This window comes from Cibotium barometz, chromosome 41 (assembly GCF_041138505.1).
Source record: "Cibotium barometz isolate CiBa-2024 chromosome 41, ASM4113850v1, whole genome shotgun sequence".
Taxonomy (NCBI): domain Eukaryota; kingdom Viridiplantae; phylum Streptophyta; class Polypodiopsida; order Cyatheales; family Cibotiaceae; genus Cibotium; species Cibotium barometz.
The window spans coordinates 7878625-8022803 of NC_141086.1; the positions used below are offsets into that span (position 1 = coordinate 7878625).

At 42.7% G+C, this 144179-nt stretch overlaps 3 protein-coding genes across 8 annotated transcripts; 2 read left to right on the top strand and 1 right to left on the bottom strand.

Moving 5' to 3' along the window:
- Positions 1-2680: 2680 nt before the first annotated feature.
- FIP2 (potassium channel tetramerization domain-containing protein / pentapeptide repeat-containing protein) lies at positions 2681-56232 on the bottom strand. 6 transcript variants are annotated; one of them, XR_015262944.1, is made up of 12 exons: positions 56151-56232; positions 55713-55790; positions 29852-29958; positions 28996-29130; positions 28609-28761; positions 26190-26273; positions 26041-26083; positions 6081-6154; positions 4842-4900; positions 4612-4671; positions 4358-4438; positions 3362-4022 (listed from the first exon to the last, which is right to left on the bottom strand). XR_015262944.1 is itself a non-coding variant. In XM_086779934.1 (12 exons), the coding sequence occupies exons 2-12, from the start codon at positions 55759-55761 to the stop codon at positions 3969-3971; spliced, it is 903 nt and encodes a 300-aa protein (XP_086636060.1). In that variant the 5' UTR covers positions 55762-55790; positions 56151-56228; the 3' UTR covers positions 3362-3968. The 6 variants fall into 6 exon arrangements, 3 of the variants coding, with proteins under 3 accessions (XP_086636059.1, XP_086636060.1, XP_086636058.1); XR_015262942.1 differs by lacking the exon at positions 56151-56232 and adding an exon at positions 6349-6417 and having other exon boundaries at positions 55713-56149; XM_086779934.1 differs by having other exon boundaries at positions 26037-26083; positions 56151-56228.
- Positions 56233-93627: 37395 nt separating this feature from the next.
- Positions 93628-96843, top strand: LOC147614661 (pentatricopeptide repeat-containing protein At2g39620-like). The gene has a single exon (XM_086779770.1). The coding sequence runs from the start codon at positions 93628-93630 to the stop codon at positions 96841-96843; it is 3216 nt and encodes a 1071-aa protein (XP_086635896.1).
- Positions 96844-110808: 13965 nt separating this feature from the next.
- LOC147614662 (uncharacterized) lies at positions 110809-114993 on the top strand. The gene is made up of 4 exons (XM_086779771.1): positions 110809-110895; positions 114458-114738; positions 114824-114879; positions 114965-114993. The coding sequence occupies exons 1-4, from the start codon at positions 110809-110811 to the stop codon at positions 114991-114993; spliced, it is 453 nt and encodes a 150-aa protein (XP_086635897.1).
- Positions 114994-144179: the final 29186 nt, after the last annotated feature.

Genomic DNA, 144179 nt, shown 5'->3' on the forward strand with positions numbered 1-144179 from the left:
AATTGTTGTGCTTGTTATCGGGCGATGTAGTTGTGTGTGATGAAGAGCTTGAGCTTGGTCTTCAAGAGTTGAAGAAACTCGCAGCATTGCATGTCTTTATTCAAAAGATTTTTTAAAAAAATTTCCTTGCTTATCCATTGCTTCGACATATTCAAATACTTTTACAATAATGGTCTTACCTTTCTTTTCTGTCTCTAAGATGGCTGTTTCCAACTTCCTCACACCACAATTCTTGCATGCTCTCATTAGACACTTTCGGTGTGTGGAAAGATGCATATGTTTCCTTTGGGCAGAGTATTGACTCTCATAGATGTGTGACACCTTTGAAAATGTGAAGTGAAGCGGAGCAATCAATGCTTGTGCCAGCACCTATGACACAAATGCCACATGTACAATTGCATCCCGCTTATTAATGGAGCCTGAAGGTATGAGACCTCATGTAGTTTAATAGGTTCATTAGAAAGGACATTCGCACATGGTATTTGCAGCAGTAGCAACATGCTAATTATCAGACCGTGCTTGTTTTTAGTAAACCATGCTAGTTAGCACATGTTAGTTATCAGACCATGCTTATTATTCGATCATTACATCATCTAGCTATTAGGCCATGTTGGTTTTCAGATGTGATGCTAGATACTTTGTAGTGCTATTTATCATAGGAAGCTTTAATTATGAGATGAAGGACTAACTAGCAAAAGAAGTTACTATTGCTAATTAGCATAGAGTTCAAAGTAGAGTAAAACATAAATCACTAGTGCTATTAGTTGAGACTTGATTTTTTTCACTTGAGTTAGATTGATTACCTGAGGCTCATCGAGCAGGTGCACGGGATGCCTTATATAACTTTTTCTCCACATTCTCTTCTGACAAACATCCTTTTTGTTAGGAGATACACGCGTCGCATCTCTCCAAAATGTGTAAAGAAATTCATTTCATTTCATCTGGAATTGGGCTACAGCGATATTGCTTATGACATGCAGCTAATGAAAACAGTCCATCAACATCAAGTTTCACTCATAATTTTACCTTGTACAAGCTACGCGGAGAGACTTCAAGGACCCTTGAGAATTTTACAATAGACATATTTTCAAGGACCCTAGAGAATTTTACAATAGATATATTTTCAACATCATGGACAATGTTGTATTCTTTCAAAACAACTCTTTACAACATGGCTTGAACAACAGCCTCCCCTCGTGTAGATGCTAAATGCCTAGATTCCACATTTCTCGTCTCACTTCTGTATAACAAAGCCTTCGGTCCTTTGCTTGAGAACTTTCACTATCTCAAAAGATATTTTGTGCTTTTCTTCTTCATCAAGAGCATGTACTCCATTCTCACCCTTCTTGCGTTTCTACTCCTCCCCTTGTTTCCTCTTTGTTTCTCTCTAATACTCTGATGGTAAAAGCTAGGTCCTGTAAGTTTGGATCCATCATACGTAATGGATCCCTTCTGCAAGTTTCTCTTGCTAACTGCAAGCATACATACGTAATGATACTTAGTCAAGAAAATTACCAATTTATCAGACATGCCTTCATACAATGTGGTTAAAGTTCTTTACCTCATTGAAGACATTCTCTGCATCACAAAACACCTACCTAATTAGATGCCACTGTACAATTCTCCATATTTTTGCAAAGGGAAGAGAGTGAGAGAACAACGAGAGGATGTGGTAGGAAGGGGAGGGAGTCTTGGAGCCTGCCGGGATGCTGAGTGAGGACGACGGAGGGTGGGGGAGAAAGGGTATGTGGGTGTGGGGGGGTGTGTGTGTGTGTGTATGTGAGAGAGAGAGAGAGAGAGAGAGAGAGGAGCGAGAACGAAAGGGATGGAGCTCAATTCACGTGTCCACGTTATAGTGTGTAGCTGAACAACAATATTATAAAGACATTGTTTTTTAAACTTTGGAAAGGAAAGGAATGATATTTGCAAATATATTTGAAATTGAAAAAGGAGAATGTCGGACGTTTTAAAATACAGTTAACAAGCATTGCTAGTTAGCAATGTCCCGGACAACGTTTTTAGAGCACCTTAACATGCTTACAACCAAATAGGTGAGAAGATGAATCCAATGATATAAGCAATGATGAAGGCTTCACATGGGACTTGGAGAGTAGATATCTGAAGATTGGTTATGGAAGGTCATTAGTTTCTTTGTACCTTCACTTTTTAAAGTCCCAAGAGTATGGAAAAAAAAATCTGACATCGCAATTAATTTTGTCATGATTTTGTTTGTTATAAAGCCCAATTAGCCTTGCTTAATTGCGTAATTACTATCTTGCTCAATTTGTCGGGACTGCATTCGCGATTTTTGGGCCTCCTTAGATCTAAATTATTAAGTAATCTTGAAGGCCAGTCTACGCTCGCCCTAGAGGTTTGAAGCTCATATTTGTCATTGTGCATGTAGATAGATAGTTGACAGCAAATGATCTTGTGAAAAAATGTCGTCATTCGGTGATTATCTACATGAGAGATGCACCCCCCACTTAAGAGGGTTACCTCACACATCATAAATGCATAGCTTGAAGAACAGAGAGCTTAACTAAAGAATTGATATCATGTTGACCTTGTAGTTTTGAAGTGTTGATGGCATGCCATGGTAGTGTCAACAAAGCACATTTCCAAAATTGAATTTAGTGGGGTGCAACTTCGCCAGGTGGAAAGTTAGACATCACACAAAAAATGTTTGTAAGCACCCAATTGTTATATTTTTTTTAACTTGAGCACATGCTCTGCACACTGACAGCAGAAGCCAAGGTTTCATCTCCTGACTATATGTGCTCCACGGCGATGCTTTGCATTACCGGTACCTGCGAGGCACTTCACAGAACAGGAGACCCGAACTGATGTCTCTTGCCTCCATTGCTGAAGCACATTAATCGCCTGGACATTGAAGGCAGCATTGTTGCCTCAACACTTCCTTACAGACTTCTAAAAGTTTGCACATTTCTTACATGGACATTGGCAGTCGAATATAGAAACATTGAACATCCAACTTGTAAGCACAACCGTAGGTTCAGTATCTTGAACAACCTCTGTGAACATCCATCATTTTGTCAAGCAGGAGATGCAGTAGGCACCATTACCTGAAGCTCAGTTTTTTATGAACTCATCAGATTATGCACTTGCCTGTCCCAGCTCTACCCACTTGCCTATCACCATCACCGCAGAGTTGTGACACTTCCTGAGGTGTCTTATCATTTCTTTAGCAGCAACATTAGCATCCAATTTGAAAGATCCACCTGATTGGCTGTCTCCTGCTCATCCCAACCCTTGACTGGAAAGTCTTCTAATTCATGAGAATCGTTGTAAAGTAAAATTTACATTAAGCAGTTTCTAACATAATATATTAAGTGCTCATAAATTGGAGAACGAATGTACATATGCTTAACATTAGTGACTTGCAAAAGGAGAGATTACAATTTGAATGGATAACCAGAGTTATAAAAATATCCAACTTCCACTCTTGAAATGTACTGGGACAAAAGATAAACTGCAAGGATATCCTTGTGGGGGAGTTTATGTAGTCTCAGATCACTTTACTCGAGAACGTAATAATGACGACAACCTTTCGACCAATGTGAAATGTACAATAGCACCCACCTCTTATAATAGAATCACAGCAGAATGGTTACCACCTCTTATAACAGCATCACGACAGACAGGTTTAAATTTTCATTCTGGTAAGAATGCCTATAATTGCTTTGTCAAATTTTTTGTTCTTTTGAACACCCTTGAATCACCAGTCATTACCTCAAGAATGTCTATAAATTCGTAAGTGAAATTTTAAACCTCTTTTGCGTGGATATTCTTTTCCCACAGGAATGGTCAACCCATCCAAATCAAGAAGCAAGGACACAATGTAGGGCCATGAATATTGGTTATTTCTCTGCTTCACACCCAAGGAATCAAGTGGGTTTTCTAGAAGAACATTTTGCATTTCACTCACTGGTGCATATCCTTGCCTTGCATCACCTGCTTGCATTCCCTAGATTGGCACCTTCTAGATTTGCACCTTCGAGAATCTACAAAAAGTTGTTGACATGTGACGAACTTAACCATTTGTGTATGTGTGTGTGTGTGTGTGTGTGTGTGTGTGTGAGAGAGAGAGAGAGAGAGAGAGAGGAGGGGATTAACAAGTTCGTGGGACCAAATCGGTTCATGAGACCAATTATGATGGAATGTGTGAGTACAGTGGTGGGAAATACACAGGACATTCCCTGTAACCTAAACAAAGTATAATGTAAGTAAAAATAGATGGCAACTGCAAAGTATGCCGAGATGACACCGCTGGACAATGAAGAGGACAATGGAGAGAGAGAGAGAGAGAGAGAGAGAGAGAGAGAGAGAGAGAGAATACTGAGTCTCGCAGGTTAGCATCTCGCAGATAGACACGTTGAAGATTTGCTCGACGAAGGTTTGCACCAATTAATGTTGCACCCTGACACATTTGAGGTGAAAGATGAGAACACAACCATCCCAATACAACCTGCATCTCAAACTACAAAACATAATCTTACCTTGCAAAATTTTGGAAAAGTACCTCAGGCATTAACAAGTGTAGAAAGAAGTCCCTTTATGTGCGGTACAAAAACATCAAAAAGCAGTTATTACCTTCAGATTGGCTCCTTCTAAGTTTGCACCAGAAAGGTTGGCATTTGTAAGGTCAGCACCCTGCCAAAAAATCAACCACCCCCCCCCCCCCCCCCCCAAAAAAAAAAGAGTGCAACCCAAGATGACTTTGATAATTAATAACGAGCATTTGAGATAATTATGTCATCACCTCGGAAGTGAGATAATTATGCAATGTTGTAAAAAATGATAATGAATTTCACAAATATTACCTGCAGATGTGCCGACCGGAGATTGGCTTCACAGAAGCTGCACGACACCAAGCATGCATCTGAAACATCCAATAGAGCATCAAGAAGCTCAGTGGTATAAGAAAGTGTTTTCAGTTGATAGACCCAAAGACTACTAGAAGGCTTAACAACAAAGGTCTTAGCCACATGGGAGATGCTTGGGATGGGTCTTTACTGGGATGGAGAAGTGTTTAGCAGATTAAGGTCATGCTTGGTGTGGCTTAAAGGGATAGGCCTGTCCTTGCCTCTGCATTGAGGAGTTTGAGAGGTCTTCAGGTCAACACTGCATATGTATGGGATTCTTGGACTGCTGATTGGTGCTGGATTGGGGGTGTGCCCCTTGTGCAAGCCTAATACTGCCAGTGTATGCTCACTTGATGGAAATAGTTCTGAATTTTGATGATATCAACAAGCTGTACAGAGTCAGGATATCTGTGAGGAGCTGGTGCTGGAGGTTTAATGCTTTGTGGAAATCAGGTCTCCCTATTCACGTGCATGCAAAAGCAGCCACCAGAGTTATGACATGACAATAAAAACCCCATATTTATGCTCCCACAAAGCACATGGAGGTTTAGTCCCACTTTGAGTGCAGCCCTAGTTTGTCACAAAACGCCCATATTATCTACTTCCACAAAACAGAAATTGTGTCAGTCTCTTGGGAAGGTTCCCAGCAGAGATCTATAAGAGCGATGTCCACATGGGCTCATGTCTCCCCATTCATCCATAAAGGTGGTACACCTATAGGTGGAAATTGAGGAGCAGTGCAAGAAATCAGTGCTCAACCTGCAGTCAGCCCTATGGGCATGCCACCTGAAAGTCTGCCCCAGGGGGCTGAAAGACTACCAACATCCCTCCACTTTCATCATGATCCACTCCCAACACTCTTGGAGCGTTGCAGCCTCTACTAACCCTTGTATCCACTTCCATGTCATCAGTTCTAAACTTCCCTTCAAACATAAGGCCCTACAGCTATTACCTTGCCCATGGGATGAACAGGGAGTTGGACGGTAGGTAAGAATTTCCCATCAATGGCTAATGGGCGGCTATGATTGAGCCATGCTCACAAACACTTCTTTATGTGTAACCGGCGTTAAGTCCAATCCCCTCACTAGACATTTCTGTAAGACATGTCTACTTCCTCCCAAACTTTGTACATTGTTCACCTTTACACACTTTTTGAGTAGCTCAATTGAGGTAGAGGTATGAGTCCAGACAACAGACCTTGCAGGTTTGCACTCTGCAGATTGGCGCCCGCAAGCAATGACCCTCGAAGACTAGCTCTCGTAAAGATGCATCTGCAAAATACAATTTTCATCCATGACAAGAAAGGCATAACAATACACTTAAAGACAAAGCAGACCTATCAAGCTGCACACGCCCTTTACAAGAGAGACATCTCCAGACCAAAGTTCAAACCACTTAGATGCTTGAACTGTTGATCCCAAAACAATCATCAGGAAGTCATAGCAGGTGAAATATTCACAATAACCTGCGTGGGGGAGCCTTCTACTCGCGCTGAAGAGATGCATAATTATCCATTGAGCTTCGTCGATCTTCTCTGCCATCATTGATCACCAGTGGTTTTCAAGGTGGAAAAGGAGATAACTTACATGAAGCACTAGACTTTTATAGGGTCCTACTCAAACACAAAATGGTCCAAGGGCAAGATCTTTATGTTACATGCACACCTTATCCGGTGCCACGTAGACATGATTATTCCTTGCAGCCACCTTAGTGGCAAAGTTAGAAGATTACTATGGGAAGTTTGGAGCCATTTTGGCAGCCCAATAAGTGCCCGAAGGTTGTCAAGACATACACCAATGGTCGGGACAAGTATTGGGCACAATATGAACATATTTTATGACATTTTTTATTACTTTTTATGGCCTGAGAGGGCTGGCTGACCTGAATAAGACTTGCTATCAAAATCCCTATATCAAGGCAGGTCAAGAGTTATTCATATGCATTCAGAGACAAGGCATGCAGAGCCAAGACCAAGGCATGCACTCACAACATTTGGATCAAATGAGTACACCTCCAAACCAGAGACAAGGCATGCACTCACAACATTTGGATCAAATGAGTACACCTCCAAACCAGCATTTTCCATTAACGCACAGAGGAGGAAAGTAAGCATTAGTTTATGCACATTATTCAGTACTCACATCTAATTTAGGTCTTTACCAATCATTGAAATTACTCTTTCATTCAATAATATATGCTAGGAGTAGGCTGGGTAAAGAGTCTCTTTCTCCTACTCTCTACTTCTGTGTCATCTTTGTCCATGTGATTAGTGTCAACCTCTCTTTCTCCTAGCGTTAATCATCAAAAGCACGCTTCCACATAGTCGACAAGTTACATTGGTACCAGACCCTAGGGAAGTTCTAGGTATAATTGTATATGCTGAATTAGGGTTTCTAAAATTAGGGATTTTGTTTCAGGGGTTTGCAGGCTAAAATTAGGGTTTCGTTGCTTTGCATGAGTTCAATCCTTGCATTAGTGTTTTCAGCCTTGTTTCAGCTTGACAAATTAGGATTTGCGTTTTAGCATAGGCAACCAAATTAGGGTTTTTGTTTTTGCATCCGTAATCGGCTTTGTGCATGTGCATTAGGGTTCTATGCAAAGCTTGCATATAGCAATAGTTTTGCATGCAGATTGCGTCAAGTCTAGGTGAGATTTCATCCAGCATGCAATGCATTGGTAGAGCTTGGATGAAATCTCATCCTTGCTATGCATGCTTCCAATCCAGGGCGCTATCTAGTAAATACCACTTGCATGTGCATTAAGTACTTTTATTGGAAAAATGCATTTGTCATGTTCAGCGCCAAATGGTTGGTTCATTTGTGAGTGGACCAAAAATAGGTGGTGTACATGCTAACTCATGGGTGTCTTTGTAGGAAAATACTTATGTGGAGGTTTTTTCCCCCTAGCCATTAGGTGTGAAAGGAGACCACTTTTTATTATCCTTTGTACCTTTAGTTTTGAACACCTTATCATAATATCAGAAACGTATGCATCTTCGAACTGTGTGCGCCTGTCTCTCTCTTCGCCCTGTTCTAGCTGCGCACACCTCACCCCGCCCAATTTTGTTTGCGCCACGCCGCCCTGTTCTGGCTGCGCGCACCTAGCCCCGTCCGTTTCTGTATGCGCCCCAAGGCAACAACATAATCTTCTCTCCTCCTTGCAACACGCCATTGCCCTTCTTGCATACCTCCCGTACTCTGCTTCATGGGCCCTACCCGCTAGCACTCTACTACTAGGAATTGGCACAGAGGGGAACCCTTCAGTCCAAGAATGGAGGGCTCTCCAGACACGCACCAGAGGTGCAAAGAAAGGAAATACAGTACAGTATGCAGTAATACACACAAGATCATGGATTCCCATGTTAAGGCAAGAACGACAGCCACTGTACAGAGATGGGAGGGTGATTATCACCAAGTGGCGCTCTCTATGACGGTGCACGACCTATGAGACCAAGCTAGAGATTGCGGTCTCGAACTGCAATGGCGCTATGCGGACAGATGCAGGCCTGTTTGAGGAAACGTTTAGAGGGTGTGACATGGTCCTATATACAGAGACACACCAATGCCAGGGGAGCCGACTACCCGAGGTGAGGGGGTATAGATGGGAGTCCGCTTCCGCCCACAGCCACGCACAGCAGGAGGTACTAGAGGCTCAGGAGGAGTGGCCATATTATACACAGAGGAGCTACAGCATGTGATACAGGTGGTAAGATGAGATGAGGATGCACAATTCATGTGGTTGAGGATCATGACAAAGAGGGCCCGAGACATCTACCTTGCAGTGTGCTACTTTGCACCAGTCACATCCAGATATGCCACCCGTGGGAAGCCTCCATACTTGCCACTTTATGATGATATTATGAAGTTCTCCAGCCTTGCTGGAGACCGCAATGCCCACACCACTAGTGCATAGGTACATTTCTTCAAGACAAATAACCCCATGTACCAGGAGATCGACATGGTGGCCACGGATCTCGAGCAGACATCACAGGACATGGCAACCAGCACGGACTACGAGGAGTACTTCCTGGCTCTTGGTGGGGCTCATAGACTAGCCCTAGCTCGGTGGCCTGGTTCTAACTCTTTCACTTGCTACCCCTTCGGACATGGAGCCACTACAGTGGATGGGCTCACTCTCCTTGATACCACTCATCCTGGACTGTACCGTTTTGCCTTGCACCACTCAGCCACCTGCTCTACCACATCATCGCCACCCGAGATACCACTTCACCAAGGAGATCTCTTCCGTCTACTCCACCCACATTTTCCACACCCTCTCCGACCTTGACCCACACGGCTCACAACCACCCTTCATACATCTGCCGCAGCTGCCTTCCCACACACTAGAGCCACTCCCAGACCACCAGGTGGGACTGTTCCACAGAACAGCTGGTATGATGAGGAGTGTTGCAAGACCCGTGCCCGCCTGCAGCGAGAGGCTTCTCTAGGCTCCACCACTCACCAGTAGGCGCGAGCGATCTTCTGACGTCTCACACAGAGGAAGAAGTGAGCCTATCTAGCCAATCTCAAGCAGGAGCTGTGAGAGATGCTATTTATAGGATGCAGTATGGGAGAGCACAGGATCACGATGGGCTGCTTGCCAAGCACTTCTCCCATGCGAGGGATGTGTTGGCTCCAGGACCTTATGTGAAGGTTTCCACACCAGTTGGTCTTCTAATACCATTGTGCTCATTCTGAAGGCAGGTGACCCCATGAACCCGGGTAACTATAGGACTATTATGATTGATCACATGTTGGCCAAGATTTATGGATCAATCTTGGAGCATGAGCTCACCAGATGGGCCAAGGAGTAGAGACTCAGAGCACCAGGGCAAGCAAGTTTCTGGAGGGGACACTCCACACTGGATCACATCTTCACGCTACGGGGGATCATTGAGGAGGGGAGAGCTCACGGGCATCAAATATACTGTTGCTTTGTGGATTTCCGCAAGGCTTTTGACACTGTCCTAAGGCCCAGATTGATGAGGAGACTTCAAGATATGGGAGTACCAACATATATGCTTTGGGGGATCCTCACACTTTATGAGTCTGCCACACTGGCCGAGTACGGGCCCCAGGGGCTGACTCATAGGTCATACGCAACACTATCAGGGTGAAAGAGGGCTGCCCTCTGTCTCCTACCCTATTCGGGCTGTACATTGATGAGATATCGGACTATATAGACAGATAAGGAAGACCAAGAGCACGATTGGCACGAGTCTTGATACCTATCCTATTGTATGCAAAAGACATTGTCCTTATCTCTGACTCACCAGAGGGGCTACATAGGCATTTGGATGCATTACGGGCCTTTTGCAAGGACCGGGACCTCACTGTGAACCTTGGGAAGACCAAGGTTACGATCTCTAATACCTCCCCGCAGTGGATAGGTAGATCCGCACTGCAATTTACTTATAGTGGGAAGCCCGTGGAGCATGTGACCTCTTATGTATATCTTGAGATCGCTTTTGCTGGACCGCGGTTCTCTACACGGAAGGCGGCCAAAACCAGATTGATGCATGGCTATGCAACCTTGGGCTCACTTGAGAGGGAGTTCTCATAGATACAGTTTCATGAGCCGAGGACGAAGCTCTGGCTATTTGACAAACTAGTCACACCTGCACTATTGTATGGAGCTCCCATCTGGGGTCCCAGTTTGTACCACAGGAGGAGACGGAGGGGGGAGCCAGCTGAGACAGATATGGAAGAAGTAGGGTGGAAGTCAATGGAAGGTCCCCCTAGTGATGATGATCTCGCACATGATTAGGAGTAAGCCATCAATGCCACATGAGATTGTGCGAGCAGCGGATACAAGGGCTGCACCGATCGTGATAGAGGCTCTATTCCAAACAGTGACGTATTGGCACAGATTATGGGAGCTCCCACTAGGTAGATACCCACCGGCTCGCCCTAGTGTCCTCGAGACAGATGGCACTAGTAGTGTTGGTATGAATAGATGAGCACTTGGTTCGATATACATGACATGTAGGGCACTCCCCCCGTTTCAGTACAGCATGTAGGCCCCCTCCTTCGCTCTCAGCAGCATAGAGCTGAACACGGTCATCAAGAAGGACATTGTGAGACTGGATACTCAGAGGACTTGGAGTTCACCCGTTCAGCTCCCAGGGATGAAGATGGCCTTCTACAAAGATCATCTTCTTCGCTTGACAGAGGACAATTTCATCATACACCTGCACTACATGAACACACATCTGTCATTTGGGGTGCGATTGGACAGATCCGCACCTCATCCCATTAGTTGAGAGTGGAGACAGCTAGATATGGGCCAGGGGCAGCTGCACTAGAGGACAGGATATGCCAGCTTTGTCATACAAAGGCTGAGACAGAGGCCTACTATATATATGCCGATGTTCGGCGTACTATTAGATCAAGGGGGGCTTCCACTTCCTCTTCCGAGACGAACTTTGTCAAATCCCCATAGGATCTCCTCGTAGAACGCTCCTGGTACGAGACTCGAAACCTGCAAACAAACCAAACAAACAAGAAGGGGGTGCAGGCCTGACTCACCTCCCAACCACGACAGCCGTGGGCAAGCCCATAGACTTGGCTGCCCCCACCGAGCCACAAGCTGAGCTAACTAGATGGACGTACCGACCAATCTCTACCTCGTGACGTCCCATACCGCCACGAAGCTACCCTTGCGGGCCTCGAGACTGTTGCCGGCCTTGGCTGCATAAAGCAGGTGCACGTCTACACTAGATCCAGGCTCCTGACCATAGAGCTCTCACAAAGACACGCGAGACTCTATATGACTAATGACTAACCTTGGCCACCCTTTTATAGGCTCTTGGCCGGTCATCGGGCGTCCACACTTGGGCGCCCGCCCGTCCATACTTGGGTGCCCGCCCGTTAGTCTTTCCCTAACTCAGCTCGCCAATCAGCCTGCCTAGCTCCAAGCTTCCCCAAACCTGGAAGCTAGTCTTGTGTGCGTGTAGTACACAGTAGATACACACTGTGCACATGACATACTCCCCTTCCTCTAAGAGCTCACTCTTGAGCTCACTAAAAAGCCAGGGTAATCTCTCTGAAGAGTAGTCAATGTCTCCCCTGTAGGGTCCTCCTCAACACAATCCTTCCACTTGATCTTGGAGGGGTTCCAATGCAATATGGTGGACATAGTGGAGTTGGACCTAGACCCCATTCACGAGGCGTTCCCAGAAGAAGCAGCAGTACGGGATTGGATAGAATCTTTGCTTACTCTGGCCTCCTCCTCTGCACCAGTGTCTCAACCGGAAGAGATAGAGGTCATAGGTCTAGGGGAACATGAGTTTTCTCGACAACCTCGCAAGAAGGTCTCTCAAGAGGACTCAGCAGAGGCACCTATAACCCCTCCTAGACGCACTCGCAAGGAGCGTTGGGCAGAGCACACCTCAAGACTACGGAGGATGCCTTGCCAGTAGAAGAGATACCCGCTGGCTGGACGAAGGAACGTATTGGTGATTTCCCTCTGGACATCACCCCAGCCCATGACCCCTTATCTCTCCATCAAGCCGCACTCGGCATCGCTCCTCTTCCACCCACCACTTACCACGAGGAAGTGACAGAGCTGAACCTAGCACAACTGAGGAGCCATGCCCCATCTTGGTGGCAGCTTGGGTCTCGGAGGACCCTTCCACTCTTCAGAGAATCATGAACTTTTTCAAAGAGCACCAAGATGTGTTTTCATGGACTTACAAAGTCCCAAGGACATCACTTCTCTCGTCTGCCACTTGAATGGCGAAGGGAGCTGGCTCGGTAATTCGGAGACCTGAGACTTGCCTAGTAGCTTCAAGCATGATGTTAACACCAGAACCACCATCCACAATGGCCCCTGCAATTTGAGTTCCTCCCACGGAGACGATCACCCTCGGGCTTCGGTGATCGGCCACTCCTGAAGCAGTGAGGCATACCCTTGCTTGCTGCCTGGGCCGTCGCCCACTACTACTAGATGTGGCTTCACCCCTAGTTGCCTTGGAATCCATCCAATGCTGGACCAAGCCTGACAGTTGCTCTCCTACTTCCTAGCTCAAACCACATAATTGAGCTATGCTCCTGCCAACACTTCCTCCCAACTTAAATTACTAACCTTGGGTTGGAACTTGGGTAGACTTGTCACCCACCTTTGAAGGTATAGTGGTTGGGGAAATGACCAAGGTAGGCGCCGCTTCCTTCTTCATGGGTGGTGTTTGAGTGAATTCCTCCAAAGTCTCCTTATAAGCTTGTTCCACAATGGATGGGTAAACTGCACCATCCAGAGGAGGAGTTGGTGTCTTTGGGGCTCCTTGGGACCGGGTGACGGCCGCCACTATTGAAGTGCCAAGAGTGGGAGGTGGCACCACTACCACTATTGAAGTGTCAACCTTGGGAGATGGCACCACTGCTTCCACCATGTTAACCAGCGGGGTTCTAGGACAATCCCGGGTGTGGTGGTCTCAGCTCTCCGGGCAATGGAGGCATGGGGGCGAGCCCTCTGGTACAGTGCATTGAGCTTGCATGTGGCCGCTCCCCGCATAACGGTAGCATATAAGAGGTCGGGTGGGGTTGTTGGAAGGACGGCAATTGGCGAACCTTTGGTTGGGCCTGGCCCCATACGTGTTGTTAGTGGCCGAAGGTATTGGAGGAGCTACCGCATAGACCACCGGGGGTGGGTTTTGACAGACTTGGGATGTTTGTGGGACCGGCACGGGTGGGACGTACGACTGATAGGTTGGGAGAGTGCCTGCTTAATATGGGATTTGCATAGGCAGGGGGTTGTACGTTAGGGTTGCTCCGAGATGAAGGGTATTGGTGAATGCAATCGTGGCTACTTGTGCTCCCTGCTGAGATGTAGTCTGGGGCGGTGGAGGGGTTTGTACAAAAGTAGCCATGGGGGAGGGAAGGGTATGTGGGGCATCTAAGCAGGAGGGGCCAATGGTGACAGGGTTAATATAAGCTTGGGATTGGGGGATAGCTACTCCAGCTGATCGAGGGTTCAAGAAGGGTGTTGGGCTTGGTTGGTGGTTAGGGGCCTGGGCAAAAGTTGAAGCACTGCTGGTTGGGGTCACCATGTAGTCTTTGGCGAAGGGATTGAGCGGGGTGGCACCTTGCTTAAGTTGTTGTTGCATAAGGCGAAGTCCCTTGAGGTAGTAACACTCCTTGTCCTCATGGCCCCCCTTTGAGCAAAATGAGCAATATTTCTTGGTGGGACAATCATTTGGAAGATGGCCTTGCAAGCTACATACCGGGCACCATGGACTCGTCTTGGGATCTTTGACCTTGAGCTGCTCAATCTTCTTCCTGAGCGCTGCCAGGGCCGCGTCCTCTTGTTGTGACCTTTTGAAATCTTCAAGCTCCTTGAGATTGGCTAGCTCGTCCATGCAAGCAGATGAAGAAGCTACCGTCGGGGGTAGAGGAATAGTTGGAGGAGCCGAAGACATGCCGGGGATAAGTGGGGACCAAGAGGTACTGTGCTCCGCCATGAGGCGAGCATTCTCCAGTTGTGTAGCTCTGTCTTGGAAGTCTTGCAGGGTGCGTTGGGGTGCAAAGATCTCTCTCATCTTCATCGTTGTTTGAGTAGGAAGTGCACAAAGCACCCACTGTTGTAGCGTGTAGTTTCCAAGATCTTGGGGTAGTCGAGCGACCAAAACTTTAGCTCTTGTGACAAAATGGGCCACTGACTCCCCTGCCTTCATGGAGAGTTGGTTGAGCTCTTGAGTAATGAGGTCAAAGTAGTTCCCAGGCCGAAAGGTAGCCAAGAACTGTAGCTTGAGGGTGGCCCAATCCAAGAAGTGGTTGACGGGAAATTGACTGTACCACCGATCAACACTTTCTTCCAGCGTTGTCGAGAACAAGACCAAGAGTGCATCATCTCGGTTGAGACCTCTTGAGTCACACATAGTGAGGAACTACCGCACATGGTCTTCCGCATCTTCAGTGATGGTACCTTTGAAGGTTGGTAGTTTAACTTGCACGCGGTTAAGGACAGTAGTCAATGGCTCTCAACCTAGAGCTGCCATAGGGTTAGAAGAGGAAGATGCAAAGGGAAGAGTAAGGGAACGAGGAAGAACCCTACGTCGACTAGTTCGAAGAGGAGAATGAAGGGGTGAATCACCTCCAGAAGCTCTAGTCTTCGGGAGCATACACAACACTCCTCTCACCACCAACAAAAATCACCAAAAAGAAAAAGAAATTGTTTTTTAAAGACTATCCTTGACCTCTAGGAGCGTCCCATCGTGATCACCAAATTTTGTCTTAGCTGTGGATATCTCCGTCGGTCCTCGCTCTAGGAAACTCGAGGACTACCGACACAAACACTAGGATTGGGGAGAAGGGAGCGTGGATCCTCTCAAGGAAGTATACCCGCCAAGGATGAGTCGACCTCACTGGCTAGACATACAAGACCTATGCTCTACACTGTCTACCGTGCTCTCCGACCACCACCTAGCACCGCAGTATCCCTACAGGCCTCTCACTCACACCACACCCACCACTGACCACTCACTCACCTTGCTCGCACAGAGAGACAGACAGAATACCACAAGAAAACAACACTGTATAACAAACAGTAGACAAGAATAATACAAGAGAGAGATTCCTCTCTGAGAATGTGCTACAATGAAAGTCCTACACCAGAGAGTCTATCCTGCTGCCGAGAGAGTGCTCCCCTTATCTCCTCCTTGGGTGTCCTCCTCCTCGGGTGTTCTCTTCCTCGAAGTCCCAACCCTCATCATGTATTGTAGAGAGAAGATCTTCTGTCGAGAAAAGGAAGATAGTGCCAAGAGGATCTCGAAGAGGAACTTGTCATCCCTCGGGAAAGGGAGAGGGGTGTTGCCTTCATGAGTGCCATCGGAGTTGGCCATGCATGTCGGAGATGTCGGAGGGCACCGGCGGTGACGGCGGTTAGACACGGTCGGAGGGCATCGGCGGTGACGGTAGTCGGAGCAGTTGGAGGGCATCGGCGGTGACAGCGGTCGGAGGGCACCAGCGGTCGGGGATGTCGGAGGTGATGGTGGGAAGCTCTTGGTGGAGTGTGGAGGACCTGGCTTCCCGTCCACAGACACCTTGTTGTATTGATCCACAACCCTAAGCTTGATTAAGAAAAGATGCTAAGTAAACATGACTAAGACAAAGGAGAGAGAAGAAGAAAGTGATAGTTGGTGTCAGGTTTTCTTGTGTTTCAAAGGTGGCTGAATGCTTGTACATGGTTTAGGCCCTTGGTCATCTCTAAATGGGTGACCTCTACCCCTACATACGCTTCTACTGATGACTTAACTGATGGATGAATGAATGAACTGAATGTACTAGCTGAATTACGAGTGATGCTTATATATATGATGAGAGGGCCTGGTCGGCCAGCTTAGGCTGCTGTCGGCCTGCTGCTGGACAAAGAATTCATGGAATGTTTGCTAAAATGCTGCGCTTATCATTAATGCTGCCCATGCTGCTATCCTACTGTGATGCCTGGCCGACTGACTGTTTGGATGCTTCAGAAGGCTGCCGACTGCATTGCTGGCTGCTGACTGGGCATCCATGCCCTCCATGATGCTGGTGTTGATGATGAATATGGTGCTGATGGTGCTGAAGCTGATGAAGATGCTAATGTTGCTACTGATGATGATGGTACTAATATTTATGCTGATGATACATAATAAACTAAATGCTATCCTAACTGGTTATCCTTATCACGGATTATGTTGTTCATGCAGAGATTAGCCATGGCACAGGCGTGCACGTGACATTGAGAACATTGCTCAACAGTAATGAGGTGATTCCGGACAGTAAGCTTGTTTCTACCACATTGAACTCATTCCTTGATACATACCTAGCACTCCACACATCTCTCAACCTCTCTATGAGGGGAAACCCTACCCCACTCACATTTTAGGAGTTAGTGGGTTTACTTTTGCAGGAAGAGAAAACCAGGAAGAACAAGTACGTAGGCGTGCATGGTAATGATCAAGCTTTTGTGACAAAGGACAAAGGCAACGGGAAGTTAGCTGGTTATCTGCCAAGGGCCTGATTTTGGATAGCCAGCAACAAGGATAAAAATGACGCGTGTATGCCTAAGAAGAAGGGCAAAGGCCACTATTGTAAAAAGCTAGGTCACTACATCGATGAGTGCAAAAAGAGGATTGCCAAGGAAAAGAAGAAGAAATTCGGCATGATAGTTGTGCATGTTATCACCATAGATGATAGTTTTGAGCAAACCAAGTACTCTGGTATTTTTGGCACTTATACCTCGGCTTCTAGTGCTAAGAAAGAAGCAGCCTCACCAATTTTGCGCAAGGTGATTGGGCTTTTCTTATATGCAACTATGATGCCTCCAAGGAAGACATGTCTCTTAGTGCTACAAAGTCTTCGGATTTGTTTGGTATTTTGACTTTGGTGCCTCTAGGCATATCATATCTCGAAGGGATATCTTCAATAACTTAGGTGTAAACCCAGCAGGGCGTGAAATGACAGATTCCACCACGTATCCAAGAGAGAAAAATAGAGAAAGTAGATAGAGAGAAGGAGAGAGAGAAATGAAATGAAATGAAATGAAATGAAATGAAATGTTATATTAACGTCTTCAAAAGGCCAAAGTGACCTATGAGACCAAAGTTACAACCATATGACATCTGATACACTATCTGGAAAAGAAAAGAAAGGACTGAAGGTAAGTATCTAGCCCTACAATACATCAGTAGTAGGGAGCATCCGGAAGCAACAACTAGGGAGAGTGGGAAGCTAATGCTACTAGTCAAAATGGGATACATGAGTACATGGATACATGAATACATGAATATGGGGGAGTACAAAAGTGACAGTGAGTACAACAGTATATGGCTGGAGTGGTAATCATCCTAGGAGCTCTAGCATGGGTCTCTGCCGGATGGCTTGGATATCTGCCATAGTGAGATGCCTGGTCGGACAAGCCCGATGCCTCGCAATGATGCTCTGAATCCTCCGGTGTAGGCACCGTCTCTGATGTAAGGATCCGCGAACCCTCGGGCGCCTGGATCTGCCCAACTGGATAGCTCTCTCAACTAGAGTCCCACAGGGGGCCCACTGTTGGGCTGTCGGCTGTGTGTCCTCCCGGGTAGTCCCTCTAAAGAAGTCAGTAATCTGTCTCTGTGTGGACTCCCTCGGGCGCCTGGATCTGCCCAACTGGATAGCTCTCTCAACTAGAGTCCCACAGGGGGCCCACTGTTGGGCTGTCGGCTGTGTGTCCTCCCGGGTAGTCCCTCTAAAGAAGTCAGTAATCTGTCTCTGTGTGGACTCCCTGCCAATCGGGCGTCTGCTCCTCATAATGGACTCTCTGAGCCTACGGATCTCCAGGAGATAAAAACCCAAGCGTCGCTGATCACAATAGTCCATGACTCTAGACAGTGGTCCAAATCCCTCTCTGAAAAGGCAATGGTAGCGCCCCCGAATCTCATAATATGCTGTGCAACGACGACAGATGTAGTGCTCCTCCGTCTCTGGCTCTATCCAACAAATCTGACATATCCTGTCCCCTGGAGGTATGCCTCTAAATCTGCCTGTCTCTATCTCTAACTGATGTGAAGAGGTGCGGATCTGCCCAATGGCGCACCTCAATCCATGAGACAGATGGGTATCCATGTAGCTCGGTCTAAGTATAAAGCTATCCTCAGTGGTGCGGAGAAGATGGTCTCTATAGAAAGCCATCTTCGTCCCTAACTCCTGTGAGGGCTCTAGCCATGTCCTCCTAGTGTCCAACTGAATGAGGTCCTGTCTGATGACTCTACTAATCTCAGAATGTGTCAAGGTGAGAGAGGGTGCCTCTAGAGAGTATTGGAAGGGTGGAAGTCTGTCTAAGCTGAACCCGTAGAGCTCAAACCAAGATGCTATCTGCGCATACCAACATGAAGTCTCTCCCTCCATGGCTAGCTGATGAGAGGCCTCTAAAGCAAGTCGTGCATACCGGTGCCAGGGAAGCTCCCAGGTGCTATGAATGAAGGACACTGATCTGGCAAGAGCCTCTACTACCATCGGTGGTGCTCCCATCTCGGCTCTGATAATCTCATGGGGTACCGAGGCCTTAGCCCGAATCATCCTGGACATCATGGACACAAGTGGTCTCTCCATCGATCTCCATCCATCGTATGTGCGTCCTGATCGACTGTGACAATCTAGGCTAGGCCCCCAGATAGCATAGCATAGCATAGCCGATGTGACCAGCGTGTCAAAAAGCCACAGCTTAGTGCGTGGCTCTTGAAACTGTACCTGTGAGCACATCCTCTCTAGACCTCCTAGTGCTGCATATCCTCTAGTAAATCTGGCCTCTGCTGCCCCCCTCATGGAAAATGTGGGCCCAGTGAACACTACTCCAAGATATGTGTATGAGTCAACATACTCCACTATCTCCTGCCCATATGTGAAAATATAGAGAGAGAGAGAGAGAGGGTTTAGAGAACTTTGCATAGGACACACTCAGCGGGGAACAGGCCCCGCCTCCTTTCAGGAATTTATTTAGGAACAATCCACGGGCTCGGAAGCCACGATCAATACATCAATGAATACAAAAGCAAACAAATATGCCGATGTAGAAACCAATGTCGTAGTCGATGTCGAGGCACAAGATCCTGGTGCTGTGCACACCATGGGAATGGCCCACAAGATCTCTCATCGGGCTAGTACCAAATCCAGCATACCCCAAGCTTGTAAACAAGATACACAAGTGATAAGTGTAGATGATGAAGTTTATGATGTTCATAGCATAGAGCTCTCATGCATAGATCACATGGATAGAGCTCTCTCTTACATTGTAAGAACTCTCATGCATAGAGCTCTCACATACCTGGGGGGGGGGGGGGGGGGGGGGGGTCTTGCTTTTTGCCCAAACGCTAGCCATGCTTTCGTTTTACTCTTCTTCTTCTTTTTTTCATCTGGCCTTTGGCCCAAGATCCTCCCATAGTTACCAAATTTCACCGTCCGTAGACAGCTGCTCATAGGCGCTTATTTATCCACCCGTACGCGATGTCGCCAAGGAAGCACCAAGGGGGGTTTTGAACCCAGGACCTCTTGGTCCTAGGCAAACACCTTCACCACTTGAGCTATCACCTCATTGGCTTTTTGTTTTACTTGTTACTTTGCTTTTGTTTTTCTTTTTGCTTTGTTTTCCTCTTTTTCACTTTTTACAATAAAATACTATTCAAATAAGGCTAGCTTTTCCCAAATACTTTTGTACTTTGCTTTTCCAGCTTTAGGGCCTTGCTTTTTGGCCCTAGAGTTGCTTTTTGAAAAAACAACTTTTGCTTTTTGGTCCTGCTCAATCCCCTCTTACCAGTGATGCTCTTGGCTCACGGTCAACTCAATTAGACTTTTTGCTTTTCTCTGCTTTTTGCCCAAAACTGATGCTTTTCCACATGTGCAAACCTTATCCCCATGCCTTCTTCCACTAGTCGAGTGTCCTAGCAAGGGTTCCATCATGTGAATAGAGCTAGGAAGGCCAAATAGTTATATTCCCTCCCTCTTATATCGTAGTTGTCCTCAACTGCGAAGTACAAGTGTATGAAGCATATCCATATGTTCCAAGTACTAGCCCCATCTGGTGAGCTTGTGCATTTGGACATCCCCCATATCTGTGATGCATCTGCTCATCTCGCAACATCTCAATGCATTATCTTTGATCAATGGCTTGTCTTTGATGGTTTTTCGTCATGACCTGTCACAAGTGTTAGATAAAAGAAATCCATACTTACCTCCTATAAAAATTAGACACAATGTAGTCAACAAACAGGTATGCATCATTCGCGTCTACCAGGTACTAGCCAAGTAGTCTAGAGCCCAGTGGACTATCACATGCCATAAATCCAAGCATTGTCCACGCATCAAAAACAGCACACAAAAGTCAAAGAAATTCAAACATACATCAGTATGCAATGCATATGTAAAGATCTGCATGTTCATAGAGCATCTGGTCTCATCGAAAACCACTCCTGAGCTATCTAGCTCTCCAAGGAAACCGCTTAGTCAATCATAACCACTCATCTCGGCCATCTGGTCACTACGACCGCCAAGTGTTCATTAATACAATCATCTGGGCCATCTGGTCTCTCGGACCGCCCGACTGTCAAATAGTCATCTGGGCCATCTCGTCACTCTAACCACCTGACTATCAAATCCAACACAATCATTTGGACTGTCTGCTCACTATGACCACCTGACTGTGAAATCCAAGGCATGTGGCACAAAGGCCACCCAATGGGTCATCTAGCATCATTGCCACCCAAATACAAATCTCGCTCCTTGGGTCATCTGGTATGCAACCGACCCAAACTAGAGCATGTCGAATCAACCATTACATAAGAAAAATTAATTATCAATTACATTCCAATATATATATACAATGAAGAGGGCTAGAGGTACAATCCCTCCCTCTTAAATATGTCTTGTTCTCAAGACGTCTATGTCTGTACTTCAAATATATCTGGACCAACCGCTTCCTCATAAGCTCGAAGTATCTCTGGATAGTCCTTGAAGTACTCCTCTGGGATCCATTTCGCATCCAATGGCGAATAATTCTTGAATTTCAAGAGGAACTTTCTGACCACTATCTTTCCTCTTTTTCTCATAGAATGAGACACAATCTATTTTGGTTGCAAGATTTCTTCTTGTTCTTCTACCTCTGGTGGATCCTCCAATACGGGCTCCTCTGGGGGTGGTCCTGTATATGGTTTCAATAAACTCACACGGAAGGCTTACGTATCCTCCAATGATCTAGAAGGTCCAACCGATAACATAGATCGTTGATCTTCTTTGTAATCTTAAAAGGTCCATAATACCTAGGAGCAAGCTTTCGGTCCTTGGCTTTAGACTTCCCAATTCTTGCTTTCTCGAATCTCAACAAGACCCAATTCCCTTCTTCAAATGAGACCTTGCTTCCATGCTTTGTTGGAAAATATATCATCTCCAGATGGTCTACATGTATCCTAGCATGCTTGTACTGGTCATTTCTATGAGGCCCTGCATTAGCATATCCTTTAGGATTTTTTCTAGCATTTTTATGAGTCTTTTAGGCTATTTATGGCACTTTTATGACTCAAGACTGTTGTCGGCTTGCTGCAGCTGGCCGAATTGCTCTTATGAGAGATATATAAGGGTTCACACACTTCTCCTCATATCTCATCTCATTTTTGCATATAAATACTTCTCCCATTGATCCTTTGCTTCGAGAGCATAACACTTTATAGTGAGGTTTGCAATCTAAATTTGTCCATCAGTTTGAGGATGATAAGTTGAAGAGAAATTCAGCTTTGTCCCCATATTGTCGAAAAGAGCTCTCCAAAAGAAACTGGTAGTTCGAGGATCTCTATCCCCTACAATGGACTTAGGCAATCCATGGTGCTTGAAAATCTGTTGAATAAACAATCTCGCCATATGCTCTGTGCGAATGGTCTTCTTCACTGGAATGAAGTGGGCTTGCTTACTGAATCTATCAATAATAGTCCATATACCATCTCCCATTCCCTGACTTTGGTAATCCAAAGATAAAATCCATAGCAATACTCTCCCATGGAACATTCGGAATCAGCATAAACAATCATCAAATAAGTCATAAAATGTGTTCCTATTGTGCCAAATACTTGTCCCAACCATTGGTGCATGTCCTAGGCACCTCTAAGCACTTATAGAGCTTCAAAACTGTTCCAAGCCTCCCATAAGCGGCCTCTAACTTTGCCTCTAAGGTGGCTGCTAGGAATAATTATGTTTACATGGCACCAAACGAAGGTGTGCACGTTATAGGCTATGCCCTCTATTCTGTCACGTCCTACCTATGATGTAAGGATGTCCCAATGTGCTGAAGGTCCAAGACCTGAGGCATTAGCATGGCCTATTCAAATCATGAGCTTGGAATGTAGGCCCTAGCACACACTTACATAAGCAAAAACCATCACCAAATTGTGGTGAGTGCTATGTCATTGAAGGGGAGCATGAATTGATTTAGTTGTGCGCAATTGTATGGTTCATTACACAAAGATTATTTTATGGTGGGGAGGATTTGCTTGATGCTGAGTTTGCAGACGACACGGGCTTATTTTTGCATGGCCAAGAGGCCAATCTTATTCAAGCTGAGCAGTCGCTCCAGGTTTTTAGTGCAGCTTTGGGAGCATTGATCAATTGGCGCAAGACAGTGGCCTTTTGGATCAGTAGTGCTCCCACTCCGACATGGAGCCCGGACCCCGGTTTTAGATGGATTCCTCCAGGCAAAGCAGTGCGGTATTTGGGATGCCAGATTGGCCTCGATTTGTCACCTGAGCAGCAGATTGCCCCGCTTCTTCTGAGCATTCGGAAGAAGCTATTGTATTGGAGTACAGCTCGACTATCCTTGGCTGGGAGGGTGGTGGTGGCAAATCAGGTGCTGTTAGCGACCATGTGGTACATTACGTCTTGCTGGATTTTCTCGAGCTCTTGCATCAGCCAGGTACAGAGGCTGATCAGGAACTTTCTGTGGTCTGGGCGGGACGGTCAGCCAGCTCGGGCAAAGGTTGCATGGGCAGTTATTACACTTCCGCTGGCTCAGGGCGGTTTGGGCATTATAGATCCAGTCGATCAGAGTAGAGCCTTATTGGGGAAGCTCATTGTTCGGGGGTTGCTTCCAGGCGCTGAGCCTTGGAAAGAGCTCCTCTTGCAGCGACTGCAGGCTCGGGCGCCCCCTGCAGGGGGTACTTGGGCACCAGAGATTCGCTGGATCTTCATAGAGATGAGGAGGACAGGCCTCAGTAGAGGATGGGAGGACAGATTTGCTTTGAGTATCCTGAGAGCTTGGGAGCTGCTGAGACCGGGGCTCTCTCAGCGGCCTCCTTCTTGTGTTGAGGAGCGGGCCAGGCAGCCGCTCATCTGGAGCCCAGTGATTCGTACGGAGCAGGGTCATATGCTGGGTTCTCGGCCTCGTCTAGCCTGGGGACCTTTAGCGGCAGGCCCAGCTCGTAGTTTTGGAGACTGGCAGGCTTTCTGCAGTCTACCAGAGGAGATCCAGGTGGAGAGGCTGAGTCACTTCAGAGGGGGGTTGATTATGAGGGATGATATTCAGGAGGCACTTACAGAGGAGTGGTTCACACCTCTCGAGCCAGTGGCCCCACGGTGGATGGGAGCCTTTACACAGTTGGAGATCCTGATTGCTGTCAGAGCTAGCACTGAGGATGGCAGATGCCTCTACTATGAGATTCAGGATGAGGGCAGACTCCAGAGAGTGGAGGTGGAGTCGTCTTTGGTTGCAGAGTGCACCTTTCAAAGGATTCGGGTAGTGGCTGCCGCTTCTCGGAAGTGGCATATTGACCCCGACCCTGCTGATGTGCTCCCGGATTGGCGCATATGGGCATATGCAGCGCACCCCTTGGCCCGGCTACAGTGGGACCCCGGGGAGTACGAGTGGCATGATCCTTATGCATCCCTTGAGGCCACAGAGATCACCTTTTTCCAATATACTGTTCGGCTGGGACGGCATATTTTGACGGCGAGGAGGACGGTTTCTCCAGCGGCAGCGGGGCATTGGCGATTGCAGGGACTCTCACAGGAGTTCCTGGAGGCTTGGCTCTGGGCTAGTTGGCAGGCCCGCAGGATCTCGGCTTTTCAGTGGCTGGTCGCCCACAGGGGCTCAGCAGTTGGCACTTGGCTTGTTTACAGCGGTCTTCCGGCGGCCTGCGTCCGATGCGGCCACCCTATGGAGACACAGAGACATTGCCTTTGGGACTGCCCTCAGGCACACCAGATTTGGCTGCGGATACTGCGTATTCTGGCCCCCCTCTCTCCAGAGGGTATGTTTACGTGGGGTGCCGCTGCTTGGTCGACTTCGTCAGGGCCTGCTATGGGCTATGAGATGGAGCAGGGCAGTCAGGCCATCAGATTTATTAGGGGCCAGCCTCGCCTGGTTCCGGCACCGAATTTCTCGTCCGCCAGCTGGACACAGGAGAGGGATTTACGATGGGAGCTCCTCAGCAGCCTCACCATCTAGTTCACCTGGAGGGCCCGGTGCTTTACGGCCTTTGAGGGGAGATTAGAGCCACCAGCAGAGACTGTTCGGGGGATTTGGCAGGAGTTGATCCACACCCTGCGAGGACAGTACGACCGCATCCGGGGAGACTCGGATGAGGCGATCTTACGGCGCCAGGCCTTTCACACCACTTGGCGCTGTGGCCCGTTCTACACCTTACACACGGGATCCCCCCGTTGGCACTACAGGCCACCTGTTTGGCTCTTCCCCCCCCCCTATTGTATGATTTAGCCGCTCAGTTCTTTATACTGATGCTTGTATTTTGCAGCACCTATAGGGAGAGTCTCCCGGGCTGCCATGATGTATTCACTGCTCTTCTCTCTCTTAGGAGCAGGAGTTTTTTGTAGCCCTACGGGCATTTTTATATAACTAATGAAAGGATCTTTTCTCGGAAAAAAAAAAAGATTATTTTATGGTGATTGGTAAAAGGGAAAAGGATGAAGAAGTGAGTTGAGGTCCTTAGGCTCTTTACAAGTGGTCAAGGTAATTGCTCAGTCTAGAGACCTATACAAGAAGATGATTGAAAGCTCATTTGTATGAGAGATCTTTTATGCAATGGAATGATTTGATTTTTTGAGCTTCTTACTATTCATTAAGCTTGCTATTGTTTTACTCCTTGATTTTTTGAGCTTCTTACTATTCATTAAGCTTGCTATTGTTTTACTCCTTGATTTTTTGAGCTTCTTACTATTCATTAAGCTTGCTATTGTTTTACTCCTTGATTATGGAATTGTTAATTAGCCTTAATCCACCACCTCTTCTCTAGAAATATATTTTTGATGTGACTTGGTGAGAGAAACATTCCCTACAGTCCTCTTGGCACCGTACCTCAACAAAATGTTTGCAGATCATGTAAGGTGACGAGAAGCTGGAGGCCCTCCAGCCTTCTCAACAAACCTCAAAGCCCAAAACTAGAGCTGGTTGGGCTGCTGCATGCAGTAGAACCAGCCACATTGTGGCCCACCATATAGGTCAACCAGATGACAAAGACCTCTAAAACCTCTTGAGTTAAATACCGATACAACAAACTTGAAAACCATTTACTCATGAACAAAAGAAGTCTTAGCTCAGCTCCTCTAATACCTACGTGTTTCATAGTAATACAGAAATTGGTCAACCAAGCAGCTTGAAAACCACTGAACTAAATGAGCTTTGTATGAACTAAAGCAATCTTACTCACGAAGGATTGCATTATGGAAGTTGGAACCATCCGCCTCTGCATCCTGTATCATTAACAAGAACTCCAATATAAGCCTGTCTATCTCTTCTGGCCCTTTGCATTCACAACCTTGCCATTCACACAAAATTTCAAAACACGTCAAGTTTTACACTGAAATTTGCAGATTGGAGCTTGGCCCGAGAAAAAAACGTGTTGATCAACTGAGCACAACTGAAATCCGCATGAGACAGATCCTGCAAAGCATAGATGCAATCAATAATCCTACTGGCCCTCAAATCATCAACTGTTGCTTATCTCAAAAAGTGATACACCACATCGGACAAAAAGACACTTTCTGAAGTGCATTTAAGAAAACATGCAACTAAGAAATCAGATAGTCTCTAACGAGGTGAAAATCACAAAAGAGGAGAATACATGGCTGGCCACTCTCTAAGGGAGGTTACATATGTGGGGCCAATGGGAAATCAGATAGTCTCTAATGAGGTGAAAATCACAAAAGAGGAGAATACATGGCTGGCCACTCTCTAAGGGAGGTTACATATGCAGGGCCGATGGGAAAGAGCCACATTAGGGGCTTGTAGTGCCAAGTGATCCCATTCTCACCTCCAGGACTGGATGAGCCAGAAATGCTGCTCTCTGATCCTGCACAACCCTAAACATGCCCAGGAGTTGCTCCCACTGGCCACAGAGGGTGAAAATGATATTGGTCCATATGGAACAGATCTCTCTACAGGAAACCCCTGGAGTCACTCCCACTGACCAGAGGGTGCAAATGACATTGGTCAAATGACTGAAGATAAACCAGTCCAATCATTGCCACGCTTTACGGAAGCCTCTGGCAACTGCTCAATGAAATGCAAACCCCCCCTTGATTATCGAAGGGACCAAAAGCTGGGAAAAGCAAGCCAAAAGGTGTGGCTTCGACCAAGTAGCAACTTGCAGCATCTCTTTATGCAGCGAGCTGTGAGATGGTGCCCTAGACCAAGATGGCATCAATCTCTCTGCATATCAAAGCTTGCAGCAGCTCTTACCAGAGCGCAACCTTCTGAGTATGGCTCCAGGCTCCTCTTACACCTCATGCGTTCCATGTAGAAATTTACTGTCATGTGCATGTTTGCCCATGGACATATCCTAGAGCTAATACTGAAGGGGCAACCAGAAAAACAGATTAGAACCAGGAAGTTTTGAGCATGAGGTGCAGTTGGCCAAGGTTGGACTTGGAGCAGGACTTGGAAGACCTTGAAGGACCTGTCGGGTGCGTTTGATGCTGTCGGATGCAAGGAACTGCTGTCGGCTGCATGAAGACTAGTCGGCGCTGCATTTATGGAGAAAATATGCCAGTCAGCTGGCCGACCAATGTAACACGCGGAAGCTCTGAGAGTCTTCTTGCAGCCCTAAACACCACTTAGAACATGCTGATGCAAAAACGCAGACAGAAGGGAGAGGAGAGAGAGAGAGAGAGAGAGAGAGAGAGAGCTGGAAATTCAGTATATTCATATGGTACAAAAAGGTACCCTAGATCTACAGCCATAGGCTGCCTTTTCATAAAAGGTGAAACACCCAAAATACTCCTAGTACTTGACCCACTCCCTAGTGGAGTGAATGATCAAATCAATGAGCACATGCGCCCTTTTATAGCCCCTTTGGACTCTTGGAGAGCTGGCCGACTGCTGGTCGGCCAGCCGACTAGCATATTTCTCCATAAATGCAGCGCCGACTAGCCTTCATGCAGCTGACAGCAGTTCCTTGCATCCAACAGCATCGAACGCAGCCGACAGGTCCTTCAAGGTCTTCCAAGTCCTGCTCCAAGTCCAACCTTGGCCAAAACTGCACCTCATGCTCAAAACTTCCTGGTTCTAATCTGTTTTTCTGGTTGCCCCTTCAGTGTTAGCTCTAGGATATGTCCATGGGCAAACATGCACATGACATTTACATGACTAACAAAAGAGGTTGTGGACTCTCCTCAAATCATCCTTTGCTCTGGGAGCCTTCAGACATAGCCTCCCACCATTGACAAGGTATGCCAAGGAGAAGCATAGTAGAAACTCCTCAGATGAAAAATGCCCCTTGGGAGGGCTCCAAGACTTTCCTCCTTTTCCAAGGTAGGGGGCACTATAAGCATGTCAGAGATCTGAGCATCCCCAGAACACTCAGAGTGGGAAACAACGTGATCTTGTAGTGTGGACACTGATGAGCTCTTGTCCCAGGCATATTCCCATCTCAAAAGGAGAAGGCTGAAATGACCATATCTAAGGGCAAGGGCCGGGAGTACTGCAGAGCCATGCAAATGTGCAGAGCTGCACCAGATTCTAGCTAGGACGTGACCTTGATCGAAAACTACCACTGGAGTGACTGAGCAGCCCACTTCTACAGGGAGGACCTCTGTAGACAGTCGGGAGAACCTACTGGATCATGATGAAAGTCTTATGGTCATGAGTCCTCACTTCAGCAATCAAGCAAAAGAGACCTTCATCGACTTGAACAATGACACAATACAGTGGTCAAGTGCATGTAAATACCCAGATCAATGCAACGTTGTCTCAGTGCATCTGGAAAAAAAGGGCCTACCAGCTTTGAAAGGTCTTGGCCGGACAAATTGACTCCACGAAGGCGGACACGCTCTGACTGTATACATTTTAGTATCTCTTTTCTTGTCAATTCGGGCTTATACTCATCATCTTCCTTCTTGTTCATAGCAGCATTGATACTTTCCATCAAACCCTGCCCAAAACAGCAAGCCCATGCCCATGTCAATTATCATGACCAACGCACATAGCAATGCAGATACAGCCACAGCTAGGCCACGTCCAGCATACATCCAGTTACAGGAACAAGATTTAGGAAAAAAGCTTTAAAAAACTCTTTGTTCATGTGGGGAAATTTTTATCGACCGGATTATGAGTGGATTGTTAACAAAATAATCAATCAATTAGCATTTAAGTGCTCGAGAAGTACAACTAATTGGTAGTATTCAGCTTCTCGTAGTAATTCCTGATATGAAGGGAAATCTAGAGTAGGTAGAACACCATCCCGCAACCAGTTGAGTATGTGGCGAAAATGCATTCCATCTCTGTCAATAAAAGCGATTCCCTGCTAGCAAACGCAGCAACCCATCAGTTAAGATCGACCCTAGCTTTACAATTTTTCCATGAAGTGTGAAATATCACAAACTTGACATTTGAAAAAAAGCACCAAAAAAAGGGTCCCTTATGCACGTGGAACATGCTTCATCAGCATCAGCTTATGTGTCATCATGTTCGAAAAGCAATGATGTAAGCAATGGGTGTTTATAGTCTAACATCAAAAGACAAAAATCTGAAAGCTTTCTATGCTTGTTTGGTTTAGTGCTCCGAATGCAAGATGACAAAATCAATCACTACTAATAACCTGAACAAACTCATTCACCAAACAAAAAGAAATGCAGACACGAAAAACTCTTGGGCCTAGGTTAGCACACTGCAGAGCTAGACGGCTATGGAGGGTGAAACTCCATTGTGGTGAGAGAGAGAGAGAGAGAGAAGCAAACGAGCTGTAGAGAGAGATGATGTAACACAACTCAATGATGGATTTTGATTGATTATATCAAAATGAAGTACAAGCCTTCGATATATAGGCCTTTCTCACACCAAATCATTTGACCTTTATTTAATGCATGCTTATACACCCTCCTAAGAGGTGGTTCACACGCAGACACACATACACACTACCAGCCTTTTCAGGGGCTGTTCACACCTGTTACACACATATAAGCTCCGCCTTATCCCAACAAAAACTATGGGAGAGAAGTTAAAAAGCTGCAAGCAAGAAAAACCTTGGAATCTTTGTGAAGACGATGTCGACCACTAAACATTGCAGCAAGCATTGAATCCGCATCTCGTTGTGTTAATGTGTCAATGGTTGTTGCAAAGAGCATACCTCCTGCAAAAAGGACATCAAAGCATCACCAGAAAACTCAACTCCTGTGGTCAGAAACCTTTGGATTTGACAGCATTACTTGGCACACATGCACACCCCCCCCCCCCCCCCCCGCACATTGAGATCACTCTTATATAATTGCAATATTGCATGGGTACAACCATCAATGTAATGCCATCCTTAATTTCTTTGTTATAAGCTTTCCAACCAGTGTCATGAGAACAACCCACACCTCCTTATATAGCTAACAAGATGTATTCACTTCCGATTGTTTTGGGGGACAAATTAGTTGGAGAAAACTTGTCTTTTTTTAGAAGAATAAAAGAATACTAAAGAAAATGCATATCAAAACCTGGCATAAAAATCAAATTTTCTGCATTTAGGTAGTTTGAGAATCATCAAATATGCTGCCCCCTCTCAAAAGAATAAAAACCTTGTATGTTTTTTTTCCGTTGAAGGTGTTCATATGACTTTTTATTCGAGGTTCGTTCTTTGCTTCCCACTCAGCCTGAGAGGCTATGCGCAAGGTGGTACCTATTCTGTCAAACTCCCCGTGACTTGCATCCATCGTTTGGTTTCAGCCACAAGAAATTAGCAGCCATCTTTCTCATAGGCAAGAAGTCTTTTCTTCCTTGCTAAACTACCACACTTGACAAGCCATGGTGTGACTCGCTAGCTACACCCCCTTGGGTCGGAATTTGAGTCTTTCTCACTAGACAATGTCCTTTGCCAGAGGGGGGATTTGAACTTGTGCCCTTTGACTGCAAGCATGGGGAGCTCACAACTAGACTCGTCAGAACAAATGTATGCATTTAAGAGACTTCAGTCCCATCCAAAGCACTTTAGCTTCAGCTCACAACTAGACTCGTCAGAACAAATGTATGCATTTAAGAGACTTCAGTTCCATCCAAAGCACTTTAGCGGTCAAAAGATGGTGTTGTAAGCGTCCCAACACTGTTCTCAACAAGGTAAGACCCACACTGCGTGCATTGACGGATCATTTCCAAAAATCTAGAAAATGTCATAAGTTTCAAGTACACGAGCAAGTACAAAGGCACCACAAACAGGTATCAAGGGTACAACTGAGACTGTACGGGCAGCACAACAAAGTCTGATACATTGACAAGGTAAAGCAGCTGCAATACAGGCAGGTACTGGCGCTGTACAGCATGTGGATATAGGTGCTGCTAACAGCAATGAACAGCCAATACTATCACGTGCACCCTGCAATGGGGTACATAGTGACACACTGGCATGATCATCAGTGCAACAGTAGCACCTTTTTTAGGAATATTTGTCGTACGCCGTGACCCCATTGTGAGCCCTCAGTCCAAGGACAGTCAGGCACAAGCTACGTAGGTTAGTCTCTAAGCCTTAGAGGTCAGTCAAGTGTCAATCCTCTTAACCCACTTGGAGAATTCATCATACAGGAGCATGTAGGTGTCTGTCATAGCCTTAGGTGCATGAGTAAGCATTGTAAGATCATTGCACATAGAAAGGGGCCAGCCCTAAGGCCAGCCCCAAGGCAGCCCAACATGGGCTAGCCTTGCAAAGGGCATCAAAGCCCTTGCCATGCAGTTGGCCAGCCCTTGTGGCTTAGGGGACCAGTCGGCCAGCACCCGACCAGCCCTACAAGCAGCCAACTGGGCATATTTGCCAGGCATGAGCATTTACAGCAACCAATTGGAATTATCAACAGACCGACAGTGATTCAGCAGGCCGACTAAGCATTTAATGCAGTCATGGGATTTTACATCAACCGACTGATCGTTTGCAGCAGCCGACCAGCAGCAGTAGATCATATAAAAGCATGGCCTCAGTCCCACATCAAAACATTCAGGTATTCAGCAGAAAGTGCAGAAGTTGGACAGCATCCAGGGATCAAGGGAGCTCCTCTTCATATTCAGCCAGCTGTGTGCAGTCCTACAGCTATCTGGACTTGCATCAGTGGCTAGAAGAGTCTTCAGCAGAGCCTCAAATTAGGTGGATACTCAGCCGACATACGGTCTTCCTCGTCCTTGCGTTGGGCGTTCACATCACTTGTTTCTCAAGCATTGTTCGGCATTCTCCAAAGAATAATATAAACAAATACTCTTGCTTGCAGAGGGGAGCCCTTCAGTGGGTATTGGGACCCAATACTATATCATCTTCTACATTCTCATTCTCTTCTCTCCCTCTCTATTCTCTAAATTGGATGCTAAAGATTCTCACCACATAAAGGTATAAAGAAGGCCCTGTAGTGCGTTATCATGGTCAAACTCAATGCATGTAACAAATACAGGGTTGTGCGGACAAGTACAGAGGATGACATAAGCAGCATTGTCTAGTTCAAGAAGCACAGCTATACCGATGGTATGGCAGCAGGATTAATAAATATGGGCAAAAGAGAGGCAAGTACAGCAGCTTATAACACCAGATTAGAGGTACGGAAAACTGGTGGCTGAATGGAGACTGGCCAGTGCACATCAAAGAGGTGACAGGCTGATGCCCATTCTTATGAAAGAGAAGCGAATGGACCGTGGCAATGAGGTAAAACGGGTCCACCGCACCTTTGAAATTCATGCCCCTTTTAATCTTGGGGGCATAAGCCCCGGCACGATTTAGTCGCCCAAAGTTTGCCCATGGTCATCCCGGAACACTAAATGCAAATCTACAACAGATTTGAGCACTTCTGCAAATCAGCCTATGTGTAATACCAGTTTGTACTTCGAATATCAACAATATAAGCAAATACATCACTTGTGGCGGGGGCCCCTAAGTGGGTGATTGGAACCCCGTCAGGTGTTGCTCTGTCAACACAGCAGAAAGACTTAACGCTAAGCACATGAGAGGTTAACGCTAGTCAAAACTTACCAAGACACACTAGAGAAGGAAAGATAGGCCTATTACAAAAGATAATGTTTACAGTAATGAACTTGGATCTTGGTTATGCTGTCATGTGCAAGACATGCATTGGATAATCCCAGGGCTAATCCTGAAGAGGCAACAGATAAAGAACCAGACTTGAACCTGATTTTGGAGTAGATGTAACTGTTTTGACGAGGGGTTGACTGGTGTTGGACAAGGGATGCTGTCGGCCAGTGCACAAGAGGAAAGGGACTGTCGGCTGCATTTTAGGAATACTTTGTCCAGGACCTAGCCGAGCAGCAGTCGGCCAGTCCACTAGGACTTCCCAAGGATTGTAAAAGGCGACTTTGCTCATTGTTGAGACTCATTTAGTACAGCTAGGACTGAGTCATAGATTTAGGCATAGATTAGGTTACACACCTTTTCATGAAGGCAGCCTATGGCTGCAAGATCTGTACTACCTTTTTGTACTATAAAAATATACTGACTACTCAACTCTCTCTTCCGTCTCTCTGTTCGCTACACTGCCGCCCACCAGCCCCTCCGCCTCACTGCCCTGCTGGCGCTATGCTGGCCCGTCTGCCTGTCCGGTAGTCCATGTGCCCACCTTTTCCCATCCACCCTTCCTCAGGCCTCCAAGGCAGCAACATAACTCTCTCTCTCTCTCTCCTCCCTGCTTGTGGGAAGGGCTGCAGAGTAATCTCGAGGAATGGCCCCGAGTCTCCAAGAGAAACTCGAGGCCCTCGAGACGGCAATGAAGGCACTAATCAAGGAGAACAAGAAGACATCCAATTCCAACCTCAATGAGGTGGAGAACAAACTACACCGGCACATCATGGCCCTCGAGGCACGGGTCACGGACCTTGAACAAGAGAACACAGCACTCAAAGAGGAGGTGAGTGCATTGAAAGTGGAACTGGTAGCCGTCAAGAACACCGAGAAGGAAGAAGGGGAGATCAATGACAACACTCTCACGGCCATCAAAGAAGAGATCTCCAAGAAGATCACAAAGGACATAGAGGGAAAACTCGAAGCCAAGCAGTCAGGATGGGTTGAGGTGGTGAAGAACAACATCCGTAAAGAAGTGAGGGAGGAGACTCAAAGGGAAGAACATCAAATCATTCACACCACCATTGAGGAGGAGAAGATGAGGCATGCCCGCCGCCTCAACATTCGAGTCACAGGTATAGCCGAGACACCCAACTCCACTCCCGAGAAAGATGGAAAGCTTCTATGCATGAAGCTAGGCTACAAGGAAGAGGACCCTCTCCCCTTCACCAAAGCATGGAGAGCCAGGAAAGACTCAACACGCAAGCGAGCCCTCATCCTACAGTTTGCAAGAGAGACGGAGAGGGTAACCTTCATGAGGATAAGGGTCATACTACGAGGCTTAGAGGGAGCTCCTATTTTCTTGGATGATCATCTCACGAGGATGCAACTAGAGCATAGGAGAGCTTGCATGCCACGAGTTGTAACGTGCGGAAGCTCTGGGTAGTCTTCTTTCAGCCCTAAACACTCTTGAAAACCTTCTGATGCAAAAACGCACCATCTGATGCAAAAACGCAGGTAGAGAGAGAGTAGAAAGAGAGAGAGAGAAGTGCTGGAAATTCAGTATATACTATGGTACAAAAAGGGTACATATCTGTACAGCCATGGGCTGCCTTCATAAAAAGGTAATAAACCCTAAAATCTGTCCCCTATGGGACCCCTAGTGACTCACACCCCTAGTGGGAGTGAATACCTAAGACATTGAGCAAGGGGGCTATTTATAGCCCCTTGGAATAAATGATGAACTGGCCGACTGCTGGTCGGCCAGTTACAGCTTCATAAAAGTCCCTAAAATGCAGCCGACTGGATCTGGTTGTTGTCTTTGATGCGCCTGCTGCTGCCACACCTTCTGGTACAGCCAACCACTCAGCCGACAGCCATCTGGTACTGCTGACGTCAGCCTCCATGCAGCCAACAGCCTTCTGATCCACGCTTGGCTCCAAGTTCTGCTCCATGTCCATCTTCTACTGGTTCATAGTCTTTATCTGCTTGCCCCTTCTGGATTTAGTCTTGAGAAGGTCCATGGCATTGCTGATGCACATGACATCCCCCTCTGCTAAACTTGATGACGGGAATCCAACCTGCTCTTGGATGACTGTCATCATCCCAATCCTGTTCCGAAGTCCCTCTGTCATCCATCCATCCCTGGCAAACCTTTTTCTCTGAAAATCCGGTCTGTTCTCCAAACCACTCTGTCTCTGATGAAGATCTATGCATCTGGTCTTCCTCTAGTCCACAATCCATTCCTGCCCTGGCTCTGAACACTGTCTTGGTCTTTGTTCCTGGAACTGAGTCTGGCACTCTCACATCACCCTTGGAGGATCAACCTCCCTTGGGACCGTTCCCTTAGAACCCATCTGGCTCACGGAACTGCCATCCCCATCTGGCACTGTGGAACACCACCAACAAACCTCCTGGGAGTTCTTCCCGATCTGTGTTCCCGTGTACTTTCCTGTACCTTGGACCTGTACACCACCATCTGGGCTTCGAATCCGTGTACTTTCCTGTACCTTGGACCTGTACACCATCATCTGGGACTGAATCAGTGTTTAGCTTTGCTGAGCCTGATGCTCTGATACCAATGTAACGTGCGGAAGCTCTGGGTAGTCTTCTTTCAGCCCTAAACACTCTTGAAAACCTTCTGATGCAAAAACGCACCATCTGATGCAAAAACGCAGGTAGAGAGAGAGTAGAAAGAGAGAGAGAGAAGTGCTGGAAATTCAGTATATACTATGGTACAAAAAGGGTACATATCTGTACAGCCATGGGCTGCCTTCATAAAAAGGTAATAAACCCTAAAATCTGTCCCCTATGGGACCCCTAGTGACTCACACCCCTAGTGGGAGTGAATACCTAAGACATTGAGCAAGGGGGCTATTTATAGCCCCTTGGAATAAATGATGAACTGGCCGACTGCTGGTCGGCCAGTTACAGCTTCATAAAAGTCCCTAAAATGCAGCCGACTGGATCTGGTTGTTGTCTTTGATGCGCCTGCTGCTGCCACACCTTCTGGTACAGCCAACCACTCAGCCGACAGCCATCTGGTACTGCTGACGTCAGCCTCCATGCAGCCAACAGCCTTCTGATCCACGCTTGGCTCCAAGTTCTGCTCCATGTCCATCTTCTACTAGTTCATAGTCTTTATCTGCTTGCCCCTTCTGGATTTAGTCTTGAGAAGGTCCATGGCATTGCTGATGCACATGACATCCCCCTCTGCTAAACTTGATGACGGGAATCCAACCTGCTCTTGGATGACTGTCATCATCCCAATCCTGTTCCGAAGTTCCTCTGTCATCCATCCATCCCTGGCAAACCTTTTTCTCTGAAAATCTGGTCTGTTCTCCAAACCACTCTGTCTCTGATGAAGATCTATGCATCTGGTCTTCCTCTAGTCCACAATCCATTCCTGCCCTGGCTCTGAACACTGTCTTGGTCTTTGTTCCTGGAACTGAGTCTGGCACTCTCACATCACCCTTGGAGGATCAACCTCCCTTGGGACCGTTCCCTTAGAACCCATCTGGCTCACGGAACTGCCATCCCCATCTGGCACTGTGGAACACCACCAACAAACCTCCTGGGAGTTCTTCCCGATCTGTGTTCCCGTGTACTTTCCTGTACCTTGGACCTGTACACCACCATCTGGGCTTCGAATCCGTGTACTTTCCTGTACCTTGGACCTGTACACCATCATCTGGGACTGAATCAGTGTTTAGCTTTGCTGAGCCTGATGCTCTGATACCAATGTAACGTGCGGAAGCTCTGGGTAGTCTTCTTTCAGCCCTAAACACTCTTGAAAACCTTCTGATGCAAAAACGCACCATCTGATGCAAAAACGCAGGTAGAGAGAGAGTAGAAAGAGAGAGAGAGAAGTGCTGGAAATTCAGTATATACTATGGTACAAAAAGGGTACATATCTGTACAGCCATGGGCTGCCTTCATAAAAAGGTAATAAACCCTAAAATCTGTCCCCTATGGGACCCCTAGTGACTCACACCCCTAGTGGGAGTGAATACCTAAGACATTGAGCAAGGGGGCTATTTATAGCCCCTTGGAATAAATGATGAACTGGCCGACTGCTGGTCGGCCAGTTACAGCTTCATAAAAGTCCCTAAAATGCAGCCGACTGGATCTGGTTGTTGTCTTTGATGCGCCTGCTGCTGCCACACCTTCTGGTACAGCCAACCACTCAGCCGACAGCCATCTGGTACTGCTGACGTCAGCCTCCATGCAGCCAACAGCCTTCTGATCCACGCTTGGCTCCAAGTTTTGCTCCATGTCCATCTTCTCTTGGTTCATAGTCTTTATCTGCTTGCCCCTTCTAGATTTAGTCTTGAGAAGGTCCATGGCATTGCTGATGCACATGACACGAGTCTTACACGCGAGGAGAGAAGGCAAGAAGGCCTTCTATCGAGATGGTCGGGTCATCATTGATGGCCGGCCCATGGATTAGCGGTTTGGGGCCTATGGGACACAGACCAAGCCACTGACAGAGATACACATGGCAGTATGGAACTGTAATGGTTCACTATGGGTGGAGCCTGGACGACTGGAGCATGTTATGGGGAGGAGAGACATCATACTTCTGATAGAGACACATCAGAGCCCAGATAGAGGGCTACCTCGAGTAGAGGGATTCCAGTGGGAGTCAGCATACAGGAGGACCACATGCCAGGGTACCTCGAGAGGGTCGGGGGGGGTAGCAGTTATATTCAGACGAGAGCTACAAGGGAGACTGAGAGTGGTAGCACAGGATCCAGAGGCCAGATACATGTGGATCAGCTTACAGCTCTCACAGGACAGGGTTATATACATAGCCCTATGTTACTTTCCTCCATCAAGATCCTCCTAGGTCATTACTACAGAGGACATGCCACAAGAGGAGGAGACAGGAGCCTCGCCATACACTTGTCTGTAAGAGGAGATTATGCATTATTCTACTCAAAGTAAGCTCTCAGAGAAGCATATGAGATGGGCAAATTTCCTCTCAATGTTTCATTTTCAGATTTTACATACTCCAGGGAAAAAGAATGTGGTGGCAGATGCCTTATCTAGACGACCACAGGTTCATGCTATTACAGTTGCATACCATGAGGACTTATCGGACATGCGTAATACTTATCATCTGGATGAGGATTTTGCACATGTATGGGCTGATTTGCAAGAGGGTATTGCTGTCCCATCTTATGTCATAAGAGATGGATATCTCATGATGCAAAATCGTATGTGTGTGGTAAAGAACCTTCGCCATAAGGTTATGGATGAGTGCCATGCTCCTCCATATGCAAGTCATAGAGGCATTTTGGCCACAGCACAAGCTTTGGAGAGGTATTTCTTTTGGCCAGATATTCGCAAGGATATTGAAGCATATGTACATGAATGTATGGTATGTCAAAAGGTCAAGTTTGATCGACATAAAACACCTGGATTGCTTCAGCCTTTGCCTATACCAAATGAACCATGGGAAAGCATTGCTATGGATTTCATTATGGATTTGCCAAGGACGCCACAGGGAAATGATGCTATTTGGACCATCATTCACAGGTTTAGCAAGCAGGCACATTTCATTCCTGTGCGCAAGACAATAAAGCCAGATCATATGGCTAGGATGTTTTTGGCACAGATATTCAAACACCATGGCATGCCTAAATCTATTGTGGGGGATAGAGATCCTAGAACCACAAGCTTATTTTGGTGCGCATTGTTTGACAATATGGGTACAAAGCTGAACTTCTCATCAGCTTACCATCCACAGACAGATGGGCAAAGTGAAATAGCAAATTCAGCCGTCCTCGACTTGCTGAAATCTTATGTATCCGACCACAAATCGGATTGGGAGAAGTATTTACCACTTGTTGAGTTTGCCTACAATAATACGGTACATACTTCTACGGGCAAGGCGCCCTTTGAGATTATCTATGGCAAGGTGGTACTACCACCCATCCTTCGTACAAAGGATGAGATTTTTGCAGCAGATGAGTATGTCAGAGACTTGGATACTACATTTGCACAGGTACGGACAGCCATAGAGAGGTCTCAAACCAAGATTAAAAAGGCAGCTGATAAGCATAGAAGGGATGTACAATTCAAACAAGGTGATTGGGTCTTGCTGAAATTTGAAAAGGCACGCCTTCGGAAGAGGCCAGGGAAAGAGGGAAAGTACCCTAAGCTTTCCAACAGGTACTATGGACCTTTTCAGATCTTGGAGAAGATCAATGATGTTGCATTTCGGCTTGTACTCCCAGATCATTGGAACATGCATAATGCTTTTCATGTGAGCCTATTGAGGCCTTATGTGGGACTGACACCGTTTGAGCCGGTTTTGGAAGACCCACCCGAGGTGGATGAGCTGGAAGAGATTCTTCAACCTAAACAGATTGTTTTTCACAAGGAACGAAAGCTTGCGGGAAGCAAACTTGTTCGTAGGTACCTTGTGAAGTTCAAGAATTATTCAGCTTTGGATGCGAAATGGATGGATGAGGCCTATTTCGAGGATTACCCAAATCTTTTAAAGGCCTATCTGGAGGCTTTTCAGTTGCGGTCAACTGATTAGAAGCCGGGGGGATGTCACAAACCCCTATATTCTAGGGACATGCGGATGCGTGTCAGGCCTAGAAACATGCGGATGCATGTATGTATTATACCTAGGCATGTGTATGGATCATATGAGTGGATGCATATGAGTCCAAGGACATGGCAGGATATTTGTGGACTTTCGGGCGGTGTCCGTGTGGATTCCGGCCATGCACACATGGTGTGTTATGATGGCAGGCGGAATATTTTCAAGTACAAGAATGATGATAGGTGGTTCTCCAAGTTTACATGTGCACAATGCATAAATGATGCATGCCATAACTTTATTTTACTTTGTGTGACATTGTCTTGCTGCCTGGACAATGCTTGTTATTTTGGCTTGTGAAGTCCGAGGGACCGGGGACGCCCGGGCACCTTGTGGACATGTGTGTGCACTCCTGGTTGGGCCTAAAACTGTGGGCTTATGGGTTTTGCAGGTGGTAAGTGCGTCCACACTCAATTTACAGCTTATTTCATTTACTACTCAAGTTTATTGGTTTGCAGGTCCACACTCATTAATAAGTGGCCGGACAACTTATAATGCGTTCGCATTTGGTTGGACCAAAATTAATGAAGTCCGGACAGCTTATGGCCATTTCCCATTTGGTTGGACCTAAACTTATACAAATAGGACAAATGGAGCACTATGGGCTGGACACCTACCTGGACACCTTATGGGGACACATGTCAGCCAGTATGTGTACCCACCAAGCCCCTTAGGTGGCACTGGAAAAAGGCGCCTCCCTCAAGAGGCCTTTTGGGCTGTTTTATTCATTATTCAACACATTGGAGAGCTGGTTGGAGCTTTGGGAGTTACTATACAGGGCTGGTTGCTTTCTTCCCGGACTCACACAAGCTTGGATATCGATCCCCACACTCTTCTAAAGGGCTGGTTGGTAAATTTCAGACCTGCAATTTCTGGTTATTGCGAGTTTTGGGCTGGTTACACGTGTCCAAAGTCAACTTGGACAGTACAGGACAGCTCTAGGGACCTCCACAGGGCTGTAAGACCCCTTACAGGTGGATTTCTCGCGATAGAAAGTTGCTGTTTTGGACTGGTTATTGCACAAAACAGGCCGGACAGCAATGGAATATGTGAGCATGGATGTGTCTCAAGGATTCCTGGTATAACAGATGCTTAGGGCAAGCATTGGGGACACTTGCTCGCGGAGAACACAGGTTTCTGGATCAGTTTCTCGCGTGGAAACAGGGCCTAAAGATCCATTTACATCCTGTGCAGGGCGGAGTACCTGTGAGGATTGTGATACTCTTGTGCAGGGCGGATGTACCTGTGAAGAGGCTTGTGCAGGGCGGATGTACCTGTGTGTAGGGCGGATGTACCTACAGATTCTCTTGTTTGAAATGTATTCATTCATGATGTATTTGGAAGAATCAGGTGCAGTCTGGTGGTGAATCCCTAGGCACCCGTAATCTTGTACTTTGCAGACTCTTTTGGTAATATAACCTAAAGGGGGGGGGTCAGCCTATCATCGGCCCCTTTATGTGGTGTACTGTCATTTTCAGCTTTGTGGTTGTAATGCTCAAGTGTTAAGTGCTCAGAATCTTGTTCACATTTATACGATTCCAATACACGCGTCCGCCTCCCGTTTCAGTAGAGGATGGGCTCCTACTCATGGATCCCCTGGCACCTATGGATACCATTACAGCCCAGCTGGCATCACTCCTACACACGGCTGCATTACAGAGCTTCCCACATCGTATCCACTCAGGAGAGCCTGCAAGATCTGGGACTATGCCCCAGAATAGATGGTATGATGACGAGTGCAGAGCCCTATACTCACGGCTCCGCATACAGAGAGCCTTGGGAGCCATCACAGAGCAAGAGTCGAGGAGAGAGATGAGGAAACTTACTCACCGCAAAAGGCGGGCCTTTGCAGAGATACAGGAGCTAGAGATCTTCCATTTCTTCATGAGTAGAGATAGCCCTATCTCATGGCGGCACTTCAGAGAGCCCCGGACACCGACACCCATTGCAGACCCACAGACATGGCACACATATGCAGAGGGCCTATACCACGCCCCACAGCAGCCACCTATACCTCAGCCACAGGAGCCTCGACCTACCACAACTAGCTTCTTTACCCACTCGATGGTAAAGGAAGCTATCCGCCGCCTACATCATGGACATCATGGACGGGCCGCCGACCATATGGGCCTACAAGGTGAGCATCTCATATATGCAGGAGATTCTTTGGCTCCTTTTCTTGCAAACCTATTTAACAGGGCACTAGAAGAGGGTTTGCCTGCGGAGTGGACGATGCACACCATTGTGCCGATCCACAATGCTCGATCCGAGCAACTACTGTTGGGGTAAGGCATTATGCCCACCCTTGTAGTGTGTACAAGCCCATAAGTTATAGTACATAGTACACTTAGTACTTTTAATGTACTAAGTGCACTATGTGTACTAGAGCAAATATACATGTGTGATAGGGGAGTCACACACTCACACTTGATGAGTTGACTTATCCCCATATGTCTCTCTCTCTCTCTCCCTTCTTCTCTGTGTATGTCTCCCACATGAAACCCTAACTCTCTCTCCCTTCAACTGGTATCAGAGCCCGGTGTGTCGCATGCGCGCGTGTGCGCTTGCGGGTGTGCAGAGTCGTCTTCATCGTTGCAAAGAAGAAGCTCGACTATGGAGTCTTGAGTTTGGCAGGAGGAGGAGAAGAACTTGCTTTGAGTTTGGGTCTCAGCAAGGAGGAAGGAGACACAGATCTGATTTGCAGATCTGGTGAGGAGCTTGCATGAGGCGTGGAGGTCAACCACAGTGTGCCGGGCAGAGCCGTGGGCTCGGGTCAACATTGTGGGGCGTGCAAGCAGTGCCTGCAGTGTCCCAGTGCACGCAGGCGTTGGGCGGATACGCGAATACACGACAGGTGACCTTTTCGAAGCGTCGTGGGGGACTGTTGAAAAAGGCCCACGATCTCTCCGTTTTGTGCGACGCAGAGATCGCCGTCATCGCTTGATCTCTGCCGTGGCCGTCTCGCCACACTCCGTCCAATGCCTCCGTCGACGTACCAGCTTCGACCACGCATCACGACTAATTCGCTTGCCGTCGCCTGTCAGTTTGACTCCAACTTCGCTAGTCGTCGGCCTGCGTGTCATCCCCGTTTTGTTTCTGAACCCTTGTTGCTGACCTGAGTCGACTCAGTCTTCTGCAACACGCTGAGGAGCTCCCGCCTGAGCAACTGCCGCCTGCACGAATACCGTTGCCCTCTCAATATCTGCACAATTTTTTTGCAGCAGCATCAGCACGACCCCCCCTTTCCTGCAACAGAAATTTTCAGAGGTATTTGCTTCAATTTTTTTTGGGGGGATTTGCAATTGAGCAGATACAATCATCAATTGAGCAGGTACAGGTCCAAATTGCTCAATTTTTGAGCAAAATTGGCAACATTGGGTGACATTGGTCACATTCAGGATCAATTTGCAGGAAATTGGATGTCAAAATTTGGGGCTTTTTGATGTAATTGTGCCATTGGGCATTCATACATGCTGTATGATGTGAGCAATCTCACATTCGGGCCAAAATTGCAGGAAATTGGAGTGCAAATCAAAGGGCTTTTGTGCCGATTGGGTTGATTTGCATGCAAGCACTGGCATTTGATGCTTTGGGCAATGTGTTGATGCCTGTAAAGCACTCAATGTGCCTGTAAATCAAGGGGGTTTTATGTACTGGATGTATATGTGGCCAGGGGGAAGCATTGTGAATACTCTGGATGCCTTCATGTACAATAATGTACCATGTATGATCAGAAATTGAAGGGGCTTTTCAAGATTTTATGCTTGTTGAGCTTGGCAAAGCAGCAGGGAAGACTTTTATGCCTTGAACCCTCAGAAATCCACTTGCAGTCAAGGGGCTTTTGCTCAATTTCTGTCCGGGACTGTTGTATGCAGTGGTGAGGACTGTCAAGGTCTGATTTTCACTCATTTGGACAGCCAAGAGAGCATTTATTGCTAATGTACTTGTCGGTACAGATTTCGTACAACTTTGTACAAGTTTTGGCATGGCTGTACATTGATTTGAGTGAGGAAAAGGTTCATTTTCAGCTGCTGTACTTGCCGGTACAGATTTGGTACATCATTGGTGAGCACTTAGTACTGCTGTACAGTACTTTGGAAGGGGAACATAGCACATTTAAGGTGCTGTCATAAATCTGCAGCAACCAGATTTTGGTGACTTTATCACATTCAGTGGGAGGAGAGTTGCATTCGTGCTTCCGCATTGGGAGATAAACTTTGGGAGAACAACTGTGAGCACTTTGTGTGCTTTTGGTGCAGTGTTTGCACATCTTGCAGGGAGTCAGGCATTGACAAAGGTTGCATATTGCTATGGCAACCACAGGTGAGAGCTCTTCATTGCTTCACATCAAAAAGCTTGAAGGCTCACATAATTATGACATTTGGCAAACCCAGTGCTATAATGTGTTGCTCCACAAGAAGCAGCACAAGCCCATCAAAGAAAGGGGTGTAATGCCCGCATCTCTTACTGCTGAAGAATGGGAAGATATGGATGAGTTGGCAAGATCCACCATCATGTTGTCTGTGTCAGACACTTTACTTTTCAGCATACGTGAAGAGAAGACAGCTTGGGGAATGTGGCAAAGATTGCAGGACTTGTATGCCCAGCAAAGTGCCTCAAGCAAAGTGTATTGGTTGAAGAAACTCATAGGTCTTCAAATGAAGGAAGGGGCGTCTATGACAGCCCATCTAAATGAGTTTAATGGTGTTGTCAGCCAGGTCATCAATCAAAAGTTGGCAATGGACGATGAGTTCAAAGCCACCTTTCTCTTATGCACTTTGCCAGAGAGTTGGGACACATTCAGGACAGCCACTAGCAATTCAAATGCTATGCTGTCATATGCAGATGTGGAGGGTGCTCTCCTTCAAGAGGAGATGAACAGGAAGAACAACTCTGTTGGAAAGTCCAATGCAATGAATGCACGTGGGAGATCCCAGCAAAGGGGTAAAAGCCAAGAATGGGGAAGGAGCAAGTCCCGCTCCAAAAAGGACTTAGAATGCCATTATTGTGGCAAGAAGGGACATATCAAAAAGCAATGCTACAGGAAAAGGGCAAAGGAAAAGACAAAGACAAAGATGAAGCCAAAGATGCAAAGCCAAAGGGCAAAAGTGGAGTCAAGATTGAAGAAGTCAATGTGTCACATGCAGGTGACAGTGAGGATGAAGTCCTATTCACGTCTTCACTTGATGCCCATTCACTTCTTGCAGGAGATGGTCATGGTATGCACTCATGGATCATTGATTCAGGTGCCTCCTTTCATGTCACAGGTTACAGAGACTTGTTTGTCAGGTATACTGCTGGCAATGAAGGAGTAGTTTACTTGGGTGACAACCATGCATGCAAGATTCTTGGCAGAGGTGATGTGAGGCTTGTGTTTTCAGATGGCTCACAGCTTATGCTCCATGATGTCAGGACTCAGGCATGTGCCTGAGATCAAGAAGAACCTGCTTTCTACTGGACAGCTTGATGATGCTGATTATGTTACCACATTTGGTCGTGGAAAGTGGAAGATTAGTAAGGGCTCACTGGTTGTTGCCAGAGGCTCTAAGGTGGACACTCTTTACCTCATGCATACTGGTGTTTGTCACCATGCCAATGTAAATGCAACCGAGCTGCCGGAAATCTCTATGTGGCATAGCCGGTTGGGACACATGAGTGTCAAAGGAATGGAGCAATTGTCTCGTTATGGTTACTTGCCTTCTCTAAAGTTTTCAAGTTTTCAGTTTTGTGAGCATTGTATATATGGCAGGCAACTCCAGTGCCCCCACAAGGACAGAAAGATGCTCAGTTAGAGCTTGTGCATTCAGATGTATGTGAGATGCCTCAGCTTTCTTTGGGAGGGGCAAAATATTTTGTGTCCTTTATTGATGATGCCACACGCAAGGTGTGGGTTTATCCTCTTCGTTTGAAGAGTGATACATTCTCAGTGTTTGAGAAGTTTGTTGCTCATGTTGAGAATCAAACAGGCAAAACACTGAAGGCTTTGCGTTCCGACAATGGTGGAGAGTATATGTCTAAACAGTTTCAGGACTTTTGTGATGCTAAAGGCATCAAGAGGGAGCTCTCTACTCCTTATGATCCTCCACAAAACGGGACAGCAGAGAGGATGAACAGGACCATTCAAGAGAAGGTCCGTTCTATGTTGTCACATGCTGCGTTACCTCATGGTTTTTGGGCTGAAGCTGTTATGACAGCCGTTCATCTTATAAATAGGTCACCTAACACGAGGCTTGGTGGGAAAGTGCCAGAGGAAGTATGGACAGGGAAGCCTCCGTCCTACAAGCAGTTGAGAGTGTTTGGTTGTGTTGCGTACGTGCACATACACAGGGAAATACGCACCAAACTTGATCCTAAGTCTCACAAATGCATATTCCTAGGATATGGTGACAGAGGTGAAATGGGGTATAGACTTTGGGATCCAGTGAATAGAAAGATTATACGCAGCAATGATGTCATTTTTGATGAAACATGCATGTATAAGGAGCCTGCAAGGTAACAGGAGCCTGGCAGAGTCATCTTTGATGATGATGGACATCATGGACAACAACCAAGGGCTGTAAATCAGCCATTACAGCATCAAAACCAGCCCTTAAATGGTGCTGAAAATGGTCCAAATGGACAGCCAGAGATGGCAGAAGATATCCCTATGGATATCCCACAGTTAGAGGAGATACCGGGCATGATCTTTCAACCTTATGGCATGGAACAGGAGCCACCAATAGGTGATATGCAAGCTGGACAGCAACCTGCAAATGATGGTCATTGGGTACGGAGGTCCACAAGACCCTCCAGAGCCCCTGACAGGTTTGTACCAGGGGTTGACTACTTGATGCTCACTGACTGTGGGGAGCCCTCATGTAATAAGGAGGCTTTACAAAGGGCAGACAAGGCTCTTTGGGAGCGTGCTATGAAGTCAGAGATGGATTCTCTGCACAAAAATGGAACATGGAAGTTGGTGCATTTGCCTACAGGCAAGAAGGTTTTGCCATGCAAGTGGGTTTACAGGCTCAAAGTTGCACCTGATGCAAAGCCAAGATACAAAGCCAGGTTAGTGGCTAAGGGCTTCAAGCAGGAATATGGTGTGGACTTTGATGAGATCTTCTCTCCAGTGGTCAAAATGACCACACTTAGAGCTGTATTAGCTTTGGTTGCTCATGATGATCTGGATTTGATTCAGATGGATGTGAAGACTGCTTTTCTTCACGGTGATCTCCATGAGGAGATATATATGCAACAGCCAGAGGGTTATGCAGTAAATGGAAAGGAGAAGCTTGTATGCAAGCTGAAAAAGAGTCTTTATGGGCTCAAACAGGCACCAAGGGAATGGTATCATAAATTTGATACATTCATGAAATCACAGGATTTCAGGAGGAGTGACATAGATCACTGCTTATACACCAAGAAAGCTTTGGATGGCAGTCTATTGATTCTCATCTTGTATGTTGATGATATGTTGATTGCCGGGAAATCTCGTAAAAGAGATGGATGCCTTGAAGAAGAGGCTGCATCAGACCTTTAATATGAAGGATTTAGGTGATGCAAATCACATTTTGGGTATGTGGATACTTCGGGACAGAAATCAGCTTGTGTTGTATTTGTCTCAGAAGGAATACATTGGCAAAGTTTTGCAGAGGTTCAATATGGACGGGGGGAAGAAGACTAGTACTCCTTTGCCTCCATATGTGAAACTCAGTGCTATGGACAGCCCACAGTCAGATAGTGGCAGGGCTGATATGGCCAAGATTCCGTATGCTTCAGCTTGTGGCAGTCTCATGTATGCCATGGTTGCTACCAGGCCGGACATTGCATTTGCAGTGGGAGTGGTTTCTAGATACATGGCCAACCCTGGCAAGAAGCATTGGGAAGCAGTAAAAGGTGTCATGAGATTTAAGGGCACTTTGCCTTTACATGCTGATTTTTCTTTTCCTTCATTTAAGGGCACTTTGCCTTTAAGTGGGAGGTTGTTGGGGTAAAGGCATTATGCCCACCCTTGTAGTGTGTACAAGCCCATAAGTTATAGTACATAGTACACTTAGTACTGTTAATGTACTAAGTGCACTATGTGTACTAGAGCAAATATACATGTGTGATAGGGGAGTCACACACTCACACTTGATGAGTTGACTTATCCCCATATGTCTCTCTCTCTCTCTCTCTTCTTCTCTGTGTATGTCTCCCACATGAAACCCTAACTCTCTCTCCCTTCAACTACAAGACGGTTATGGTTGGCCACGTGTTGGCGAAACTCTATGGTGCAGTGTTGGAGCAAGAGCTTAGCTTATATGCTAAGCGAGCATGTTACGCGCATCAGGGCAGGCAGGCTTCAGGAGAGCTTTCTCTACCACTGACCATGTATTCACTTTGAGATGTATGATTGATCAGGCCAGAGTGAGGAAGAGATAGCTCTATTGCTGCTTTGTGGATTTCCGCAAGGCATTTGACACAGTACCACGAGAGAGGCTCTTTCAGCGCCTGCAGTCTCTTGGCATACCAGCAGATATGACATGGGGCATCTATGAATTATATGAGCAGGTTTTTGGGCGAGTCAGATGCCCAGGAGGTATGTACGAGACTATTGCTAGCACCATTGGTGTGAAGCAAGGATGCCCACTTTCCCCCACGCTATTTGGGTTATACATTGATGAGGTGGCTGACTTCATTACACGGGGAGGCGGAGATGGAGTTGATCTAGCAGGTACCTCAGTGCATATTATGCTTTATGCTGATGATATTGTATTAGTGTCTGAGTCTCCAAGAGGTCTACAGCACCATCTACATGCACTCGATGATTTCTGCACACAGAGGGGTCTTACTATGAACCTTGGGAAAACCAAGGTTATGGTCTTTCATACATCGCGACAGGGCAGGAGTCAGCTGACATTCACTCTTGCAGGACGCCAGGTGGAGGTGGTGACATCATATGTGTACCTAGGGGTTACCTTCTCTGCAGCAACCACGCGCTTCACCATGGGTTCAGCAGCCAGAGCTAGATTGACACAGGGACATGCAGCATTGGCTATGCTAGAGAGAGAGTGCCACCAAGCGCATTTTCAGGAGCCCCGGACGAAGGGGTGGCTATTTGACACATTAGCACTGATGTATGGAGCAGCGGTATGGGCGCCAAGCCTTGCTACCCATTGGTGGACACAGATAGAGAGACCACAGGCCCTCATGATGGCACGCATGATACGCAACAAACCGTGAGTACCTCATGACATTATCTGAGCAGAGTTTGCTGCGCCTCCTATGATGGTAGAGGCCATATTCCAGACTATATACCTGCTAGACAGATTTAGAGAGATGCCACAGGACAGATTATCATACAGAGCTTTTGAGGCATCTAGACAGCCGGCTGAGGCAGGAGACACAAGATCATGGTATGCACAGGTCACACATTGGTTCTCACAGCATGGCCTAGACGTGGATCATCTACCACCATTCCAGTATGACAAGGATGCACCACATATCCGTCTCTCTCTTCTGCTTGAGATGGCCGAGAGGCATGTGAAGATCCCGACACTCCCCACGTTCCCGGTGGACCGTCAGATGGACGGGAGCAACTACGGCATATGGAAGGTTATGATGGAATCTGTTCTGGAGTCTTACGACCTCGCTGATTTCGTCGTTGTTGGGGTTCCATGGCCGGAAGTAGAGGAAGGGGAGTTACCGTCGATCCAAAAGGACCGAGAGGCTCAAACACAGATGTGGGATCGTGTCAACGCCGGGGTTGATTACCAGTGGCAGGCTCAGCACCATCACGTGGGAGGAGCTTGTGCCCATGGTCTTGGACCAGGAGGAACGATTCACGAACCCTCCTCAGGGTGGAGGTTCGGAGGCCTTAACTGGCCAACGGTCGAAAGGCCGTAACACGGGCAAAGGGAAGGCTTCGTCGGAGAAGTCTTCTGAGAAGAAGTCTGTTACTGATCGCGAGAAACTAAAGGCAGAGAGGACCTGTAATGATTGTGGCGAGAAAGGCCACTATTGGAGGCAGTGTCCCAAGCGGAAGGCCAAGAAGGGTGAAGATTCCTCAGCAACAATCATGAAGACTCCGGCTTTTGTGCACCTAGAGGTGGTGGACACCGATGTTTCATTTTCTTTAGGCAGGGAGGAGATTGAAGGATTCTCCGCAAAACGGATACTCGGGAGTGGATTCTAGATAGTGGTGCTTCCAGGCACATGACTCCTTCCCGTTCCGGTTTACAGGATCTCTGTCACCAAGTGGTGAACTTTTACAGTTGCTTTCCTTGTATTTACCTAAGTAAATACATATATTTTCTTTTTCTTTTTGTTCTTTAGTTGCTGTTGATTTCTACCCTCAGATATCTCTTGGATCAAGCTTCAACATTGCATGACCAAAGAAGGTGGACCATTGGGACTTCGTGCGACTGATGGTTTACTTGAGCCTTGGGACCCTGAAATCCCAGAAGATTGGGCACTGAAGACTTGACGAACAGTGGACCAGGACAGTGTACTTGGCCACTGAGAATGGTGCAAGACAGTGTGCCTGGCCATAAATGTAGATACACATTTGTGAATGTCCATGAAATGAAAAAGTCACTGTGTCATGACCACATTACATTTTTTGATGTGGTCACGAAAGAGAATATTGGTCAGATGACCTGAAGGAATGCTTTGGGCATATCTCCTAAAATTTAGGGAAACTGCTATTTTTGGACAGTCATCAGATTTGAAATCTCTTCGCGTCAATCTCTCCGGAATGTTGCAAGAATCAATAATCACCGAAGGACTGACATCAAAATGTTAGCAGGTTGGGAGATTTTTAGACCGGAAGGCTGGAACGGGAAATGAGCTGCATGACTGCCATGTGGCAGCTTTTAGGCCAGTTTCTGAGTACAAGAAACTGGGCGCTTGCTTATCTTCCCCCTGGGCACATTTTTGTGGTAAGCAGGTGGATTGTTGCAAGTTAAGAGCTATTGGAGCTTCCCCTTCCCTGTTCTCTATGCAACTGAGGGTTGAGCTTGCTCCCCACAGCCTCTCTTAACCTATATTCAGCTATGGAAATGCCCCTCTAGTGGGCTACTCTCATGAACTATGTATAGCTGTGTGGGGAATATGCTTTTTGGCTGAGGAAAGAGCCTCCTTTGACAGGAACAGGAGCAGCTAACTGCTGCTCCAAAGCAGGAACAGGTGAGGGTAGTTACCTCACCACGCAGGTGTCCAATTCAGCACTAAATCAGTGCTGTTTTTGGACTGTTCAGGGACTGTTCCAAGGCCCAATTGATGCCAGATTGCAGAGGGACCTTGCTAGGGTCTACCAGGACAGTGTGGTGGTTGTACAGAGCTGAAAACAGGTCTGTACAGAAAATACAGCAAGCTGAAATTCACTGTTTTGGGTTTATTTGAGTAGTAGAAGGCCAAGGAAGAGGACCAAGGACTTGGGATTTTGTTCGGGGAAGGTTTATGTACCGAAATGCTACCGAAATTTCCTTAGAACAGGGATTTCTTGGCCGTGAATTGCTCTTGTAACTACAAATACCATACCCTTGTAATTTCTCTTGATTTAATTGATAAATAAATACCGAAAGGGGTGCCGGACTTCGGGGCCAATCTGGTGTTGAGCGAGGGAGCGAGGATTCTGTTTGTGTGTGTCATAAAGTCCAGGTATTTAATTGAAAGAATTACTGCGTTATGTGTCCATAGCCCGGTTTCAATCTCTGCAGGTTTTCTGGTCACATTCTTACTGGGGATACATCCACTATCCCAGTTCACAGTGAGGGCAGGATGGAGATAGTTCCCGATGGCAGAGAGGGGAAGCATTCCTCCCAGGTGTTGTATGTTCCGTCACTTGGTTTTCATCTGTTGTCAGTGCATCAGGTTTGCAAGACTGGCGTACGGGTGGAGTTTGATGAGCATTTTGTTGCTCTACGGGACAAAGCAGCAGGCCAAGTGGTTTGGGAAGGCGGAGTGGAGAATGGAGTTTACAAGCTTTCAGCACTCTCTCTCCCACGTCCTCAGGTTTGTGATGAGTGGCAATCTGGCAATGGCCACTTAAGTGTGGATACGCTGCAGGTACAGGCTTTCCGAGACCAGATGGTGGATAGCTTGCCAGTGGTGGATGGCAGCAGTTGGCAGGAACTCTCCAGTACTGATGTTGGTAGTTCTTGTGTTCGTCAGTCAGAGGAAACTGAACAGGTCACTTATGCTCTGATGTCTCGTAGTATTCGAGACAAAGAACCTCCAGTAGATGAGGATGTTCTTTCCACGAGGACCTTTTGGAAAGCCAGGCGGGTGGCAGTTGATTACTTGCAAAAGGAGGTGGCTTCTCCAAGCTTTGTGGTTCCGGATTCAGAGGGGGTGGTTGACAGGTTTCAGAAGGCCTTGCGTGGTCTTCAGCAGGTTTCCAGGAGTTGGTTTTGCACCGTAATAGGTGTTGATCCTTGTGAGCAGTGTGATGCCTCTTTGACTCAGAAGCAGAATGGTTCATTGATCTGGTTGATGGACACCAGATTGGACGGGAGCTTCCTGGTGAGGCAGTTGAGCTCATGGTTGCGGATGACTCTTTGGGAGGCAGGATTGCGTTTCCTGTGGTTTCTGCGGCATGCGAAGGACAACAGCCAGGAGCTGAGAGGGGGTGTTAGAAGTCATCTCCCGTCTATTTTTATACACTAGGGCCTTTGTTGTAGGTGTGCCCGCCCTTATGAGGTGTTTTCTCATTTTTCCCCACTCTCCGTATTTTTACCCTATTTTTTTCCATTTTTTTGTGGCTTGGGAGGCAGCCCTGAGATGGCAGGAGGACCCATAGCTGGCTGACTGATGGTACTGGTCCACGACTCCATATCTGAGATGGCCGACTGCTGACAACTGGCCGATTGGCTATTTTTTGCTGGTCGTGGAGTTTCAAGGCCAGTTGACTGCCTTTAGCACAAGCCGACTGGGTGTTTGGGGCCATATAAAATGGCCCCATGGCCCCCATTCCATTTTGTATCATTCTCGGGATCTTCTTGTGTATATAGAGCAGAGTTACACGCCTCTATCTCTCTCTCTCTTGTGCTGTGATTTTCTGCACAGCGTTTTGCTCGTGTTTCCAGATCTGGTCATCATCTCCGCTGCGTATTCTGACACCCCCATCCCCTACATCTGCACCTGGACATGGCTTCACGCATACCACTCTCTATGTGCATCAATATGCATAGAGAGACATGGTAAACCGTGCTAGCCCAAGGCGTAGACGTGGAACAGGGATTTACCTACCAAATCCTCCAATATTAGGAGTTGATTCCCAACGTGCGCGCAAAACATGCTCCATAAGCTAGTCCATAATCCATGCACAAATCCATATGAAAATCATATAAACCAAGTATTCCAATCAATAACAATGTTTCCCTAAAAAACAACTCAAGGCGAACAAAACACTATTCTCCTTGTATAGGCATACAAGGGTTGGCCTTATCACCTACTTTAGTCAAAAAACATGATAAGTACAACAAACTTTAAGTTAAGTTGAAAGCAAATATAATTCAATATTCACTAAAAATACTTGGCTTTCCTTTGCCAAGTTTGTTCAAAATGTTGTTCTTGAGAGTAGGCGCATAAGCGTCTTTATGCCTCTTGAAACCGCACGTGAATCTACTCCATCCATAATTTTCCTTGCAGAGTGATTGCCTCCTCTTGCTCTTGTAGTAAAGCAGTGGACTGTCAGGCCATGCTTAATAACATTAATGGTATGTGTGATCCCCAATTATGATCATTGTCTTCCTTGTAATAGAGACAAGGTGTCACCAACTTGGACATTTCCCAGTATGAAAGGGATCTGGCGGACTGCACGATGTCGAAATAACGTGACCGTGTGAGGTTGCGCAAACCACTTCATGAGTTGACCAGAGGGAGTGGGCAATATAATCAACGGGTCTATGCACAATGTGCAAACATGAAGAATATGTTTTCCAACCCAAGTGAAGAGGTTGATGATGCAATTGCAAAGGTCTTAAGCAAAGGTATGGTAAAGTATGCATTGGAAAACCCCAAATTCAAAACCATTGGTGATGATGTTGCAAGAGAACGCTTGAAGGAGGTAAGCAATACCTTCATAGCTATACAGATTTTCAAGGCATATGTGACAAGGTAGGGATTAGCTCCGAATCCTATGCTATGATTTATAAGCAATTGGATGCAAGGTTTAAGGCTGTTCTTAATAAGAGATGGGTAGTGCTCATCCCTAAACCGTTCCATGTAAAGCAGGCACGAAAAGATCTTAATGCAGAAGTCTTAGACACAATTGGTGAGCCAATACATTTGGAACACACACAAATGCTTAAGTCTTTGGAAATGGGAGATTATCCTGGAATACAAAGAATCACACTCCTAAAATCTAGGAGAGTTACTATTTTTGGACAACCCTGCATGGAAATTATGTTCGCATCATTACATTCATAAGCTAGGCAAATGGGGGGACTTCCTTGAGCACCTTTGACAAAGCCTACAAGTTGAGATATTTTTAGAGATGAAGTTTATGGGAGGAACCATCTCTTAGATTGGGACATGTGGCAAGACACTGGATTTATGATTCCAAGAAATTAGTTTCTAGATATTGTTTTTCGCTTGTTCTGTTTTGTCTTGGACCAGCAAGAAACGGCCTACAATGGCACTTTCTTCTACATAACTTGAGTACAAGACAGCTTGTTTTGCTGCTTGTGAAGTAGTATGGCTGAGGAGGATTTTAGTGGACATGGAAGTTCAGATTAGTGTCACTACAGCCTTGCAATGCAACAACCAGAGTTGCATGGTTATTGCCAAGAACCTTGTGTTTCATGCTCGAACGAAGCACATTGAGATTCACTATCATTATGTATGAGAGTTAATTGAGGATGAGATAGTGGAGCTTGAGTATTGTTCTACGGACCGAAATTGCGTCGACATCTTCACCAAGGCTCTTGGGAAGAATCCGCTCACTTGGCATCTTCATCATCTTGGCGTTACGCCAAACACATAATGTCTTCCGACAAACATTGAGTGGAGGTGTTAGTATGCACTCAATGCCCACCTATCAGCATGTTTCTCACATCTATGTTTAGTGCACATTTGTAAAGGTCTCCAATTATGAGGAGAAGCCACTGGTGCACGTGTCTTTGGTGGGAAGCTTAGACGCCGATGGGATCATTATTGTGACCATTGATGGTTAGGAGATGGTTGGGAATGCAAGCGTTAGCTGGGTCCCGAGAGTATGGTGAATATTCATGGAATATTCCGTAATACCTAAGTTCATTATTAGTGGTGGACGGTTGGCCGCTTGATACACGGGCAGTGACCACGTCCATACAACGTAACCGACCGCGTTGTATACGTGCCTACCACACCACCTGTAGCACTATATATGGACATAGTGATCACGAGCTAAGAAATCCAATGCTTGTGAGTATCCACACCCTCTACACTTAGTACTTCCTCCATTTAGAGTCTATCTAGATCACCATCTAAGCTCTACTTGAGAGCACACAGGTGGACAGCACCATCAGATTGTACCTGTCTCAAAAAACTGAAATTCTCTATCTATTGCATTGTCTATTGCACTTTGTTCTGCTATCTATCTTTCCATTGTGCTATATTCTTATACCTTATGGTCGGTCCTAACATTGGCATCAAAGCTCGCCGCCCAACCATAGAGGCGTTCAAGTTCAACCCTGGGCTAGAGGTTAGAAGTATCTAAAGATTAGCTCCACGTGCAAAGCCCTAGTGTCCCATACTACTAGGACACACCCATCTGATGTGTGCACATATAGTAGTCTCAGTAGGGCCTACAGTCCAAGTATGAGAAGCTCTGCCTCAAATTGACTCAGTAACTCACTTATGTAGGCCTCATCGCGTCCCCGGGTTAACCTAACCTTGGGTTAGTTTTGTTAAACCTTCTCAAGCCTGCCTTGCAATGTAAAAGAGGAAGAGCATTAGGATCTGTTTGCGTTTACTTTTCGCCATGTCCCATTTTCAGCCTGTTGGGACGTCGATTCAATATCTATGCAAAGCACAGTACAATATGCCCAAAAAAAAAGAACAAGCAAATTGGAGGCAATCATGTGGCTTCAGAGGTGAAGCAACGGTTTCAAAAATTTGAAAGAAAGAAAAAAGTTTTTATCCCATTTATAATTTATTTTACCCATTTTTCCCTTGCTCTCAAACACATCAACCTCTTCCTTTTCCTGTGCAGGATCGAACAAGAAAAGGCAGCGCGCGCACCCACACACAGACAAAAACAAAAACAAAAACCAAAAAAAAAGCAAAAAAGCAGACTCACCGACGTTGAGCTCTACCACGGAAGAAAATTCGTTCTCCTCGCTGCCCATGTTTGCTGTGAATTGTGCTGTGTGGCCTTCTGAAACGAAACGAAATCAAATCAAATCAAATGAATCTCACACGAGGTGAGATGAGATGGTCGGTCGGCGCGCTCTCTCTCTCTCTCTCTCTCTCTCTCTCTCAGCAGGGATCGGGCTTGCAGGGCTTGACCCACGCACAGGGGTGAAGGCGAGGATCGCCCATTACAGAAGCTTCTACTTCTATACTCTTCCTCACTCTCACTCAAAGAATCATTTCATACCCACATAAGAGCTAAACATATAGACAAAACGTGTGTGTGTGTAGCATGGTGTGTGTGTGTGTGTGTGTGTGAGAGAGAGAGAGAGAGAGTGTGTGTGTGAGTGTGTGAGTGTGTGTGTGAGAGAGAGAGAGAGAGTACATGAACTAACAAGTGTTTTCCAATTAATGTTCTTATGCGTGTGCACTCCTTTGTTTTCAAGGATTAAACCTTTAACTCCATGTTCTGTATGTGTACATGTCTTTGTACACATGCAAGTGGATGCATGCTCTCTCTTTTATGTTCGTGTCTCATTGCGCATACACTCGATAGTTTTGTTTTAGCTAGCAATTAACAATAAGAAGATTTTTATTATGAATGTGTGTGTGCGTGCTCGTGTGTGCCCACACGTATATAGTGTTGTAAGACTTCTAGTTTGGCACATGTTTTTCCATTACTTTTTAAAAAAAAACATATGCATATGGAAGAAATATTGGTTTCATATGTTTGAATGTAAATAGTGTAATAAAGAGAATAGGTAAAATGCTTAGTTTTTCCAAGAAAATAGGTAATGTCAGAGTGTAATAATGTAAATAGTGTAATAAATAGAATAAATAAAATGCTTAGTTTTTAAAAGAAGAGTATTGGTGTGGTTGATTAAGTTAAATAGTTTATTGATTTATGAGAAGCTTCATGTAGTGGTAAAACAAACAAGCACATGGGTTTGAGAAAAAGGAGGGGAGCACATGTGATCGTACTTAGAGTAAGAATAAAAAAGCACTTCTTGAATTGAGAGTATTCTTTTGGTATTATAATGGCTTTGATGATTCAAATATATCGTTTTACTAAGAATAATAAGGATATGTTAACAATAGTATTAGTAATATTGGGAAGCCTCCTCAAGCCATAAATATATTGTTTTACTAAAAATAAAGAAGATATGTCAACATTAGTATGTACCATAAAACAATATTCCAAAGCAAAAGTAGACTCTTATATATCGCTTTTTGTGAAATCCATTCGCGCAAGCTATAGAAGCAATGTGTTCCAATAATTTTTGGTATTGTATTTCCATACATAAAGTTATGAGAGAATCAAGTTCCATACTTTAGTATTATTAAATGAGAGCTTGTCTAAGTACATGGCATCTTTAGTTGAGGACTTAAAAGGGAAAAATGGATCTACAAGATTATTGAGGAGCAAGATAACCAAGAAGAGGAAAGCTGAGTTATTAACAACTTTTAGCATTTTTGGTACCAAAGTCATCAAAAGTTTAAGCTTTTGGGTTGGGTAATTATGTCAACCTATCCACTCATAGGGATATCTAATGGCGAAAGAGACCAATCAAGTACTAGACACTAAATGGGATGGGAAACAAAAACTAGGTGATTGGTGATTAGTTTGGCATAGTATCAAGTGTTGTCCTATAATTTTGCAACTTAAAATCAACAAGAAAATAGTTATGGATCTGATTTCTTATGCCAACTTTGTAATATTCTTAGTTCTATAGAATGTCCTCAAAGTATATGTGGAGGAACAATTTAACTATGTGGTTAAGAGACAAACTATTTTTAGAAAAAGATTTTTCCTCATTAAAAAATTGGAGTCTCAAGGGTATAAAAGAATTTATATATTATAACATACATCTCCTGTTTTATTATAACTCATGATTCCAAAGTCCACATATAGAAATTAAGTAGTCTAAATATATGCCCACAGTCTAAAACTTTGATCACATTTGTTAGATGAAATTAAGTAGTCTAAATATATGCCCGCAATCTAAAACTTTGATCACATTTGTTAGATGAAATTTGTGGTAATCAACAAAAGTTATGATAATTCAAGGTATCTTGTTTTATCTTATAACTTTGAACACATTTGTTAGATGAAATTTGTGGTAATACAATAAAAGTTATGATAATTCAAGGCAACTTGTTTTATTAACTCATGATTCCAAAGTCCACGTATAGAAATTAAGAAGTCTAAATCTATGCCCACTTTGTTAGATCAAAATCGTAGGTATTACAACAAAAGTTGATAATTTAAGGAAGTTGGATAGTCTATCTTGTGAGATAGTCCCTAAAGAGTTTTATAAGACCTAAAGATAAAATTTTGTTCCTTTCTTCCCTTTTACTTTATACTTTGAATTGTGATTCAACATTTTCTTATGGTAAATTATGATGAATAGTCTACCTTGTGAGATAGTCCCTCTAACAAAGAGTCTATAAGACTTAAAGATAATAAAGATTCCCTTTCTTCCCTTTTGATTTATAATTTAAAATCATGATTCAACATTTTCTTATAGTAAATTAAGATAATATTTTGGTTTAGTTTTAATACCTTAATTAAATAATCTAAATAGTTATATGTTTAATCCATTCTTGCATATACACGACACGTAAGTCTCTTATCTATCATGTACATATGTATAAAGTTACCTTGTGCCTACAAGCATCTTATCTATTATTTACATATGTATAAAGTGAGCCTGTGCCTACAAGCATCTTATCTATTATTTACATATGTATAAAGTGAGCCTGTGCCTACAAGCATCTTAACTATTATGTACATATGTATAAAGTGACCCCATGCTTACAAGCATCTTTAGAAATCTATAGTAGGGTGTGGACTATTTATTTGTAGGGTTCATTGCATTGATACGATCTTGATGTTCTTGAATGGGCTAAAAAAACAAGTAATCAAGGGCTACATTCTGGCAAAATGTTGGAAAGATTAGTGGAGAAAGCATTGAAGATGGAAATGAGTAAGCTAAAGAAAAAGGAGAAGAGCAATGATAGTGAGGAATCAAGCTCTAATGAAGACATAAAAAATACCAAGAGAAGAAGAAGAAGAAGAGTAAAAAGAAAAACAAAAAAAGGTACGATGTTGAAAGTGAAGATTCTAAGATAGACTAAGAGATTTTAGAAAAGCAAAAGAAGTAAAGAAAGAAAATGACTTGGAGAAGTAGTTAAAGGCCATCACTAAATAGTTGTCCGAGTTAACAAACAAGAGAACGAGTCCACCTAGGCAAGGGGAATATGGTGTTCATGGTGTTATCAATAAAAAGGAGAATGAGTCCACCCAGGCAAGGGGAATATGGTGTTCATGGTGTTATCAATAAAAAGGAGAACTATTCCACCTAGACAAGGGGAAGTATGCTGTTCATGGTGTTTCCAATAAACGATAGAACTATTCCACCTAGAAAAAGGGATATATGATGTTCATGAGGTTACCAAAAAATAAGAGAACTAGTCCACTTAAATAAGGAGAAGAATGGTGTTCATGTGATGTTACCAAAAAGGGCACACAAAGGTTAGATGTAATATGTAACTAGTAATGGTGTTCATGATGTTACCAAAAAGGACACACAAAGGCTGGATGTACTATGTAACTAGTAATGGGGAGGGTAGGGCACACTAAAAACATTTGCAGCATAAGTAGTCACTATAAGTATATGTCGTGGAAGGACCAGTACTTAGCACCAAGAGGAAGAGGGATTTACTCCGACTACTAAGGAGGAATAATTGAGGATGTCGAGTGCCAAAATTGTATAAGTATGGAGATCAATGGCATTTTTAACTAGAGTTTCCCTTAGGAAACATAGGAGCTGATCTTAGTGCTAGACTACGGACTTTACCAGCCTTGCAGATTGTCATCACAAAAGCTCGCGATCTCAAAGTGCATGTGGTGCTCGAAATCATGGGTGAAAAAATCTATACCATTGAAACTAGAAGTAACTATAATGGGCAAAAGAAAAAGAGAAAGCTAAAAGAATCACAAAATTACCTATAATGGTGGACATAAGAAAAAGAGAAAGCAAAAAGAATCACAAAAGACTTCACAGAAGAAGGAGGTCACTATGCATTGCTCTAAGGAAGTAGAGGAAAGAGAACATTAGGATAGAGAGAGGAGATTAAGAAAAGTAGCAAAAGAGTGTCAAAATAGTGTTGGGCATGAGAATTTCACAAGAAAAGGAGCAAAAAGATATCAAGGGAGAAAAAAGAGTGAAGAGAAGAGACATCAAGAAGAAAACATAGATGTAGCCATTGTTATGGTAGATATGTGTGAACGTAGGCTAATAATGGGCCAGGGCAACCTTAGGAGGTTTTCTTCTTGAGTGTGTGTAAGTGACCTTATCATGTCACTTCACTTGTACTTTACTCATTCTCATCAATCTACTTTGAGTGTTATGCTTCTATCTATCTCTCCTTGCTTGTTGCATTTATGTGAGTGTTGCTACCTTTGTCTCCACTCCAACAATTAGTATCAAAGCAGGTTCTTTTGGCCCTCACCCCCTTGTCATCTTCTCCTCGAGCTGCTCTTTTGATTATCTCAAATTGAGCTATCCTCTTAAGTGGACGAGATATACCCTATAGTGTGCTATTAACTATGTTATCCTTGTTTTTGGGTGTTTCAGGTGCGTATTAAGGCTCGTTTGCATGTTGTAAGGTTTTCACTGACATCTTAGGGGAGTGTCATTTCAAATTATCTTTGTTTGATATTAGGTTTTGTTTAATATTAGGTTTTGTTCACAACAACAGTATCATACATTTGGTGTATAGACAAGGCCATCATTGTCATTGTGATAACATCTTTGAGCTCATCATTAATAGCTTGGATAGCATCATCATCATTGTTCATCGATTTTTGCATTTTTGGCTAGTAATATTTCTATACTCTACCCTACCATTTTTGGTTATAGTAATATTTTTATACTCTACACTACCATTTTTCATACACTTTGCAGGTTTATTTGTCATCACATCAGTGATCACCATCTTGGATGCATTCAGTGTGTGTGGGCATTGAAAATTTTGCATTTTGTGTCAAAGATTTGTTATTTACATGCTGAAATGGCATGCAGTGATATATTTGGGATGCTTTCCATGCTAAGGATAAGCTTAACGGGACCAACTAGGTCTTATATGATGTGCCATGTATTATTTGCCAAGTGGTTCACCAACACATAACAACATTTCAAATGGTTATAGAATGTTGTTATTGGCATTGAGGCGTGCGCTATCTCACCAACGCAGAATAATACATGTACTTTGATGGTGTTACTAGTTTAGATTTAACTGTGGCATCTGTGTGAGCAAGAAAGCCAAGTGGGATGTTAGGGATGCACATGCATATGCATTGGTGGCATTTCCATGAAAAGGAGCATTATTTCTCATATTTGCTCATGTAGAACTGCCAAGCAAGCTTGGGATGCACTTGTTGTGCTTTACCAGGTACGTAACGAGTCACAATTGGCTTACTTGCATGAGAAGTTATAGTCCGAGCATACGAATGAGGGAGACTTAATGAATGGGTTCCTCACAAGGATCAAAGATCTTAGAGAATAGCTTGTACGTATTGATGAGGCCTATCTAAACAGCTCATTGATGTCTATTGTTCTCATAGCTTTATTAGATTCATACCAAGGTCTCACATCCATACTTCGGAAGGGTAACCGCAATGCTCTTACGTTTGATGAGTTGGTTGGTGAGAATAAAAAGGAGGATGAGCTAAGCTTTAAAATGGGTTCAAATGTGCCTAATTTATATAGACCCTTGTGTATAGGAGGATGCACATTTTACACCCATAGGTAACCCTTAAAGTTGAGAGAAAGCGATGAGATTAAATCTTAGAATTTTATTATGTTTTGCCCTAGATATGCACTATTAATCCTAATGATAGAATATTAGTATTATGAGATAAAAGATTAGTATTATGACCCTAGAGCTCTCTTTTTTCTAGAGAGACCACTCTTTTTTTGTCTCTACATAGAAATAGGTAGAAGTGTGATAGGAAATAATTGGTCATCCTAAAAGAGAAGACTTGTATCTCTTCTAGGGAGGAAACTAAGATTATTGGCTTTGAGATGTCGAGGCCATAGACTCCCATGTAGACTTTTGTCACATCAATGGCAAAATGAGCTCAATATTTCTAAAGTTCTAGTCAGGTCAATGGCCACATAGAGAGATGAACCCTCATGTTTGAAAGAATCTATAAAACTCTCACGCTTTGCAAGAAGAGCAAGGAAAAAAGCCTTAGTAGAGGTTAAAAAAGAAGTTAAGTGCATTCTGCAAGAGGACACCAATGTGGAAGATCTTAGGCAAGTGCATGAGCACTTCAAAATGTACATTCTCAGAAGGCAAAGAGGACCCCTAATGGGAAGCCTAGAACGTCTTACGATGGACCAGCTAAAGTTAAGGAGACTCGATGAAGATCCAAAACTAATATACATTGGGAAAGAAGAAAAGGACCTCACTGACCTACTTACAGAGTTCCAAGCTCGCTTCACTTGGAAATACACGAACATGAAGTGTGTACGTGGAAAACCCAAATACACAACACTCACTAACAAGAAGTTAGCCAAGTGAAGAGTACTCACCTTTTGTGTGTCGTGGGAACTTGTGGTGGCTTACCCACCATCTCATGGATGCAAGCTAGCACGTGCGAAGACCCACCTCCTGCTATCACCAGGAAGTTGTCTATGTAGAGCTTGGTACTCTCGTTGTTGCAAGACCGTGCTTGACCGTGCAAGACAATAGTTCACTCTCACTTTCTCACTAGCAAGACATGGCAAGACCAAGAGGACAAAGAGGGAAAGACTCACACACAAGCACTACCAAGAGGACAAGAGGGAAAGACTCGCACACACTCACTCTCACACAAGCACTACCAAGAGGGCAAGAGGATAGGGTAGAGAGCTAGAGCACACTCTCAATCAACACTCAAGGGAATGTCCCTTTCTCATTAGTTAAAGTCACTTATATACATGTAACTTATTGGTCACGGGCGTTCACACTCACTGATGTTGGACACCCAACACTTAAAAAGTGAACTAATGAGAAGTAACTAGAGATCTTTCGTGAGGTGCATAGGATGACGATCTTTATACAAGCTATGCCATCTCCATTGAGTACAACTTGAAGTGCAAATGCGAGATTAGGGCGTGTTACATGCATCTAAAGTCTTTCTTTGGGTAAACATTGCATGGTTTGGGTGACCAATTGATAGTTCTTGATGTCCATGGCCACCCCTTATTGACTGTAAACATCCAAGCCCTTTTCTTAGCTCTTCCACAAGTTGGATGTGTCTTCTTAGCTCGTTTTGTTGATGATGACTTCTCCATTATGCATTGTGTACAAGGTCTTGACAAGATGTTTTTGGTGGTGCCTGTTAACCTTGGGTTAACATTTCTCCCTCCTAGTTCTAGTCTGCGTCCTTGGACCTAGGGAACAATTGGTTGTGGTGAAAGCTTGAGAGGAAAGTGATTTAAGAGGTTCTTGGTGGTGAAGTTGCAAGACACGTCACATGGTGAGGCTAGTCAGTGCTGTTTGATTGGAGAGTCAATGTTGAGGGTACATATGTCGGTACAAATGCACATGCATGGGAAAATACAAGTAAGTGTGTGTAATGCATGTTCTTGAATGTTGTAAGCACCTACCTACTTATATGCTTTTTAAATTTGAACAATGTGCTATGCAAGAAAGAGTTGATGGGAAGGGTTGTTGATGTCGAGGATTAAGAAATTGGCCAATGTGCATAGTGTGTGGGTGTTGGCCAAATATATTTATTTTTCACCTTTCTCCCAAAATAATGAGGTGGCCTTTATGCATGTCTTTATGCATGTCCATGCATAAAGGCCTTTATGCATGTCCATGCATGAGACAAGCGACTTCGACTTAGACTCTTATGCATCTCTCTAGCACATGGCGACACAAATTGACATGAAGTGAGATAGTGGGAATCACAGCTATAGTGTTGTGAATTAGGTGAATTTTCTTGCGGTGGTAGGAAATATTTTGGATTGTTGACAAATCTTTGTAGTCGATAACTGACGATAGGAGTATGTCGATGATAGCAGGTGTTGGGGTTCTGCAAAAATGTGTCTGGATCATATCTTCAAAAGTGACATGATAGTGCCCAAGCAAGTATTGCAAATGATAGTGGTAAAAGGTGATGTGATCCATGTCCGGGCCTTCATTGAGGTAAAAAATAAAGTGGGAGTTTCCCCATGAGGTGGGTCGCCTTCTGTCGACCAATGAGAATGATAGTGAGGTTAAGAAAGCGCCTGGTTTGCAACAAAATCTAGATCTCGGATATCTTTCCATAAAAGAAGTAGTGACAATATGTAGGCACGGAAATCCTTAAAAGATGACTGGTGGGATAGTTGAAAGTGAGGGAAATTATAAAGGTGGTTGGGATCCTGCTTTTATAGATTGTAGAATTCCAAATTAGACCATCTTCTTTCATGTGGCATATAAGTTGGTTTAATTCTACAGGAAAGAGGTGCAGTGGCATATAAATCTAAGTAATGTGGTATGGTTAACCACTTGATCCTCCATTCAGGTTGTTCCCCACACCATCCTTCTGTTTGGTCCACTATGTCTTGCTCGATCATTTTGTACCCTCCTTTGTCCTTTTGGGGCGGTGTTCTCTTCTCCATCTTCCATAGCATATCTTCCATAGCATATGTGAATAATGAAAGTTACCATCTGTATCTCTAAGAGATTTGCTAGATGAGGGTTGGAGAGATTGGTGTCACGTGCTATTATGTCCCACAATTAGGCGTGGTGCACAAGATAACTCTTTGAACATCATCTTTTGGGAGAAATGGCTTGCTTAGAGGATCATAAGGAATAATCTATTGTACTGCCTTGTCGGAAGATCTGGTCTTGTGTGTATTTCTCCTTTGGTGATGAAGTCGTATTCCCATGACTCAATGCTATCAAAGATATCTGTAGTACTATAATGAAGCACTCATGTTCATCTACGACATATGGCTTTGAGGCTTGTGGAATCTGACTCAGTTTCCACTAAATGTTTCATCTAGCAGCATAGGCAGGGGTGGCAGAACATCACGAGTTTCCATCCAAGCATCATCATCATCGATTGCATCACCTTTTTCTCGGCATGCATCATCATCTTGTAGCTTGTGATGTAGATCCTCTGCTTCCTTATCCCCACTAGTCTTTGAAAATGGGAGAGGTAAGAGTGATGAGGATAAGTCAGTTGGTGTAACCTGCTTGCTCATTCTGTCAAGTTCCACCCTTGTGACCATACGTGGCTGTCTCCAAAGATAAGTTTTCCATTGCACTTTTTCTTCTTCTAGGATTTGTGGGTAATTGACATGGTCATCATGGAAGTGTCTTTGGGATTTGGAGCTTTGTATTAGATGGAGAAGATGATGTGTAACAATGCATTGAAGTTTTAAAATGCCCAATGATAGATACAGTGGCGAATCCCTTGAGTTAAGATAACATTATGTAGCCTATGCTTATGAGATTCCTAAAGTCCACATCCATGCTAAGTTGTTCTGCAAATTGTTTTGAGGGTACTCCACAACTTCCTTCAATGCATGAGGCATAGTGACTTCATGGAATACATCCGACTTCCTAAGAAGTAAAGCCCATGCCCAAAAATTGAGAACTATCGGACGTAGATCAAGAGTTGCCACCAAGTCTTGTGGATTTTCCAATAATATATCATCATGTAATACTCCCATCACTAAGGTTGGGTGAGCATACCAAGTCAACACTTAAGTCAACCATGCAAGTTGGTGGAATGTTATTGTATTTCAAAGATCAATCTTGTGTTGGTGGATGAGTGATAGTTGTAGAGTTGAGATTAGCATCATCTTCCATGAGGTGGTTGGCAAATGGAGGCTAGAGATCAATTCAAAAAGAGGAGCACCATGATCTCTAATTACAGTAATGGTTAAATCTTCCATTTCCCTGTTTCAAATTTGTTCATTCAATTCAGCAGGCCACTCTTCCTTGAAATTCCTATTTTTTGATTCCAATGAGCTACATCTTGTTTTGTATTTATACTTTTCCTCTATTAAATGGCTTATGGAGTCTTGCATTTCCTATTGTCCTTTGAGAGATCTATCTTCCAACTCCTTATACTTTGCATTTGCTTGTTGGAGAATTGTTTGTTTCTTTTGGCATCTTTTTGATTTCTGCTAAGTATAGCTTTTCTTTGTCCTCCTAAAATATTTTGAGTTCTCATTACTTCATCTGTCAAGTAATTCTTTTCAATTCCCATGCAAAGGAGCGACCCATCTTGATCTCCAAGCTGCATTTGAAGAAATTCCTCCTTTTGTTTGTGATTATGTGTTATAGTATCCATCTTTTGCTTCAAGTGAGTGGACATTCTCTCCATTTTAACTGCTTTATCAGCTTCCCATTGTAGAGTGGTTGCCCTACTATTGGCCTCCTGGAGTTTTTGAATTAATTTTACATTTTCATTTTGCAAATTTGTTAGCTTTCTCATGGATCCTCGAATGTGATTTTGGAGCTTAGAAAGGCTGTGACCCATTACGGCATATGACAATGCCACACTTTCCTCCACCGGTATAGTGAATCATCTAGTTTAGGAGTGCAGGTGGATTCATCACCAAGAATATTTTTCCTTAATTGGGAAAGAGATACCCTATGCGGTAGGTGTGAATCCAATTTATGGAACTTAAGGATGGGCATGTCCAGCTGAATTTCATACTTAGTAGAGCTAAATCTAGGCCACCTTCTCTTTCGGATGTAGGATTTCATGGTGGGAGATGGATTGGCGGAAGAAGTGAGTGGTGTGGATTGAGTGGTAGTAGATGTGGGTATTGGTGTTAACCACTCAGGTTAACATGGCCTTGACTATCCTATTTTTTTAGGGCATTCTGCCAACTTATGATGTTGTCACTTCATTTTTGCACTAAAAAGATGTCCTGTATTTCAAACGACACAACATTTTCATATGACGATAGCTGTACTTTATGAGTGCATAACCTTACATTGGGCGTATTGTAAAATAATAGGGGAAGTCTTAGACTTCATATATGTAAATGCTAAGCTAGTAAAAGACCACCATGGACTATTTTTTAAGTCATGGCCGGCCATGTGTGAACACTAGTCACATGTACATAAGTCAATTTCTCAATAAGCAAAGCATAATCATTCCCCTTTGCAATAGATTGTATGTGATTCCTCTCTCTCTCTCTCTCTCGCATGTGATTTGTTATAATCTTGCATTGCATGATGAAGTGCAAATGTGCTTAGGGTATATGATTAGTGGTTTTCTTTTGCATAATCTTTTCTTTTTCAAGTGAGTGTGAGAGATTACCAAAGTAGACATCCTCTTCTTGCGTTCATCATAGTAAGATTGAGCACACTCTTTACGTCCCATTGACTATGGAGCTCTCTGGTGTGACAACGTAGTAAGGATGCGAATGATTAGCTAGCCACCCATAAGAGGAAGTTGCAGATTACCACCACCTGCGGCTCTTTGGCAAATTTTCCAATGACAAGTTAATCGGTGGAAGACAAGGTGAGTGCTTCTAATTAACACATTTAGTGCCGTTGGCCAGGAAATAGCCTTAGGGCTTAGCCTCAATTCCATCCATTCCAAGCATTGGGTACACCCAATATTGCCTATTGTTGATTAGGAGGTCACACTGAAAAACAATGGTATTGGAGAATTAGAAGTGATTTTGACTCTGTTTTGATGTTGTTTTACATGCCTTTTTTATTTGGGTTAATTTGCATGGCACTAGAGTAGAGATTGCCTATTGTTGATTAGGAGGTCACACTGAAAAACAATGGTATTGGAGAATTAGAAGTGATTTTGACTCTATTTTGATGTTGTTTTATATGCCTTTTTTATTTGGGTTAGTTTACATGGCACTAGAGTAGAGAATTTGCAAGAAAAAGAGCATTTAGGAAGAGGGTTTATGCTTGATAAGAGAGAGAAATCTCTATTTTTTAACATTATTTTAGTGTTTTTTATTTGTTTTAGTTGCATAATCTTGTGTAGCAAGTGCATAAGGTCATTAGGAATAAAAAAACATTGCATAAAACCTTCATAAATTGCTTTTTTTTTGCTAATTAGTCCTTAATTTCTAGTTTTTTGAACTTGAAAAAATCCCAAAAAACCTATAATTGGAATCAATTTGTGAGATGGGGATTGATTAGAACTGATTAGAGTGTCAAAGGGGCTAGTCATAGTCCAATTTTATCATTAAATCATCACTTCAAACACCAATCTATGCATATTAGACACAAATCAATCTCTTGAAGCCCCAATTTCCCTCTCAAATCAAGGGAATTAGAGACCAAGAAAGAGTGATGAGATTGATGAATCACAAAAAACACCAAACAAAATAAAAACAAGAGAAAACACAAAAACACCTTTGCCTGCTCTATCGAAAAGTTCCAAAGAAGGCAATGTAGGGGCACCTCCAAGAGAGGAAAACCAGAGAGTAAAGCTGAGCAACACTCCAGGCCGCATGTGAAGAGGACAATACTCCACGGACCACCAAATCTAGGTCAGGTCAAAAATGAGGAGCACTTCTTGATGCACCTCTGATCAGGGAGAGTCCTAGACTACAATAAACAATGACTGTAGTGCCTTAAATCCTATTGCCTATGATTCCTAGAGCATCAAGTCCCACCACGTAACTAATACCCAACAAAGTGCCTTTGTTTTAAAATGGAAACTGTCAATTGAGGCTACTTCCAGTGAAAAATCTTTATACGACATGAGTTAACCAAATCCAATCTAGAAGGAGGATTGGTGGACCAATCTGAAATGGAAAGTGCCAGGGTCCAGTAGGCACCAAATTCACCCACCAATCCTGTCAATAGTGCTGTGAACGTTGTAAAAAGAGCTTTCCCTCGCCCTATCTTTGGGATGAGTTCTATTGTGGGTATAGGAGCAAGAACCTCCAGGTTCACTCAAAACGAAACATTGTCTACACTATCCGAAACCACGATTTTCAAAGAACTTGGCAGAGGGATGGTACAAAATCTAGTAGAGGGGCATTGCCCACAAGTAGCCTAGCCCAATCAATCCCACCGCAAGTTAGAAAACAACCTAGAGCCACATTCACATTGCCAAATGAAGCCCCACTAGCAGGAGTAGTACCTCCCTAGACAAGATGGTCCCCTGCAAGAGCAAACCAATTGCTGGGGGGAGTAGAAAAACCTATCCTAAGATTCTAGAAGGGACAGTCGCCCATTGCACAACTAACAACTGGTTCCTATCTGTTTTGGATGAGGAACAACTGGTTCCTATCTGTTTGGATGAGGAACAACTAGTTCCTATCTGTTTGGATGAGGAACAATGGACACGGGGAAGGGAAAAGAGACAGCCTACCGGATTCATTCCTTAAGCTGGCATGAGACCCACCCAAGCACCCATGCATTAGATGCCAATACAGAGTCCATAGGTCTTTCAAACACAGGACCCGTGCCCTTGGAAACAACACAACCTAACCCCATGGGGTACGAGACCATAAATCTAGGAGTAGAAAGTAATGCGCACCCACATCCCTATAAACCATCGCCACACAGATACATAGAAGATATATTAATGTTGGTGGCAAGGGAAGTAGGAAGGGGAGTTGCCATGCAAATAGCTTCTCTAACAAGAGCCCAAGACTAGGGTAGGACAAGACCACTCCACATCTACAAGCTAATGAGAAAATTTGATCAAAATATAGATCCAATTCAATTTCTTCAAAAATTTGAACAAGTTTATGAAGCTTGTGGAAGAATAGATGACCCGACCAAGATCTGTGCATTTAGTCTTTGTTTAGAAAACAAAGCGGACCAGTGGTTTAGATCACTAAACCCCAACGAGAAACAAACATACAAGATCTTTAGACAAGCTTTCACCCTCCAATTGGAGCTAGATGGAGCCCAATATCTCAAATCTATAAGCTTAAGCAAGAAGAGGGGGAGTCCATAAGAGATTATATTGCCAAAGCCAAGTAGCTTCTAATGAGGTGCAGTCCTCAGGAAAGGCTCGATTATCTATCAATGATTGATTGATTCATGATTAGTCTAAAAAGAAAAAGACAACTTAAGTAAGAAGAGGGGGAGTCCATATAAGAGATTATATTGCGAGAGCTAAGTAGCTTCTAATTTGGTGTAGTCCTTGGGAAAGGCTCGATAATCTATCAATGATTAATTGATTCATGATTGGTCTAAAAAGCAAAAGACTGCATGACCATCTCTATAGGTCTAGACACTACACCTTTGATGAGTGTTGCCGTCTGGTAGTGGAACTAGTAGACAACCTGCAGGACATGGATGTTGAAGTCATTCACCCAAATCAAGAAATAGGGGAAGGATAATCTAAGGCCTTTAGTCTCAAAGGAACCCAAACATCAAAGGAAAATATGCTTGTTAAGGACATGTGTATTGAAGAGCTGGCTGACAAACTGCTTAACCACTTAGGCCAAGAATGGCAAGGATAGCCTCAAAGGCAAACTCAAGGTGCTCCACAATCCCCAAACCCTTATCTATACTCTAGAAGAGACATGGTTTGGTGTGCTATCTATCAAAGAAATCATACAAGCACAGAGTGTCCAATGTTAAGACCTAAACCACAACAGTATTGTGCTCATTGACAAGGTAAGGGAGTTATGACATTGCTTATTGTTGGTATCAAGGTAACCAATGTCCTGCACTACTTGCATTGCAAAAAGTTTTAGCCTTACTTGCTCTAGAAAATAACCAACAAAAGGCCCAAAACCAAGTGCCTATGTACCAAATCCAAGTGCCTATATACCAAAACCCTTTACCGAGAGGAATGTATAGACAACCACAAATGCCATTGCCAGCTCTGGTATTACCACCTCAGCTTGTTCCTCCTAGGACAACACCAGTACAACAATACTTGCTGATGTTTCCTGCAGACACAGAGAGTCTAGAGTAGGAGCCTACAAGTCATATGACTCACATGATCCATACAGTCAATACGATCTATATGGACATCCGGAACGATGCAAAACCCACTTGACAAAGAGCTTACAAATAAAACCCCAAATATGGAAAAATGGTCAAAGAAGAGCTAGACAAGCTCATTAATGCAAGATTTTTCTATGAGATAGAACACACAAAATGGGTATCCTCGATAGTGATTGTTCTAAAAAAGAATGGAATACTTAGAGTCTGTGTAAACCTCAAAAAGGTTAATGCTCCCATAGTCTAAGATCATTATCCACTCTCGTATATAGAACACGTATTGGAGAGAGTAGCTGGTGAAGAAGCTTATAGTTTCTTAGATGGTTTCTTAGGATACAACCAAGTGGTGATTGATCCAGCAGATCAACATAAGATAGCATTTGCTATAAAATGGGGAATCTATGTATATCACGTCATGCCATTTGGCCTAACCAATGCCCCTGCCACTTTCCAATGCTTAATGAGCATATCTTTCACAAAAATTTTCTTTGAAAGAGCTTAGAAATATTCATTGATGATTTGTATGTATACTTAAAATGGAAAGATCATCTCACTTGTCTAAGACAAGTCTTTGAGAGATGTAGACTGTATCACATCTCATTAAACCCATTGAAATGCCAGTTTTGGGTAAAGCATGGAATCATTTTAGGACACATTGTCTCCAAAAATGGAATATCCATGGATGATAGCGAATTTTGATTAATATTAAAACTTCCACCCCTAACAAATTACAAAGGAGTCCAAAGATTCATGGGCCATGTTGGTTATTATAGAAGGTTTATCTTCTTATATGCCATATTTTCCTAACCATTGCTATATTTGGTGCCTTGCGTGCTACAGGACGCATCACTAGATGATTACTTATCCTTTTGGAATTTGACTTCACAATCAGAGTTAGAAAGGGTTCATTGCATGTACATGCTGATCATCTTTCAAGAATACTTAATGGAGAACCACCAACACATGTGGAAGATGACCTTATTGATGCTCCTTTATTTCAAATCGACCATGTGCTTGAATGGAGTGATGAAATAGCTCATTTCTTAGTAAATGAACTTCCAACAGATCATCCTATAAACAAGGGCAAAGCTACACGCCTTAGCAAGAAGGCTGCAGTTTATCAAATGATAGCAATAATGCTTTATTATAAGAAGGGTTAAGACAAAATTATAAGAAGGGTTAATGGTTTATTGCAAAATTATAAGAAGGGTTAATCCTTTATTATAAGAAGGGTTAAGACAAAATTATGAGAAAATGTGTTCATGAAGATGACTTTGTTTTCGTTCTTAAACAAGCCCATTCAAGAATAGCTGGTGGACATTTTGTAGCTCTCTTGGCGTAGGACTTTGGTGGGCTACACTCTTTGGTGATGTAGCTGAATTTGTTAAATGCTACGATGAATGTCAAAGGTTTGCCATGGTCCAAGAGAGGGATCGCATGCCTTTAATGTTATGACCCATGTTATTTGAATAATAATCATGGTCATTTAAATTTGCATATATTTTTTATGATGCCTATTTCTCATCATGAACACGTTAGGATTGATTGATGTGATGTCAATTGATTGTTACTACTGACGTGGTTTATGTTTATGAGTTTAGGTGATGAGGTGTGCAAGGGTACTGATTTAGGTGTTGCACAGTGCGAGGGTACCGATTTTGGTGTCGCACGGATGGTGGATTGAGTCATGGCGTGTGGATCGATCTCACAATATTTTGTGGCTGTATTATGGCATTTGATATTATTTTGACATCAGTGTGATGTCTGTGTGTGTGCACGTGTCAATTTATTGTACAGTGTGCGTACGAGCATTAGTTGATTTATTTTGTAATGTGCATATGTGCACAAGTTAGATTATTGTATTAGAAAAATTATGCAAACCTTAGAAGGTTTGAGGACAAAGGTTAATTGAGGACAAAGGCTAAAATTGAGGACAAAGGCTAATTAAATGGCAAAGTCCAAATATGGATGTATACTTTATTTTTAGCTTAAAGCCTGCTTTTTGGAATATATAAAAATACCCACGCGAGAAGAAAGCCACTCACGTTGGGGGGGAAGATTGCACCCAATCTTGTGTTGCCTTGTGTTGATGGTGATGTATTTCTTTCTCTTACTCTAAGTTTGATATGTGTTTTAATTTTTCAATTCAATTCAAGTAGTGGTTTTGATATTTGATTTAATTTATGAGTCTTTTGATTATTTCCTTCAAGAAAATTAAAGGTCCGGTTGCAGTGGTATCAGAGCTTTGGTGACATTTAATTTTCTTGAAGGCGGTGAAAAAGAGGTGAAAGAGACAAAAACAGAGGTGATTTTGGTAATTTTTTTGAAATTTTAATTGAAGTAGAACACGTTTAGGGATTTTCCTTTATGGATGAAATAAAGATTGTTTTTAACCATTGGCTAATAAGTCTCCATCAACCTATTGCCCAAAGGATAAAGAAAAGGTGGTAAACCATTCTCAGAAACCATGAAACCTCTCTCAAAATTGAAAAGCGGTTTAGCTAAATTCTTGACCTCTTTGTGATCTGTTTGTATGGATGGGTTTCAAAATTGATAGTCAATCCAGCTTAGCTTTCAGATTGCTAAACTGTAGGGAGGAAGCAATCTATAATAGAGGGCTGAGAATTATTCATGAGTCTCTTCAAAAATTAATTTGGTTTTTATTTAATTTTTTTCCTCCTCTCCTCTGTGCTGCGCTAGGTGCAAATTTGAGAGAAATATATATATATATAATATATAATTTCCCTCTCTCTCCCTTTTTCGTATCCGACAGTGGCAGCGGCGGCAACAGCGGCAGCGCGCTTCGCGCTTCTATCTCCATCCGGCTGTGCGCAGCGTAGAAAATTTTTTTTTCTTTTAATTTTAATTTTAATTTTCTTCTCTCCATCCCGTCTGCCGGCGGGCGAACGCTGCAAATTCAGGGGGAGTAATTTTAGGCTTTGAGTTTAGTGAGGCTTTTAAAAAAAAAAGAAAAAAAAAGAAGCGATTCTCTAATTGCGCTTTGTGAAGCTTAAACTGTTTTTTTTAAATTTTTATTTTTATATTTTGATGCTGTTGTGGGCGACCTTTTTCTCCAGCGCTCGGCTTTGGGCATTGGCAAGCTTTAAAAGTAAAGTTTTCATAAGCTTTTTAATAAGCTTAATAAGTTTAATATTAAAAGTTTTATGAGATAAAGCTTAGTATAAAGTTTTGATTTTTTTTTAAAAAAAGAGACCCTATTTATAAATATATCATCTCTTCTCTAAATTTAGGTTAGTTGAGCTCATAGTTTCAGGCTGAAAAATGCTTGAAAAAAAAAAGCTTTTATTATAAAGCTTTGTTAAGTTTTTTTTAAATAAGCTTTGTGTAATATGTTCTTTATGTAAGCTTTTTCACGAGTAGACCATGAGGATGAACTAACAATAATGATTTAGTAAAGTTACTTTAATTTTGCACAAGTGATTGAAGCTTTAATTATTCAAGCTTATTTTAAAGAGTACATGGATTATTATGCATATTGTGTATTGAGCTAACTTGGCAAGATTCTCATCTAGTTCGACATTCCTTATGAGATAAGAAATCCTATCTTTTCTCTTGTTTTTAATTTTTTTCTATTTCTTTTAATTGTTAAGAAATGGGTGAATATCCGCACCATCGTACTATTCATCGTACTATTCAGGAACAGCTTGACACCGAAGAGGTTAATGCACTCGGCACACTAACCAAAGGTAGAGGTATGTGTTAAAAATTATTTATACAATTTCTTGTTTGCTTTTGTATTTGTTTTTTGAATATTCTTTTCTTCTAGACCTAGTTAGAAAACTTTAGCTCCTGAAAAGAATTTTAGATACAGTGACTTAACTAGAAAGATCGAGACAAGATTAGTAAAAGTTATCTTCAAGATCTAGTTGCCCCAATTCAAGTAAAAGTGATTGCTAGACATTTCATAGAAGATTAAGACCAATTTGAAGATTCAGACCAATTTAAAGATTCAAGAACCAATCAAGTTTCTCCAATTTTGATTCAAGTTATCAATTGCTTCAAATTTAGTGATGATGAGAAAAGTAAAGAAATAGCTCTCAAGTGACTAGAAACCAAGCTTAAGTTGTATACCAATCACACAATTACAAAGTTTATACCAATTCAAATAAAGTTTTGTCTTAATTTTCAAGTGTTCTAGTTGAAGATCTATCCAAGTACAAGATTCTTTCTAGACCAAGAATTGCTAAGTCAAAGATATATTCAACCACAAGATTTAAACTCCTTAAGAACAAGATTTACTCAAGAATTGTAATTATGATTAATTAAAGACTAATCTCTCAATTTTCGTCAATTCAAGTATTTTTAATCTAAGCCAAGATTCATCAAGTTCTTGCTAGCAACTAGGACACAAGATGTCTATTTTTATTCAAGTTCTGATTTCAAGTTTAAGATTAAGCTTACGATCAAGATCCCCTTAAGATTTCATTGTTTACAAGTAACATTTACAAATTCAAGAATTATATACCTATTCAAAGATTATAATTTTTGAATTTACTTAGACAATTACAAGATTAAGATTAAAAACAAATCTCGAGAATTCATCAAGTTAAGATCAAGAACAACCCCAGAAATTCATCAAGTTATTGACAGTAAAGTAAGTGATTATTTTTCAATCTTAAGTTGATAAGAATTTCCATGTCGACCTAATTCATTTTTGGAATAAGACTTGTAGTTTAATTTTGAGGATAGAGAAAAGTTATGTCGGAATGAAAGTTTCAGAGGGAATTAGCTACTCCGTCTCAAACTTCTATTCTTAAGGTAGTGTCGTGTGGAATTAATCTATGGTATGGGACATTAGATTGGTTTTATATACCTACCTCAGACGTATCTATGTCTTCTATCTTTCACCAGCGAGTGTTTGTATATGGAAGGTACCTATGTGGTATGGGACACTTAGATCCCTTTTACATGCGTTCATTTGTTTGGTTTTATTTTCAGAAATTGTTTGATGTGATGATCTTGTCTGCCACTTGTACCATGAAGCCATCCACTCATTGATTACACAACTGAGGACAGTTGATTCCCAACAGGGAGGACTGTTATGACCCATGTTATTTGAATAATAATCATGGTCATTTAAATTTGCATATATTTTTTATGATGCCTATTTCTCATCATGAACACGTTAGGATTGATTGATGTGATGTCAATTGATTGTTACTACTGACGTGGTTTATGTTTATGAGTTTAGGTGATGAGGTGTGCAAGGGTACCGATTTAGGTGTTGCACAGTGCGAGGGTACCGATTTAGGTGTCGCACGGATGGTGGATTGAGTCATGGCGTGTGGATCGATCTCACAATATTTTGTGGCTATATTATGGCATTTGATATTATTTTGACATCAGTGTGATGTCTGTGTGTGTGCACGTGTCAATTTATTGTACAGTGTGCGTACGAGCATTAGTTGATTTATTCTGTAATGTGCATATGTGCACAAGTTAGATTATTGTATTAGAAAAATTATGCAAACCTTAGAAGGTTTGAGGACAAAGGTTAATTGAGGACAAAGGCTAAAATTGAGGACAAAGGCTAATTAAATGGCAAAGTCCAAATAGGATGTATACTTTATTTTTGGCTTAAAGCCTGCTTTTTGGAATATATAAAAATACCCACGCGAGAAGAAAGCCATTCACGTTGGGGGGGGAAGATTGCACCCAATCTTGTGTTGCCTTGTGTTGATGGTGATGTATTTCTTTCTCTTCAAGTTTGATATGTGTTTTAATTTTTCAATTCAATTCAAGTAGTGGTTTTGATATTTGATTTAATTTATGAGTCTTTTGATTATTTCCTTCAAGCAAATTAAAGGTCCAGTTGCATTTAACCCCAATTATTTCGGAACAAACTTTTGAAAAATGGGGCATTGACTTTGTCGGACCTATTAGCCAAGCAGCTAAAGGTTCCCAAGCACGATACATTATAGTCTCGTGACATACTACTTTACTAAGTGGGCTGAAGCCAAAGCTACACAAAAAGCTGACGTAAGGTCCACATCTAAATTCCTCTCTAAAAACGTGTTTACTCGTTTTGGTTACCCACTAGAGATAGTGAGTGATCGTGGTACTCATTTCATAAACAAAGTAATAGAATTCTTGCTCAAAGAATTCCTTGTGGTACTACATAGAAAATCTACACCTTATTATCCACAAGCTAATGGCCAAGCAAAGAGCACAAAAAAAGATGTGTGCAATTCTCACTAAAACTGTAGAGGCATCTTGAACGGATTGGGAGCACAAATTACATGATGCTCTATGGGCCTACCATACAACTTACAAGGTAGCTGTTAACAACACACAATTTTAGCTAAGCATTTGGGCTTGATGCAGTAATGCCATTGGAATATATTGTTCCAAGCCTTTGAATATCTGCTCATCTCACAAGCTTCATAGAAATCCCTTGTTAGAAAGACTTATTGAAATGGAAAAACTCAATGAATTAAGATTGAATTCTTCTTACGGATTAATGGTTGAAAAGCTACAACACAAGCAGTGGTTTGATAACTAGCTCAAAGATAAAAACATGAATAAAGGAGACATAGCACTTATGTAGAGTGGCAAAAATGGAAAATAAAACTCAAATATAGAGGCCTAGGTCCCTATAGAGTCACACAAATCATTCCTCAAGGGACAGCTCAGATTGAGACGCTAGATGGACAAGAAATGGCAGGATTTTTCAATGGTAAGGAATTTAAAACGTTACTATGGACCACTCACCCATGATATGCTTTATCGAATCTATAAGAAGAAAGAAGAAAAGAAAAAATAAGACAACGAAAAGCACAAAGCATGACTTGAAGTGATGTCTTAACAAAAAAAGAACCAAAGAGGATGAAGACCTGATAGTGTATAGATATTTATTCATAAAGCTAAACTTACATGTCTTGATAATCAAGACTCGTATGTGGAACCAGCTCGTCTAGAGCTAGAGTTTCCCCAACCAGACTAGATAACATCATGGCTAGCCCTGGTTGATACAGGAGCTAGTCCATAACATAATGTCATGGGAAACATGGACCTCATTAGGTCAACGGTTGCTACAGTCAACAATTGCCAAACAATGATTGTAGGAAGCCTTGAAATTGAGTTTGTTATTGGGACTAAACATGCATTTTATAAATTCTTGCTATTGGGAAAATGAATAATGGAATTGTGGCATATCAACAATTTATTCGATATATGTGAAGGTATAATTTTTCCAATATTTTCAAATTAAAAAAATGATTAAATTCAAATAATGTAGATTATTATAATAGACACACATATGGTTCACTCTCTACATCATGTATGGTAGTAAGATCACAGTAGCATTAATCACATCAATAGCCTCAAGCCATGTGGTTATAGTACTGGTTATTTTAGTTCACATGCGTATATGGTTTGTGACATGTGCCTTGAAATTACAAGCATACCTTTTCTTTCTCCTTTTTTATGATGATATAAATTGTGTTTTTTTTTGTGCTACTAACATTTTGGAATAATTATTTTGTGATGTGTAGACATCTTTCCATCAAATTTAGTAGATGAACAACATGTTGTTAGCTTAATATAGACCTTTGAAGCCTTTATAATCTTGTCATCAATATCAAGTAACTATTTACTTACATATTAAAGATATTGGCAAGTCTTTGTATTTGGCAAACCATGTATAGACATATAGAGTTATTCTTATAGGAAGATTTTTTGTAATTATGTGCTTTGGCTTTTGAATTTTTTTTTGTATGCTCTCTTCTCTCCTTAATCTTTGCCAAGTCTTTTGATTATTTTTTTTTGTAGGCTCCCTTCTCTCCTTAATCCTTGCTAAAGCAAAGAAATTTATGAGTGGTCTTTCTCTACTTATTCTCTTTTGATTTTTTTATAGGCTCCCTTTTATCCTCAATCCTTGCTAAAGCAAATAAATTTGTGAGTGGTATTTTTCTACTTATTCTCTTTTTTATTTTTTTGCCCTTGAGTTCCTTGGGAGTTTTTATCATTAAAAATTAATTTTGACGTTCATATTGAACAACGTAAATAAATATAGAGAGCTATATGAGATATATGGGTACATATAGCTCTTATGCATGCATTATAGCTCTATATGAGCTATATCTATGCAAAGAGAAATCTCATGCGTGCGTTGTAGCTCTATATGAGCTATATCTATGCAAAGAGAAATCTTATGCATGCATTGTAGCTCTATATGTATATATGCATGGATTGTAGCTCTATATGTATATATGCATGGATTGAGAGCTATATGATATATATGCATGCATATAGCTCTTACACACACATTATGTTGGGGCTCATTGAGGGTGGTGAGGGTTGCCTCATGGTCTTCCAAGGCCTCTTGGAGGTGTTGGTTGGCCAATGTAGCCTCATGGAGTGCCTCCTGGGTTTGCTGCTAGTTGGCTTTGGCAATCAGCATTACTGGGTGGCTGTGACCTACTCTTGCTAGCATTACATATAATCACTCATTAAGGTCATCAGCTCCCTGGCAAGGCTAGAGATCCTTGCGCAAAGTTTGAGACCGTGCCATGGGTGGAGGGAATACCTTCAGAATAGGCCACCTGGGAAGAACGAAAGTGGCTTGCATGTGCCCATCATAGGGTGTCCACTGTATTCCATTTGGAAGGAGGCAGGAGAGGAAGGACCTACTTCAGAAAAGGGAGGGTGCAGAGAGAAGACATGTGGAGGGGGGTTTCATACAGGTTTTGCTCGAAAAACTGAGGAGTGTGCCTCAACTCCTCTTCTTGGGCTCTTTTGGGGGCTTTGGCTTCCTCGTCCTCCTTGTTAGCCCCATTAGTAGCTTGTGTTAGAATTTATGCATCTCAGTGTATTTGGGTTGTACCATTGGGTTGTACCGTACCATGTATTGTGGGAATTTTATGTATTTCTCCTCTATTTATGGGTCGTGAGCTGCCTTGTTCTAGAGCAGGCAACCAAGTGCAGGAGGCCTCCCATTTCTCACTTTTCCATCCAATCCCTTGCACAAGTTCAACATTCTCTTGCTGGACAATTGCCATTATAAAGCTTCAAGCTAATATAAAAGGTGATCTAGTCCACAAGCTCTCTCTACTCTCTCTCTTGTCTTGTTTATGCTTCCGCCTATGCATTCTCCAACATGGACTCGCTTAGGTTCAGGCTGCTCCATCTACTACAAATGTGCCCGCCATCTCTTATGTGCCTTGTGTTTTTTGCCCTAGCTCCTTCTGGCTGCAGATTTGGCTGCAGATCAGTCCCAAACAGTGGCTGCGTTTTCTAGTCCAGCCAGCCCTCTTCTTGTTGTTGGCTAGGTTCTTGGCTACGTTTTCTTCTACAGAGGCAAGCATTGGAGTTTTTTGGCTTGTTTTCTGCTTTGGCATCAGTTGTTGGGTGAGTTTCTTGCATGTGGATTTTCCAGACAAGTGGCTATACATCTCTTTCTTCCTCCACTAGTCCTTGCCCTTTTGGTAGGAGGTTCTCGGTGGTTTCTACTATTTTGATGTTGTTGTCCAGCCTCCTCCTCTCTCAGGTTTGAGAGGGGGCTGATTGGTTTTGGAGCCTTGCTTCATTGGAAAGCACTTGAGAGAAGTCTTTGAGAGCTAAGATATATGTTTCTTATTACTGTGGATATGGCTCCCCACTATGAACACGGATGACAAGTTGAAAGGACCCAACTATGCCCATCGGAAGCTTCAAATGCGGATCTAGTTCATCCACCACAAGGGTTTGTGGGATATTGTTCAGGGCACTAAGAGGAAGCTTGAGCATCCTCAGAACTCTAGGAGGTGGACTTAGGATAAGGAGGATAAATTTGTTGCAAAATTACAAGACTGGGAGAATCAGGACTCGAAGGCACATGTAGTGCTTGTGCGGACCATCACAGAGAGGAGGCCTCACTGGCCATGCAAACTCTCACACCAGTGCTCATCAAGTAAGGTTTAAATTGGAGGATCTCTTTGCTCGAGATTCGATGAGGGTAGTTACCTTGCAAGGGAAGCTCTACGGTTTGTTATTCCTTGAAGGCAGTTCCATGCACTCGTTTCTCATCATGAAGGCCAAGGGTAGCCATGACTAGTTACTAGCTATGGGTGTTGCTTTGTCCTCTACTCAGCTGGCTGCACTTATCCTCACCAAGCTTCCCTCGGAATATGATGCGATTTCTCGATCTTTGCAATGCTAGGTCACATCCACTTAGTTGGATTTTGATGATCTTAGCTCCCTACTATTGGAGGAAGAGTCCGTCCTCATTTCTCATAGGGTAAGTTGAAGGTGTCAGTCACAACAGTTCTGACTAGGCACTTTCTTAGTTTAGAAGAAAGGTCGGAGTCGTTGCTTCTCTTACCACAAGAAGAGAGGACATCTGTCCGAGGATTGTTTATCCAAGAAGAAAGACAAGACCAAGGGTAAGTCCTCATATCAGAGAAAGGGCAAAGACACGACACACGATAGTGATACAAATTCTAGTACCACTTCTAGGGCTCCCAAGGCGCTTCTAACTAAGGCGGACCCAGATGGTATACTTCTCTAGTACACATGCAATTTTCCCCACATGTGCTTCAAGCCGCCACACAGAGGAGGCTTGTGGTGGGCGAGAGAGGGGGCTGATTACAGCTCCACTTATTACTAGTGCATGGGGATTGTGATTCGGAGTTCCAAGCATTAAACATCTGGCATGACATGGTTATCTTTGGTATTGCAGAGATTATGGACTGGATCTATTTCGAGTTCATTGTTCGAGGCTTTTAGGATGTGATGTGTTTTCCGTCCACTGATGGGGATTATGGGCGCGGTGTGTCCAATAGCTCATCATCTATTCTTGGAGTTCACTGCACACTTGTGTGGGAATTCGTAGCCAAGCAAAGTTCTTTGCTGTTTGTGGTGGCATTTTGTTTCAAGGAAACAAGTTGGCGGGTGCTCTCTCTCCGAGGTGATTCCAGTATTCGCAGTGGTGGAGGGTCCATGGTTGCATCTTCATCGACTTATCTTCTTTCAGCTCTTGCACACTATGAGCTACAGAGGGGGTGTTAGAATTTATGCATGTCAGTGTATTTGGGGTCGTACCTTTTTTTTGGTATTTTAGTCATTTTTCTTGTTTTAGGAGCCGTGGAGCTATCGGCCAGCTCTATGAGCAGTCAACCAGCTTCCAAATTGCACTATAAAAGGAGTCTCCCCACTGTGCACTTTCTCATCCATTCCCTTGCGCAAGTTCAACATTCTCTTGCTGGCTATTGCCAGGCACTTTCCTCAGTTCAGAAGAAAGGTCAGAGTCGCTACTTCTCTTACGGGAAGAGAAGCAGCGACTCTTGCTGGCTATTACGAGGCACTTTCCTCAGTTCAGAAGAAAGGTTAGAGTCGCTGCTTCTCTTACGGGAAGAGAGGAAATCTGTCCAAGAAGAAGGACAAGACCAAGGGTAAGGCCTCATCTGAGACAAAGGGCAAAGACACGGCACACGATAACGATACAAAATCTAGTACCACTACTAGGGCTCCCATGGCGCTTCTAAGGCGTTGAGGCGAACCCAGATGATGTACTTCTCTAGTACACTTCTCTAGTAACATGTAGTTTCCCCTGTGTGCTTCAAGCTAGAGGAGGCTCATGGGTTGGAGAGGGGATTGATTACAACTCCACTTACTGGTGCATGGGGACCGTGATTCCGAGTCCCAAGCATTAGACTTCTGGTAGGACATGGGTATCTTTTGTATAGTAGAGATTATGAACTGGATCTGTTTTGAGTTCATTGTTCGAGGCTTTTGGGACATTATGTGTTCACCGTCCATTGTTGGGGATTATGGGCGCAGTGTGTGTCTGGTAGCTCATCATCTATTCTTGGAGTTCACTACACACTTGTGTGGGAATTCATGGCCAAGCAAAGTTCCTTATTGTTCATAGTGGCATTTTGCTTCAAGGAAACAGGTTGGTGGGTGCTCTCTTTGAGGTGATTCGAGTATTCGCAGTGCTGGAGGGTCCATGGTTGCATCTTCATCGGCTTATCTTCTTTGAGGTGATTCGAGTATTCGCAGTGCTGGAGGGTCCATGGTTGCATCTTCATCGGCTTATCTTCTTTTGCTTCAAGGAAACAGGTTGGTGGGTGCTCTCTTTGAGGTGATTCGAGTATTCGCAGTGCTGGAGGGTCCATGGTTGCATCTTCATCGGCTTATCTTCTTCCGAATCTTGGCACACTATGAGCTACAGAGGAGGTGTTAGAATTTATGCATCTCAGTGTATTTGGGTTGTACCATTTATCTGGCATTTTATGCATTTCCTCCTCTATTTTATGGGTCATGAGATGGTCAGCCAAGTGTACATACTCACTATTATTTCTCACTTTTCCATCCAATCCCTTGCATAAGTTCAACATTCTCTTACTGGCCAATTGCCATTGTAAAGCTTCAAGCTAAAATAAAAGGTGATCTTGTCCACAAGCTCTCTCTACTCTATCTCTTGTCTTGTTTATGCTTTTGCCTGTGCATTCTCCAACAGCTTGGTGGCTCCTGTTCGTGGGTGTCGGGGTGATGGCATTTGGCAGGTGGAGAGGTTGGAGAGGGGCAGGGTGCAGGCAGAGGTGTGGGGACGGGGGCAGCCCCCTAGAGTTGAACTGGTCGGGTGAGTTCCGACCAGCCAGCAACGTGGTATAAGACTTTGGGCAAGGAGAGAGGCTGCCACGAGTTTCCCTTGGGGGTTAGTGCATAGGGTCCCATATGGTACCTAGGGTATATCCCACGAGAGGTAGGTACTATTGGTACATTGGTGCGATGGGTTGATAGAACTGTGCATGGTAGGCTCTCTCTCTTTGGTAGGATGTTTTTGGACCCTAGGGAGAGGGCTCCTAACCGAGGTTTGGCATAGGTCTATAGTATTGGTGTGAGTTGGCCATTCTGATGGTTGGTATGGCCCCCGGATTGGTGGATTAGTATGGGTTGGGATACCCTTGCTTTGCCACATCTCCAGCCTACAATCTACGGGTGGTGTGGCCTCCCGCTCTGGTTAGCGTTCCATGCCCTTGTTCCTGGGATACGGATCGTCGAATTGTGTGTTTCCTAGGATAAAGTTTTTGAGTCTTGAAGGAGGACTTCTTTGCGAATGCGTGGGGAACTCCAGGTCTTACATCGGACCACCAATCCTCCTGTATCTAGGTTAGGGGTAGTGCATCCTATGCTAGGATGCTCCTCGCTCTCACTAGTGTTGTCAAAAGACTAACACCATTTGGCTCCTAGCTGTGTTGAGCGAAGGGTTTGATCTTACAAGAGAGGGAGCGTTAGAAGGGTTGACGTTGTCGAACAGAGGGTTGTTTTGCACCAATTTCCCCAAGCATAAGTGCATCATTGTGGTGCTAAATTCCCCTCTAAATAGCTGTCCTTGATTGATTTTTTTTTTGGTGAAGGTGCGACCGTATGCTTGTTAAGGAACAAATGTTCTCTGCTAGAAGGAATGGGCGTTCTCTTATAGGGAACATACGTTCTCTTCTAAAAGGAGTGGACGTTCTAGAAGAAACGGACACTTGTTAAGGAATGGATGTTCTCCTCTAGAAGGAATGGGCGTTTTATGGCGTTTCTTTCTAGAAAATGGACGTACATGGTTCCGCCTTGATTAAGCACAAACGTGTGCTTTGAGGAAGGCACGGACGTGGCTGGGAAGAAGAAATAGGCATACGCTGGTGAAGGAACGGGCGTGGCTGGGAAAAAGGAACATGCGTACGTTGGTGAAGGAACGGGCGTATGCTTGTGAAAGAACGGTCATATATTGATGAACGACCATACACAGGCGGGTCAGGAAAATCTCCTAAATGCATTGGGATGATGTGTCTTTTGACAACCACCCCCTAATATTCTCTTGACTATATACAGTTGCACCCTTTGTGTACCCCTCTTCAATGCTCTTCTGACAACCACCCCCTAATATTCTCCTAAGTGTATCCTTTGTGTACCCCTCTTTAATGCTTTATACCCTTATAAATGCAATTTATTCTCCTTGAATGTACACATTGCTCATATTTATGAATCAGATTTGGAAAGATCTACCCAAAAGGAAGGAAGAGCCGTGGCTAAGGAAGGTACAGGTGAGGAGTGAACGAGCGTACACTTCTTAGAAGATAGGCAGAGCAAAAAAATGCACCAAACCTCCTCCTATGTTTTATGAGATTTTAGGTTACTTCTTGATGATTTTTTTTGTGTTTTCTTTTTGTGAGAAGGGATTCATCTACTTATGAAAGTTTGAACAAATGCTGAAGGAAACAAAAATTCATGAACATCAAGAGCAAAATTAGGCACTTACTTGTGTCTCCTGCTTTTGATGAAGACTCCCAAGCTCTTTATGCTCCATTGAACTCCATTGTTGAAGAAGACAAGATCAACAAACATACCAAAACATACAACCGTCGGTGGATTTACATTCCAATTGGGCTATTTTATGACTCTAGCAAGTGATGGAGTGTGGAGGACCCTAAGCTAAATGCCTATCCTCGGCAACGTGGTGCCAAAGATGTTAACCAAATCAACATGCTACCTTGCACAAGAGAGGAAGAGAAGAAAAAAAGGAATACCATGCAAGGGTCGGTTCAAGAACTAGCTAGCCAACCCTAATGAGTGTTAACTCCCCTATGTGAGGCTGCTAGGGGCTCACTCCAACTTCACTTGTGTCACTCAAATGGAGCTTTCCACAAGCTAGGTAGAGAGAAAAGAAGAAGGGAGATATGGAGAGATCAACCTCTACTCCATGCCTTTGTGTGTGCAAGAGTGATCTCAAGAAGAAAAGGAGAGGGAGAAGAGAAAGCAGGACAAGAACCATCACCTACATGCACACAACCACAATCAAGCAAGCAAGCATCAACAAACACAAGTTTACCACCATAGCCATGAGAGAGAGAGAGAGAGAGAGAGAGAGAGAGAGAGAGAGAGAGAGAGAGAAGACAAAACTTAATTGTGATAATGGGATTCTTCCTTTTCATATTTCATAAGTTATTTATATACATGAGGGCACTTTTTACAATGGCCAGCCGCCCATTTAACAATTAGGTGCCCAAAACTAATTTCCTAGCTCTATGTACACCTAGGCTTTTTCCTGCAAGACGACTGGCATTACATAAGTCATAAGCCCATATATCTTTTTCATGAAGCGCTTAGCGCACGGTTACATAATAATGAGTTACAAGAAGTGTAACCACGCTTAAAAATGATGTTAACCAGTGTGGTTAACACCTCCCTTCTGGCCCCCACTTTGAAAATCAAGGATCGATGCATCCTTGGCATCTAGGGACTTCATGTGCTTATCTATTTTATTACGTGGATTGCTACTTGTGTCGTCACCAACTTAGCTTTAGTGGAGTTAAGGGCTTAAGCTTATCCAGGGAATCCTCCTCTTTAGCTCCCTTTTGGGTTCTCCTAGGCATGTTTACGATTTGCTCTTCCCATTTTTCCATCCTGGCTGCATTCAACTCATACACTTCAGCAGGGGTCTTAGCTTTATAAACTACAAGCCTAGCCTTTGTTTGTGATTTCTTCTTTCCATTTTTCCATCTTGGTGGGCCGCATCCAACTCATACACTTTAGTAGGGGTCTTAGCTTTATAAACTGCAAGCTTGGCCTTTGTTTAGATTAGCTCAATTTATCTTTGTTTTCCTTTCTTGGATGTCCTTGACCACCTCCAGATGCACCTTTACCATGACATCTGCCTTCTTCTATTGGGATGTTGTAGCTTTGGCAGTGGGTGGTTGCATCTAGCCCTTCCTTGATCTATTTTGTTTCTTATTCTTGTGCCTAACCATTGACACCTTCAAGGTCTCAATTTATTATGCCATGCATTTCTTGGTTTCCTATGTTGTTATGTAGCTCCATCTTCAAGAGTAGGAGCTCTTTATGATCGATTATTATACAAGGCCTGATTTTCCCATAGTTCTTCTTAGACATACAGTAGGGTTTGTGGATAAGATTTTATCATTTCCACCACAAACCTCATTTGTTTCTATCTCTCAACGAACTCGTTACCTGTAATCTTGTACTCCTTGGCTCTTCCCTCCAGTTACCCAAATTTTTAGGATGAGGTCTTGCTCATCCACTTGCTTCTTTGGCTAGAGTGGTCTTGTCTATACTTTCCTCAGCCTGCCCTTGTAATAAGCATGGGTTCTCCTACATTGTCCAGACCACTCCTTGTGCATTCTTTATAAGCTTTGGTGACTTATTCATGGAATCTCTCTTGCACCCTTTCATTCAACACATTTATGCTACCTTGTGGCTTCTTGTTCATAGTAACTTCTTCTCTTTTCTTGGCCAAAGTGGTCTTGTCCATACTTTCCTCAGCTTCCCCTTGTAGGCATGGGTTCTCCTAGATTGTTCAGATCACTCCTTGTGCATTCTTCATAAGCTTTGGTGACTTATTCATGGACTCTCTCTTGTCCCCCACCCATTATTGTGGTTTATGCTAGTCTTTGAATCAAATATCTTCTATTCCAATGCCTTTATTGGTCTTTTCAACCTCGTTCTGACCCTCCTTGTGGGGGATTTTCTTGTAATAATCTCTCGGGTGTGGCATCATCCACTTTTGCCATGCTCATAGTCAGAGATTAATTCCTCCTAGAACTATCCGTTTCTAACCATGCCCTAGTACTTTGCCTATGTACTTGACAAGGTAACTATTGGCTGTGAACTCGACTATATGAGCTAGTGCTATAACTATGCCATTCCTAATAATCTAAATGTGGCTATCACACAATTTGTCATCCCCATTGGTGGCATATCAACCATAATCTCGCCAACCGTACTGGTGGCATAAGTGCGGAAGCTATCAACCAAGTGAGTCATCAATGTCCATAGCACTAGTTAAGGTTGATATATCAACATCGTAATAGGTCAATCTTGCTCCTCTTTGATTAAGCATTTGACCTCCTCCTTATCCAAATTGATAGTTCACATCTGGCAGAGATAAACTTATCTTTTCTTCCTTTTTGCCACCCTTGGGTTCCTATTCTTGGTATTGTAATAACAGTTGTTGTGAGTGGTGTGGTTGGTTTTGTTTTGCAGATGGCACATACTTGATGAGCAAAAGGGAGTTAGCACTCCTCCTTGGTGTGACCTTGATTCTTACACTTTGTACACCATCTGGTCTTATTCCCAATATATTCTTTCTTGCATATCCTCCTCCGCTAAGCTTGGCTAGGGTGGCCTTTAGATCTTACAAACATCCATTACCTACTTCCTACCTTTCTTCATCCGAGTCTTGTTCTCTTCCTTCATGTTCAAATCTAAACTGGAGTCTGAGTCAAAAGTATCTTCTCTAGACTTTAACACTAAAAGGACTCATCTTCTTTCTCTTTTCCTTTCTCAGATTTCTTCTCTCATGTTCAAATCTGAACTAGAGTCCGAGTCAAAAATGTCTTCTTCAGACTTTGACATTGAGGACTCGTCTTCTTTCTCTTTTCCTTTCTCAAATTTCTTCTCTCATGTTCAAATCTGAACTAGAGTTCGAGTCAAAAATGTCTTCTTCAAACTTTGACATTGAGGACTCGTCTTCTTTCTCTTTTCCTTTCTCAAATTTCTTCTTCTTCTTCTTAGGATCTTTCTTGCCTTTTCTCAAGATCTTCTCCGCTTTCATCAATCCCATTACTACTTGCCTAAATGTGAGAATTTCTAGGTCAGATGATGCCACAATTATCTAGAGCATCATGCGTGATTCTACCATGAATTATTGGATTAGAGTAGCTGCTGTTGGTTTTCTCAGCTTGATCTAATCTTAAGAGTGCTCTGAACTCAACAACAAAGTCTTATGTGGGCCTTTTCTTTTGTGTCAGTCTTTGCACCTTCATCAGTAATTCTATGTTTGTCTTATCCTTCTAGCATCCCTTTAAGAAATCACTCTTAAGCTCATAAAATGTATGGAAGTGATCTAGACCATTATACATTCCAGTTTGTCACTTTACCACCCAATTTTGTTGCAAAGAACTCTATTTTTGGGCTATTGGCCGAAAATATGGTTTCAAATAAGAAGACATGGGCATCTTGGTCTTTATGAATCTTCCCTTTGAACTTTGGGTATTTTAGTGCCATGTCCACTCACTTAGGTCTTCATCACTCTTCCCTTTAAACTTTGGGTATCTTAGTGCCACTTCCGATAGCTGGGGTTATTCGGCTTCCCTTTGGTCTTTTTCTTGCTCTTTGTCTTATTTCTCTAGTTGCTCTCCACTCTTGCCTTGTCCTTCTTGAAATTATTGATCTTCTTTGATTTCTTGAGTTCCTTGGTCTTAGTCCTTTGGATCCTGGACTTCAGCTTCCTTGACAACTTCTTGTTACTGTTGCTCCTGATGTTGGTAGGTCTTCTCTCTAGAGCTGAGTTGTGTGCTACAGCTCACACCACCATTTCTATTTGGTCTTACCTCCTGATGTTGGAAGGTCTTCTCTTTAGAGCTTGATTGTGTGCTATAACTCACACCACCATTTTTATTTGGTCTTAACTGCTTGCATCAATAACGCATTGATATGGATGAGTGTCTATTTTCAATGTGGCTTCCATGTGTATAGCCTCTAGAAATCGCTTATCATATGCATATAATGTCTTATGCATAAGCCTCTTAGATACATTAACTCTCTATGCATAAGAGAGAGCATAAGATATATGAATAAGGCTCTTAGATGCATGAACTCTGTATGCATAAGAGATATGCATAAGGCTCTTAGATGCATGAATTCTCTATGCATAAGAGAGATCATAAGAGAAAGCATAAGTGATATTCATTCTTGAGAGCTGTCTATATGCATAAAGTATGCTCTCTTTATACATAGAGAGCTCTCTTACATAAAATGATCCTTATGCATGAAGCCTTTCATCACTCTTTATTTAGTGATCTTTTGTAATTTACTATAGTGGGCTTAATTGTCCCAAAATTAATCTTATTAAGAAGAAGAAGCGGCAAATGAAGATTACTACACTACAAGGAAACATGTAGGTGCTTCCTCACTTTTTGCCTTAGTGCATGCACACTCTCAATACACTGATTTCATTCATAGCAATGGTAGTCTACACTATGAAACCATGGATTTTCTTCAAAGGAGCAGGCCATCTTGAAAAAGCCGGGCCACCTCATCATCTCGATAGTATTTATTTTCTAAGTATCCATTTAACTTGTATTGGTAGAATCAAAATTATTTAACTTGTATCTATTTAATTTATATTGGTAGAATCAAAATTATTTAAGTACCTATAAAGGTACTATGGGGGCAGAATGGGATATATTAGGGCAAACTATCCTAACCTGTCTCATTGTGCCTATTTTTCCCCTTAAAATTTGGTATAAACGTCAATCTCACCGACATTTATACCAACAAGCATAGGTTTTCCTAGAACGACGCCGATAAATCTTGGTTACTAACCAATGTTACCAACGTCAAGGCAAGTTTGGGCAAACAAAATTATAAGTATAGACCATTGATAGAAGTGTTGGTATATACTATTGGTAGAAGCATTGATATAGGGTGGATCTTTGGTAGAAGCGTTACAAAATTATAACTATAGACCGTTGATTTCCATTATTGGTGGATGCATGCTACTCAAGGCATGATTCTCTAGAAATGAAAATACGATAACTTAATCTTCCTCTTCCTCAATAGAGTTCAGTTTGTACACACATTTTTAAGATTGGGCTTTAGTTATTGTGAATCTTTGCCATCTTTTGGATATTCTTGCAAAGACATTAAACCTCTAAGGAGGTTTGAGTACGATTGTGAGTGCGAGTGCGAGTGTGATATGCCGAGGGTGGTCATGTGGTTTGGGCATATGAGAGCAGTTTGTTCCATTCTCATAAACAAAAGAATATATATTATGTGGATAAATTTTTATTTTAGTGATTCTCATGCTTTTTCTTTGAAAAGTGATATCAAGGCTTCGTATTTATTTTCAAGTATTTATTTTTAAATTTATGTTATATTCTACAAATTCTATGATGAAGTGTGCTAGAGCCTCACAATTATCCACAATCATTATATATAAAAGAAGGGATGCAAATATAAGAACTACTTGTTGCAAACCTTCCTAAGGATTGCAATAATTATCAATTTCTACCATCATTCTTACAGCTCTTGTAAAAAATCCTTGACATCTCAAATTTCATTTCATTTAAGGGGAGACTTGTGCCATCTCCTCGTTATACATAATGTATGGTCTTTTTTAAAACTCATATACATGCGCAAAAGAAGCATTTTTGCCATGGATTCTCTGAGAGGCGTCTTCTATATTCATCAACAATCATAATAAAAAATCAGAAGCATCACTAGATAAAGGCTAAATATGGTTGGCTCTGAGGTAGACTCTTATGTTGATATCCATGGATTCTTTGAGAGGCGGAGGTAGACACTCCCTAATCTCTTTAGTTTCTTATTAGATTGCACCGTCATCGTATATGTTGCCATGCATATTATGCATCTACATGTATACTACCATATATAAGTTATATATTGTGTATGCAATACCACTACCGTTTATGTATCTTACATGCTTCTAATCTCTATGGAGTCTCTTTAGTTTCTTGCTTCTATGTGTCTACATGTATACTACTACCATCTGATCTATGTGGAATCTCCTTAATCCTTGACATCTTAAATTTCATTTCATTTAAGTGGAGACTTATGCCATCTCCTCGTTATACATAATGTATAGTCTTTTTTAAAACTCATATACATTGGCAAAAGAAGCATTTTTGCCATAGTCGAAATGATTCACTTTATCAACGAACTAATGTTGGTTTAATATGTTGATATCCATGGATTCTCTAAGAGGCGTCTTCTACATTCATCAACAATCATAATAAAAAATCAAAAGCATCACTAGATAAAAGCTAAAGATTTGTTATGGCCGGCTCTGAGGTAGACTCTTATGTTGATATCCATGGATTCTCTGAGAGGCGGAGGTAGACGCTCCCTAATCTCTTTAGTTTCTTATTAGATTGTGCACCGTCACCGTATATGTTGCCATACGTATTATGCATCTACCTGTATACTACCATCTACAAGTTATATATTATGTAAGCAAACCACTACCATGTATGTATATTACATGCTTCTCCAGCTTATCTCTATGGAGTCTCTTTAGTTTCTTGCTACTATCTATCTACATGTATACTACTACCATCTTATCTATGTGGAGTCTCTTTAGTTTCTTGCTGCTATGTGTTTACATGTATACTACTACCATGTACATATAAGTATGTAAGTAAACCATGTATGTTTACTTGCATTGTTGTATGATCTTTTTAAGTACCACGAGTGGGCAACCTGTATTTTACACGTCTTTTAAGACTTCCAAATTCAAATTCTACCCAAACCTCCTCCTCCCTTTCTCGAACCTCCAAATTCTTGCCACGTGGTGGTACCTTTGTGAAATGTGAAACTCTTCCTTTATATAGTATAGAGATATGGGGATGTATATAGCTTACTTGGTTGCCCCTATGGAGCTAAGTTTGTATATCATGTGTGAATCTTGCCTTGTTTGATGTATCTTCCTATACTACTATGTATGCATGCTATTGTGTGTATCTCCATACTCCTTGGATCTCAGAAACCAAACATGAAGAATCGATGCCCAACTTGGGTAGGGCAATTCTTCTCCGAAAATCCGCTGAGTATATAGAGCTTTTAGTGGGTTTGTCTGAGGCCAAGTCCCACAGTACCTGGGCTTTTGGTCGCTGTCGTGCCCAGGTCATGGGTCTCCCTGGGTAATGCCTTAAAGAGAGTAGCAAACCCGTAATTGAGTCTGAGAAACTAATGACAAAAGCGTTTCCCTCTGAGTCTCATAAGCTCGTTCTGACCGCGGCTCGAAAAACAAAAAAAAAAAAATCTAAAAGGGTTCACACAATCTAAAGCTGCCCGCGAGTACTGATCCACCAAAGCCCTTCATGTGCCAGGAATACCCCATTTGAAGGATATGGTAAACTTCAGCAGTAGAGGGAGGCTCACCCTCTGTTGGAGGAGCGTCGCGGGTGTGTGCTTGGAGAAATCACAAGAGGAGGCATCAACAACACTTATAATCTGCTAAATGGCATATTGAGCATGGAAGAAGCCAACCGTCAAAGGTACTTGCCCTCCTCGCATGCTGTAGTGGTGACTGTTGATAAAGAAAAAATCCATCAGACTGTATGCATATGATGGGCATGCATAACTATTGGTTATATGAACCAGGCTGAGTTAGCAACGGTACCTGCTACCTCTTGATGAGCTCAATTAGATCCATCCCTAGTTTCAAGCATTTGGGCAGTTATGTGCATGCTCAAGTCTAAGTATGTGGGCAATCAAGTGTATGCTTGCAGACACTTGAATCGATCTTGTCTTTTAGGGTTAGATAACAAAGACAGCATCTTCTAGCTTGATACGAGCTTCAACAAACTTTGCTCTGTTATACAGCTGGTGGTGTAGAGTGTTGATTTCAAGAAGACTTCAGACTCTAAAGCATAGATCTATGGAGGGCACTTTATACAATAGTGGCAACACTTGAAGCATGCTTGTTTTGGCATGAGTTGATGACGCTGCAAAAGCATAATTATTTGATGCTGCTAGCAAAAAGTATCGGCCTTAGGGGTGTTCCAAGGGTGTGGGGGGTGGGCATGATGGGCCATCAGACAGCACTTTGGTGCGTGCTGCAACCCCGTCTACATATAAATGCATGCTGCATTTGATTGTGAAAAGGTTCCACATCAATCAGGGCAGTCAATGTTCTAAAATCTTCTTCAAACTCGAATCTGCATGTTTCAGTTTGTGTAATTCAGTGCACACATAGGAGAAACAGCATGTGTGGGGTACAAACATGTGGTGTTGAGGCTCCTACAAACTTCCCACACACAAACTTGATGCAAGAAACAGAGAGTTATGGGCACAAGTGCATACCCAGATCCAATCCTATTGTACAACTGGACGTAACCAAAGCACAAAAGGTATTTAACGGCAATGGTTCGGAGATGCTGAGCATAGAAGATCAACTTGCTTCTTTGGAGCAATTGGTTGGCCCTTCAGTGGATAATCTCATCTGCATTTTGCAGAAGTGTAGGAAGAACAAGAATGTGGCTGGTGCCAAGCATTTGCATACACACATGCATAACCATGGGCTGGAAGCTCATAGAGTGCTTGGAAACTACCTTGTCTCCATGCTTGTGGAATGTGGGAGATTGCCAAATGCCCAACAGGTCTTCCACAAGTTGGCTTATCCCAACGAGCATTGTTGGACTTCTCTCATACAAGGGTATGTTGATAGTGGAGAATTAGAGCATGCCCTTGACCTGTTCAGAAAAATGCAAGAGGATTGTGTACGTCCAAGTAAGTATACGTTCTTGGCCGTACTAAAAGCTTGTGCTCACCTGAAACATGTAGACAGAGGCCGGGAAATACATGTCCAGATTGTTAAAGAGGATCTGCAAGCAGATCCTTTTGTTGGTAGTGCTTTGGTGGATGTATATGCCAAATGTGGCTCGCTTGTAGAAGCACGGGAAGTGTTTGACCAGTTATCAGATCGAGATGTAGTCACATATACTGCACTGATTGCAGGGTATGCCGAGTGTGGGATAGGCAAGGAAGCACTGAATTGTTTGGAAGAGATGCGATTGGAGGGCTTTTCCCCAAACGCTGTCACGCTTGTGTGCAGCTTGAAGGCTTCTTCCTGCATACATGACTTAGAGTATGGCCAAAAGCTCCACGCTGAGATCATCAAGGAGGCATTAGAAGCTGACTCTTTGGTTGGCAACACCTTAGTGAACATGTATGCCACATATGGCATGCTTTCAGAAGCATGTGAGACGTTTGACGAGTTGCCTTATCGAGATGTAGTTTGTTGGACCATTCTCATTGCTGGGTATGCTAATTGTGGACGAGGCGAGGATGCACTGCACTGCTTGGAACGAATGCGAGTTGATGGAGTTGGTTTGAATGTTGTGACATTCATTTGCAGCTTGAAAGCTTGTGGTAGCATTAGAGCCATAGAGAGGGGTCGAGAACTACACATGGAGATTGCAGTAGAGGGTCTTGAAGGAGATCCTCGTATTGGCAACTCTTTGGTGGATATGTATGTGAATTGTGGCTTTCTTGTTGACGCAGAAGATGCATTTGATGAGCTGCCGGTTCACGACGTTGTTTCTTGGAATACCCTTATTTCAGGGTATGCTGAATGTGGACTTGGTGAGGAGGTGCTGAACTGCCTGGAACAGATGCAGGCGGAGGACTTGTCTGCAAATGCCATTACATTGGCTTGCAGCTTGAAAGCTTGTGGTAATCTTGGAGCCTTAAACAGGGGCCAAGGAATGCACATTGAGCTCACCAAACAAGAACTCGAAAAAGATAGTTTTGTTGGCAGTTCTTTGATTGGTATGTATGCCAAGTGTGGATCACTTTTGGAAGCGCAGGATGTGTTTGATGAGCTACGTGTTCATGACGTAGTCTCGTGGACGGCACTAATTGCAGGGTATGTTGATTATGGGCACGTCGAGGAAGTACTGACTTGTTTGGCCAAGATGCAAAGTGATAAAGTATCTCCCAATTCAGTAACATACGCGCACATTTTAATGGCTTTTGGCAGCCAGGAAGCTATAGGCAGGGGGCGAGGATTACACATGCAGATCATCAAGGAAGGATGCGATTCAGATCTTTTTCTTGGCAATGGACTCGTAGACATGTATGCCAAATGTGGTTCACTGCTTGAAGCATGGAACTTGTTTGACAAGTTGCCAGTTCAAGACCTAGTGTCCTGGACTTCATTGATTGCAGGGTATGCTGAACGCGGGCTTGATGGGGAAGCATTGAACTGTTGGCAAGACATGTACCTGGAGGGCAAGCCTATGAATGCTACCATATTCATTTGCATCCTAAAAGCTTGTGGCAGCTTGAGAGATAAAGCCAGAGGCCAAGAAATACATGTTGAGATTATAAAGGAAGGATTCGAACATGATTTGTTTGTTAGTAATACGTTAATAGATATGTATGTCAAGTTGGGCCTGCTTGCAGAGGCACAGGAAGTGTTTGATGAGCTGTCAATCAGAGATGCGATCTCTTGGAACACCCTAATTAAAGGGTATATCAAACATGGCTTTGGTGAAAAAGCATTGGGCTGCTTAGAGAAAATGGAATGGGAGGGGGTGGCACCAGATGCGGTCACTTTTATTTGCAGCCTGAGAGCTTGTGGCAGCATAGGAGCTAAAGACAGGTGCTTGGGATTACATGCTGATATTGCCAAAGAGGGGTTTGACAGTGATCACTTTGTTGGAAGTAGTTTGGTTGATATGTACGCAAAATGTGGCTCACTTGTAGAAGCACAAGAAGTGTTCAATGAGTTGCCAGTGCGAGATGTTGTGTCGTGGACTGCACTGATTGCAGGGTATGCCGGACACAGACTTGGTGAGGAAGCCCAGAACTGTGTTGAAATGATGCAACTGGAGGGTGTGCCATTGAACATAGCTTCATGGAATGCTGTGATCTTGGGCTGTACTGAGCAAGGAGAAGCTTTCATACTCTATAGGCAAATGCAAGAGCAAGGGCTAGTACCAGATAGTGTCACCTTTGTGACCATTCTGAAAGCATGTGGCAACATTGTAGCCTTAGAAATAGGGAAAAAAGTGCATGCACAAGTCTTGGGATCTCATGGGCTCGAGGCCGTTGACGAGATTATTGTTACTGCTCTTATTGACATGTATGGCAAATGTGGGAGCATGCTTGATGCTCAAGAGCTGTTTGATGAGATTGGCGGACGGGACACTGTGAAGTGGACTGCCTTGGTAACAGCATATGCCTGCCAAGGGGAGAGTGAACTTGTCTTTCAACTGCTTGAAAGAATGAAGGATGAATGCATACAGCCTAATGGGATCACATTTCTGAGCATTCTCACTGCGTGCAGCCATGCAGGTCTTTTGGCCCAGGGTCAGAAGTACTTCGAGGTTATGAACAGAGAATATGGCATCGTGACAAGCATCAAGCATTACAATTGCTTGGCTGATATGCTCAGTCGTGCAGGCCAGCTTGCTGAGGCTGTGACCATGTTGGAGGACATGCCGTTGCAACCTAATCCTGTGACGTGGAGCACAGTTTTGGGTGCCTGTGATGTGGATATGGGTAGGCATACTTTCGAGTGTGCAGAATTGAATAAACGCTTTCCCACGTCATTTGGTCAGATGCTAACATGTGGGAGCGTGTAAAGAGGATGGAGACGATGAGAGCAAGTCTACAAAAGCATTGCTTTGACATTCTATATACACATCTGTAGCTAGTTATCATCTTGGACTGAATGTCTCTTATTGGTCTGGTAATCAATCAATTTTGGCAAGTATTTGGTGTTTTCCCATCAGTGCTTCGATGAAGCTTGTGTTTGTCTGGAGATACTGGTCTACAGTCATGAGAGTGGTAGCAGGGATACCCACCATCATCCTCCACTGAATAAGGGTTTTGGATCTGGAGATGCAGAAGATGATTGTTTGGGCATGCAGCAATGCACTCCGAAAGCTGCATGAACTTGATCCTGTATTGCTTTCTTAATGCAGCAATACTTTGAACTGGGACCAATAATGTTTGATGAATGCCATTGGCAGCGCCTGAAGTGGAACCACCACTTTCAGACCCCAGATGGTTGATGTGTTGGGACATAAGACTTGCCCAATCCTTTGGTATGGCTTTGGATCACTACGAGACAGCGACAAAGCAGGAGAGACTGGCTCTGTGACAGGTGCTTGAGGCTGCATATGAGAAGGTTAGCCTGCGAGAGTGGCACTCCATGAAGGAGGAGAGACTGGATTAGAGTGTTTGTGCTCACCACGGCATTATTCTCTAATGAGTATCTTAACACTGGATTAGAGTGTTTGTGCTCACCACGGCATTATTCTCTAATGAGTATCTTAACGCTACCTTCAGGGGAGACAGTAAGGAACACGGGCCACCAAGGCAGTAATTCAGAATTGACTTTGGAGGGGATCTTTTTTTTTTCCATGAAAAGATCCTTTCATTAGTTATAAAAAGGCCCTATGGACTACAAACCCTCTCCTGCTCATAAGAAGGCAGAGCAGAGACCAATCAAGGCAGCTAGGGAGACTCTCCCTAGGTGCAGAAAAGTACAAATAAACTGAGAGGCCATATCATACAATAGGAGGGGGGAAAATCCAAATAGGTGGCCCGTAGTGCCAGCGGGGGGTACCCGCGTGTAGAGTATAGAAAGGGCCGCTGCGCCAAGTGGTGTGGAAAGCCTGGCGTCGCAAGATCTTGAAAACAGGTAGGGCTCATAAAGTCCTCAATATCATCGTCTACATATACATATAAGTTTTTCCATCCTGAGCTTGAGGCTCAAGCAACACGAACCACATGGCACAGGTCTCCTAAATGGATGGGCTGTCCTGAGTGGTGGACAGATGGGACCAACTCTGAGCAAACCTGCAAGTTGGACCAATTCTAGGCAGGGCACCCAGAAGCAGCCAGTTCCTTCTTATGGGAGCAGGAACCACGAACCACATGACACAGGTCTTCTAAATGGATGGGCTGTCCTGGGTGGTGGACAGATGGGACCAACTCTGAGCAAAGGGCAAGTTGGACCAATTCTAGGCAGGGCACCCAGAAGCAGCCAGTTCCTTCTTATGGGAGCAGTTTCTTCTTTCAGCCTTCAGTTCTTATTGGCTTGTACATAGAGCATTGCTTTCATAAATACCTCAGTAGTTTATGTAACATGCAACCGGTATGATTGTGTAACACACAGCAAGACCTCCTTTATACCTTTATGTTAGTGAGCATGAAGCAATCCACTTTAGTCTTTATTCACAGGTCTTTATTCACAGGAGAGAGAGCTGAAGAGAGAGAGAATGTAGAGACACCACCAAATTGGGTCCCAATCTACCCACTTATGGGGCCCCTCCCGCAAGCAAGAGTATTTGCTTTTATGCTTTGGATATAACTTCTTTACAATGCAGAAATTTTTTTGAAGACCATTGACGGAAGATTGCCAAACGCAAGGATGATTTAGACCAAACGTCTGCTGCTGAACCATCAATCAGGTTGAAGACAACTGTGAAGCCACTTCAGAGAGCCCTATGCATATCCAGATTTGCTGAGGGAGATGCAATACTGAAGGCTGAATGCTCAAGATAGCTTCGGACGGCCTTGGACTGAAGCGCAAAGAGGGCTTGGCTGAATTGATGTATGCACAAGACCAGAGTCTCAGAGCACATACTTCTGCAATGTTTTACTGCTTAATTCTATGAAGAATGAGATGATTTATGTAAGGGCTGAGGGGCTTCTTATATATGCACATTTGATGTTGGTCAGTGCCCATATGCTGCCGGCGGCGTGCTGTAAATGCCCATGACTCAAAAAATAATTATTTTATGTCATCGCTTTCACACGTGTGGTGCTGATTGTTGCAAATACTGGCCGACTGGTTCTAAGACTTTGCTGTCCCATTTGACGGCCCATGGGCTGCCCTTAAGTTAGGCTACCATGGCTGACCTTAGGGCTGGCCAAGAGCCTTAAATGCCTTGGCTACATAATGCTTCTACACATACCTAGGCTAAGATGACGTACATGAACTGACTGTTTCTCCAAGTGGGTTTAGTGACAGACTTTGACACTAAGGCTTGGAAAGACCTATGTAGCTTGGCTTGACACGTCCTTGGACTAGGGCTCACAATAGGGTCACGGTTTATGACAAATATTCCAAAAAGCTACTAATTCTGTACAATTATGGCACTAATGATGAGCCAGGGTGTCACATTGCACCTCAGTTGTAACATGCGGAAGCTTACAGAAAAGAATTATACTTTGATAAATATTTTCGGTCCTTTGTTCTTGACGATGAATAGCACAATGTAGAGAAGATAAGAGTGCACAGAGAGAGGAGAGACAAATACACATGATTGGGTCTCAAATACCCTTTGAAGGGCTCCACCACCTGTAGTGTATTTGCTTTATTGAGTGAGTAGATGCTGGCTGTAAATAACCATGATTGAATTGACTTAGCATTCAACGTGAAGGTACTCCCTTGATCTACACGTTCTACCTTGCCTTGCCCCTTCTTGGCTTGTTCTGGACTTTAGCACTTGCACAAAAAATGAGATGATTTATGGCCGATGCTGTCCATTGCTTATATAGGTAGGCCCCACGTATGCTGGTTGGTTTGCTACGACCGTTGTCGGACTATTTATTTGCTCAAGACTAGGATAAGTAGCATTAAATGCTAGCGCTTGGTTCTTGTGACATTAATTGCTCTTGATGTTGGCCGATGATAGCCTTCTTGTTGGCAAACAAGGCTCCATAAGGTCCCATAGGGTTGGCTTGAGTTCTAGGCTTGGCCTATGGCATAGTCACAAAAAACTAACTTTTGAAACCTCAAAACCTCGAAACTTTGAAACACTTTCGAAACCCTCCACGGTATGGCGGTTTTGCTCAAATTTCAGGTTTCGTTTTCTTTCAAATTTTCGTTGATTTTTAGGTTTTTGAGGTTTTGGGACGTTGCCCTCTTGTTACAAATACGCACGCCCTGGAACTTGCCAACATGTGGCTGCAAGGGAAAATCATGTTCTTGCGCAACTCCCCTTGGACTAAAAAACCTCAAAAAATCATGTCCATGTGCAACTCCCCTTGAATACATACATACCCTAAACTAATGATTCTCTTGTCCCACTGACATACGCTTAGAGAACTGCCTTGTAATGACCCACAGCTTACCCTTTGTTGCACTGGATTTTGGTTTTGCATATTCTTTGCTATGGATCATGCCTAGAATGACCTTCATACCTGCCCTTATAAAGGTGTTTATAGGAGTGGTAGGCCAACTACCAACTAGGCCAAATGAACAGGACCATAAAAGGATGTGCCCAAACTGTCCACACCTCTCCAGACCATGGGTGCCTAGTTGCCACCACCATGGAAGATGCACCAGACATAACATAAATATTTGTTAAACAAGGAGCAACACAAGGGGACCCCGACGTGCACAAAACGTTGCCCTTTAGATCCAAACACACCCCTTGAACTTGCCAACATGCGATTGTAAGGGAAAATCATGTCCATGTGCAACTCCTCCTTTGCCTAAAAAACCTTAAAACCTCGAGATTTTTTTCATCATCATACTATGTTTTTAGGTGGCTTTTATATGTTTTTTTTAATATTTATGATTAACAAAAATATTAATTTTTTGAAACCTCAAAACCTCGAGACCGAGGGACAAAACCTCAAAAACCTTGAAACATTTCTTGTGACTATAGCCTATGGCCTTCCATGGTTGTCCATGAGACAGACTTCCATGAGACAAGCTTCCAAGCCCATCTCGTGACCTAGGCTAGTGTCTATGCATCTAGTTGGAAGCCTAATAAATGCCCGGTATACCTCTACATCATTCGAGAGGGTTACATACGTGTGGGACATGCATTGACTTCATGTGCGGGACATGCACACTTGACCATCACCCTCTACAACAATAGATCCTTGACTGACTTGTCCTGGACAAGGACTCAGAAAGGGCCAATTACCACTCTTAAGACTTAGAAGAGTGGCAACTTGCACTTGTTGTACATATATGGCCACGTGGCATTCAAGTGTGCTATCCCCTTCAACTTAATTGATGGAAGCTGCATAACCTCCAAATAGTCCATCGATAATGCTAGATAATCTTCAAAGAAATTCTTATCAAGCCAAGTTGCTCTGTGTGTCTCTCGGTCCTGAAACTTTGTGAGGAATTGATGCTCTTTATAGTCAAAGCCATGCGTGCAAAAGGATCTGCTCTAGAACCATCACTTCGGCTTCATTGACGTTCGGGGGTTCCAGTTCATCTTGGACATCTAGTAGAGGTGGTTCCTTTCCTACTTAATGCATCAACCATCGGCGATTTCAAGACATTGGAGAACTTGTCGATGTGGGTGGAATCTGCCAAGCAAATTCTCAGAAACGATCGGTCTTAACACCCTTGAGCCGATCTGTGAGAGATTTCAAGAGATCGGAGAACTTGTCAATGTGGGTGGAATATGCCAAGCAAATTCCTAGAAACGATGTACGCTATTTTTGAAATCTCCCAATTCAAGAATTTTGCCACTTTAGCGAGATCTAATCGGATGTCTTTGACACTAATAATGTATCCAAGGTAATGGATGTGAAAGAAATTAAACTCTGATTTCTTTTTTCATTGACAATCAGCTCGTTGCTTTTCAACAACTTCACCGCTTTTTTTGGCGTTAATGTCGCGTTTTTGACGTCAATGTCGTGTTGCTCAATTGTAGCTTCAAAAACCAGTATGTCATCCAAGAAAATGAAGACTCTTTTCGGTCAAGCCCTTGAACACATACATCGCATGTGGTTAAATGTCATTGGGGTGTTCACGTCAAACCAAAGGGCATGACGACCACAAACTCGTAGTGGGCTCGTTTAGTGCAGAAGGCTATCTTCGGGATGTCCCCTTCAACAATCCGCAACTGATGTGTATCCACTTTTTAGATCAAGCTTTGAAAACACCTTGGCTCCATTTAGCCTCACTAGGATATAATCAATTCGAGGCATCGGGAGCTTGCTCTTAACTATCAGCTTGTTCATAGCATGATAATTTACATAAAGTCTAGAAGATCCATCCTTTTTCTTAACAAAAAGGATTTGTGCTGCAAATGGGGACACATTGGAACGTACGAACCTCGATTAACAAAAATTCTTGGAGTTGGCAGGTCCAACTTCAATTCCATAGCCTTGCTCAAGCGATATGTAAAACTTATTCAGGGATTTTGGGCTTGGGAGGGAGATTGTCCTGAAGGAAAATCCATAAGCCACATGCAAGCTAGCCGGTCATCATTATTGGAATATCACCACATATCTAGTACCTTGGGGGTTCTATGGGGCTAAGGTTCAAAGGTCACTTATGCATATAACTAGTTGGTAGAAGGGTAAAAGTCACCATCCTTGATCTATGGAGAGGTAGAGAAATTATAGGCTTATGGAGAGAAGGTCTAGGCTACATCATAGGAGTGCTATCCTTGATTCAAGCACACAAATTCTCAACTCAATTCATGTATCAATGCCTGTTTAAGAGGCTCAAAATGCGTAATGAAAAACGTACTTGATTAGCTCCTAATTATGTGTTTATTTTCAACTATGTTTTGATTAGCAATTACTACTCACTCTTTGCTTATGCTCATCTTGATGCTTAACCATAATGTATAGCCATCACTTCTACACACCCTAAAGGCTGCTCTCACTCTAATTTTAACATGGTACTAGAGCTTAGGTTAGACATCCTAGGGTTTAGTTGATTAGTGCAACAATTAGTACTCTTAATCAGTAGCAGCAGCCATAAGGAGTTTTTCTTAGAAAAACCATCAGACATAGGAGTCTTTGATTCTCCCTCCATACTTCGTCAAATCCAAAACCTTTTGAATCAAAACATAGCTCTTTTAGGGCTCCTTAGCAGCTAAAAGGGATCAACCTTGCCTGCCTACTAAGCTTGCTGGTATGGAGTAAGTTTAGGCATGTTAGTCAAGTTCTTGGACCCTCGTTGGTTTTGGCCCTTGCCACCGATAGTAGCTACCTTAGCGTGGTGTAGACTAGGAAGTCTTGGGCTTTCTACCATTGTACTTCATTTCGGCACTTTGCATGAGCTCTAGTGTCTATTCAAAGGTTGGTGGTTCCAACATATGCATATGCCATTGGTTTTGCATGTCTAAACCATATAGGAATTACCCTCTCTTGTCCTCGTGAGATTTGCTTAATTTTAAAGCCAGGTGAGTGGCTTTGTTGGCGAATTGGAGGACCGGCTATGCGTTCCAGTGCAATCCCCCCTAAACTCGTACTCAAGTTGCTCAAGATAATAAGGCGGTAGAAACCGCTTCTTGAGGTCGGTGATAAACTGGTCCCATTCATTGGTGGCAACTCCAAACTAGGAATTGGCTTGGGCCCAATGAGTCCACCACACCAAGCTTGTCATGTGCTGGCTAATCCCAGGGCTAATCCTTGAAGGGCAACAGATAAAGAACATGTTTAGGACCAACGTTTGGAGCTACAACAGCTAGGCATGACCAAGGAACGCAGTGGAGAGGCCCAGGAGGCTGTCGACCAGCTTTTAGTGAGATTTATCTGTGTTGTTGACTGCTGCAACAACCTGGGCAACAGCAAGTCGACCACTCCAGTTGGTCTTCAAAAGCTTATAAATAGCATTTAGCTGAGTTCTTGTGATTCATTCAATGCTTCCTTGGACTGGGTCACTAGATGAAGACTCTTATGAGTCAGGACCACTTTTTGAAGGCAGGCTATGGCTGTAACTTTTTGTACATTATGAATATACTAAATACTCAGCTGTCTCTGTCTCTCTCTCTCTTCACGCTATCTTCTGTATGCATTTTGCATCAAGCATGTTTCAGGATGGTGTTTAGGGCTGAAAGAAGACTCCCAGAGATTATGCACATTACATTGGTATCAGAGCATCAGGCTTAGCAAGGCTAAGCACTGATTCACTCCCAAATGAAGGTGCATAGTCCAAGGAAAGGAACACAAGACATGGAAGAAGTTTCCAAGAGGTTGGTTGGTGGTGTTCCATAAGACCCAAGGGGAATGGCAGTCCTGTGAGTCGGGTGCCACTTGGGGCACACCAAGAAAGGCTTTTAGGCAACGGTTCCAAGGGAGGATGATCCTCCCAGGGGTGGAGTGAGAGTGCTAGACTCAATACTTAGGAAAAGCCGACTAGAGAAAGTGTTCAGGGGTAGGGCATGAAGGGATAGGGGACAAGATGGAACAGATGCATAGATCTTCATCAAAGTAGTTTTTAGATTGGGCACGGTTTTCAGTGAATAGGTCGCCAGAGAGGTTTGGGAATCCAGGGATGGACAATGGGATGATGACAGTCATCCAAGAATAGAACTTGGAATGCTGACATCAAGTTTAGCAGAGGGGGATGCCATGTGCAAGACATGAGCAAGCTAATCCTAGGGCTAATCCATGAAGGGCAATAGATAAAGAACATGTTTAGGACTAGTGTTTGGAACTAAAGTAGCTAGGCATGAGCAGGGAAGACACTGGAGATGCCCAAGAGGATGTCGATCAGCTTTCAGTGAGAATTATCTGTGTCGGATGCAGTATGTGTGGGATATTTGTCCAAGGACCCAACCAGTCCAGTTGGTCTTCAAAGGCTTATAAATAGCATTTGTGATTCATTCAGTCCTTCCTTTGACTGGCTCACTAGATTAGGTTTAGATGAAGACTCTTATGAGTCAGGACCACCTTTTGAAGGCAGCCTATGGTTGCAAGACTTGTACACCTTTTTCTACATTACGAATATACTGAATACTGAGTCTCAATTATCTCTCTCTCTTCTCTCTATCTTCTGTATGCATTTTGCATCAAGCATGTTCCAAGATGGTGTTTAGGACTGAAAGAAGACTCCCAAAGCTTTTGCACATTACCATTCACTAGTCCCATTCACAGGTGGCAACTCCCAACTAGGAATTGGCTTAGGCCCAATGAGTCCACCACCAAACTATAGCTTTACCCTCAATGTAGCAAGTAGCTAATCCTACTTTCTCCACATCCAAGTTTCTATCCATAATAAAATAAGCTTCAAACTCATGAAAAGGATATAAAAGTTATGGGAATAAGTTTACCATTATACTTACTAAAATTCACCTTCTCGTCGTGAAGATGAGTCGAGGAAGTGGTCGGTACCACCCTTGCATCGAGGGCTGCAAGGAAACACTTGCATTCGAAGCTCAAGCTCTCGTATATGCAATTCAAGTGAAAGCTCTTGCATATGCAATTCAAGCGAAAAATAGCGCCTCATGCATGAACCCCTTCAGTTGAGGTAGGGATCTGGGAAGGGATTGTTAAATTTGCAGTAACGTGATGAGCTATGGTGGATCAAATGCAAGAATCAACATCATTAACAAAGAGATTAGATGATGATTAAGATGAGATTTGTGAGCAATTAACTGATAGCTTAATGTAGGCATGGATAATCAAAAACCAACAAATTTTCATTAGGCCAATGCCTCAATTTATAGAGTTTACATCCAAGCATCTAATCCCACTGATCTCTCCTTGATTCACTCCACCTCTTTTGCTTGATTCTCTCCACCTCTTCACTTTTCCTAGAATATCTCATCACATCCTAAATCTTCTCATGCTACCCTTTATTCTCTCCCAGTAGATACCTCTCACCTTTTCACAACTTCTCACTCATTTACAGATTCTCTTTTACAGCCTCTTGCTAAGGGCTTATTCTCGCACACACCCATTCACTTGTATATTTCAACAGGGTTCTGGGAAGAGGAGGGGAGGAGGAATGGGGGTAGAAGAATATGGAAGAGGTAGTCACTTCTTTAGGGCATGGGTCATGGCTTTTTTCTCATGCAATTGATCTCCCTATTATTGCATGAGAAGCATCAAATCCTAGAACATCATTTGCATTCTGGTCCCCCCCCCAAAGAGAGCATTACTCCCCCCTGATGTGCCCCTTCCTAGATCTGGTGTTCTCTCTCATTGTCGAAGGTCACCATAGTGGGAGTGGTCAAATCACAAATAAACCATCCACTATGTGTGTGGGAGACATTTTCAGCCTCTTCTAGAGGCTAAAAACCACAATCGTCCTTCGAGGAGCACATGAGAGACTAGAATGGGGAGTGCTTCGGCGTCTAAAAACCAACCACAAGCAAATTTATTTTCCTTTTTTCGTGGCTGAATTTCTTCACCAAAAGACGAAGCTCTAATACCACCATAACATGTAGAAGCTTGTAAAAAAGGATTATTTACTTTCAGCCCTTTATTCTTAACAACATAATGTAAAGAAGATAAGAGTGCAAAAATAGAGGAGAGACAAATACATAGGATTGGGTCCACCATGTATGGTGTATTTATTTTATTGAGTGAGTAGACTGGCAGAAAGTGGCTGTAAATAAGCACGACTAAATTGACTTAGATTCCTTCTGTTGGTTGAGATAGCATTCCACTTGAAGGTACTCCCTTAATCTACACTTTCATGCCCAATGCTCTTGCCAAATGTCTATAACTACAACTTCTAAACCATTTGCAAACATTGCAGCACTCACTTTAGGCATATTTACATTCAATGTAAACATTATTCCCACTCTGTTGCCTTTTGCAACCAACCGGCACTTATCTTTAAAGTCTTCTATATAGCAGCCATCAAGGTTAAACCGGACCTGCAAACCTCGCTCAATCATCTGGCCACAGAAACTAGATTCTTTGTAATGTTCCAAACATGAAGTATATTTGCAAGGTACTTCACCACCTTACTATCCTGCAATGGCACATCTCCAACATGGACAATCGGATGAGCAGCGCCATCCTTTGTTTCAACAAAACCTCGTCTTTCAAGACTCTTCATTTCCTTGAACCACTAACCATGACTTATCATGTGGTTCGAAGCACCTGAATCAATATACCATATGTCATCCTTACATGCTACTATATCGTTTGCAGACACAGCATTAACCACATGTTGCATAGCAAACAACCTCTCATTATCCTCATTATTTCTGTAAGATGCATAGTTGTTTTGTTGCACTTTTCCATTTCGCATGTCACTCTACTTCTTATAGCAATCTACCCCTGCACATGCCTAGGCTTACCACAGTAAAAATAGCCTCGTGTATCATTATGTTGCCTTTGCCAATTACCACGACCTGGTTGGCTCCCCCTACCTCTAAATTGGCCTCTTCCACCTGTGTGTTGTTGCAAATCTTGGGACTGTTGCTGCTACTAACCATGATTCTAATTACCTATTCGGCCACCACCTTGGCCACGTCCATGACCTCTACCTCATCCTCTTCTTGCACTTGTGTAGAAGGCTTGCTGCTCTGAACTGTTTTTGTTTTGTGAAGACTGTTGATCTTCACCCAAGTTCTTCTCTTTAATGATCAGCATTGACACCAAATCTATGAAGTTGGGAATGTTCTCCCGGTTCTGAATAGACGTCTTAAATGCCTTGTATTGTGGCCCGAGACCACGTAGACACACTTCCACCTTATCATCATCATTAATAGAAACACCAATTGATATGCAAGGGATTATAGAATTTTCTTGATCTTCAAGGCATAATCATTCACAAACATATTCTTCATCTCCATAGTATGAAGCTCATTTTTCAATTGAATCTTTCGTGCCTTGGTGTTAGTTTCATACTGCTTCACCAAGGTGTTCCATGCTTCCTTAGGTGACTTGGCATCTTGTATATGCTCAATCATGGTGTCATGTATACTAATAGAAAGCCAATACATGACTTCCTTGCTCCTTGATTCCAATTCTTAAACTCTTTTGCATCTGCAGCAGTTTGATTAATCTCCGGTATCTTCGGTGCCTCCTCATGTTCACCTTCAATGCAGTCCCAGTAACCTTTTCCCATCAGGAAATTTGTCAATATAAACCTCCAAACATGGAAGTTGTTCTTGTCAAGATTCTCTGCAACACTCTAGTTTATTCCATCATTCGACATGTTTTTTGCAACACAAATTTACCAAAAATGTCAGGCAGTACTATACTGCACCCAAACTGTCACAACCAGTGACCTCAATTTGCATACATACACCCAATGACAACTTTGAGACCTCTTTTCAGCATATACAGTGTCTGCAACACAACCAATCGTCCTTCCTGTAGTTCCAAAACATAGAGTTTTGCAGAGAATCAAAACTTACCCACGCAGTGCCCGTGAAACGCCTGCTGCCTGCGAACTGAAAAACGGAGGTCCATACGTACCTGAAACGCAATTTTGGCATGAACTATGTTATCCAACGGATGGTATAGTTGCCCTGTAGCTCTCCTCCCGTCGCGAAAAAAGGTCCTCAATCGGAGTGTGTTTGCCGACGCCTCCCGAAGAGCTCCCGACAAGGGTGTCATAGCCAACACAAAGGGGGAAGAGTAGACGAAGCTCTTACCCTTGTACCGCTTCTTGTGCTTCTCTTGCTTGCCGCTCACCCTTAGCATGAACTAGCCTACAAATCCTAGAAGAGAACACACAAGGTGAGAGACTAAAATTCTTCTTCTTCTTCACACAACAAAAGAGGTCTACAAAGAAGATAAAGTGGCTAACACACATAATAGAGTATATACATGCAGTCCATAATGTGAACACACTACGAGGAGTGGGTAGATGTGGACTAGTCGGTGTAGTCCAACTGTAGAATCTCTAGCGAAGATATATCGATGCCAGCTACCAAACCCACCAGTGATGTAAATGTCGAACAGTCATGCAGGCGCCTTGTGAGTGTCAGCTCATGTTGAGCTTGACATCTCAACACATGTCCCACATATATGTAACCCTCTACTAGAAGTTGTATAGTGTACCGTGTAGTTATTAGGCTTCTAGCAGCCGGATGCACAGGCACCAGTTTGGGTCAAGAGATAGGCTTGTTTATCCCATGGATAGCCATGGAAGGCTTGTCCAAGAGCCACTAAGGAGGCCATAGGCCAAGCCTAGATCTCAAGCCAACGCTATGGAGCCATGTCGGCCAACATCAAGAGCAACTAATGGCATATGGAATGAGTTCTAGCATTTAATGCTATTTGTCCTAGTGGTGAGCAGATAACATGTCGATAATAGCTGTAGTAGCAAACAGACGAGCATACTTTGGGCCTGTAGTGCAAAGAATGAAGTCTATGCAGATCAAACAAATTGTGACAGGGTTGCCTAAGTTTAAAGTTGAAGGTATGCAAAAAGTTTATGAAGCATGTCAATTTGGAAAGCAAACAAAACATGTATTTCTACATGAGCAGGAATGTACTAGATATTGTGCATTCAGATGTATGGGATCCTGAAGACTATGTCTATGGGTGGTTGTAAGTACTACGTAACATTCATTGATGATCACACGAGAAAAGTGTGGGTGTAGTTCATGAAGGAGAAGAGTGAAGTGCACTTATTTTCAGAATTTCAGAGTTATGGTGGCTAAAAAACAGACAGGGAAGCATGTGAAGTGCCTAAGGTCAGATGGAGGGGGAGAATACTTCTCCAATGAGTTCTTTGAATTTTTGTAAAAGAATGGCATTCAAAGACAATTTATATGTAGATACACTCCGCAGAGCAAAATGGAGTTGCTGAGCGAAAAAACAGGCACATTACAGAGATAGCACGAGCATTGATGGCACAGAAGAATATACCACATAGCTATTGGGTTGAGGTTGTGTCTACAACAGTTTATATCATGAACATGACTCCTACTGATGAGTCATACATGATGTAATGCCAGAGGAGAAGTTTACTGGCAAGAAACCTGATTTGTCTCACTTGAAAGTTTTTGGATGTATTGCATATATGCTTGTGCCAGATGAGTTGCGTACTAAGCTGGATCTAAAAGCAGAAAATGTGTGTTTATTGGGTATTCCCTTGAGCAAAAGGGATATAGATGTTATAATCCTGCTACACGTGAATTGAGGGTAAGCAAGGATGTATTTGATGATATATGAGTAGCTGGTATGCTGCTGGAAAAGAAGTTGTTGGGACTGTTGTAAGTGGAAATGTGGTTGCACAGAATGCAAGTCAACAATCACAGTCATTGAGTGGACTAAGAGAGTCCTCATCCTGCGCGGTTGTGTTGATAGACCATGGAGCGGCACGCTGCGTTATAATACCAGTCTTGAAAATGTAGTTGGTACATCACATAAAGGCAAAGAGAAAGTGGTTGAGCCCCTTGGTATGCGTGATATTTCTATAGGGCATTCTCTTGTTGATGGAGATTCTAGTGGCTCAAAGATGAGTCTTGATGAGGAGCTTGGGATTCCAACAATGAGGACACCTAGTGTTGTGAAGAAGGTTATGGAAGCCATGAATGCAAAGTTACGAAGATCTGGAAGAGTTAAAAACCATGTGCAGAGGTTGACTTATGATGGTTATGTGGTACATCACTATGCTTATATAGCAAAAGTTGTGCAGGTTGTAGAACCCACATGTTTTGATGAGGCTATTGGAAATGTATGTTGCCAGAAAGCTATGCATGAGGAGATGGATGCATTGTACAGAAATGACACTTGGGATTTGGTACCATTACCTGAAGGTAAAAAAGCTATTGGTTGTAAGTGGGTGTATAAGGTGAAACATAACAGTGATGGTGCCATAAGCAGGTACAAGGCTAGATTGGTAGCCAAAGGATATGCGTAGACACATGGAATTGATTATGAGGAGACATTTGCCCCAGTTGTTTGCAAAGATGGCAACTGTGAGAGTTGTAATTGCAGTGGCTCTAGCTAAAGGCTGGTTTTTATATCAGATGGATATAAAAAATGCGTCCTTCATGGTGATTTGTAAGAAGAGGTGTATATAGATTAGCCACTAGGTTTTACGGATACATGTCACCCAGAATATTATGTATGTATGCATTTCGTCGACCACTTCAGGTTGCTACTCATTCAAAACCTCTTGTAATGATGGTCCAACATATAGCTTTAACCATAAGACATGGAAGACATGATGCAAAGTCCAACTGTATGGTAGCTTCAACTTCATGTGGAGACATCAGTAAGCTTTTTTACAATAGGGAACGAGCCAAAGATTTAAAAATAATTCTTGTGCTTTGGCAAGGCACTGATTCACGGACTCAATAATCTCTAAAAATGTTTATGTGGTCTTGTTGGCTTCCAATGATTGCAGCACCATCCTCGTAAGAAGAGACGAGAAATAATGACCAAACACTGCCTCATATGGAGGTATGCCAATACTAGATGAATGAGTGTCATTAGGATAGCTTGGACTAAATGAAGATATCGTTTCCCATTTTGAGTCCTTGTCATGGGAATAAGATTTGAGAACATCAAAGGCCAAATGATTGTATATTTCTATTTGACCATTTGTGAACTGCAACTTAGTCCTAAAGTTATCAAATAATGTCCTCCAAAAATGGGAAGTAACTTATGAAAACATACCCTTCTGGTATAAAGATACCGTTCCCATTTTGAGTCCTTGTCATGGCAATAAGATTTGAGAACATCAAAGGCCAACTGACTGTATATTTCTATGTGACCATTTGTCAACTGCAACTTAGTCCTAAAGTTATCAAATAATGTCCTCTAAAAATGGGAAGTAACTTATGAAAACATACCCTTCTGGTATTGATGGAAAATTTTTAGGATATTGTAAATCTTCTTTCTTTTGTAGCTTGGCACCTTCCAACTTGATCAATCTTCTTTCCTCCTAGCCTCACATTAAACAAAGGTAAGATCGTGCCTAATCTTCAATAATAGGTTTTGCTTCACCTCTCTTTTTTGTTTATCTTTCCCTCCCCTTTTTGCTTTCTTTTTTAATATAATCATTTCCTTTTTGAAAAATATTATATGTCTTATTATTATTACTATTATTCTTTGCTATGACATAAATAAGTTTGGTAATCTCAATTGCCACATTTTCAATGTGGAGATAATAAAAGAACCCATGTTAAACTAATTAAATGTAAAAGGAACAAGAGTCACAATTTATAAAGACAAGGTAAAACTTTGTATGATGTGGAGTTTGAAACACCTTGATACACATTGTTGCAAGATATAAAGACTAGGTAAAACTTTGTATGATGTGGAGTTTGAAATACCTTGATACACAATGTTGCAAGATATGCATGAAAAACACCAAGTAAATTTGGAATTCTAAGTGTAGTCAAAAGAAGAGTTATTTTATATGCAAAGAAGATTAGATTCATTAAAAGAAAATATATTCACAAGAATTCTTCTATAGCTTCGAAATTTAAGCTTATTTATATCCAAAGTCTCAACAGTGGATTGTATCAATGCGTCATGTGATTTCTTTAGGGGCTTGAAGGCTTTTCCAAGAGCCTCCTAAGGAGATTAAATTTATTTAAAAAAATAAAAAAATGTATCCACGGGTATATAATCCATACTCAAAAGTAGGTTGTCAAGGAGTAACTGACACAAAAGTATAATAAATGATCTCCAACCTTCATAAGCTAATTATTAAGGAGGTACTTTCAAACTTTGCACATTCACTTTTGTGTGTGTGTGTGTGTGTGTGTGTGTGTGTTAAGAGAGAGAGAGAGAGAGAGAGAGAGAGAGAGAGAGAGAGAGAGAGAGAGAGAGAGAGAGAGAGAGAGAGAGAGAGAGCATTTACGGTCATTCTATGACCATGATACCATGAAAAGAATGGGTTAGGTTAACCCTTATCCATCTCAAGTGAGGAAGAATCTAATCCATTATGGACACTATCACCCTGCTGTTATACATGTTGTGTATACCTTGTGGTCATTCTGGTGTGGCTCTTACACATGGGCACTTTCAACCTTCTTGTTTAAGAAAACCTTCTTATTGAGTCTTTCTCACCATCATTTTCCGTCATCTCATGGTGGGTAGTGCAATGTTCTTGAACGAGCTTTTACAATTATAAAGAAACAACAGTGGAAAAGCCAAGGAGCTTTTTTGGGTACCATCGAGTCACCATGCCACCACATTATCACATAGTCATCATTCCATTATGGGTACACAAACTTCTTTACTAAGCTTCCACTTGGTGGCTATATTACCAAATACCACTGAAAAGCTACAAAGTACACACAAAAATAAAAATTGAAGGTTATATAAAAAAGCATTATTAGAGTAGCAAATGATGTTCATGATTTTTCTAAGATAAGCCCCACCAATAAGACAACTTGCTAATTAAGAGAATGCATTAGGGGAAGGTTGAGGTCTATGGGGGCCCTTTAAGCTGCCATATTATGTTTTTAAGTACTTTTGCTTAAGGACTCTAAGCATACTTTGACTAGGCCTGACAAGGGGATCTTTATGCAATCATTATTTGAATTTCTATTTTTTCAAATATATATTTGCTTGAGCTAAAATGGGGGTAACTTTTTGGTTTCCCCAAATTCAAAATGGCTGAAAAGCCTTCCCTCCTCTCTTCCCTCCACGTTTAGGTCCCTCCCACTTTCTCTCTCTACATTCTCTCTCTAAGACGCCCTCGTTTCTCTACCACTCTCTTTCTCTTCCCCTTTCTCACATTTGGGTGTGCCATGGCTCTGCATCTCTGATTAGTAAGCTTCCATAACCTCTGCACTTCCAAATGCAGATATCTCACACTCTCTCATCCTCCATGCCTCATCTTTTTATCATTTTCTGCTCTCTCTCTCTCTCTCTCTCTCTCTCTCTCTCTCTCTCTCTCATGTCTTTCCCCCATTGAAGTGCAGAAAATCCCTCTGTCAACCTCCATAGCTTCAAAGCTTACCATTTTCCATTCTTGCATTGTTTACCATACATATCCCCTACTTCTGTCTGCAATCTACATCTCTCTCTCTCTCTCTACTGCATTATGCTGCAAAACCTCAATCTACCATTTTCTATGCCTCTTGCCATCTTCCTTGTCCTTTCTCCTATTACCTAATCAGAAGATCTATGACCTTCTAATATTTTTTACAGCAAACCTTCATTGCACTCTCCTCAGAATACCCTATCCTCACTCTTGCATTGTGTTCTACAAGAAGCTCTTTTCAGCATTGCCTAACCCTAAAGAAAATGCCACTTGAAGATATATCTAACAGAGCACCAAAGTTCAGGTTACATGTAGATTTGGCTGCTGAGTATGCTACAATCCGCAGCACAAAATCAAGTGGTGTGACCGATGTGCCATTGGGTACTCTTCGATCACAAGGGCGAAAATGTATTGACCTCTGGACGAATGGATTCATATACCCTATTGACCCGCTCACCAATGCTCCACCTCATTTTGTTAATATCACTACATTTCTTAGTTATGTAGGTGATGGAGCTAATGGTCTATTTGGCTATTGTAGGAGGCTTTCTTTTGTTACAGCTCAGGAATCGCATTTAAGACTGCATTTCCGAGGCTTATGGCTTGAGTTGCAGAAGCAACACAAGAAGGACATTGATAGGCTTGAAGAAGTGGTGAACAACTTGAAAACTCAGAACCAGGAGCTCCAGAAGAACAACTTTTTGCTTAAGCAGGCCTTTGATATTGAACGGGACAAGGTGAATGCAGCCAAACAGGATGCACGAAACAAGCAACGACACCTTGCAAGCCTGAAGAAGCTTCCAGTAGGCTTTCGACAACGGAAAAGAAAGCGTCAGTCCCTAGAAACCTTGGCAATCCTAAGTGGAGCAAGAAAACGACGTGTACGAGCAACAAGGTAACTTCTATTCTTGCCATTGTTTTGCAGGCCTTTCTGTTTTGTGAAACATATTGATGTTATTTTGTATTTATGTTCCATGTAGAGATATTGCTGGGGATATGATGGGATATGAAGGTGGTGCTGAGGAATGTAGAGCAGGCATATTGAAACATGTTAAGTTATCAGACATATATAAGCTGCTAGAAGATCCCACATGCAAAATATCTAAGCAAATCCGAAACAGAATTTATGGAGAGCTACAAAATATGGTAAGCCCCATACAGATTATGGATGCATGTGATAGTGCTGGTGTCAGTAGGAAGGGATATGAAGCCATCTACAGGGTGTTTACACTAGGTCATCATGCTAAAGGTTTTCTTCGACCCATGCTACCAACTCCATACAGTGTAACCATGGCAAGAAAAAGTGCAAACTCAGAAATTGCGACCATGCTAGGTGGCTACCGTCATGTGGAGGATGCTCTGCCTGTATGTACTACAAAGGTATTTGAATACAACAAGTACAACAATGTCTTTATTGATTTAAGGACCCTTCAAAGAGCTATGATTTCTTATTATGGTCTAAGCATTGAGGAGTGCCAAGGTCAGGCTGTGTTTGTGTTAAAGCTTGATGAGTGTCAAATTGTAAAAGGACGCAAATTAGAAAGAGTCAGCCTAACACTTATGAACAGGGCTATCAAAGGAAATCTGGAACAGGATGATAATCTTCTTGACTGTAGTGCACAAGCCTCAAATTCCAACAAAGGAAGTCAATCTCAGGGAAAAGATTACTATGGAGTGCAATCAGAAAAGAATATATGGTGGTTGGCAGCATTTGAGCTTCCACAGGAGACGAATGATACATTGCGATGGTACCTTACCCGAACAGGCATCCCAAATGTCATATCATTGCAATCAAAAGGAGAAACTTTGCATGTGGAAGATGTAGGAACATTTACAGTTGAGTGGCACATGGCAGGTGATTTAAAGACATTGAAGTGTATGCTGGGATGCAAGCTAGGAGCAAATACTTTTTTTCCATGTATTTATTGCTGCCATTCAAAATCAGAGTATATTGATCGCGGCAAAGCTTCAGGCAAGGTTGCAGCCACCAAGACGACCAAATCTCATGCAAAGGGCAAGAAAAATGTACAACCAACTTCAATGAGTGCAACGCAAAACAAAGATCCAAAGAAACCAATGCAGTGGGTTAATGGCATCATGAATTGTAATACCAATTGTCCGCCTAATCGTGATCAAGAAGATATCTCATGGAGCCCTATATTAGAGATTCCACTTTCCCGTGTTCATATTTGCACGCTTCATGCTAGGTTACGCATAATGGACAAATTACTGAAGTTACATATCAATTATGCATGGAATATGGAGCCTGAACATCTTCGCAACGAATGCATCAGTAAGCTGGAAGATGTCCTTTCAAGTGTGGGGTTTCATGGTGGTGCTGTAAAGTTGACTAAGGATACTAAAAAGTCAGGACCGGGTCAGGATAATCCAAACAAAATATGCATGGGTGGGTCCAAAGCAAGACACCTTCTCTCAAATTACGAGGGGTACAATAGTCACACAAAATATGAATTATGGAAGGCCATTTGTGAATGCACCACTTATCGTGGGAATAATGCAGAGCTTGGTCTCAAGCGGGCAAGGCTGTGGGAGTCACTTGACAAAATGATTCAATTGCTAGAAAAGGCTCCACTTGTTGCTGAGGAGATTGCAAACTTGAAGACTGCAATACATACATTTACTCAGCAAATGGTTGATGCATGGGGAGAAACACATATCACCCACTATATGGTATTTACCTTTCTATCTATTTACTGATATTAATCGCCAAATAGTAAAATTTTGATATGATCTTTGTTGCAGCACATTATATTTGCCCACGCACAGTTTTTTCTCGACGAATATGGTCCAATGGCAATTTGGAGCACCCAAGGAATGGAGCGCTCTCATTATCAAGCTAAGGCAGCATACTTTAAGAACACGCGACATGGTGGAGGTGGTAAGGAAAAAAGTAATGCCTTGCATGAGATGTTTAATTGGTTTTATCGCAGTTTGGGAGGTCGACGCCGACAGAAACCAAAAGGGCAGGTGTCATTACTATGAAGGGTTGTAAAAAATGTCAATCTGCAATGAGCAATTGCATGGCGAGCATCAAGTGCCGTGCATGGGATGCGTGAGTGGTTCGCTGCGCGGAGGCGTATGGGTCGAAAATGGGTTCCATATTAGAAAATTGTAGCCTTTTTTAAGTTAGAGCTTTTTTATTAATGTCGAGATTTTTTTTATTAATAAGTTTTTTTTCAAAAACTATATAAACCTATGAAAGTGAGTTTTAAAATTACATTTTCACGTTCATTCACTCGTGTAAGTCAATGGATGGCTAGAACTAAGCACACTGCACGCAAAACTGAGAACCCAAACGTACCGTCTGGTGCACACAACTTAATACACGCAGTAGCCCGCGGCACAGGCATTTCAACAAGTGCAAAAACGTAACAAAAAGAAGCATACAAGCATGGACAGAGAGGTAGAGACCCGACAGGAAGATGTACAGCCGGATGTGTTCTCAGGACTGGACAATATTGAGGATGTCTCCAAGCAGCCTGGAGACACCGGCTCATTTAGAGCCACGTGTACACCATTCCCCCGACCTCTCTCAGAGGCTGAGCAGCAGGAGCGTGTGCTGGAAGAGCAACAACGCCAGATTGATGAGGAGGAGCATAGAAGAAGAGAGCAACAGCAAGCCCTATTCCCTCAGCAGCTACAAGAGGAGCTAAGGGTCGCGTTTGAGGAAGACCAGGAAGCACTTCTGTGTATTGAGCAAGAGCAGTTTCAACAGGCTGCTGACTTCTATGAAGCAGAGGAAATAAGCCATCGTGAAGAGCAGGATAGGCTCTTAGCACAAACACTACATGAGGAACTTGAGAGGCGTCAGCCCCCGTCTCCACCTAAAAAACAAAGAATAAAGATTCGTGTCAAGAGAAAGAAGGAACGTGCAAAGAGGCAGCAAGAGGTGGAGATGGAAGAGGAGGATCGACGACAAGTAGAGGAGCAAAGGGAGAGGGAAAGACTGGAGCAGGAGGAGCCAAGGGAGAGGGAAAGACTGGAGCAGGAGGTGCAAAGGGAGAGGGAAAGACGGGAACAAAGAATTCAAGAAGCACGCAGATTAAAACAAGAACAAGAAAAGAAGAAGGCAGAAGCAAGTAAGAGAAGACTAAATCTAGATCCAGCCGAGCAAGAAAGGCGAAAAAAAATTAGAAATGATAGACAACCATGGGAAGAGAGGTCGCATCCACCACCACCCCCTGTAGCCAACAAGAAGAGAAGATGGAAACCAGGGACCGTGGCTCTGCGAGAAATCAGAAAGTACCAAAAGAGCACAGACCCCATCATGGCGAAGGCCCCCTTTGCAAGAGTTGTAAAAGAAGTCATCGACAAGTACAGTGACAGGGTCACTCGGGTACAGAGTACGGCACTGGAGGCCCTCCAAGAGGCGCCAGAAACAATTTTGGTCTCTCTGTTTCAAGATTCGGTGCTGTGCCATGCTCACGCCAAAAGGGTGACCCTAAAGCCTGTTGACATGGCACTTGCACTACGTTTACGTCAGGATAAAGCACTCCATAAGGAAGGCTTTATAGGATAGGATTAAGCTTTTAGGCGGCGGCCTTTGTGCCTTTTGTAATCTCGACATTGTAATACATTTTTTTGAATCTATAAGATATTGTCAATGACTCGTTAACCAACGTATTCATTTGTTTCAACTGTTATAAAAGCAGACATTTCATTTCTTGTACTGTTGTTTGAATGAGAGAAACTGTTGATCATGTATTAAGAGCCTTAGTTAAACAGGAACAAAATTTATATTATTGATAAGGTGATTGTGAAACATTATCTTGTTATACGTGGCATTGTTGTTGGCATTGAACAGAGGATCCTTACATAGTGCAGTAACAAAATTATATTGAATTTATTTTCGGTCCGAAAAAAAAGGCTTAAAGCTCAATAAGGCCTTAGAAAAGCTCAAGGACAAAAAAAAAAGTTATTTGGGGCTCAAAATCACCTGGTGAAGTCTGGCATTAGATAGAACATTTTTTAAAAAAGCAACAGTTTTCTTTTTTTAATGTTTCTAGGCATTTTTGTGTGAAAAAATGATCAAAAAAAGGGCTGTGCGCTACGGTGCGAATTTAAGCCTAGCCTGCAATTTGAAAGGTTGAAATTCGCGCCGTAGCGCACAGCAATTTTTTTTAAATTTTTTGACTCTATCCAGCATTATGTGCACTTTTTTGATGAAAAATATGCTTACAAATATCAAAAAACATAAAAAATTCTGATTTTTTAAAAATTGTTCAGATTTTGTACTGCCAGATTTCAGCTGGATGTTAAGTGACATTCAAAGAACAAATATTTGATCATTATCAATGAAATTTCCTACACATTCACATGCCTGCCAAAAGTTTAGAGGGCACAGTGCTGACACAACAAATAAACAAGAGAAATGGTTCAGACTTCTTAGAAACATTACAATTAAAAAAGTATACATTTTGTATTGATTTCGTAGAAAGAAAATTACAAGTTCCTGAGAAGATTTCTGAGAGCTTCTTTAGCTTCGTCACTCTGTGTGGTTTTCTCACCTAGGCTATTAGCTATAATAATAGGATTGGTTACACCTTTGGAGATTGAAGTGGCACAGTGGCTTAGCACGTGGCCGGTGTAGTTGCCTGCAAATGTGTACATGGCTGCCTCCCTGCTAATAAGTATACATTTGTTTGCATTATTTGCTAGCCCATCTTCGGTGAGAACCCCACTTAGAGCTTTACACTTGATGAGCTCTGCTTGTGCCTCCTCAGAGTACTCTAAATGGATTACTCGAATAAATGATGGAGAGAGGCTAGAAGGTAATGAATCAGGGAGGTGTCTCGTCCATCGGATTGCACACGAACTCCACCTCCACGTGCAGCAAACTTGTCAAAAATATAAGCTTTCTACAAGAGAAAAAAATCAGGTGTTAGTAATAACTCACTTATAAATAAGAAGGCACAACTTTGATTTAACCCCACCTCAATGTCATCATCACATTGGCCCAATTTTCTCAAGTTTTGCGCGTAGCGAGTTAGAGCTTGAAGCCATGGCAGGATATTGAAGGGAAATAGAAACTGCAAGATCTTAAGAATGAAATGAGCTTTATGAAGCAAAACCTATTCTTATAAAGCATTCCACTATAAAGTTTAATAAATTTATAGAACATACTTAAAAATTTTAAAATTAACAAAATTAAAATTCAAATTGCAGTGAAATACAGAGGACATTGAGACTATGGTGCAATCAACAATTTTGTATTCAAAAGTACACCGCTACAAATTATCGCCCAAAATCACTCAAAATGTTACCTACGTCTGCAACTTAACAGTCTTTCAAGCTAAGGACCCTAGGGGGCTCCAATGACACACAGAGTGTATGTTTCTCTGACCTTTGACGCATGGGTCGATTAGAAACAACAAACTTGAATTGGTTCCTTACATTAAAGGACATGACAATACGATCTCTCAACTGAGCAAAATTCCAATCATCATTAACTACCACTGTATGCTCCTCTCCTGGGTGAACTTCAATATGAAGTTCTACCTCCTCCCTAGCATAGAGATCAGAGTCCTAAGCCTCCCATTCACCATGCGAGCATTTCCACCTTCTAATAGGGTACACCATAGTTAGATTTTGCTTGCCTATGTGATACCTGCATCTTACCATTGACATTATCGCTGAGCACTTTATTACATCGCCCTTATGTTCTGCCACCTTGGTGGTCCAATCGCCTTTTAGAAATGTATCTAGAGCTTCAAAGGCCCCATCTTTGCTTATCCACATTGTTGGGGTGCGATGGAACTTGCCTGCTTTGAAAATAGCAATAAACACATGTAAAGGCATGAAAAGAGATACACTTATCCTGTGGGATCCATATGCAGCCTTTAGGCTTGACTGAATGTCATGGAAAATCCTGCGCTGAAAGCTCTCCATTGTAGTGGGGTCTGGAATGGGCCATTCCGGGCTATTTAGTGCAGGAGGAGAAATTGGCTCAAGTGCTCCAAACCTTCCCCTCTGTGGCACAAGATATGTTGCAGCAATGAAAAATACTCCTCTATTAGTGCAGGAGGAGAAATTGGCTCAAGTGCTCCAAACCTTCCCCTCTGTGGCACAAGATATGTTGCAGCAATGAAAAATACTCCTCTATTTGCAAGTTCGGAACTTGTTTCCCCAGCATACATAAGCCTACCTAGATCAACATGACATGCTTCGAAGGTCCCTGTAAAACATTCTAGAGGCTGCCATTCCACACATGTTGAAGGGAAAACATCTGCATACAATAGAATACATTGGAGTTCTTGATATTCACATAGTCTTCATGCAAGCATTTCTCCAAAGCAAAGAAACATTAAACAAGTACTGAAACTTACAGTTAGTTGGGAACCGTGGTGAGTTCTCATCTTCAAGATGTATTTGGCTTGAGGTGTAAACATGTTGCACCTTTGCAAGCCGCTTTCCATCCTTGTTGCAAACTTTGAATTCTAAGATCCTTCCTTTCCAAGTGATGGCTTGTGGAAGCCATGTGCCTTCGAGGAACCTTGTGTGCACCCCTCAAACTGGGCTGCATTGTTATCCACATGAACCGCTTAAAAACGGTAGGAATCCAATAACCTTCATCATCCTGTACTGTGGAAATAGCCATGGACTCGATAGTGGATGATGGCCTGCGTACACACTGAAGAGCCATAGATGGCCCAAATGAAAAGAAAGTGAATGTTAAGAATATGGCAAAAAAGCAAATACTTGCTCAGAGAGAGAGAGAGAGAGAGAGCTAGCTAAAGCTTCAAAGAAGTTTGCTGCAAATCCATACACACACACACACAATACACACACACACACACACACACACACACATGCACACACACACAGAAAGCTAAACCTTCAAAAGAAAGCAAATGAGAGATTGCATTAGGTGCCTGCATGCAGAGAGAGAGAGAGAGAGAGAGAGAGAGAGAGAGAGAGAGAGAGAGAGAGAGAGAGAGAGAGAGTCTGATAACAGAGCTTCCTCTAGAGAGAGAGAGAAGGGCTGATAACAGAGCTTCCTCTGAGTAGCTGGTAGCAAAGAGCTTTCCTCAAAAGAAAGCTAATGAGAGATTGCATTAGGTGCCTGCTTGCACAGAGAGAGAGAGAGACCTAGAGATAGAGTCTGATAACAGAGCTTCCTCTAGAGAGAGAAAGAGGCTGATAACAGAGCTTTCTCTGAGTAGGTGGTAGCAAAGAGCTTTCCTCAAGTTGGGGATGAAGATAGGGCTGCAAGTGAGGGTGTAGTGAGTGGTAGATGGGGAAAGTGGGTTAGTCTAAAAGGGAGGAGAGAGAAACACGCCCCTACTTTTGGAGGGAAGAGGGAAGTGAGGGGGGGTAACTTTTTGAAACTTTTCCTTTAAAAAAATATTTAAAAAAAAGATATTGAAGATTTTCTTTGCTGGCAGATCTGAAAAAGGTAAGATTCCACCTTTGACCACAAGATTTAGGGTCTTAATCAACCCAACGTTTTTGTACACATGTATTTTTCCTATTGGCCTTCACACTAATCATCTCCTTAATCTCATGGCAGCTTAAAGGGCCCCCATAGACCTCAACCTTCCCCTAATGACACACATGCACACATAAATATGCATCTAGTAGCCATGTGTATATCATGTTATCAGAATATCTCTTCAAATAGATTTGGGTAATCAAGTTATATAAAATGTGTTAAATTAGTAAGTAGAAGTAAATATATTTATTTACTTAATATATATAGAGAAATTATATAATTATGAATGCGTAAATGTGAGAGAATTAACATAAAGAGAGTTATATATTGATGATGCTAATGAATATAAATTTGTAGAAGGCCTATGGAGGAATAGAAGCCATATACATGCGCTACAAGCCCAAAATAATTGTTTACTACTAGAGTTCATTAGGTTCATAAAGTAAATAAATAAATTATAAGAGTATTTATTAATTAGCTAGTGCAACCAGGAACATGTAAGAGGTGAAGAATTGGAGTCAATCCATTTGGCATAAGAATTCTTGGATGACTCTCTCTTCGCAAAGGACTATTGACTTGTTTGTATTGCATGCTATTCTCGCCTTTTTCTTCTTTTCACTTTAGTTGCATTGGCATGATCTCGTTACATATCCAAAACTTGGTGCCTTCTTTAGAAGCTTATATTGCTTGAATATTTCTAATATTTCTTCTTTTGAGACAATAATGATGATGGCATGTCTATTGGTACTTTTGTTGTCTCTCTCTCTCAAAGGTCTTGTACATGTCCCATGTGATTTGTGGTGTTTCTTTATCCCCTACTTATCCATTGCTTAAAATGCCACACCCTCATGATTGGAGGGTTGGACCATTTATGTAGTAAATCCCCAACTCAGCTTGAGGGTTACAGTTCCCCTATCCTTATCCTTGTGCTTATGAGCCTACCCTTAAACTTTGTGCTTATTTTATCAACCTGCCCTCCTTAAAACCTGTCTGAGACCTCCTTGACTTGATTTTCACCTTGTCAGCCTCTCCATTATTTCATTGTTCTTTTTTGACGAGGATGATCTACACATGTGCTAGCTCTATACTTTTTTGGTATTCCACATCGAAACTGTGCTCAATGTTAAACCGCTGCCAAAGACATCCACAGTATCGATGCCGACCACCATACCATTTTCAACAATTTTGGCTGAAGTCTCGGCTGAAGTCTCCTGGAAATGTTAGATTTCATTAGAATGTGCTTATCTTGTATTATTTTGCGTGTATGATCACCGCCGCTTGTCTATTAAGACGCACCACAGGATCTTAGGTGGAGAGTACTAGTTGTGGATTAGGTGTTTGCATAAGCTAAAGTGGCTGAATGAGTCCTAGGACCTATTTTTTAACTTTGGCTACCCAAGAGTGTAAACCCTAGAAGCCACACATGAAAGGTAAAATGTAACTCTCACCACTCTCTCTTATGCTAATTTAATAGTACTCCTCTATTATCTTATATTTCAAAAAAGTGCACGGATAATCTTGCTTATTAGGTTTTAGGCCATTGCGGTTATTTTGGCACAAGCTATACAAGACCCCAAAATTTTGTAATTTCCCATAAAGGGACCAACTATAGGAAATCCTCTGGTCGGCCCCAAAAAAAGTGCATGTGGAACCCTTCCCAAAGCGTTCGAACTATCTGAAACCCACTTTAAAAAAGTTAAAATAAATAAATAAATAATAAGAATTGACCAATTCCTTGAACCCTTGACCAGCCTTAAGTCACATGCACTTATGGTTTGGACGTGTTTTACTCTGGGCTGCTTTGGGCCTTCGTTCAGAACACAATTTAGCATAGTACAGTGTCCTAGACTTGCCACAAGTGACAACTCATCTGAACTTGACTCAATGGAAGGTTCTCAAGATTTAGGGAAAGAAAGCCCTACCCCAGCCTCGCAGCTAAACTAACTTCCATGTATATGGCCCCCTTGCTCTTAATCTCACTCTCACTTCCATCTCTTATTGTCTCCCTCTCTCTCACTACCATTCTCTCCCTCATATTTCTCTCTCTTTCCTCTCCCTCTCTTTCCTTCTCTCTGTCACACACACTATCATTCTCTACCACCTCACCCACCCTCATTCTCACCCTCTTCCTCGTTATCTACCTTTCTCTGACTCACATTATCCTTTACCCTCACTAATCATGTCTTCACCAAATGCCCAAAACTCTACTCTCAAGGATACCCTTGAAGCTATGTGCAAGGATTTGTACAGGAAGTCAAGTAGAGATGTATAAGAGCATCTCAAAATTACAATAGAAGCCCATAATCTTTGGGGCAAGCTAAGCGGATGAGCCCATCCGCTCAGGGGATCTATATGCGTGGAACATGAAGATTGGAGCTGCCATCGATACTTGGTGGAGTTACAGCTACATTGGTGAAGAAAAGGAGGAGACCCTCTAAGAGGAGGTGCAAAATAGAGTAGCCTTTAAAAGCACTTAGGTGTAGGAACCCTTAGAACTCTCTCCTACCAGCTTGCATCATTATGTAGTTATGTGATGTTGTTTTTAGGAAACAATATGTAAGATTGATGTAATACTTTTTTTGGAATAAAATCATCTTTTAATTACAATTGGGAATGTTATTCACCTTGTCAATTTTACATGGTTTATTGTTTTTAGGAAACATTATGTAAGCCTGATGTAATATCTTTTCTAGAATAAAATTATCTTTTACCCACAATTATCTATAATATTATTAACCATTCAATTTAACATTGTTCATTGTTTTTATGAAAGAGTATGCAAGGCTGATGTAAAATCTTTCCTGGAATGAAATTATATTCTACGTATAATTGTGTATATTTTTCACCTTGTCAATTGTACATTGTTCATTGTTATTGGAAAGTGAAATTTTTAAATTTTGAGTTTCATGAATCTTTAATAACATTGTTCATTGTTATTAGAAAGTGAAAATTTTAAATTTTGAGTTTCATGAATCTTTAATAACATGAAGCGCATGCACCTACATGCAAAAGTGTGCAAAGAGTAAGAAGAAAGGCATGCAATCACATGAAAAGGTATTCAATCACGTGCAAGAGAACACAATCACGTTAAAAAAGGCTTAGAATCAGCATGGAATCACTTACACAATATGCAGTACTTGGCAATGCCATGCCAATGCAAAAAAATATAAGCGCATGCAAAGAGTACTACCATGTAGAGGCATCATACAATGACATGCAATGCTACGGATTACATACAAAGATGAGGAAATAGAAATAGAGAGGGACTGATATATATATATATATATATAACACATATATATATATACATACATACATACATACATACATATGTATGTATGTATGTATGTATGTATATATATATATATATATATATATATATATATATATATATATATATATATATACACACACACACACACACACACACACACACACACACACACACACACACACACACACACACACACACACACACACACACACACACACACACACACACACACACATATATATATATATATAAGGAGAGAGAGATGCAAACATAGTAAGAAAGGGAGGAGAGAAGGAAGAGGGTGGGAGAGGGAGAGGGAGAGGGAGAGGGAGAGGGAGAGGGAGAGGGTGGGAGTGGGAGTGGGAGAGAGAGAGAGAGAGAGTAGGGAAGAGGGTGAGACAGGGAGAGGGAGAGAGAGGGAAGGAGAGAGAGTGAGAGGGAGGGTGGGAGGGTGAGAGGGAGGGTGGGAGAGAGAGGGAGGGAGGGAGAGGGTAAAAGGGAAGGAGAGAGAGTGAGAGGGAGGGTGGGCGGGGGAGGGAAAGGAAGGAGAGAAGGAAAAGGGTGGAGAGAGAGAGAGTGAGAGGGAGGGTGGGCGGGGGAGGGAAAGGAAGGAGAGAAGGAAAAGGGTGGAGAGAGAGAGAGAGAGAGAGAGGGAGGGAGAGGGTAAAAGGGAAGGAGAGAGAGTGAGAGAGGGAGGGTGGGCGGGGGAGGGAAAGGAAGGAGAGAGAGAGAGAGAGAGAGAGAGAGAGAGGGACCACCAAAAAAAGAGCATAATTACAAAGGTAGGAGAGAGATATAAAACCACTAACAGAATCTCTTGCTACAAATAGTTTTTAGAATCACCAAAAAAAGAGCATAATTGCAAAAGCGAGAGAGATATAACTTACACTTACTGGCCATACAATGATGTAGCCTATGGTTTGATTTAACGTGCTGATATCACCATCTTCGTGGGAAAAGGAAGAGGTACCTCTCCCACTTTGACATCCAATCAACACGCCAACATTATGACCAGGTGTGGAAAAGGAATTCCATGGATGGTATCCACAGTGGGGTTTACGTGCAAAACGGTCCCAGTAGCTACTTTGGTGCCATTGAACATTAAGAACACTTGTGTTACTCGTTCAAGTTGAGAAGGCACCATGTAGAAAAGAGGAGCTCGGAAGAGGATTACAAAATAAGACCGCTCGGAAGAAGATTGGACAAGGAGAGAAAGAGACTAAACAAATAGAATTAACAAAAAAAAAAACTAAGAAGATATAAACAAAAGAAGAAGAGATATAAATACAGAGAAATCTATAAATAGAAAGAAAGCTTAAATAGAGAGAGAGAGAGAGAGAGAGAGAGAGAGAGAGAGAGAGAGAGAGAGAGAGAGAGAGAGAGAGACAGAGAGAGAGAGAGAGCTATAAATAGAGAAAAAGCTAAAAATAGAGAGAGAGAGAGAGAGAGAGAGAGAGAGAGCTATAAATAAAGAAAAAGCTAAAAATAGAGAGAAAACATTTTAGGATTTGAAAAATTTTAGGGTTTGGAAACTTTTAGGATTTGAGAGAAGGAAAGAACAAAAAGAAAGCGAGGTGTTTGAGAGAGAGAGAGAGAGAGAGAGAGAGAGAGAGAGAGAGAGAGGGGGGGGGAGGGAGGCAGTCACACGGTCCACACAGAGTGTGTGAGTGTGTGTGTGTGTGTGTGTGTGTGTGTGTGTGAGAGAGCGAGAGAGAGAGAGAGAGAGAGAGAGAGAGAGAGAGAGAAGCAGTGGCCTTAAGTGAGGGGAGGGTCCCCTCACTAAGGGTGGCCGCCCTTAGTCTTAGTGAGACTGCCCTTAGTGGGGGGACACCTCACTAAGGGCGACGTCGCCCTTAGTGGGGGGACACCTCACAAAGGGCGATGCCATCCTTAGGGAGGGGGTTACCCTCACTAAGGGTAGCGTCGCCCTTAGTGAGGTGTCCCCCCACTAAGGGTGATGTCACCCTTCGTGAGGGTAATACCTTAGCGACCTTCACTACGGTATTAACCTCACTAAGGGCGATGCCACCCTTAGTGAGGGGGTTACCCCCACTAAGGGTGATGTCACCCTTAGTGAGGGTAATACCTTAGAGAACTTCACTACGGTATTAACCTCACTAAGGGCGATGCCACCCTTAGTGAGGGGGTTACCCTCACTAAGGGTAGCGTCGCCCTTTGTGAGGTGTCCCCCCACTAAGGGTGATGTCTCCCTTAGTGAGGGCAATACCTTAGAGACCTTCACTATACGGTATTACCCTTCCCTTACTTAGGGCAACCACATATCTCTCTCTCTCTCTCTGTCTCTTTTTCTTTCTTAAAAAAGGAGATGTCATTATTAAAAAAAATTATATATACTAAATAGAATAGTTATTCAAAATTATGATTTTAATCATAACAATATGACCATTACGTATAAATTACATGCATTCGTGAAAATTTAAGGTAGTTAAAAAAGTAATTATTAATGGAAGTTAGTTCTGTAAGTATTTATTATTAAATATAATTATTAAAAATAGATTTTAAATTTTATACATTAATGACACTATTTATAATGATTGAGAAATGTTTTTATGCACACGAGAGGTAAGACAATTAAAAAGTGACACAAAATGGATGCTTGCTGTTTGCCTCACCGCGTGTGGCTATGGACACACATGAACCTTTGTTTATGAATGAATCAGAGTGTCAACACTAGCGTAGAAAACTTTGTGTCTATGTATGTGTTTTGGAAGTTGTATGCGAATGAACTTGGTTTTATTTGTAATTGAGTGCAGTATTTTCAATCCCGAGGATGTAATGTTGTTATGTTGTTCTCTCTCTCTCACACTCCCTCTTGCTCTCTCGCCCTCTCCCTCTCAAATAATTATTTCATGACTCTCTTTCCCTCTTTTCTTCCACTCTCTTTTCTCCTCTCTCTCTCGCCCTCTCCCTCTCAAATAATTATTTCATGACTCTCTTTCCCTCTCTCTTCCACTCTCTTTTCTCCTCTCTCTTCCACTCTCTTTTCTCCTCTCTCTCTCTCTCTCTTGATGGAGGGGAGAGGGAATATATTTCTTTCAAAAATTTGAGTAGGAGAGGGGGAGAGAGGGAAGAGGGTGGGAGAGAGAAAGGAAAGAGGGTGGGAGAGGGGGAGAGAGAGAGAGGAAGGGAAGGTGAGAAAGGGAGAAGTAAAGTGAGAGGGAGAGAGAAAGGGACGAGGTTGGAAGAGAGAGAGATAGAAGGAAGGAGAGATATTGAGAGGGAGAGTGGGAGAGAGATAGAGGGAGACAGAGTGAGAGGGGGAAGATGGTGGGAGAGGGAGAGATAGAGGGAAGAGGAGAGGAGAGATTATGCATAGGGAGAGAGAGAGAAGGAGAGATTATGCATAGGGAGAGGGAGATACAGAGGGAAGAGGAGAGGAGAGATTATGCATAGGGAGAGAGAGTGAGGGAAGGAGAGATTATGCACACAGAGAGAGAGAGAGAGAGAGAGAGAGAGAGAGAGATTATGCATAGGGGGAGGGAGAGGGGGAGAGAGAGCAAGAGAAGGAAAGATTATGCATCGAGAGAGGGAGAAGGAAAGATTATGCATCGAGAGAGGGAGAGACAGAGGGTAGAGGAGAGAAGAGATTATGTATAGAGAGGGAGAGGGAGAGGGAGAGAGAGAGGGAAGGAGAGACGGAAGGACATAGAGTGAGAGGGGGAGAGAGAGTGAGGGAAGGAGAGATTATGCATAGAGAGAGAGAGAGAGAGAGAGAGAGAGAGAGAGATTATGCATAGGGAGAGGGAGAGACAAAGAGAAGAGAAGAGGAGAGATTATGCATAGGGAGAGAGAGGGGGAGAGAGAGTGAGGGAAGGAGAGATTATGCAAAGAGAGAGAGAGAGAGAGAGAGAGAGAGAGAGAGAGAGAGAGAGAGATTATGCATAGGGAGAGGGAGAGACAAAGAGAAGAGGAGAGGAGAGATTATGCATAAAGAGGGAGAGGGGGAGAGAGAGCAAGAGAAGGAAAGATTATGCATCGGGAGAGGGAGAGACAGAGGGTAGAGGAGAGGAGAGATTATGTATAGAGAGGGAGAGGGAGAGGGAGAGAGAGAGGGAAGGAGAGACGGAAGGACATAGAGTGAGAGGGAGGGTGGATAAGGGAAGAAAGAGTGAGAAGGGGAAGAGGCTAGGAGAGGGAGAGAGATTGGGAAGAGAGTGGGATATTGAGAGAGAGAGAGAGAGAGAGAGAGAGAAGGGAGGAGGTAAGTTGGGCTAGAGGGAAGAAAGTGGGATGGGCTAAGAGGTGGTGGTGGGAGGGTGTAGGAGGTAGTGGTGGAGGGACCGGAGAGAGAATGTCCACATTTTTAAGACAGAAGAGTTGCCAATAAAAGCTCCCTCAAAAAACACACTCGGAGCCAAGAGATGATGACCTTGGATTGCTTTTATCAAAGCAAGTAAAACTCTCCTCTCATTTTAGGAGCTCTTTGATGTGATAACGAGGAGACGCCATTAGGGAAACACTAGTACACCCTTACACTAAAGTTGCTTTTGCATCTCTTTTGACAAGTCCCCCATGACACATGTACCGACAAGGTAAGATGACTAAACCTCACTAAACAATGACTCCAACTAGCACAACACAAAGAATTAGCCATAAAAGAGGTAGTCTAAGGAGGAGGTTTAGATGAGGTTTAAAGGATGAGTGTGGAGGGAGAGATGTGTGCAAGTGGCTCAGCTCTTTTCATTTCTCAGGTTAGATTATGTTAAGATTCAAGATCCCTTGTTCTAAGACGCCATGGGACCGTCACATAATTCAAAGATCCGTCTCCCATATTATGATAAAGTGCATGTAGAAGTTGGCCAAGTGTGGTGGAAAGTTTTTACCAGCAAATTTCATATGCCATCGTCACAAAAGGAGGCGGCTTTTAGCCAACTGTTTAAGGGAAAGTCTTCACAACCATTAAAAAACGTGGGTGGAGAGGCTTGATGGTGGTTGCTTTAGTTCTACTCAACTAGAAGAGGACTCTTCAAAGCCATTTACAATGTAGAGTGTAGTATCTTCAATTTTTGTTTACATTGTACCACCATAAGAGGTCATATAGGTTCACTTAGTTGCAAACATTCTTTTGTATTTTGGAGCATTTTCTTGCATGGCTATATAGAGATTGTCGCATGTTTATTGAATGTGCTTGAGTTTTTGTATGTTTTTCACTATTACTTTAGTTGTATGTTTATCGAATGTGCTTGAATGCTTTTGTATGTTTTTTGGTGTTAAACATTTGTATCTAACAAGATAGTTTTGTAATAAACTTCTGCCTATTTAGGTGACTCCTAACAGGGAGAATAAGTGTAGAAAAGGTACATGAAAGGTACATGACTCCTTTGCTTGTTTTTGACACTTTTTAGGTCTGCTCCCTTTTGAGGTCAAACTAGTTTTATCATAAATGCTTATTGGCCTACTCTCTCACACAAAATGGCCATTACTTTTGATATGAAGGTAAAAATCCTTATGTATCAGACTAACTTTTTTTCTTAATGGCTCTCGAACCCAGGAGGTGGAGGACACCAACATAGTGGATCTTGTGGACCCTCCACGAGCTGCTCTGAACCTACCTCGCCCGAGAGGAGTTACCTCGGACCGAGCCTCTGCACTCCAATGTGCCCGACGCCCTCGACCCCCCCATCGGCCACGATCACCTCATCAGCTCCAGATCCAGGACATGCTCCACCGCCATCGAGCTACCTTTCCACATGACATAGCTGAGGAAGACCTCTCAGCCATACTCGTCAACCCCATGCTTGACATTTTGGAGAGCTGATGTTGCTCCCATGTTTTTATGTTCTTAGTATTCCATGACGAGTTTCCATGGACAGTTTTGTATCACCCCAGTGAGATAGCTATATTTATGTTTTCATTCTGTTTTATTTTCCATTCCATGATGAGATATACCATGGACATTATTGTACCACTTTGGTCTCATAGGCCCATTGGGTCTTTAGTAGACGCTTAATATATCTTTCTTTCTCTCTCTCTCTCTCTCTCTCTCTCTCACACACACACACACACACACACACACACACACACAAAAGGGCAGTACTTCTATGCGCTCAATCACTTTGGCCTTCTAGGACAATCTTTTAATGCTAAAAATCCTGGAGGGTAACAAGTCATTCAGCTACTGCTGAGCAAAGGGGAAAATAAGGAGATAGAGAGTTCTTCTCTCTCTCTCTCTCTCTCTCCTTGATTCAAGCTTTTGCTTCTACATTCTCGAGATGGTTAAGCTTGCTTCTTACAATCTCGAGATGGTTTGTGTCTCAGTAGGCTGCAAGTGATGACCATTTTCTTAGATTGTTTACATGCCCATTCCAAAACAAAGAAAAGCCCAGTGATTGGATGGGGACTAGCCATGATCAGCAATCTCCTCATGTGACTTTCCAGCTTTATCTGACTATTCTAGTTCTACATATATATCCTTCCATTGGAAACTATGTAGCTGTATATATGCAAGTTTTTCCTTTCCAAAGGCTCGGAGGCTGGAAATCAAGTGAGGCAAGGCAGCTCAATGTCCTGAACCTGCCGTATCTCCCATGCCACACATGGTGACATGCATGGGTAGCATCCTCTTGACAAAGCAATAGCCAGATGCACAAAGAGACCCTGTTCAGAAAATGAGGGATCGTACGGGCCCGCCAGCTCACTAGGCTTGCCTTACCCATTTATGGGTAAAGCAAGCATTAACCATCAAATATGGGGATGCCTTGGTTTTCCCACCTAGAAGGGCAAGGTGCCTCAATTCAGCACACACCAACCAACCTCATTCCTAAACTCTCTCCCATCCATGCATGCTATTTTGGCCATCTCTGTGTCCTCCCAAATTTCAGCATCTATGTAGATGTTCCTCATCAGAATGAACGCTGCAGCCTCTTTCTCATCCAGTCTCATTGCACGTTCAAAGGCTTCTCTACCATGCTCTACATCACCCTGCTTCTGACAAGCACCCAGCAACGTATTGCACGTTGCAAGGTCTGGTTGGAGAGGCATCTTCTCCAACAGCATCATAGCCTCATCAAGCTGGCCTGCACGGCCAAGAAGATCAGTCATGCAATTGTGGTTTTTAAGAGCTGAAACGAAGCCGTAGTCTTGGCTCATATCCTCAAAATACTTCTGCCCCTTATCTACAAGACCTGCATGATTGCACACTGCCAGAATGCTAAGATATGAAGGCATGTCTGGTTGTATACCCTCTTCCCTCATCTTCTCAAACAGATGGAAAACAAGGTCAGTCTCTCCTTGGCGGGCATACCCTGTGATCAATGCAGTCCATCCAACCACATCCTTTGTGGGTGTTGCATCGAAGGTCTGTTGGGCATCAATCATACTCCCACACTTTCCATACATGTCAATCACAGCAGTCATCATGCTTGTGTCAGGAGAATCATCGGGTCCTAATCTGTGGCACTGAGCATGGACTTTCTTGCCCACCTCTAGCACTCCCACATTGCCACATGCTTTCAAAATGCTCAGAAAAGTCAGTGTGTCTGGCACTAGACCTTGCTCTTGCATATGTAGATAGAGCAGAAAAGCACTTCCACTTTTTTCATGCTCAGCATAGCCCAAGATCAGAGTGTTCCACGAGACTACATTTGGGAACACACCCTCCAGTTGCATCTGTTTCAGGCAGTTGAGAGCTTCCTCACAAAGTTTGTGATCAAGATACCCTGCGATCAGAACATTCCATAAAACGACATCTCGAACCTGCAACTCATCAAACACAACCTGTGCATCAGAGAGAGTGCCACATCTGGCATACATATCTACCAAAGCTTTGCCAACTAAAGGATCAGTTTCAAATCCTTTTGTGGCAATTTCGGCATGTATTTCTCTACCCCTGTCTAGGGCTCCTATGCTGCCACAAGCTTTCAAGACAAAAAGATACGTGACAGCATCTGGTGGCACACCCTCCAGTTGCATCTGTTCCAAGCAATGCATGGCTACCTTAGGAAGTCCATGCTTGGCATACCCTGCGATAACAATAGTCCATGAGACTACATCTCGAACTGGCAACTTGTCCAACACTTCCCATGCTTCTGCAAGTAAGCCACATTTGGCATATGTGTCCACCAAAGTACTGCCCAAAAAAGAGTCGGCCTCAAACCCCTCTTTGACAATCTTGGAGTGCAACTCTTGACCTCTCTTTACAGCTCCTACAATGGCACAAACTTTCAAACTGTAAACAAATGTTGCAGAATTCATCGGAATGCCCTTCATTTGCATGTCTTCTAGAAGATCAAGCGCTTCTCCACTACATCCATGCTCAATGTACCCTGCAATAAGGGCATTCCATAAAGCCACACTCTGGACTGGCAGCACCGAGAACACACTAAATGCTTCTGCTAGTAAGCCACACTTGGCGTACATTTCCACCAAGCTGTTGCCAACAAAAGAATCTATTTCAAGTAGTTCTTTGGAAATGTGTGAGTGTACCTCTTGCCCTCTGGCTACTGCTCCTATACTGCCACAAGCCTTCAAGCTACAAACAAATGTGGCAGCATCGGGAGACAAACCCTCAGATTGCATCTGTTCAAAACCACTCAGCACATCCTCAAAATGCCCATGATTGTTATACCCAGAAATTAGGGCATTCCACGAGACTACATCTCGAGCTTGCAGCCCATCAAAAAGCTCTCGTGCTTCTGCAAGAGACCCACATTTTGCATGCATATCCACCAGTTTGTTGCCGACAAAAGGATCTCTTTCAAAACCCTTTTTGGTGATCTCCATGAACGCTTCTCTACCTTTATCCAAGGCTCCTATGCTGCCACATGCTTTCAAGGCACAAACAAACGTAACAGCATTAGGAGACATTCCATCCAGCTGTATTTGCTCCATGCCAAGAAAAACCTTCTCACTAAGCCCATGCTCAGCATAACCTGAGAGTAGTGTATTCCATGAGACTATATCTTGAACTTGCAGCTCATCAAACACTTCCTGGGATTCTAAGAGTGAGCCATTTTTGGCATACAGGTCTACCAATGTGGTCCCTATGAAAGGATCTCTTTCAAATCCCTCCTTGGCTATCTCGGCATGTATTTCTTGGCCCCTATCTATGGCACCCATATTGCCACAAGCCTTCAAAATGCAGACATATGTGACAGCATTTGGGGCCACACCCTGCCACTGCATCCTTTCCAAGTAGTTCAATGCTTCGTCACTGAAACCAAGCTCAACATAGCCTGAAAGTAATGTGTTCCACGAGATCGCATCTTTAGTGGGGATCTCTTCAAACACCTCTTGTGCTTCTGCAAGGAAGCCAGCTTTGGCATAAACACCAACCAACGTATTGCCAACAAAGTAATCTGCTTCAAATCCCTCTTTGGCAACCTCTGCGTGTGTTGCTAGGGCTTTTTCTATGACTCCTAGACCCCCATAAGATTTCAAGATGCAGCCAAATGTGACAGCATCCGGAAGCACACTCTCTGCTTGCATCTGCTCCAGACAAGTCAGTGCTTCTTCACCAAACCCGCATTCGGCGTACCCACTAATAAGTGTGTTCCATGAACCTAGATCTTTGATAGGCAGCTCGTCAAATACTTCATGTGCTTCAGCCACGGAACTATACATGGCATACATAACCACTAATGCATTTCCAACAAAAGGATCTCTCTCAAATCCTTCTTTGACAATCTCAGCATGTAGTTTTTGGCCCCTGTCCATGTCTTCCACAATAGCACAAGCTCTTATGACACAAGCATATGCCACAGCATCCAAAGTAACCCCTTCGAGTTGCATTGATTCCAAACAACTCAGAGCCTCCTCTCCGTGCCCATGTGCGACATACCCTGCAATAAGTGTGTTCCACGTCACTATATCTCGGATGGGAAGCTCATCAAAAACGCCTCGTGCGTCTACAAGTGAAGCACATTTGGCATGCATATCGACGAGGGCATTGCTGATGAAGGGGGATGTGTCAAATCCCATGCTGACAATCTGAGTGTGGATGTCTAGCCCCATGTCTACGGCTTCTATGCTGCCACAAGCCTTCAAGCCGCAGACGAATGTGACAGCATCTGGGGATACACCGTCCAATCGCATTTGATCCAGACACCTAAGTGCTTCTCCACCCATCCCATAATCAGCATACCCTGTGATAAGTGCATTCCATGAGACGACATCCCGAGTGAGCAGTTTGTTGACCATTTCTTGTGCTTCTGCATGCAAGCCGCATCTGGCATACATATCCACCAGAGTGTTGCCCACCAACACATCTCCTTCAAGTCCCTTTTTAATGATGAAAGCATGTGTTTCTCGCCCCCAATCTATGGCTTCTATGTTTCCGCAAGATTTTAAAATACTAAGAAGAGTCACAGCATCAGGAGACAAGCCCGCCCACAGCATCTGTTTTAAACACTTCATTGCTTCTTTACTGTACCCATGTTCCATGTATCCGGCAATAAGCGCAGTCCATAACACGACATCTCGAACAGGCAGCTCATCAAACACTTCCTGTGCTTCTGCAAGAAAGCCACATTTTGCATACATATCCACTAAAGTGCTGACAACCGAAGGGTACTTTTCAAACCCCTCTTTGGCAATATCAGTGTGTATTCCTCTACCCCTAACTATATCCCCTATGTTAGCACACGCTTTCAAACTACAAATGAATGTGATGGCATTTGGAGACACCCCATCTGCTTGCATCTGCTTCAAAAAATTAAGCACATCATCATAAAGCTTGTGCTCCGCATACCCTACCATCAGTGCATTCCACGAAACTACATCTTGAGCTAGAAGCATGTTGAACACTTCAAGTGCTTCTGCAAGCAAGCCGCATTTGGCATACATATCAACCAACGCATTGCCAATGAAAGGATCCCATTCGAGCCCTTCTTCTGCAATATCCATGTGAATTGTGTAGCCTTTTGCTATGGATTTTAGCCTCACACAAGCTTTTAGTAAGGCCAAAAAAGTGTACCGAGAAGGTTGTATACAAGCCCTTTGCATTTGCAGGTACACGGCAAAAGCATGCTGAAACTCTCCACATTCAGCATAACCTTGGATGAGAGAAGTCCAAGTCTGCACATTGCCATGAACCAAAGTGTGGAAAACCTGCTGGGCATGGGGTACACTTCCACATTCCACAAACACAGTGACGAGGTGGTTCCCGACCACTTCATGGGCTTCCAGCCCATTAGTGCATATGTGCACATGTGTAAGTGTAGCAAGCGCTAATTTTTTCTCTTCTCGGCACTTTTGCAAGATTCCAATAAGGCTCTCTATCGAAGGACACTCCGCTGTGTGCGTAGCCGTCTGTCCTAAATAAGAGAGTGCATCCTCTATGCTTAGCTTCCACCAACTATTACTGTTATCTTGTGCCCCTTGTGATTTGAATACATCTACATGGGGTTTACAGTGATGATCAGTCCCCACTGGTCCGGGGCCTTGATAGGCTACTTGGCCATGTCTAATCACCGCATGCATTCTCTCTGTCTAGTAATCAATCATGTATACTAAACCCTAATTGGGTTTTGTGGGCTTAATCATTTGACCTAGCCCTAATTGGGTTGTGTGAGCCTTTAAGCAGATCAAACTAACAGGGCTTTATCAGAGCTGAGTATTTCAGTCATGTGTTTAACCCTAACTAGGGTTATGTAATTGGGCTGTCTCTAACAAGCTTAAACACTTGATAAGTCTCCAAAAATCCAACTGGGTCTTATGATTTTTGTCTCTGAAAGCTTAGAAAATTAATCAAATCAAGTAAACTTTTGGATCTCAACTCGATTATGTCAGTGTCTTACCGCATGATTGTGTTGAGGGAACCGCAGCAAACAGGTCATGCATTTTCTGGCCTTTTACAATTGTGCCAGTGCTGCAATTGCTTTGTCTTGTCATTGCGATTTTTGTCTGCTCATTGGTAGTGATAAGCCTTGAAAGAATCATGGACAGTCGAGCTTCATCCTCCTATAAGCTCTTCCAAATATTATGTAGTATATCATGTATGATATGCCATATTGCATGTGTCGTGTTGTTGTATGTGATATGATGTTTCATGATGACATGTCATGTGGCATGTACCATGTTTCATGATGATATGTCATGTGGCATGTACCATGTGCCACATACCATGAATAATTGAAAGGAAAACATGCATATAAATGTGGGTGAAAATTGGCATGTTTGGTCTCTCACACCCCCTAAGGTACTTTACACACATCAACGAGCAAAAGGGGGAAACCCGGTCAGAAGGGGGAGATAGTCTCCCCTGTCTTTCTTCCTACCCGCCCGAAAGCTGAGCGTGTAAACACTTTTAACTCTGAGATGTATGTCATGTATGATGTTACCTCACTTAGAACATGTTAAATGTGAAGGATTGTGTTAGGGCATAAAATCTCAATATATGTCATTTAACATGTATCACATGTTACATGTCTTATGTTTTGAATCATCTGCTTTTTTTATTCTTATATCATGTGTTAATAAATAAAAACTTTAAGTCTTGAGCTTGTTCTTGCAAGTGTCCTTTTGCTTTTTTAAAAAGAATTTGAATGACAACAAAGATAATATGTATGTCTCATCCAAAAGATAACAAAGAATTTGAATGACACACAAACATAATTATGTATGTCTCATCCAAAAGATAAGTATACCTTATCGCAATCAAACAAATAAAGGGAGAATGATTAAAATGCACAAGAGTGAGGGGGAAGCTTGGCAATAACCACACTGAGAGTGTAGATGCAAATTCACATTGGGTCCTTCCCTTCCTACCATGTTAAGTGCTATTGTTTGATTTGAGACATTCTTAGCTGGATCTATTAACATGTGACACGCATACCAATCAACATCACATAATCTCCCCGTAATCATAAAGCATATCCACTCACCCTTGCGCACAGGGATGGAGAAATAGTTCTAGTTTGAGCAATCCAAGAAACCAACTGCCTCCCCATAGTACATCCAATCCTACCTATAGGTGGCGTAGATCCTTTTGCTTTTACTATACATGCTCAACAAGAGTTACTTCCCAAAAACTGAACTTACATTATCACATCGTGAGAACTTTACATTAGTAGAGCCAAAACTTTTAAAAGGTCAAAGTTGTGTTTATGTTCCTAACATAAAATCCAAGCCTTATGAACTACATAGACAACCATCCACCATGCCCCAAAGATTTATTTTGCCCTAATAAGAATGGGTAAAGGTATAGAGCACCATCTAACATCAAAATATGAATCCTTGGATAAATACTTTTTAAGAATACTAACTACAGATTTCATGAAGAATGGGTAGTGGACTATAACATCTTAATGACACAACTCATAGACTGTAAATTTACAGATTTCATGAAGAATACTAGTTGTAGATTTCATGAAGAATGGGTGATGGACTACAACATCTTAATGACACAACTCATAGACTGTAAATTTACATAGAAATAACTGGAAAATCTTTATAAGATATGAGTAAATGTGTCCTTACAAGTCTTTAAGGCAGTTTTAATTAGCTGGTACAATATTAGGTTTACGTACATCTAGACTCGGGTTTCTAAGGTTATGCATGCCTCATGACTCACATCTGCAAACTCACGACGACTAGCATCTCCATGCTCACGTCTGCTAGACTCATGTCATTATTTCACGAGATTGTGGACTCACGTCATTTTTTCACGGGACTATGGGCTCATGTCTCCTAATCCAAGAGATGATTTTGCCATGTTTTTTGAGTTCTTTCATATCTACAGACTCACGATTCACGTCTCCATGCTCACATCTTACTATACTAACGTCTTTTCCACATCTCCATGCTCACATCTGCTAGACTCATATTTTTTCATGGGATTGTGGGCTCACATCTTGTAACCTGAGAGATAGTTTGGCCTATTTTTTGAGATTTTTTAGACTTAATCGAGGGTGATCAAGGTTCCTAATCATATTTAATGGTGTTTATGATGCAAGTGACTGATTATTTGTGTTTGATTGTTTTATTTATTTTTTGTTGGATTTAGCTGCTTCTATGCTACCAATTGCAATAATGCATAAACAAAAATCAACTTTCTCACTCTAATCCACACCAAATAGAGCTCAAAGAGCTTATATTTTTGGAGTGGATTACACTTCTAATCAAACATTGATAGAATCAAAGCCTTATGAGATTCAAAATCGTGAAAATCATCAAAGAGATCGGGGTTTTCCCCTTCCAAGTATGAAACTAGAATGATCTGATGCAAACAAGCTTCAAACCAAAATAAAAAGCATGATCTACTAGCACATCCAAAGCTCCGAAATTGTATGTTTTTCAAAGTGTGACCTCCTAATCAACACCTAGCACAATATTAGGTGATCCCAATAGCTTGAAATAGACGAAAGAACGAAGCTAGGCCCTAGGCTAGTCCCTAGCAATGGCACCAAATATGTTCAAGTCAATAGCTTATCTTAGCCTTCTTGAATCCAGAGTTGTTTAGTCTTTCCTTAAAGACACAAATTCAACTTCGCTATGTAGGTACACTAGCTAGTCCCCCTTGCATCCTCACTTTGTTGTTCACTCACAATGGAGTGCTTTCTTTGCTAAGGGGGTGAAGGTAGAGCTTCAATCACATTGATAGAGGTTAGAAGAAGGTTAACTACACTATGGATTAATCACAAGACGTGGATAGAGAGGATAAGTTCATGCCAAAGAACCATGGGCTAAAAACTATAAATAAAAGATGCCCACTTGATATGATTATCAAAAATCAATGGCTGAGATAACAAGTTAATGCTCTGTTTATTTGTCTTTATAAGAAATTCTAATCCCATAAGATAATGCTTCCATATTTGTAGAGCATGTACCATAGCACTTAACTCTTTGTCATAAGATGGCTTGTTGTTAATGCTCTGTTTATTTGTCTTTATAAGAAATTCTAATCCCATAAGATAATGCTTCCATATTTGTAGAGCATGTACCATAGCACTTAACTCTTTGTCATAAGATGGCTTGTTGTTGATGGATTTTCTTGAGTTCTTACACTTTGGCCACCATGACCTCATAAGTTCTCTCTTTGTCAGAAGTACTATAATCGATCTCTTTGGCCATGACATCATAAGTTCTTACACTTTGGCCATGACATCATAAGTTCGCTCTTTGTCAAAAGTACTATAATCGATCTCCTAGCGTCAATTACAACTATGAAAAATGGTTTATAAAAGTCAAGTAGTTACAACACTATTGCATGAGTAAGAGCTTCCTTTAAAGCTTCAAAGGATCTATCTTATCTCTCGGTCCAATGAAACTACTTCGCTTTCTTTAAGAGTTCTATTAAAGAAGGATGTGCAATATATGCAAAATCCTTGATAAATTCCTATAGTAGCTATGTAAACCTAAGAATGATCGTAACATCACATGGTCTAGGCAAAGTATCGATATTATTGATCTTCTTTGGATCAACTTGGATTCCTTCTACCGAAACAATGTAGCCTAAGTACTTAATATTGGAAGAAACTACTCTTCTCGTGAGGCTAAGATAGAGTTGGTTTTCCTTCATCAATGAAATACTAGCTCCAAATGATTTTCATGTTCTTGTTCAAACTGAAGAAGACTCATATATTATCAAAGAATAATACCACAAATTGATACTCTTTGTGGGGTTGAGATAGAGAGTTGGTTTTAATTCAACAATGAAAATACTAATTCTAAATGCTTTTCATGTTCCTAAATGTTCTTATTGTGAAGACTAGTATATCGTCAAAGAATAATACCACAGGATTGATACTTGAAGAATATTCGGTTCATCATATAATGACTAAAAGTCATAGGAGCATTGTTTAGAACAAAGGGCATAATCATAAACTTATAATGACCAAATTGGGTCCTAAACGTGGGTTTTCTTCATGCCATTCACATTTGATCATCTCCAGACTTAATATCTTATCACCTCTTAACTTGTCCAATAAATCATTAACTCTCTCTAGAATAAATCATCAACTCTAGGGATAGGGTATCTATCTTTATCGTAATCTTGTCAAAGTCTCTATAGTCAACACACATATAGTAAGTTTCATTCTTCTTCTTAACCAAAAGTACTAGTGTTCCATATAGTGAGCTACTAGGTTGGATCCCATGTATAAAATTTCTTCTATCTTCTCTATGTAGGGTATCTATTCTTACAGTAATCTTGTTTAAGGCTCTATAGTAAGCAACACACATACAATAATTTCCATTCTTCTTCTTAGCCAAAAGTGCTAGTGCTCCATAAGGTGAGTTACTAGGTTGGATGATCAAGTCCCATCTCTAAAAGTTCGTCTACATGTCTTTGGATTTTTTTTTCTCAATCATGTTAACTTTGTAAGGAGCTAAGTGCAGTTTTGATAGTAGTAGTTTTGTTAAGTAGCACCTTCAAAGTTTTGTAAGGAGCTAGGTGCAGTTTCGATAGTAGTAGTTTTGTTAAGTAGCACCTTCAAAGTCTTGTCTTTATTTTGTATAAGCATCTTAGCCTATGTATGACTAAGTAGAGGACCCATCTCTCCTCTCATTTGACTCTTAATACTTTACCATCTTTCAATATCCACATGTGTTATGTGTGTCATTTGACTCTTAGACATAACTCTTTACCATCTTTCGATATCCACATGGTGTTGTGTGTGTTATTTGACTCTTAGACACAACTCTTTACCATCTTTTAACATCCACATGGTGTGTGTCACATATAATATATTGGGATTATATTGATGTCTCCAAGGCATATTTGAAAATATATCTACCCCTTGCAAAGGTGCTATCAAGAAATCACATTTCTCCCAGGGTTTGATCCCTAAGACCTAAGTCTTTCACCTTCCTTGTGTAGTTATACTTGGTGCTATCGAAAGTTTCCTTGAATTTATAATTTGAGGTTGTTGACTCAAGGTTAAAATCAATCTCAAAACTCTTTCATAAATGAAACCATGCTACCATCATCATGTAAAGTGGTTCCTTTCATTGAATGAGATTTACACTTACCTCCATAGTTGGAATGGTCATGGTTAGAATTCCCCTCTTGCTTAAAAGAAGTGTAGTCATGATTATTCCCCTCTTGGAATAGTCATGGTCAGAATTCCCCTCTTGCTTAGTACTCATTATCCTTGATTATGTGCAACTTACCCATGTTGTTCTTTATCTTTTCTGGGTTTCCTGTAGCAATGCAAACTTATTTATTACATTTGCAATTTACCTAGTCACATGAGGCTTCAAATTCTCCATGTTATTTACTATCAATCTACTTGGTATTGTTGATATTATTGTTTGAAATGTTGTTCTTGGACTTGTTAAATGGTTTAGACACATGATACCTTGTAATCCTTTGGAATACCATTCTTTCCTTCACAATTCATTGCTAGAGAGATAGTATAGTTGAGGGAATGAGAATGAAACATGTTAACCTCCACTTTGATGGTAGTTCTCAAAATAGCTATGCTCCTTCTCATTGTTGGGTATCATGATGGCTCATATGCATCAAGAAAGCTCATGGTTCTGCATAATGGTGAGAGATTAGGGTTGAACCAAGATGATTAGATTAAGCACATATGATGAGAATAATGATTAACATAATCACAACATAATGAGAGGAGAATGAATCATGTACTTCCATTAGGTGTATGCCTCTTAAATAGACCAAGTACAAGCATCTAGTACATCATGGATGTATCTCATCAACAATCAACTCCTACAATCTCTCCCCTGAATTTAGTGTGTGCAATAAAAGTCATGGATTCTTGGTAAATTCTAAAGCCTATTAGAGTGCCAATGTTACACACATGAGAATAACCTTAGACTATATGACCCTTACATACATGGTTGACTAGGGATATTTTGTAAACACCATGTCTACCAACAAATCCCCCCTCAACAAATGCATTCACAACAACCTTTAAAAACTAGTCTCTAGCATACTTCATTGTAGAAATTTTAGGACACCCAAAACAAGCAAGCCTTCTTTTTATTAAGAGATGACTAAGTTTGTTATTTGGAAAAACAAGGAGAAAGAAACCCACTAACTCGTGGATAATTCATAGGGCTTGAAGCCACATGCCGATCTTACCTGCATGAATACACACAACTTAAGAAGTAACCTCCAAGGTCATGCATATCAAAGGTCGATTAAAGTAGGGCATACTTGGGTATAGACAGTGGGACCAATTTATACTTATCCTCCCATGAATCGTGTCTGATAGAACCATGTATGACTCAATTATTAACGGATTGGCCTTCCATCCCTCTATGGTTAATTAGGAACACAATTGAGGACAGTTGCTATCCTAGGTACGAGGTATGTTATGGTATCTCTTAGTGGTAATTAGGGACACCTAATTACCACTATGTTCATAGCATGGCATTTGGGTGATTCCAAATATTCCATGTGAAGGATATATGAATTTAGGTATGGCTTAAACTAAGTGTTGGATTTAATGCTTATGTGTTGTTTAATTTTAGCAGATGTTGATAATGTGAAATGTGTTTGAATGGACAACCTATAGGTTGGTGAGATTAACAAGCTTGTGCTCGTAAGCATGGTTGGGACATAATGGCAATGATTTGGCACGCGAACAGTTACCAGGAAGGTTCTCATTTTTTATATTTTGGCCGTAGTATTATTGTGAGATATTTTGTATTATTATTGGCTGCCCACTTTTGTTATACATGG

Coding starts and splice junctions, on each gene's coding strand:
- LOC147614661 (XM_086779770.1), top strand. CDS start 93,628: ATGCTGAGCATAGAAGATCAACTTGCTTCTTTGGAGCAATTGGTTGGC.
- FIP2 (XM_086779932.1), bottom strand. CDS start 55,761: ATGGGCAGCGAGGAGAACGAATTTTCTTCCGTGGTAGAGCTCAACGTC. Junction 26,084..26,189: donor TCCAATCTGCAAATTTCAGT/GTAAAACTTGAC, acceptor TTAATGATACAG/GATGCAGAGGCGGATGGTTC. Junction 4,901..6,080: donor GCAGAGTGCAAACCTGCAAG/GTCTGTTGTCTG, acceptor TGGATGTTTCAG/ATGCATGCTTGGTGTCGTGC.
- LOC147614662 (XM_086779771.1), top strand. CDS start 110,809: ATGGCAACTGTGAGAGTTGTAATTGCAGTGGCTCTAGCTAAAGGCTGG. Junction 114,739..114,823: donor CGACGTGTACGAGCAACAAG/GTAACTTCTATT, acceptor TGTTCCATGTAG/AGATATTGCTGGGGATATGA. Junction 114,880..114,964: donor TGCTGAGGAATGTAGAGCAG/GCATATTGAAAC, acceptor AATCCGAAACAG/AATTTATGGAGAGCTACAAA.